This window comes from Triticum urartu, chromosome 3 (assembly GCF_003073215.2).
Source record: "Triticum urartu cultivar G1812 chromosome 3, Tu2.1, whole genome shotgun sequence".
Lineage (NCBI taxonomy): Eukaryota > Viridiplantae > Streptophyta > Magnoliopsida > Poales > Poaceae > Triticum > Triticum urartu.
Genome location: NC_053024.1, coordinates 723,653,975 through 723,798,153, shown reverse-complemented (window position 1 = coordinate 723,798,153; position 144,179 = coordinate 723,653,975). Strand labels below are relative to the sequence as shown.

General features: G+C 45.1%; 2 protein-coding genes, 1 long non-coding RNA gene and 3 pseudogenes across 17 annotated transcripts; 2 read left to right on the top strand and 4 right to left on the bottom strand.

Annotated features, from left to right (window-relative positions):
• Positions 1 to 23,138: 23,138 nt before the first annotated feature.
• LOC125549440 lies at positions 23,139 to 26,707 on the bottom strand. The gene is made up of 10 exons (XM_048712852.1): positions 25,979 to 26,707; positions 25,706 to 25,870; positions 24,532 to 24,639; positions 24,407 to 24,442; positions 24,217 to 24,312; positions 24,040 to 24,129; positions 23,805 to 23,918; positions 23,666 to 23,698; positions 23,510 to 23,560; positions 23,139 to 23,422 (listed from the first exon to the last, which is right to left on the bottom strand). The coding sequence occupies exons 1-10, from the start codon at positions 26,675 to 26,677 to the stop codon at positions 23,327 to 23,329; spliced, it is 1,488 nt and encodes a 495-aa protein (XP_048568809.1). The 5' UTR covers positions 26,678 to 26,707; the 3' UTR covers positions 23,139 to 23,326.
• A 13,439-nt stretch (positions 26,708 to 40,146) lies between these two features.
• LOC125546231 lies at positions 40,147 to 53,251 on the top strand. 15 transcript variants are annotated; one of them, XR_007300497.1, is made up of 13 exons: positions 40,147 to 40,280; positions 40,369 to 40,467; positions 40,746 to 41,017; positions 41,682 to 41,884; positions 47,935 to 48,042; positions 48,126 to 48,141; positions 48,627 to 49,058; positions 49,147 to 49,248; positions 49,529 to 49,642; positions 49,722 to 49,813; positions 50,560 to 50,630; positions 51,729 to 51,949; positions 52,741 to 53,251. XR_007300497.1 is itself a non-coding variant. In XM_048710392.1 (13 exons), exons 8-13 carry the CDS (start codon positions 48,827 to 48,829, stop codon positions 51,731 to 51,733), a joined length of 456 nt encoding a protein of 151 aa, XP_048566349.1. In that variant the 5' UTR covers positions 40,147 to 40,280; positions 40,369 to 40,467; positions 40,746 to 41,017; positions 41,682 to 41,884; positions 46,163 to 46,336; positions 47,935 to 48,042; positions 48,126 to 48,141; positions 48,627 to 48,826; the 3' UTR covers positions 51,734 to 51,949. The 15 variants fall into 15 exon arrangements, 8 of the variants coding, with proteins under 8 accessions (XP_048566349.1, XP_048566348.1, XP_048566353.1 ...); XM_048710392.1 differs by lacking the exons at positions 49,722 to 49,813; positions 52,741 to 53,251 and adding an exon at positions 46,163 to 46,336 and having other exon boundaries at positions 48,627 to 48,927; positions 48,996 to 49,058; XR_007300500.1 differs by lacking the exon at positions 49,722 to 49,813 and having other exon boundaries at positions 51,729 to 51,945; positions 52,619 to 53,251.
• A 299-nt stretch (positions 53,252 to 53,550) lies between these two features.
• Positions 53,551 to 91,920, top strand: LOC125546230. Its single transcript, XR_007300495.1, has 2 exons — positions 53,551 to 53,889; positions 91,482 to 91,920. It is a non-coding gene; the product is annotated as an uncharacterized LOC125546230 (long non-coding RNA).
• An 8,307-nt stretch (positions 91,921 to 100,227) lies between these two features.
• On the bottom strand, positions 100,228 to 101,684 carry LOC125549439 (annotated as a pseudogene).
• A 2,312-nt stretch (positions 101,685 to 103,996) lies between these two features.
• On the bottom strand, positions 103,997 to 110,649 carry LOC125547323 (annotated as a pseudogene).
• A 1,085-nt stretch (positions 110,650 to 111,734) lies between these two features.
• Positions 111,735 to 113,359, bottom strand: LOC125547322 (annotated as a pseudogene).
• Between the last annotated feature and the right edge of the window lie 30,820 nt (positions 113,360 to 144,179).

Below are 144,179 nucleotides of genomic sequence, written 5' to 3'. Positions count from 1 at the left end.
ATGTAATCTTCTTTTGCGGTGTGTTTGTTCCAGCCAACAAATTGCTCCTCAGAAATTTATATTTTGCTCTGGTGATTAAGTATAAAGCAATGCCTCTTGAAGTAGCTCCTCAGAATCTTCTACAGGGCATATTTTTTTGACAAAGTCTACAGGACATATGACTAAGACAAGACTCATGCCATAAGGTTCTCCAAAATCCTTTGTTCAAGCAGAAAACCGCTTTACACAACAACCTCATTTTTATCCAGTTTGGGGAAGGCAACAGTTCTACTCACGATGATGCTGCATGAAGCTGGAAGTACTCATTATCCTGTTGGCTCTGCTCTGGTGAGTTGTCCCCTATTGCCCTCTTTGATTATTTGCCTCCATGTGCCGAACCTGACCCCCCTTCAAAGTTTATCATGGTTTTAGTGGTAGTGTGACTGGTTTACATTTTGAACCTGACCCCCCTTCAAAGTGTTTGCTCTAATCCTTGCCAAATATTTTCTTTTGAGGAAAATCCTTGCAGAATGTTAATGCCATCATATGCTCTACTTCTTGCTAGGCTGATTCGATGTGCTTATTTGACAATCCAACCGTTACTTACTAATATTTCTTCTTAATACGGATGACGTATGTAGCTGTTGGGAGTGTCTACTTAGTCTGTGGTCATCAGCAGTTATTAGTAACATCTTGCATGATTATGTTGTTGCTAATAAAAAAGAACAGTCAGTTCCAGACAATATAAGGCAACTGAGATATGGTTTTGACACTGTCATGTTTATAGCGTACTATAGGTTGATAGCATGCTTCTAAGTTCTACATAGTTCTATTTTAGTTGATTGTCTCTTTAAGTATTGATGTAGGTGGATGTTTTTTGTTTAGATATTACATTTTGCTGACATGATTTTGACATTCTTCAAAAGTGTTCATGTCATCCCGGATGCTATTTGGCTTGACATTCTTCAAAATCAGACTTAAATTTTTAGTTGGCTGATCAACCAACATGCAATTACTGTAGTATATGTATATCTATACAAACAGTATCAGTTGCCCATTGTAAATTATTGGGAGTGGCTGATATTGTGCTGGTTGTTGGCAAGAAGGTTAGGATTAGGCACTAACTGTTTTCCTATGTTCATTGTTTGTGTACTTATCTAATGGCATTTCGAGAATCTAATGTCCCTGTCATGGTATGTTCATCGATGTCCTGTGTACTTATCTAAACATTTGTTTCCTTTCAGGCCAATAATGAAATAATCTATGCGCAAGACTGCAAGTACTGACGTATATAATGGTCACAAATATCCACATCATTATGCCTTTGTTTTCACCTCGGGTTCCGTATTATGGAGAAGGTGCTCTGGATGGTCCTAGCACGCTCAAAAACATGGATGTGCCTTGCTACCCTCCGGGTGATGTTCCTAATACGGGCACCAAATGAAGAATCGGTAAGGGTACAACCAATAAAGATGATGCCGGGAACTTGACGACCTCTAATATCAATGTTAACGGTGCTCCACCTTCGAAGAAAGGTTAGTCTGAATAGTACTGTATCCAATATTCCAATTGTTCCTTTCTTGAGACCATTGTCGGTGCCAGGACTGCACCATTGTGTGGTGAAATGTGTGATTCCCACTGAGGTTTGCATTCTGTAGGCTTTGTATGAATTTTCAAATAAGTTGTCGAACTAACTGAACCCACAATTTAACGTGACATTGCAATTCCGCTTAGACAGTCATATTACACACATAAAGCAATTTTCATTACTCCTGTATGTGCAAAGTAAGTCTTGTTTGGGATTTGGAACTCAATAGAACTTATCTCTTGAATTTACACCATCATTCTCTAAGGGCCATTTAATTTCGGGTTTAAGACCCGTCTAGCAAGTGGCTGGGTGCTGGATGGATCGGCCAAGCCACAGCTAAAAAGGGAAACTTGTTGCCCGTGATGATACACACATATTAAAAGTAGTGTCACCTGGTCTCCGTCACGCCACCAACTTGCACCCCAGCGTGTTGCGCTAATTAAATATGGCCCATGTGGCTCAGGGTCGTTTCCCCCTGTCCTCTGATGCCTTAATTCACATGCAGATTCTTTGTTCTCTGAATTACATGCATTTTGGTGAACAAAAAGTATGATATGGTGTTCCTGGTGAAAATGCAGTGAAGCTAGAAGATGCTATGAGAAGGAACTTGCCAAGACAGTTTGAAGAGCAGCCTGATCTCGTGCATGAGCTGGTAACATTTTTATTTTGCGTAATGACCTAGTGATATGACAACATGAACTCATTGTTTGCAATGGAACCTAGTAAATGCTTTTAGGAACTAGAGTTTATGTGAACTGGAAACTACTTAGCATCCTTCAATGAATCGAAGAGAACATTTTGCAATTTTCTTCAGTGAATGTATTATTTTATTCAGTATCATTGCCTGCCTTTTTATCATAAAATTTTCATGATTTATAATTAGATTATTAGTTGGACAAACCATTTTGGTAGAGCTGCCTTATTGCTTTCTGCAAATATGCGGCATAATCGGTAATAAGAGGAATCATCCTGTTACGGACAGGTATCAGGGGCAGCACTATAGCTGCAGGCCCAAATCTGCAGCACAGTCCGTAACCACACCAACAGCTGTGCCTTAGGCAGGCACATGGCCAACCCTTGGTGGCCAATAAGTCCTAGTTTATCCCTAGGAAATATATCTCTATTAGGAAGTTGTCTGTACTCTATCCAAGATTTGGTTTGGTCTCCACTTATGTGATCATTCTGATCTATAGTAAAGGGAGGATAGGTTGCATTAGGGTTATCAATCAAGAAATAGAGAGAACTGTCCCAGACTGGGAGTTCAGAGCCTCCAGCGTCCCTACAATTTGCTAGGTTTGTGTGACCATTCCCACCTCCAACTCCACACATGCAACGTCTTGGTATCAGAGAGGACCTTCCTCGTCCACCCACCACCAACAGCCACCATGTTCGACTCTGTCACCACTGAAAACCTGGAATCCTCGGTGTCCAAATCCCCCCCACCCCCATCTGTCCTCAAAGCACTACGTGAGCTGTGGGATGTTGATGTCGCAACATCGATCCATGGGTGTGTAGGGCAAGAGGAAAAAAACTACAGTTAGAGAAACAACGTGCATGACAAAGCAAGTTTGAAAGACTCCCTACCCTCCCGCTCCCCTCCACCCTCCTAGCCTAGCCTAGCCCCACCTGCCCCGCCGCCAACGAGCTCCTGCCGGTAGCCCTCCCCTACCAGCCCCACCCCGTCCCTTGGCGTCCCCGTCTGGTAGCTCCGGCGACCTCGAGCTCAACCCCGCTAGCACGCGCCGCTGGATGCAATCCGAAGGCGAGTCCTCCGCCCGGTCCTACAGCGAGGCCACCCATAGCCCTCCGGCACCACTGGGCCCTGCACCACGCCAGCCACCGGTGGCGCGCGGCCCTACCACGGCTCCCCGACGCGCTGCGGACGCCACCCGACTGGGACCTTGCTCTGAGGTCCACCGCGTCCATGACGGCGCGGAGGTCGGCGCAGATGGCTTTCAGCTCCCATGTCGCAGAAACCGCCGCCGCCATGCGCGTCCTAAGGCGGCCACCCGCGCCTAGCCCCCGCAGCGCAGCCGCAGCCCGTCGCCGGAGGAGAGCGCCGGCTTCTGTTCCCGCTGCCTCGACCCCGGTCACCCCGTGAGGGACTGCACGAACGACATGCATTGTCGGCGCTGCCTCTACCCCGGCCATGGCTCTCGCGACTGCCACAAGTGCTGCCGCGGTGTGCTCTGTGCGCCCCCTCGCCCCGTCACCCCCTGGCCGCCGCGCCGCGGGAGCCGCAACGCCTCCTAGCCCCGCCCCCGCCCGCTGCGGCGCGCGGCTCCGCCGTGCCGGCCCAGCCCTCCCTCTAGTGCATGTGGTCATGCCACGCTCCATCGAGATGAAGGAGGCCGAGCTCGTTTTGTGCCGCGGGATGGTGGTCTCCATCACGGGAGCCAGGACGGCGGTCACGCCTGGTGAGGTCAAAGCCGTGCTGCACTCCTCCCTCGACCTCCAGCCCGGCGACTTCTTCGTCCACGTGCACCACCCGGAGGATTTCCTCATCTTCTTTTCCACCAACGGGACCATGCATCGTCTTGCGAGCAATCATTTCATCAACGGACCCGGCTTCACCTTGTCGCTCCGCCCATGGAACAAGCTGGCCCACGCCGGCGTGAGCTTCTTTGAGCACACCGTCCGGAGCTGCATGGGATCCCGGCGCAAGCTTGGCATCTCTCCACCACCGAGCACCTGCTCGGCACCAGCTGTTGGATTGAGCGGCTGCACCTGAGCACGAGGTCGCGTGCTGACCTCACCATTTTCCGGCTGATGGCACGCACGCACGACCCGGCCAACATCCGTCGTGAAGTCATCCTGGAAATCTTGGAAACAGTCCTCGCATGCAACCGCGCTTTGCAGCTGACCGTCCGCACATTCATCTACCCCATGTCCATCAAGGTTCTTGGCGCCGCCACTGACCATGTTGCCTCGGCCGCTGCCGGCAATGGCGGAGGCCCGAGTGATGGTGTGCCTGGTGCCGACGCCGATGACGAAGCACGCCAGGATGAGGCTAGGCGCAAGCGATGGCGAACATCCGACGCCTGCGACGGCCGTGCGGACGGCATGGCTGTGGACTTGGCTGGCTGGAGAGCCATTGACCACCGTGCCCGTACCCGTGCTGATGGAATAGCCGTCGGCGTTGGTTGGCCCGCTTCCCGTTGTCGTACAGTCGAGGCGGCGCCACCGTGCGAACGTGCTCATGGACGCACGATGGAACCCTGTCCCACAGCTGGTGGGCCACGGCGTTGTCGTCGCCTTTCCAGAAGGGGAAGGAGAGGTGGAAAGAAAAAGTGCACCGCAGAGGCTGCCAGCCATGCCAAGGCTGTACCTCTGCTCGCTGGCCAACCCACACGTCCTAGAGAGGACAGCCCGGTGCCAGATGTCCGCCGCTCTTGGCGGAGAACCCCTCTTGGATGCGCCGCCGCTGTCACCATGCGCGCGTGACCAGGGCCATGCAGTAGCCGCAGTGCACCCGGTCAATCCTGGCAGCCCTGTGGATTCAGACAGCCCCATGGGCCACCTGTCGCTGGACAACGAGGTCCCTGATTTGCCCAACCCCAGGCCCGAGGCTGATCCTTTGTCGGGGCAAAGAGGCGCTTCGCCTCCGTCAGCGCCTGCAGTGGTGATGCCCCAGGCTGACCAGTCCATGGACCCAATCCCCTCGATGCGGGACGACACGCTGCAAGTTCAAACTTTGGAGCTAACCCCGCCGCGCGACTAAGATGGAGTGCTTCTGGATCCCTCCAAGCAGACCTCGGGCCCCTCTCTGGCGGCCCCTCATGTAGCACATGCTGCACCCGATGGCCTGCGTGAGCAGCAGCTACCCATGAACAGCCCCGTGGCCCACTTGGCCCAGGCTGCAGGCCCCTCAAGACAGGGAACCCCCACGCGCTTCGCCTCGCCACCGGTCACCATGCGTCGCTCCTGTCCGCGAATTGCCGCAACAACGACGGCTACCTGGACACTAGGTGACTTCCTCGCAGTAGCTACCAAGCAGATCGACTCCGCCCTATCGACCTCGGGGAGGCGGCAAATGCGATGCCCGCCCAACTTCACCCCTCGGCATGGGCGATCCGCCTCGTCCATGACATGCAAGAGTGCAGCTCCGCCCATGGCAGAAAGACACGCTCAAATCCACATCCTACGCACTCTCGGGATCATCGGACTTGACCAGAAGATCACGGCTGCGGAGATGCAAACTTACGATGGGCTCTTCGCGACGCCTCTCCCCATGTCTGTCCTCTCGGCCTTCGCCGCACTGGTCGATCGCGAGCTCCCCATCGATCCTGCAATTGCGTCGATCACCACAGTGATCGTGGGCAGCCTGATCGAGGCCTAGCCGCGCCATCGCACCAGCTCGTCATGCTGGCCTTGAAGAGTAGAGAGGTGACCATCACCGATCCTCTTTTCACCGCCAACGCCTTGTCTGCTAAGGTCTCTACCCCGTTCGGTGTCGGCACGCCGTGGTGGATCACTGTGGTCTACGGACCCCAGCATGACGCCGCCAAGGTTGCCTTCCTACAGGAGCTACGTGACATCCGCGATGAATGCCCTGGGCCATTGATGCTTTGCGGGGACTTCAACCTTATATAGCGTGACGAGGACAAGAACAATGCGAACGTCAACCGCCGCATGATGGGTCGCTTCAGACGCGTGCTCAATGACCTAGCGCTGAAAGAGGTATACCTCAACGGGAGATGCTACACTTGGTTGAACGAGTAATCACCCCCGACCCTTGTCCACCTCGATCGTGTACTCTGCACCACAGACTGGAGGAGCTGCATGGGGCGTGTCACCTTCGATGCCTCGCCTCCGTCGTCTCCGACCACAACCCCTCTACCTGGATTGTTCTCCGGTGGCGTCGATGTATCGACGTTTCCACTTCGAGGATTTCTGGATCCGCCCTGACGGCTTCCACGACGTTGTCACGGAAGCATGGAACTTGGTCCACGAGACTGACCCATTCCGGCGCTTCATGATGCGCATGCAGGCCACTGTGCGCAAGCTCATGAGCTGGAGCTCGCGGACCGTCGGCAACGTGCGCCTCAAGCTGGCAATCTCTCAGAAGCTTCTCCTTCATGGTTGCGTCGTCAAATCAAGGCCTCTTATCTGGGCCTTGGTTCTTTGGAGTGCACCATTGCCCGCCAACGCGCCCGCCTCGCGACCCCGAAGGACGGCGACGCCAACACCTCGTTCTACCACTAGCAGTGCACTTATCGGCGACAAAAGAAAATGGTGCACAACCTTGTGGTCGAGTATGAGGTGATCACGGACCCGAGCGACATGGCCGCGGCGGCATACGCGCACTTCGATGCCCTGCTTGGCACCGCTGTGCCCTGGGAGTGCACTCTGGACCTCTCCGCCCTCATCATGCCTATCAACCTAGACGACCTCGAGGCACCTTTCGACGCAGAGGAGATCTGGCAGGTCGTCAAGCGAATGCCCGCGCGTAAGGCGCTAGGTCAGACAGCTTCACGGTGGAATTCTTGCGCGCATGTTGGCCAACCGTCAAACAAGACCTTGTTGACGTATTCCAGCAGCTATTCGTGCTTCGAGGCTAGGGTTATAGGTCCATAAACTAGACGCTCCTCATGATGCTGCCTAAGCGCGCGGACGCTCGTGGCCTCGCCGATTACAGGCCCATAAGCCTCATCCACCTTGTCGCCAAGATCTTCGCCAAGGTTCTCTCGCTGCGACTCGCGCCTAAGCTCAACGCACTCGTCAGCGCGAACCAGAACGCGTTCATCCTTGGGAGCAGCTTACACGACAACTTTGTCCTAGTGCGACAGTCCGCGCGCCTCCTCCATCAGCTTGGGGCCCCTCGCGTATTGATAAAGCTTGACTTGGCACGGGCCTTCGAATCAATCAGCTGGCCGTTCCTCTTCGAGGTCCCGCGCCACTATGGATTTGGCGACCGTTTCCTGGACTGGCTGGCCATTCTTCTTTCCTCAGCCAGCACCAAGGTGCTCCTGACCGGCAAGCCCGGCCCCTCAATTGCGGCAATTATGACCAATATCAAGGAGGAGGCAGCCCTCTGGGCCAGCGCCGGGGCTTCGCGCCCTCACCCCCAAACCTGGGATGTACACTGATTTTGCGCTTTTACATTGTATGTTTGCCTCCTAGGAGGATTGTAACCCAAACTCCCGCCTTTTCAATGAAATGAAACACAAAGGTCTTTCGTTTTCTCGAAAAAAAAGATGAAATATAACCAACTTTTTTGCTTGAATACGCATGAGACCTCCGTATCATTGCATTAGATCATCAGGGATCAAACATCCCCGGTTCCATTTCATATATTTATGAAAATAAACCATGTCTCGCATCATCCAACAACAACAACAACAACAACAACAACAACGAAGCCTTTAGTCCCAAACAAGTTGGGGTAGGCTAGAGGTGAAACCATAATATCTCGCAACCAACTCATGGCTCTGGCACATGGATAGCAAGCTTCCATGCACCCTTGTCTCACATCATCCAACCCGTACAAATAACAGTAAAAGTAGAAGAGACCTGGGGAGTTTGCGATACGGATTTATTACATATCTGAACAACAAAAGGAGTGGGAGGGGGAGGAACAGAGAGGGCGGAAAGGAGAACATGGTCTTACAAATGCCACTGCATCAACCCTGGTTCACGTGGATTGCATCTTCATCTGACGGATGCACTTGCAGGAATTCCTTTTTCGCGTACCCACCGTGATCAGCTCCCAGCAAAGAAGCCCTCCAGGAAAATCCATCAAGCATGTTCTTGTAGCTAGTCAACCTATATCCAGCAGCAATGGAGACCTGAGCAGATCCATCAGATGTGATGCATATGCCTCCAGCATTGGACATTCCTGGTATTTGAACATAAATTTTTTGCCGCTCAAGACATCCCAATAATAAGCTGCTTCCATGGCTCAAAATAAATAGCCCCATGGAATAAGGCCTTATAGGCCAAACTAGTTGAGAATTGGATGCAGTGATGTTCATCTTGCACATCTGGTTGCAGCTGCAAAACCGAGATCAACTCCCAAATGTCTAAGACCTCAGCCAGACGTGCGATCGTGAGGTCGCCAACAATGTCCTGAATCCACCGATTGTCCAAAAGAGCCTCTTCGAGTGAATCAAGCGCGGGGACAACGATCATCAGTTTTTGAAGTTCTGCCCTCAGCCATGTCTTTCCGGCCGTTTGAGTCAACTCATTCCTTATATTGTGGTCTTTCAAGTCTTGCCTTGACTTTGGACAATCTTTTGTCTTTTTTGGCATGTTGAACAGGGTACCAACCAAACTCTAGCAGACATTTTTCGTGAAATGTATGACATCAAGACTATGAGGTGTATCGAAAAGTTGTCAATAAGGCAAGTCCCCCAAAACAAACTTCCTTTTTTGTACTTTTTAACAACGGATTGAGGGCCTTTTGCTTGGTCTTTTCGTTCGCACGACACTATTTCCAACTGTTCAACAACTAGAGGATTTCTTTTCTGCTCCTCTTACGTGGCCTTTGGCAGTCTCTTTTGTACCGTTGAACAAATCTCTATGACTTCCCCACTCGTCTTCCTCTTTAAAGCCATCTCCGATGCTCCATGAACACGATTTCCTTAGAGCCGCCTGTTTTCTGCTTTAGTTGGACATAGGACGTATCATCCATACACTTAACACGTCTGCAATGTTCGTGGCACACCTGGCCGAAGGCATGTCTATAAACGAGATAGTCATGCATCATTGTAAGCAACGTTACTCTCATATGGAAATATTTTCCTTTGCTAGCGTCCCAAGTTTTGACCCCTTTCACAACGAGTAGCTCCTCCTTCAGTAGCTTGAGATACAAGTTAATACCATTTCCTTGTTGTGTCGGCCCTTGAATTATCATAACCATATGTACATACTTTCGCTTCATGCAGAGCCAAGGTAGTAGGTTGTAGAACCATACAAAGACATGCAAGGTGTTGTGTGTGTTGCTTTGGTTGCTGAAAGGATTAATTCCGTCCGTACTCTCACCCAGTACGATGTTCCTTGTTGATGTTCCTTGCTTCTAATGTGAATTCTGGGTATCAATAGTCGAGTGCTTTCCGCTGGCAACCATATGCAGTGTGCCTCAGCAGGTCATTGTCTTCACCCGCCACCTTCCTATCTTTATGCCAACGCAAGTGGTCCACATCTTTCTTGTTGGCACATAGACGCTGCAAACGAGGAATGATAGGAAAGTACAAAACAACCTTATGAGGAGTTTGCTTTCCTCGCACTTTGGACACTCTGTTCGGTCTTCGCACTCGTTCCGGTAAATGATACAGCCATTGATGCAGGCGTGGTATCTTACATGCAGCAAATCAAGAGGGCCCACGACCTTCTTTGACTCATCGATAGTAGTAGGTAATGTGTTCCTGTCTGGAAGAACTTCATGTAGATACTCCATTGTAGCATCCATGCTTGAGTCCGTTCTTTTGTGTTTTGCCTTGATGTCTAGAAGCTTGAGCGTGACGTTCAACTTGGTGTGCTTGGGATTACAACCAGCATATAATGGAGTTTTCGAGAGGAAGAGAGTGAGGAGAGGAACAAGAAAGGCGCACATGCCTACAGTGAGGTGAGCTTTATTATTGGCCCCCATACACATTATTGGCATTGGCAACAACAACGGCGCCCCTATTACAAAAACCACTTTCGACGGCTGCAGACGAATCAACGCCACTAATAAGACATACGCAGAGGCGCACATGACATGTGGGTTCCAATATACCTAGTGGAGAAGGTCAAAATAGTCAGAAATAACCCACACCACTAGTAAGTGAACCACTAGTGATGTTGGACCAAAGTCAACACCGCTAGATTTGGGGGCCCACATGGCATAAGCAGATAATGTTGCTTGTGGCATGACCGTTACAGACCGGCGCCACTAGAAAAGGAAGTACCATTGGCGAAGGATTTTTTTCAGACGCCGCTCTTAAGTCTTGGCTTCGCAGGTAGCTGGGTCCCACTTACTAGTGTCGTTGGTGTGTCTTCCAGCGACACTAATGTGAAATCACCAGTAGCGCTGACAAAGTTTCCCACGCTTGTGGTATTTTGCAAAAATACCAGCAGCTTGGTGGCTTCATTTTTTTCATTTTATGCAATCAACTGTCTTTTGGGTCGTGGGTACATCTAACACTGATTTTGAAGGGGTGCATGGGGGCTTTTGCTATGGCATCAGGAATCAAGAAGAAGAAGATGTCTTAATCTCTGCTCTAGCCTATGACATGATCGTAGCTAACACCCTCTTTAAAAAGAGAAAATCACATCTGGTGACTTTTAGTAGTCGTCAACACTCTAGCCAGATTGATTTCATCCTCTCGAGCAGAGAAGATAGGTGGGTGTGCCTAGATTGTAAGGTGATACCTGGAGAGTGTTGCCCCTCAGCATAAACTTGTGGCTGACTTCTGCTTTCGTATTTGTGTCCAGCGGGATAAGTGTTCCAAAACTAGAACGAAGTGGTGGAAGCTCAAGGAGGAGGTAGCTCAGGCGTTCAAGGAGAGGGTCATTAAGGATGGCCCTTGGGAGGAAGGAGGTGATGTAGACAATATGTGAATGAAGATGGTGACTTGCATTTGTAAGGTGGCCTTGGAGGAGTTTGGAGTGCCCAGAGGAAGTAGAAGCGAAGCTAAAAGTACCTCGTGGTGAAATGATGATGTCCAGAAGGCTATTAAGGAGAAGAAAGATTGTTTCAGACGCCTCTACCTGAATAGGAGTGCAGACTACATAGAGAAATACAAGATGGCACAGAAGGCCGCAAAGCAACCTATGAGAGTGAAGCAAGGGGCCAAGTGTATGAGGACCTCTACCAACGGGTAGACACGAAGGAAAGCGAAAGGGGCATCTAGAAGATGGCCAAGATCCGAGAGAGGAAGACGAAGGATGTCGACCAAGTCAAATGCATCAAGAATGGAGCAGACCAACTCCTGGTGAAGGACGAGGAGACTAAGCATATATGGCAGGAGTACTTCGACAAGTTGTTCAATGGGGAGAATGAGAGCTCTAATATTGAATTGGATGACTCCTTTGATGATACCAGTAGGCGTTTTGTGTGGCGAATCCAGGAGTCTGAGGTCGAGGAGGCTTTAAAAGGATGAAAGGAGACAAGGCGATGGGCCTTGATTGTATCCCCATTGAGGTGTGGAGAGGCCTCGGAGACATAGCGATAGTATGGCTAACTAAGCTTTCCAATCGCATTTTCGGGCAAACAAGATGCCAGAAGAATGAAGACGGAGTCTATTGGTACCAATCTTAAAGAACAAGGGGATGTTCAGAGTTGTACTAACTACTGTGGAATTAAGTTGATGAGCCATATAGTGAAGTTATGGGAGAGACTCATTGTGCACCGCTTAAGAAGAGTGATAAAAGTGACCAAAAATCAATTAGGTTTCATGCCTGGGAGGTCGACCATGGAAGCCATTTTCTTGGTACGACAACTTATGGAGAGATACAGGGAGCAAAAGAAGGACATGCATATGGTGTTCATTGACTTGAAGAAGGCCTACGATAAGATATCGTTGAATGTCATGTGGTGGGCCTTGGAGAAACACAAAGTCCCAACAAAGGACATTACCGTCATAAGGACATGTACGATAATGTTGTGACAAGTGTTTGAACAAGTGATGGCGACATTGATGACTTCCCGACTAAAATAGGACTGCACCAAGGGTTAGCTTTGAGCTCTTATCTTTTTTGCTTTGGTGATGGATGAGGTCACAAGGGATATACAAGGAGATATCCCATGGTGTATGCGCTTTGCGGATGATGTGGTGCTAGTCGATGATAGTTGGACGGGGTCAATAGGAAGTTAGAGCTATGAAGACAAACCTTGGAATCGAAAGGTTTTAGACTTAGTAGGATTAAAATCAAGTACATAAGGTGCAGTTTCTGTACTACTAGGCACGAGGAGGAGGTTAGCCTTGATGGGCAGGTGGTGGCCCACAAGGACACATTTTGATATTTTGGGTCAATGCTGCAGAAGGATGGGGATATTGATGAAGATGTGAACCACCGAATTAAAGCCGGATGGATGAAGTGGCGCCAAGCTTCTGGAGTTCCCTGTGACAAGAGTGTCACAAAAGCTAAAAGGCAGGTTCTATAGGACGACGACTCGACCTGTAATGTTGTATGGCGCTGAGTGTTGGCCGACTAAAAGACGACATGTTCAACAGTTAGGTCTGGCGGAGATACGCATGTTGAGATGGATGTGGACCACACAAGGAAGGATTGGGTCCGGAATGATGATATACGAGATAGAGTTGGGATCATACCGATTGAAGAGAAGCTTGTCCAAAATTGTCTAAGATGGTTTGGACATATTCAACACAGACCTCCACAAGCTCTAGTGCATAGCGGGCGGCTAAAGCGTGCTGATAATGTCCGTAAAGCAAGATTTGAAGGACTGAAGTATCACCGAGGAGGCGAAGAACTAGCCACGGATAGGAGTGTGTGGAACCTTGCTATCCATGAGTTACTTGCGAGATCTTATGGGTTTCACCCCTAGCCTATCCTAACTTGTTTGGGACTAAAGGCTTTGTTGTTGTTGTATGTAGTTAACTGTCTAAATCTTGTGTTTATATTGTGTAGGTTTTGCTGCATAGAACGTATTATATTATGAGACAGAGGTAGTACCTTTCTAGCGCAATCATGTGTTACAAATTTACACTACGAAAGCAACTTTTGTATTCCATGTACATATAGTGAGATGATGCACACATCCAATCTTTGTTGCGGGCGTGTATGAGTATCTATGGAGATGCTTCCTTTGATTGTGTTTTAATATATATGCCTAGCCAATTATATCCCAAATGGCCACCGAAGACTGCTGAACTATCTATTAGATTGTTGTCCGCAAGTTAACACCTTCTTCGCTAAGAGAATTAAATTGGCTAAGCAGGGGCTCCTCCCGAGCTTTCCCAATTCTAGCTGTTATTCCTTTGTGAGTTGGCACGTGTTGGCCTCCTTTTCCTTCAGATTTTTTTACTCCCCTGAATAATTACCGCTGAAGTCACTGAAGAGTCTCGCCCCTTCGTTGTTCTTCCACGAGAGAAAGAGTGGCGATGAGAGAGTGGTGGAGAAAAAGGGGAGAGGGCTGCTTGCCGCCCCCACAGGTCCATCCTTGCCGCCCTTTCTCTGTTCATTGCCTCCATCCGTCGCCGAAGTATGAGAGAAAAGGCGTTCACGCCCGTCAGTCCATCCCTTGCCGCCCTGGATCCACCGTTCGTCGCCGACGTCCTGTCCTAAAACTCTTCCTAGGAAAGACTCCCATCAGCAGCGCCGCACACCAACGGCAGGTGCCATCGCATGGCCCGCTCCCCTGGGTCCTCTCCTACCTGATGGCCACGCCTAGTGAGCAGACGACCGCAACTATAGATCTTCGCCTCAGTCCCGCGGATGGGGGCAACTTTGTGGGCGACCATTGCAGCGTACGCCACTATGCTCGCGTACTTCGTGTGGTCGTACACCGGAGCTGTGACTGTTAGAGTTATATTTGTGATGCCCTTTGGCTTCTAGTATTTTGGCCTTTGGCCTTCCTTCTGTACTTGTATATATGTTGGCTTTGGCCTGCAGATAATACTAAGTTGCTATCCTAACATGGTATTACAGCCCTAGGGTTTTTCTTGCACGCGCAACCCGTGCTCTTCCAATCCAATTTCTCGTGTCGGCCGTTGCAGCTCTATCTCCGGCCGATTGCTGTTGCCACTCTGCTATATGCACAGTGAGTCAATTTCCGAGCGTCCTTTTGATCTCGTTCATTCAGATGTTTGGGGCATGGTTCCCTTTGCGTCGAAAGAGGGTTGTCGCTACTATATTCTCTTTATAGACAATTTTACTCACTACATTTGGATCTATTTCATGTCTTCTCGTAGTGAGGTTTTATCTATATACAAAAAAAAATTGCCATGGTTAATACCCAGGTCTCCACTCCTATTCGTGTTTTTCGCGTAGATTCTGCTAGTGAGTATATCTCGTGCATTCCGAGGATTTCTTATTGAACAGGGTACTCTTCCCCTGTTCTCTTTTCCTGGTGCTCATGCTCAAAATGGTGTGGCTGAACGCAAGCACCGTCACCTTCTTGAGACGGCGCGTGCGGTGATGATCGTTGCCTCTTTTCCGCCTCACTTTTGGGCTGAGGCTATATCCACTTCCACCTATCTCATCAACATCCAACCATCTGCCACTCTGCAGAGTGGTATTCCTTTCGAGTGTCTTTCTGATCGTTCTCCTGATTATTCAGCGCTTTGTTTATTTGGTTGTGTTTGCTATGTTCTTACTTCACGTGAATACACCAAACTGACCACTCAGTCTGTTGAGTGTGTCTTTCTTGGATACAACGATGAGTTATCAGTGTTGGGATCCTGTTGGTCGATGGATGCCTATTTTTCGGGGTGTGACCTTTGATTAGTCTCGTCCTTGCTACCCGCATCCATCCTCTTCGACCTTTTCTATGGAGGACATCTCTTTTCTCACGTTTCCCGATACACCTTCCTCTATACCCCATATTCCTACCCCTTCTTCCCTTGATGTTGCAGGTATGGCACCATCCTCTCCCATAGTTTCTTCTTCTCCCTGGCTGCATGGCTCTCCACCTTCATCCACGATACCTTCCCTGTCTCCACCTTCATCAACGATGCCTTCCCCGTCAGCACCGATATCTTCCCCGTCTCCACCTTTGGTGGTTCCTACTCGTCCCTCTTATCCTGCCCATTACACTCGTCGTTCACGTGTTGTGGATGCGTCAACTGATGTGCCATCTACTTCTGTTGTGCCTTCTTCCTCTTCTTAGACGACTTATGGTCTTCGGGCTCGGCCTTGTCCTCCTCCTGACCGTTTTTCCCCTTCCCGATATTGTCTTTCGGTTGTACGTCAGCTTATCTCTAATCGCGATGCTGTTGTTCATCCTGAATGGCAGCTTGCAATGGCAGAGGAGATTGCTACACTTGAGTGCACTAGCACATGGGATATGGTTTCTCTTTGTTCCCATGTTCGTCCCATCACTTGTAAGTGGGTCTATAAGATTAAGACTCGCTCTGATGGTCCTCTTGAGCGTTATAAAGCTCGTCTTGTGGCTCGTGGCTTTCAGCGGGAGCATGGTCGTGATTACGATGATACATTTGCTCCTGTGGCCCATATGACCACTATTCGCGCACTCCTCGTTGTGGCCTCTGTTCGCCATTGGTTTGTGTCTGAGCTTGATGTTAAGAATGCATTTTTTAATGGTGAGTTGCGTGAGGAGGTTTATATGCAGCCACCACCTAGGTATTCTATTCCTAATGGCATGGTTTGCCATTTTCGTCGCTCTCTCTATGGTCTTAAGCAAGCCCCCCGCGCTTGGTTTGAGCGTTTTGCCTCTGTGGTGACTGCAGCTGGTTTTTCTCCCAGTGCTCATGATCCAGCACTGTTTGTCCACCTTTCCACTCGTGGTCGCACTCTTCTTCTTCTATATGTTGATGACATGATCATCACTGGCGATGATCTTGAGTACATTGCCTTTGACAAGGGCCGTCTCAGTGAGCAGTTCCTTATGTCTGATCTTGGTCCTCTTCGTTACTTTCTTGGGATTGAGGTTTCCTCCACCTTTGTTGGCTTTTTTATTTCTCAAGAAAAGTATATCCAGGATGTTCTTACTCGTGCGACTCTTAGTGATGAGTGCACTGTTGAGACTCCTATGGAGCTTAATGTTCACCTTCGTGCTTCTGATGGTGAGCCCTTGCCTGATCCGGCTCGTTATCGTCATCTTGCTGGGAGCCTTGTTTATCTCCCTGTCACTCGTTCGGATATCTCCTATCATCTCCATATCCTGAGTCAGTTTGTTTCTTCTCCCAGTTCGGTTCACTATAGTCACCTTCTTCGTGTTATACGATATCTTCGTGGCACGATCTCTTGTCGTCTATTCTTTCCTTGTTCCAGCTCATTACAACTCTAGGCCTATTCGGATGCTACCTGGGCTAGTTATCCTTCGGATCGTCGTTCACTTTATGCTTATTGTGTCTTTCTTTGGTGGTTCTCTTATTGCCTTGAAGACGAAGAAACAGACTGCAGTTTCCCGTTCGAGTGCAGAGGCTGAGTTGTGAGCTATGGCTCTTCTCACGGCAGAGGTGACTTTGTTACGTTGGTTACTCGAGGATTTTGGTGTTTCTGATACTACACCTACTACGCTCTTGTCAGATAGTACAGGTGCTATCAGTATTGCGCGGGGCCCGTGAAGCATGAGCTTACCAAGGATATTGGTGTTGATGCTTTCTTTGTGCGCGCTGGTGTTCTTCACGAAGGCCCAGCCTAGAGGCAACATTGATTTTACCTCTGCAAACAAAGTGTTGTGGATCCACCATGAGTTGTGGGAGGGGGGGGGGGGGGTGTTAGAGTTATATTTGTGATGCCCTTTGGCTTTCTGTATTGGCCTCCAGATAATACTAAGTTGCTATTCCTAACAGTGACAACCACTGACGGCTACCTGTGATGCTGCTGACTGCTGCGCTTTCGTCTCAGGCACTGGCGGTGGCGGTTCTGCCATTCATGGCGGTGACCATGGTGCAAGGTCCTTTGCGTGGTATCCAAGTTTCTCCTTGCTCCTTCGTCGGCTTGCTTGAACACTACCTCCCGTGAGAACCGAGATGGAATAAAATTCATTCTACTAGGGCCATTTTACATCTTCAGAAATCTCATGCTAGTGGGTTTGTTGCTGACACTATGTTGATTATTTGTCAGCTCGAAGTACCTGGTTTCTTAGATTGTTACTGCTAGACCCGCACAATGAGAACTGTGGTATGGCGCCTCGAGTGTCTGAGCATCTGTTCTTAAGAATCCAGAAGGCAAGCTTTGATGATATGTTGATTCAGATGTCTAATTTTGTGCTGTAGATGGTGTGCTATCTCTAAGGTAAACTTTTCAATTGCTATTTGCAGGAAAAGGAAGAAAGAAGAGGAAAAATACTCAGTTTTACTCGCAGATGCTCATTCCTGGAGATATGTAATGGGCAGATTTTGGACTTGCTCAATCCAAATCCAACAAATTTACAGGTAATCACTAAAATGTAGTATCTGCATATAGCTATTTGGTCGTTGCATCTGCCTGTGCGCCGGGGATCCCCTGCTACGGAGCGCCGCCGCTTAGTCATCCGCATGCTCGAACCTTGACGCCATCGGCATGGACCATCTCCTGCAGACCTACCATGCCCATGGTCGCCGCTGACAGAAGCACATTCGTTCTGGGCTGCTGCTACTATCTCTCTCTCAGAAACGTGCAGAAATGTAAAGTTGTTGCGGCTGCTCTACCTCCCTCTCTCCCCGTCACCGTGCACACTACAAAGACTGCTGCTCCCTCCCTCTCTCATGCTGCATCACCTTCTCTCTCTCGCTGCTATGGCTGTTGCTCTTCTCTCTCTCAGGAGCTTCTCTCTTTCATAGCAAAACACAAGATCATGCAATAGAATTACTGTATCAATCCAAAATCTGATTTTTTATTGTTACAACAAAACATTCGTCTAATGTCAGGTTTAATGCAGAGAAACCTTGACAATAATGTGCACGTATTGTATTCTTGATGTTGCTTTTTTATTGTTATAACAAAACATTCGTCTAATGTCAGGTTTAATGCAGAGAAATCTTGACAATAATGTGCACGTATTGTATTTTTGATGTTGCTATTTCTTGCCCTCTATCTGTTTGTTAATATGTCTACAACAACTAACCATCTGTTTTTATGTTTCTCTGGCTACATCCAACTAGGGCTCTTCTGTGTGTGCAGGACAATCGTCATTCATTTCATCCGTCGTGTACATCTTGGAGAATGGAAGCGCCATACTTCATGTCCCGAACCAACCGATATTCTGCATGTTGTTCCTAATTTGGTTATATTTCATCTTTCAAACTTGCTTTCCGTTTCTCATTTTCTCAACATATGTCATCCATGTTGTTCCTCTAATTGAAGGGGAGCCTTGGCGCAGTGGTAAAGCTGCTGCCTTGTGACCATGAGGTCACGGGTTCAAGTCCTGGAAACAGACTCTTACAGAAATGTAGGAAAAAAGGCTGCGTACTATAGACCCAAAGTGGTCGGACCCTTCCCCCGGCCCTGCGCAAGCGGGAGCTATATGCACCGGGCTGCCTTTTTTTTGTGGTTGATGCATTTGTAGAATAATGTCTTCTTTATTATAGCAAGACCAAATTAGGTTAGGCTGCATATGCTGCAGTTTTCTAACATAGAATACATTCTACATACCAATAAGCATGAGATATGCCATTAATGTCATATTTCTTAAAGATTTTTATTACTAAACACAAGGGAGACATCACTGATAATTAGAGCATCTCCAATAGAAGATGTAGATGCAAAAAGCACTTTTTGGAGAACATCTCCTGTGTTACATCTCCAAATTTGCATCTTCTATTGGAGATGCATCTCCTGTGTTACATGCATGTGGTGTTTTGGTTCAGACTGCAGAGGCCAAACCTGATGTTACCCCCATTGTTTTGTAATGGGCAAGTTAAGCTTCTGATGCTACATAGTTGGCATGCAGCAAAATCTAGCAACCATTGGTGCAGTGCCAAATAAAGTAACCACAGCCGATTTTATCAACAATGATATTTCGAAGGTACCTCTTCACCTAAGTATGAAACAGTTCTTCGGCTTATAAGAAACTAAAGTCTTAGTTTATTGAATTAAATCTTATCAATAGCTCTTCGTTTTATTAGAAATTCATGATTCAGGACCATGAGAAACAGATACTTACGTGGTTCAGGAAAGCATTGAGGATATCGTGTAGAGGATAACATGTGCCAAGGGTTATCTAAATCGAGTTGAATTCGGATTGAATTCAGACTTTCAATCGTGGTATTTTCTTTTGACTGTCTAGGTTGGTCTGTGCCAGTTGCATCTTGCTCTTCCTAACACAAGCAACACAAATTACTGTACCTTGAACTTTGCAACCTTATTATGGCGTGTCTGGGGTGTTGCCCGGGTCTGATTTGTTCAACGACAATGGCTTCATCTTTGGTGAGCCACCTTGGAGGTCCGCAAAGCTGCATATCAGCGATGGAAGCTCGGGTGAGGAGGTGATCCGTCATTTTTTTCTTTGGTGGCTGCTGTGGTGGTGTCGGAGGCAGGTGACGGACGTCGGTGTCAAGCTTAGCGATGTTCTGCTATCATTTTAGTTTTGTCATGTCGGTCTTTACGTGACTTGCAATTTGATCTTTATGATATAAATGAGACACGTATTACCATGAAAAAAAAAGATGGGCTGTTGTCTGCCTTAACCTGAAGTTACTTTTACTTGGAAATGATAGCAAAGACTAGGAGAACAGTTTAAATAAAATCAACACTGGACACCATCTTTAATTTGACGTGTGATTATTTTATTTTCATTTACAGATGACTACTCCCTCCGTTCCATAATATAAGCGTGTTTTTTACACTAGTGTTGTCAAAAATGGTCTTATATTATGGGATGGAGGGATTACCCTAAAAACAACAATCAGGATTTTCGTTCACAACTTGCTTCTCTGGTGCATCATATTCACCTTGTTAATAGCAGGATTTGAGTCCACATCAAAACTCGCTCCAACCTTTAACCTTTGCTGTTTTTCTCAAGATCAAACCTCATGAACAACTGCCTCTGCCTGCTAGTTCATAGTAATGACTGGATATAAAATGGTTTCAGAAAGCGCAGGCTGGCCAGAATGAACCCGAGGGCATTGACCATGATGCTGTTGCTCGGATGGATTTCAGAGGGTTTGGCATGTCGGAGAAGTGCATTCCGTTTTAGGTGGGATCTTTTGGTCCAACCCAAGACATGGATGTTAGCACGTTGGTACATGCACTAGGATCTCAGGATAGCGCCAGGGCAGCTCTATGATGCAAAGCTATTGGAGTGATCAAACTCTGTTGTGATGAACGGTGTTCTTGTTGTAATTAGTGATCATCTGAAAAATGTTTCATGTTTGAGCAATATGATAACTATTTTTTTTTCGAAACGGAGGCAAAGATTGCCTCATCTATTAATTAAGCAGAAGAGAATTTCCCAGTTAATTACGGAAAACCGGGCAAAAACCGGAACAACAAGGGCCGAGCCCACTCCCATAGACTGAAACACACAGGGCAAAGCCCACCCTCCTCGACGACATGTTGACCTGCGGACAGACAACGCAGCTCCGATTCTGACGGAGAACTCAGAAGAACGAAACCAGGCACGGCTGGCGCCACGGAAGATCGCCGAAAGGCCACTTGCAACCAGTCATCGTATACCACAGGGCCTCGCCGCCGCAGCTTCGACTCCACAGCAACAAACAAACCGAGGCAATACCGTGGACACGCCGGAGAAGAGCCGACTATCGCAACCATTACCGCGTCGCCGACATCGCTCCCACCATCATCGTTGCCACAGAAGTCTGGACGCCACAGTGATTTTTTCGGGGCCGCCGCCCCGACATCCACCGCTCCGTCGCGCCCAGCGCAATCAACCGACACCACCTTCCGGGGCCGCCGCCTCGACGTACCACCGCTCCGCTCGAGCAGCAACGCCGCGCGACCCAGCTGCCCGCAGCCCACGCTGCTCAGGGCAACCGCTCGCAGACCACGAACGTCGCACCACATCCGGGGCCGCCGCCCCGACGCAAAGTCAGACCGCCCCCTCTGGAACGCGTCGACCGGACCGACAAGCCTGCCACCCAAGTGGCCCAAGATTGCCACCCAAGTGAAGGCCGAGCCGCCGCCCCGCCCCATGGAGCCGCACCGCGCATCACTTTCCGAGGCCGCCGCCTCGGCGTTCATCAGCCGTTCGGGGCCGCTGCCCCGGCATCCACCAAACCCGACGCAGGAAAGAACCAAACGCACCAAGCACAAGCTAACTCTCCCAAGCAACGCCCCCAAGAGGGAAACAACGAAGACGTCGTCGTCGCCCGCTCCGGAAAATCTGGAGCTTAGGTTTTCACCCGGAGAGCCCGAGCCCCACATAGAAGAAGATGAGTTCCACAACGACGCCTCCAAGGAGGGAAACGACGCCCGAAAGCGCCGCCGTCGACGGCACCGACAAAGTCGGGTCAAGGCTTTCGCCCGAAACACATACATCCCTATGGAGGCCCGCAGATCTGATCCACCCAGAAGCGTGGAGATCATTGGAGCTGTTCCTGTTGCGCCTTGCACTCTCCAACGCCGACCACCAAGCTTCACCGCGCAGCACCCACATCAGCAGCACCTCAAGGTGCGAATGAGGAGCGAGCGCACACGCCACCACGGCCAAAACGCCATGGCACCCAGCCCGGGGCCGCCGCCCCGGCTTCCTCCTCGCCCTTGCTCCGCACCTCCCCGCTAGAGCACCACCAGGCCACACCCACACCTGCCATGCCCGCGCCGCGCCGGACCAGATCGGACGAAGCCCGGAGCACCGCCCCACAGCGCCAGGGCCGCCGCCGCAGGCCGGCCCCACCAGATCCGGGCACGAGGGCCCCGGATCCGCCGCCCCCGCCGGAGGAGAGGAGCTCCAGCCCGCCGGCAACGAGTCCGGGCACGACGACCACGCGCCGACGCCGCACGAGGCAGCCACGGGCCGCCCGCCCCTGGGGAAGAAGCCCCGCCGCCGCCGCTGCCACACGGGCTTTGCCCGGCGGCGCATCCCGGCGGCGGCAAGGGGAGGGGGAGACGATGGAGGGAGCGCGGTCGGCAGAGGTTTCCGTCACCGCCCGTGTCACTCGTGCGGAGCGACGCGGGGGCCTTTCCGTATATGATAACTATCACTCACATGTTTGCCTCGGGTACAAGAAACCATTTTTTTTTTTGAAACAGAGGTACAAGAAAACAATTGAAATACTCTATTTCTGGAGACTCGTTTTTCTACTCTTGCTGGTTCTCTGCCTGAATTGTTTTGAAAATGATTTCATTTTGGAGTAATTAAATATCATATGCATTGTAGCTAATTCTGAGATGCTTGCCATTCGGTGAAGGATATGTTCAAATCAGGTAGTATCTTTCTTCTCAAATGAACAATACTTCCTGAAAGGCTGGAACACAACAGTTTAGTTTTGCCAAAGGGAATGTCCTAATACACAGTAGAGTATCGCGTGTCGCGTCATCGTTCACTGGTAATGTCTGGGCAAGCCAGCAATGCCTGGTGACAGGACAAGCTCGACGGCATCCAAACAGTTTATATTGCCAAAGGGAATGTGACTGCTGTGCTTGGGTCCTCCAAACTAGCCTTATGCCTTCGCCGAGATCCCAGTGTAGGAGTTCGTCCAAACTCCGCCATGTTGAATATGATTTCATCTCTGGTGGTTGCCCGCGCGGAACTAATTTGGTGGGTGGCCGCCAATTAGCTACTCCCTCTGTACCGTAATATATGTCGCTGTAGCTAAAGTTCAGCTACTCCAGCGACATATATTATGGTACAGAAGGAGTATATTTTTCTTTAATGGAAAATTTTGACATGAATTTCTACTGTGTTTTCAAAATTAAAGACTGTCTTTTCTTTAGAATAGACTTTATAAATGTTCTACCTACTGAAAAATACCATTCACTACTTCTGACAAACAACATGCCAAAAATTCATGATACAAACCAAATTGACCCTAGCTATCAGGCCAGATTAGGGACACAGTTTTAGTTGGGTAAAAATATGATCAATTTGCTCCAAGGATGCGTAAATGAATCACATGCGCATACATCCAGATACATAGGCATTTAACCATACATGGGAGTAGCCACCTTGGGTCGGGATAGATATTACAGTTTTGTTTCTGGAACTGATCCCAAAAGACAACAGTACCCACACCAGCAACGAACACACTAGGTTGGTATCTTGGCCTCGGGAATCAATCCTATGACTTCTGCAATCTTGAGCTTCTTCCTGGCGTACTGCGCATACGTCTTTGGCACAGCACACTGAAATTGGAAAGAATGAGGTATTACGTACAGAACCCGCAAGGGGAAACAATATTGCCTACCAATATATGTATACAACATATATACCTTGAATCTAACTTCCTGCGAAATTAACTCACGCGCTATCCACTCTGGAACCTGCACACACACGCGCGCGTAGGAGACATCATATGTGAGCATATGATCTACTCCTACATACTAATGGATTACAATGAATGCAAGACCACACCACAGAATACTTACTTCCTTACTGATGCCCTCTGTGCACCGTCGAAACTACAAGGAAAGGTCATCAAAGCAATTTGCATCATAAGAGATAAACTAATTAACCAATGGAACAGCAAATATAAAGTCTGAACGGAAAAGGGAAAAAAAAACTTACTTGTTCCTCCAATCTCAATGAGCCAGGGCGACTCAGCTCGCGCTCCAAATCACGCTTGCGTAATGAAAACGGGTTCTCCTCATAAACATGCTCCATAGCATCTCTAAAAGACATCTACACGTTGTCCAACGAAGAGGAGAACAACATCACCAAGCATAAATAGGGTTATTAAAAGGCACTGACAGATCCGAACAATAAAATGAAACTGTTCGTAGTTATGATGTACAATGCTGACCTGGAGATTGACCAGCTTCCAAATCTCAAAAAACACAGAGTCGAGATCTTTCACGAACTTGAGATAAAAGCGTGTGCTCTGTTTATACTCCTTAATTTAATCAAAAGACCGCAATTGTCAAACACAAGCATAACCAGAGGTGGCAATCTAAATAAGCAAGGGACAGATGAAGCATACCAGGAAACCATAGTACGCTAGCCTCGGATGAATGCTTGTGAACCTAGCAGCAATCCTAACTGCTTGGCACGAAGCTTTTTCATGCAATTCATGCCACTAAATAGTAGAACAGACAGGTTATTGTGATGCTACTACGCGCATATAGAGACTAGTTGTCATTACATGGTTTTGAGAGGTCATATAGTCGTACCTCAGAAAAGGCTTTAAGCACATGTTCTTCAATCCACTGTCAAGACCAAACGGTTGTCAGTCCCAAAAAAAAAATGCTGAGCAGGGTTTTAAACTTGGAGCAGCTGATCGTTGCACCATGCATACCTTAAGATCCTTCACAATCATTTCCCAGTACAGCAGATAATCTCTATCAGTTTCAGGGGTGCTATAAAACTCTCGGTATTCACTCCAACTTTCATACTCATCGCCCCCCTGCATCAAAAAAGAAAAAAAGGGGGGAAGCAACATATTACTGCTGCCGTGAGAATAACATGCAACGGACATACAGGCGTGGAATAATGCTCTTAGGATTATACTTCCTCTGTTCCTAAATACAGGTCTTTTTAGAGATTCCACTACAAACTACATACGGATGTATATAGACATATTTTAGAGTGTAGATTCACTCGTTTTGCTCCGTATGTAGTCCATAGTGGAATCTCTAAAAAGACTTATATTTAGGAACGGAGGGAGTATGTGTGTGCGGCTATTACTGATTCGAGTACTTGCACACTTCAAGAAATTTCGAGTACTTGGGCACTTGAAGAAAATCCAAAAAAATAAACACACATGGTAGTGGAACATGTTAAAAAAATATGGGTACTCGGGAAGTCAAGCAAAAACGTGATTACGCATACAAAAGAAGGGATGGTAGGCGTATTCTGGGAGCATGGGCCTCTTGGTTTCTTTTTAAAGAAAAAAAAAGGCTTGATCCTTGAAAAGAATGCATCAGCATATGAAACTCAATTTGATTTAAATAAATTGATGAGAAGCCATGGACCAACAACTCTCGGGGAAGAAGGTATAATTCTTGTATTATTGTTCTATGGTGCACACATTATGAGATTTTGCAAAGTTTTATTGGAAGCAGACATATTTTAAACTGTGCTTAATCTCAGCAGGAAGTGAGATCCACAGTTTTATATTTGCATTCCGCCAAGAACCTCGGGCCCCTAGAACTCGGAGGTTACTCGCATAAAGCCATGCTAAAAAGAATTAAGGAAATGCATTGGCATTCCCTCAAGTGTTCATACTTCCAAAGGACAGATTAAACAAGCACTCCCTCTGTAAAGAAATATAGGAGCGTTTAGATCACTACTTTAGTGATCTAAATGCTCTTATATTTCTTTACGGAGGGAGTAATTGCTGCCACCCATTCAAAGGTAAAGAGAAGAAGAAACTGGTTAATTACCAGCTGCATGAGCAGACAGATGAAATGTAGAAGCATTGCTGAGCTGAAAGTAATGGATATACGCCCTCTGTAAACAAATATACTTACTTCATTACAAGGGACCAGCCGCTGATAGTCGCTAAAGGACGCGGGTAAACAGGGGTCCAAGTCGAAACACCAGCCGAAGGCTCCATCACTCAGGTAATCCAAGGCAAGCTCTGGAGTGTACTTGCATTCCAGTGCAGCATCGTCAATAGGCATTCCTTTCAGCAACTGCGTACACAGAGGGACATATGAGTAAGGTATATATAGCTAGGAGGGCGTCAACTGTATATATGACTGCAGGTAGATAGATCGACAGGCAGGAGGAGAGAGACTAACCATGCAAGCTTTGAGGCGATATCGTGCATACTTGTGATAGAGCCTGTCCAGCTCCTCTAAATCCAATTGAGACTCAGTGTCAATTTCATCATGTATGTGAGACCTGAGCCGTTCATTGTCTGCCAAGAGATCCTCCTGGGTGACATCGTGAATCACTGAGGAGGAATCAAATTCTCCAGAATCTCCATCTCGTCCCTGGACGTCTGGTCCGCCCAAGAAGAAGTTGTGGGCTTGGTATTCTACCAAAGCAGCCCGCAGCTCGTCATCATAGAAAGAAGAACGAACGAGGGCTTCGACAGTTTCATCAGAAGGGAGATCTGGGCCATCGTCGTCGGCGCAGGCTGGTAGAGGCAGTTGGGCAAGGCGCGAGGCGAGGATCTCATGGTACCTCGACTCGTACCGGCGAGACGACCGGGTGTCCGACGGGTCGTCGAGGGACGGTGAGCCGGAACTCGGGCTGCTGCTGCTGCTGCTGCTATACGATTCGACAAGGGATACAGGGAACGATGCGCCATCTTCACCACGGAGCCGGCGGGAGGATCCTTCGCGGGGAGACCTCCTGCGGGGGCGGCGGCGCCTCTTCTGCGGCATCGGCACCGGATCGGGCGGCGGCGCCTCTTCTGCGGGGTGGAACCGTGGTGACGGCGAGGGGAAAGGGGATCGCGATTCGGCGCTAGGGTTTCGTGTTTTCTTTTTCATTGGGATCGTGTGGATGTGGAGGACTCTGCTGACCTTTGTCCTTCGGGGGAGACTGAGGCTTCATGGACCATCGTAGCCTTTCCCCAGGCTGGGCCTAGAAGAAGAAGGCAGGCCCGTTTCTCTTCCGTTATTCGTTTGATTTTTCATTTTTCTTGACAAAAATTTCATTCCGTATCTTGGATCATCTTGATTAGAAATCTACCCTAGCCGCCTAGGGTTTCCTACTCCGGCGACTCCACGTCGCCGTTGAGGTTTTCTACGAACTCCAGCCACTCCGATCCGCCCTCCCTCTCCCTGTGCGCGCACTAGGGCTGCCCTTCCACTCCGGTCTAGGTGTTGCGCGGGGAGCTAGGGTTTTCGGTTCATCCTGATGGTGACGACGCCAGCATCATCTAACGGTGTCGGTGGCTCCAAAAGGAAGGGAAAGAGTGCCTTTGATATGGAATCGGCCATGAAAAACGTGAAGCTCAAAGAATCACAGATGGACGACGTGATTGTGGGTGATGGAGGGGGCGGTCGTGAATCACACATCCAAATTGGAACCTTGGGGATCATTGCACTAATATTCAAGGCTAGATATCGGAATTGGCATCGAGGCCTTCTCCTCCAAACCCTAGAGCAACAACAAGTTTTGTTAGCTAGGGAGAGAGATCGGGCAAAAATGGAGCTTGGTGGGAAAAGAGATGAATTTTCCTGGGAAAGAGGACCCCCTTTATATATATATATATATATATATATATATATAGGTGGGACAAAACCAACCGACCTGCCCACAAGTCGCACACCTGCCGCTCGGGGGAACGGTACTACCGCTTGGTGAGGTAGTTCTAGATTTTGCGTTGGGAGTACAAAAGTACAGGAGCGGTAGTGCCATGTAACGCCTGGATAATCAGGCTACATTAATCCCAAGTTAATGGTGCCATGTCATCACATTACTGTTTTTAATCCTCACTTGATCCAAATCATTATTCAAATTTCCAGTTCAACTTAAAGTCAAAATTCAAATTTGTCAAACATGAAAACTAAAATGTTCAAAGTGTGGAAAATAATCCCTGGATATTTTTCATGTTGAAATCTATATTTTTAAAGTATATAAATGCCCTATAGTAACTAAAACAGTGGCTATAACAAATAATTAAATGCCTTTTAAAATTATAAAAATGATAAACTAATTTATTTAGGTGTTCCAACTTAGTATGGTAGTGGCCTGATTTATTGTGCTATTTTAGGTACAAGTTTCATATTTTATAAAAACCAAAAATAAAAGAAACTAAAAAGAAAACCAAAAAAACCTGGCTAACTGGGCCAACCGGCCCACTCGGCCCACCCCCACCACCTAACCCCTATAACCACCCCCAACGATACCCTAGCCCGACCTCCTCGCCTCCTCCACGACTCGGCTACATTGACCCTTGCCGCCCTCTTCCCAAAAACGGAGGGTGGAGCCCCCTGCTTGCCCCGTCGCCGTAGAAGCCCGCACCAAAGCTTCACCTACGTCGCCCTGCTTGCGTGGTCGCGCCCGCGCGCGCGCCCCTGACCACTCCAGGCCACGTCCTATCTCTCCTCAGGCAGTGCCCGGCGTGCCCCGGCCAGAGCCTCACGCGCGCGCGCTACTCCTCCGCTGCACCCCACGCCCAACCACCGCCGCCGTAGTACAGAAGTACAGGAGCGGTAGTGCCGCCGGAGCGGTACTACCATCCTCACCAGCGGTACTACGCTAAGTGTCTCGGGACACGGTGGAACAGCGATTGGAGAGGGTGGGCAGAACGGAAGTACCGCAACAAGCGGTACTACCGCTCTACTTCCGTGAATGTGGAAGAGGGTTACAGAAGCACTCGGACAAGTGGAAGTGAGTGCATTACTAGAAAACAAAGTGCCGCACAAGCGGTACTACCACCCTAGTAGCGGTAAATCCTCTGGGCTATAGAGAATATCTACGATAGTGGGGTAGTACTAGTGGCGTAGTACCGCTGGAGCGATACTACCGCCCTAATATAGTGCTCAAAGAAATTGTGCCACCACTCAGAAAGAATTTTTAGCAGTCGTGTTTGCCTGTGATAAATATAGACCTTATATCGTTGATTCTAAAGATACTATTCACACTGATCATGCTTCTATTAAAATCTTATGGAAAAGAAAGATGCTAAATCTAGACTAATTAGGTGGCTTCTTTTACTACAAGAATTTGATTTGCATATCGTTGATAGAAAAGGAGCTGAGAAACATTTAGCTGATAATTTGTCTAGAATGACCTACCGCCTATTCATGATAGTTTTCCCGATGAACAGTTAGCTGTTATAAATGCTTCTACTTCTTGAAATAATCCTTGGTATATAGTCTATGCTAATTTTATCGTTGCCAAATATATATCACCTAGTTACATATATCAACAAAAGAAAAAAAAATCTTTTTTCATTTAAGACATTACTTTTGGGATGAACCACACTTATATGCCATCGGATTCATTGACCCAAATACCATTTATGAAATTGTGTTAAATAAGCACACAGAAGACAAGAAGAATAGCTTGCTAATGTTTTTGAAAGAACTAAATACCAAAATAGAAATACTATTTCCTTACAACTTCGGGTGAGTGTTACTGTCTTGTACTACAAATTCTATTTTGCTTAATAGATGTTAAGTGTAGTTGATGAGTTATGCACATGCCCGCTTATACAAACGTGTGCGCAGTTTCGACTGCATCCTACTAATTATTAGAATTGACGAGGGAAAAGTTCAAGTACTGGACTTACTAAGTAGAGAACCTAAAGAATACACCAGCCTGAAGTTGATGCTCGACAGGTAATTTCAATCATTATCGCACTATGTCGACCTTTTTAGTTCATTTCCTGATATCAAGTAATTAATAACTCATTTATTCATTTTCTTTGTCGGACAGGGTTTGGAAAAAGTTCATCAAAGAGGTTGTCGGTGCATGGGAACCAAAGCTAAAATGGTGGCCACCCAGGGTAATTAAGTAGTACTAGCTAGGTCCGCGCATCTCTTTAATTCTAGTTTCAATACCATTATCATGCTTGATTATTATCTGATTGAATTCTATTCTCGTAAAGTGCATGAAGCAGGCGCCGGGGAATAATTTATGTGCATACTACGTTTGCGAGAACATTCGCTTTATGAACAAAAGGAGCATAGATACAAGAGATCTTTCGGTACGTAAACACAATTCACAATTCTTTTTATCGTGATCTAGTTTATATACACACAACTAATGTATTCATATTGATCTCCTTCTTTAAAGATGATGGAGATGCGGGATCAGCTCCTACGAATGGACCGCATACAAGCACCTCAAGAGGAAATGGCGGATTTTTGCTTGACCAGATCATAGCTCCAGACCGAGAATACCATTTCACCTAATGCCTGCATGTAATTATTTGCAAATTGTAGGAGAAATTGTATATACTAAATTGTATATATATATGTGTGTGTGTGTGTGTGTGTGTGCATGGTCGTACGAGAAATTCTATAATATATGATTGGTTCCATGAGAAATTCTATTATATATGCATAACGTGTACAGTATATAGTAGCGTAAAATATGTTTGAAATTAAAAAGAATTAATGGAAAACACAAAATGAAAAGAAAAAACAATAAACCCTAACCCCTAAACCTTTAGTCCCAGTTGATGGCACCAACTGGGACTAAAGGTCCCCAGTCCCCGGCGCGCGCTGCTGGCCACGTGGAAGGGATTTAGTCCCGGGTCGTGGCCAACTGGGACTAAATGGTGGGGGTCTTTATGAAGGAAATATGCCCTAGAGTCAATAATAAAGTTATTATTTTATTTCCTTATATCATGATAAATGTTTATTATTCATGCTACAATTGTATTAACCAGAAACTTGATACATGTGTGAATACATAGACAAAACAGAGTGTCCCTAGTATGCCTCTACTTGACTAGCTCGTTAATCAAAGATGGTTAAGTTTCCTAGTCATAGACATGTGTTGTCATTTGATGAACGGGATCACATCATTAGAGAATGATGTGATGGACAAGACCCATCCGTTAGCTTAGCAGAATGATCGTTTAGTTTTATTGCTATTGCTTTCTTCATGACTTATAAATGTTCCTATGACTAAGAGATTATACAACTCCCGAATATCGGAGGAACACTTAGTGTGCTATCAAACCTCACAACATAACTAGGTGATTATAAAGATGCTCTACAGGTGTCTCCGATGGTGTTTTTTGAGTTGTCATAGATCAAGATTAGGATTTGTCACTCCGTGTATCAGAGAGGTATCTCTGGGCCCTCTCAGTAATGATCATCACTATAAGCCTTGCAAGCAATGTAACTAATGATTTAGTTACGGGATGATGCATTACGGAACGAGTAAAGAGACTTTCCGGTAACGAGATTGAACTAGGTATGGTGATACTGACGATTGAATCTCGGGCAAGTAACATACCGATGACAAAGAGAACAACCACTAGTAGAAAACGGTCCATTAGCACCGGTTCGTAAGGCCCTTTAGTGCCGGTTTCGGAACCGGCACTAACATTTCGGCACTAAAGCCCCCCCCCCCTTTAGTACCGGTTCAGCACGAACCGATGCTAAAGGGCAACCACGTGGCACGAGCCAGCTCCGGGGGCCGGGAGCCCTTTAGTACCGGTTGGTAACACCAACCGGTACTAAAATGTTTGGGGGATTTTTGGTTTTATGATTTCTTTTTCATTTAATTTTGTGTTTTCCATTTTAATTCTTTTTCGTTTGCTGGTATTTTATGGTACTACACATTGTACACGTTATGCATATATATATATAAATAGAATTTCTAGTAGAACCAATCATATATATATATCATCAATGTCTCACAAACCACCATATTAATTTACACATACACACATGTATAGCTATATACAATTTCTCCTACATATGCATGTTGCCTTCGGAGCCAGTGGCATTAGCCTAATTGGTGCTTTCGGAGCACGATGACAATTGGAAGTGGTTCATGACATGTTCGATGGGGGCGGTAGCGGGTAATAGTATTCTCCCTTCAGATTTATGACCTGGTCGAGCAAAAATCCCGCTATTTCCTCGGATTTATGATCGATTCGTTAATATATCTTCAACTCATTTAAAACATGCGATGATCACTAGATTCCTGCTTATATAAATATATATACCTCGCCGGTGTTTGTTGTTTCAGGATCAACATGTTCTTCGTCGTAGTTCATGACTTCATCTTCTCGGTCGTCGCGATCGAATATCATATCACCCTCTCCGGTGTTGTTTAGAAATTCGGAGCCGTCAAAATCTTGTTCATTCTGATCATCATCTGGCCCGCGTATGATATTGAGCATGGTCTGTTCTCTATCTCTGTCGGTATTGTCCGCCATAGCTTTTATTTAACTATGCCAAAAGAAATATAAAACAATTTAGTATAATCTCGAATAATAGATATAATCTCGAATACATCGTCTCGAATAATAGATATAATCTCGAATATATCATCTTGAATAATAGATATAATATTGAATACATCACTAGCTAGCTAGCTAGCAAGCTAATAAAGATCGAATAGTACAGAGTAATCTAGGCCACTCGCGGTTCCTGAGGTGCGGGCGGTGGACACCCAAAGAGAAGGAACCATCACTGGATCATAGCTCGGGTGATCTCCCCAAAGAACCTGTCAGGTATTGGAGAACCTGACGTCCATAGTAGCCATGTAGCGATGGACGTGCTCGTCCTCCTCCCTGACACGGCGACGTACCACCTCCGGTGGGGCCGGCTCCCTCCGCACCGAAAAGTGGCCCACGTGAATGCCACCAAAGGAGATGAGGGTCGACGACGGGACCCGGGGCCGGGTTCCTCACCAAGCGTCGCGCCCCTGAAGGTAGCACCTCCCAGTGTCAGCCCGGCGGAGCCCAGTCCCGGACATGGGTCCTCTGAAGCAGGACGTCGTCGCGGACGTGTCGACGGCGAGGATGCGGGCCGGGCATCGTCGACAACAAAATACTATATGCCGCAAAAGTAAAGTAACATTTTTTAAATGATGGATTGTGATGATTTCATATATGCAAATTCTAAATTTTATAACTAAAAATATAAGAAACTAAAAAAACATCGATCATCGTCTAACAATTTGAAATTAATCTAATTCATCTAGCTAGCTAAAACTAACATTTCCAAAATTTCTAACATTTCTATATAACTAACATTTCTATAACATTTGACATTATATATATTATAACTAACATTTCTACATACTATTTGACATTAATCTAATCTAATTAATTAATTCATCTAAAACTTTGTATGAAAAACAGAAAAACAGAAAAAACTAAAAGCTAAAAACAGAAAAATTGTGTGTGTGCGCGTCTAGTGTGTGTGTAGTGTGTGTGTGTGCATGTAGTGTGTGTGCGCGCGCGCGCGTGTGTGTGCGCACGGTCGGCGCCGGCGCCGGCGCCGGTGTGCGCTACGATCGATTGGAGACGAGGGGGGGGGGGGGGGGGGGGGCTCACAGCGCGCGCGGGCAAGGTCGAGGCGACGACGACGACAAGGGCGAGGTCGATCCAAAGGCGACGGCGACGGCGAAGCGAGGGGATCGGCGACCGGGACGGCGACGGGGGTGCCGCGGAGTCGACGGGGATGACGCGACGAGGACGGGGGCGTCACGGAGTCGACGGGGACGACGCGACGGGGGCGGCGACGGCGCGGGACGGGGCGGCGGCAGAGAGAAGTAGGAGATGAGAAACTGAAAATTTTCGAAGTCTTTCTTATATTGGGGACACCTTTAGTACCGGTTGAGAGCCACCAACCGGTACTAAAGGCCTGTTTTGGCCAGGCCAAGCGGGGGGGAGCACCCCCCTTTAGTACCGGTTCCTGGCTCCAGCCGGTACTAAAGGCCCCCCCTTTAGTACCGGTTGGCGCCACGACCCGGTACTAAAGGGGTTGCGCTGCCAGGCGAGGGGCGCAGAAGTTTAGTCCCACCTCGCTAGCCGAAGGGCGCTCACACCTGCTTATAAGCCCCACCGCCGCTGCTGTCTCGAGCTCCTCTCTAAAGCAGGCCTTCTGGGCCTACCTCTGCTACTCTGCCCTGTGGGGCCTATTGGGCTTGCGGGCCTGCATCCTGGCCCAACAACAGGTTGGGTTTCTAGTCGTATGCAGGCCGCTATGGCCCGATAGGCGGGCTTTTTTCATTTAGTTTTTTCTTTTCTGCTTTATTTATTTTGTTTTATTTATTTTTAGTTGTTTTTTGCTGTATTTAGAGTTTCTTTGTGAATATTTTTGATAGTTTTTAGAAACTTTCAGTTAGTGCCGGTAGTTTTTAAATTTGAATAGTTTAAATTTTGAATTATTTGAAATTTGTGTGAATCACTAGTTTGTGAATAAATTAACTTTAAAAATACATTTTCCAATGATTCTTTTTTATTATGTTTAATATTAGTGTGTTTTATCATTATATTCAATTTGGTAATGCTTAAGTTATTTAAAAATGAAATGCCTTTGTAACGGATGAGTTTTCATCCGAAACCCTGATACTTCGAAACAGATTGTCCATTTTGTACACGAAGTGTATCCAGTTTTTGCGGTAACCCTCTCTACTTTTTTGCACATGCTATGTGGGTGAAATTATGATACCATGCCAACTTTCATCCTTTTCTGAGTTCATTTGAAATGCTTTTCAATTTCAGGGTCATTTAGCTGAAAAAATCAATAAATGCATGAAAGAATTTGCTTGCACATAAAATTTCTTCGCGTTTCAAATGCCAAAACACGTAACTAGCTACCCTAACTATTACAGAGATTCCCTCCTGGGTGTGAAACACAGAAGAAAGTGATGATAGCTAAGCCGATCACATCCCAGATCTTTGGATGTGAAACTTTTTCTTCGCGTGTGTCCCTTTGCGTCGTAGCCATGGAAAATCTTCATCATTTAACGGGATGCTCGGGTCAATATTCACTGTGAATGGAGCAATTTCATCAAACTTTTCATAATCTTCTGACTTGTCTGTCTTGTCATCCACTCCCACGATGTTTCTCTTCCCAGAAAGAACTATGTGCCGCTTTGACTCATCGTACGATGCATTCGCTTCCTTATTTTTTCTTTTTCTTGGCTTGGTAGACATGTCCTTCACATAGAAAACTTGTGCCACATCATTGGCTAGGACGAATGGTTCATCTGCATACGCAAGATTGTTGAGATCCACTGTTGTCATTCCGTACTGCGGGTCTTCCGTTACCCCGCCTCGTGTCATATTGACCCATTTGCACCGAAACAAAGGGACCTTCAAACCACGTCGATAGTCAAGTTCCCATATGTCCTGTATATAACCATAATATGTTTCCTTTCCCGTCTTGGTTTCTGCATCAAAGCGGACACCACTGTTTTGCTTGGTGCTCTTCTTATCTTGGGCGATCGTGTAAAATGTATTACCATTTATCTCGTACCCTTTGAAAGTCATTATATTCTAAGATGGTAACTGGGACAGCAAGTACAGGTCATCTTCAATAGAGGTGTCATGCATGATACGTGCTTGCAACCAGCTGGCGAAACTCCTGGTTTGTTCACGTGTAATCCAGTCATCAGACCGCTCCGGGTGTTTGGAGCGTAGCAAATTCTTGTGTTCATCCATATACGGAGCCACCAAGGCGGAATTCTGTAGAACTGTGTAGTGTTCTTCAGTGAGAGAATGTCTGTCCATACATATTATTTGTTCCCCTCCTAGCGTGCCTTTTCCATCCAGTCTGCCCTTATGCCGCGATTCAGGAACACCAATCGGCTTAAGGTCAGGAATAAAGTCAATACAAAACTCAATGACCTCCTCATTTTGACGGCCCTTGGAGATGCTTCCTTTTGGCCTAGCACGGTTATGAACATATTTCTTTAAGACTCCCATGAACCTCTCAAAGGGGAACATATTGTGTAGAAATATAGGACCCAAAACGTTAATCTCTTCGCATAGGTGAACTAGGACGTGCGTCATGATGTTGAAGAAGGATGGTGGGAACACCAACTCGAAACTGACAAGACATTGCACCAAATCATTCTGTAACCTTGGTATGATTTCTGGATCGATTACCTTCTGAGAGATTGCATTGAGAAATGCACATAGCTTCACAATGGCTAATCGAACGTTTTCTGGTAGAAGCCCCCTCAATGCAACCGGAAGCAGTTGCGTCATAATCACGTGGCAGTCATGAGACTTTAGGTTCTGGAACTTTTTCTCTGCCATGTTTATTATTCCCTTTATATTCGACGAGAAGCCAGACGGTACCTTAATACTGAGCAGGCATTCAAAGAAGATTTCCTTCTCTTCTTTGGTAAGAGCGTAGCTTGCATGACCCTGATGTATGCCGTCTTTTCCGTGCATACGTTGCTGGTCCTCCCGTGCCTCAGGTGTATCTTTTGTCTTCCCATACACGCCCAAGAAGCCAAGCAGGGTCACATAAAGATTCTTCGTCACGTGCATCACGTCGATTGCGGAGCGGACCTCGAGGTCTTTCCAATAGGGCAGGTCCCAAAATATAGATTTCTTCTTCCACATGGGTGCGCGTCCGTCAGCGTCATTCGGAACAGGTTGTCCACCAGGACCCTTTCCAAAGACCACCTTCAAATCCTTGGCCATATCATGTACATCAGCACCAGTACGGTGGCAAGGCTTCGTCCGGTGATCTGCCTCACCTTTGAAATGCTTGCCTTTCTTTCTTACGGGATGCCTGCTTGGAAGAAATCAACGATGTCCCACGTACACATTCTTCTTACAATTAGCCAAATATATACTGTCGGTATCGTCCAAACAGTGCGTGCATGCGCGGTATCCCTTGTTTGTCTGTCCTGAAAGGTTACTGAGAGCAGGCCAATCATTGATGGTCACGAACAACAACGCCTTTAGGTCAAATTCTTCCCCCATGTGCTCAGCCCACGCACGTACACCTGTTCCATTCCACAGTTGTAAGAGTTCTTCAACTAATGGCCTTAGGTACACATCAATGTCGTTGCCGGGTTGCTTAGGGCCTTGGATGAGCACTGGCATCATAATGAACTTCCGCTTCATGCACAACCAAGGAGGAAGGTTATACAAACACAGAGTCACAGGCCAGGTGCTATGGTTGCTGCTCTGCTCCCCAAAAGGATTAATGCCATCTGCGCTTAGACCAAACCATACGCTCCTTGCGTCATCTGCAAACTCCTTTCCATACTTTCTTTCGATTTTTCTCCACTGCGACCCGTCAGCGGGTACTCTCAACTTTCCGTCTTTCTTACGGTCTTCTCTGTGCCATCGCATCGCCTTGGCATGCTCTTTGTTTTGGAACAAACGTTTCAGCCGTGGTATTATAGGAGCATACCACATCACCTTGGCAGGAATCTTCTTCCTGGGGCGCCGGCCCTCGACATCACCAGGGTCATCGCGGCAGATCTTATAGTGCAATGCACCACATACCGGGCAAGCGTTCAAATCCTCGTACTCACCGCGGTAGAGGATGCAATCATTAGGGCATGCGTGTATCTTCTGCACCTCTAAACCTAGAGGGCAGACAACCTTCTTTGCTTCGTACGTACTCTCGGGCAATTCGTTGTCCTCTGGAAGCATATCCTTTATCATTACCAGCAACTTTCCAAATCCCTTGTCAGATACACCATTCTCTGCCTTCCATTGCAGCAATTCCAGTGTGGTGCCCAGCTTTTTCTTGTCACCTACGCAATTCGGGTACAACAATTTTTTGTGATCCTCTAACATGCGCTGCAAGTTCTTCTTCTCCAAATCAGTTGCGCAGTTTCTCTTTGCATCGGCAATGGCCTGACCTAGATCATCAACGGGCTCATCTGATGCCTCTTCTTCAGCTTCTTCCCGCATTGCCGGCTCAGCTTCTTCCCGCATTACCGGCTCAGCTTCTTCCCCCATTGTTGTATCATCGTATTCAGGGAACCCATGGCCAGGATAGCTGTCGTCGTCCTCTTCTTCTTCATTGTCTTCCATCATAACCCCTCTTTCTCCGTGCTTGGTCCAAACATTATAATGGGGCATGAAACCGGTCTTAAACAGGTGGACGTGAATGGTTCTTGACGTAGAGTAATTGTGACCCATTCTTACAGCAGCACATGGACAAGGCATAAAACCATCCGCCCGCTTGTTTGCCTCAGCCGCAAGCAGAAAAGTACGCACGCCCTCAACGAACTCGGAGAGCATCGGTCATCGTACATCCATTGCCGGCTCATCTTATTACACAACACCGAATAGACCAAATTAATACAAGTTCATACATAAAGTTCATACAACACTTAAATGCAACAAACAAATAACTCTCTAGCTAAAGCATTTAAATGCAACAACAAATGCGATCAAGATCGCAACTAAGGTAACAATGATCCAACAGCATAATGATACCAAGCCTCACTATGATGGCATATTTTCTAATCTTTCTAATCTTCAAGCGCATTTTCTCCATCTTAATCTTGTGATCATCGACGACATCGACAACATGCAACTCCAATTCCATCTTCTCCCCCTCAATTCTTTTCAATTTCTCAAGTACTCGTTTTCTCTTTCAAATAAATAAACAGGATACATACCACATCCGAATCATAACAAGGACTAGGGCCGAAGGGGACGGATATCAAAACCATGGCACTATATGTATAACAAACAACGTACGGGTAAGATAATTATACGAGTAACTATATATCCAAATCACAAACATCAATTTTTATATAAAATTTCATGAACAAGAGGCTCACCACAAGGTGGTGCCGGCGACGGGACGGTGCGGGCGATCGACGGTGGCTACGATGGAGATTTAGAAGGCACTAAGTAAACCACACCTACATATGCAAACTAAGTGTTATTTTTGACCTCAAATTGCATATAAATCAAATACTAGCACATATATATATATATATCCTCCCAAATTACTAAACTCACAAATTAATCACTATATAAACCAATGCAAGAGCTAATCTAGCAATGGGAGATGAAAGGACAAAGTTGCTAACCTTTGTGATCATTTGAATGGATGAGGGCCTTCAAATCTTGACAAATTTTGGGCAAATTTTGTGATGAACTCGAGAGGAAGAAGGGAAGAACAGAGGAGAGGGCTGGAGAGGGGAAAGGGGAAAGAACAGAGTGCTGGTGGACGAAGGGTTTATATAGGACGACCTTTAGTACCGGTTCGTGGAACGAACCGGTACTAAAGGTGCTGGAGGGGCCCCACTCTGGCAACATCTTGCCAACACTCTCATTAGTACTGGTTCGTGGCACGAACCGGTGCTAGAGGTTAGCCATGAACCGGTACTAATGAAAGCGGCCCGGCTAGCCGTTGGAACCGGCACTAATGTATACATTAGTGCCGGCTCAAATACAAACCGGCACTAATGTGCTTCACGATTGACCCTTTTTCTACTAGTGAACGTATGTTGTTATGCGGTTTGACCGATAAAGATCTTCGTAGAATATGTAGGAGCCAATATGAGCATCCAAGTTCCGCTATTTGTTATTGACCGGAGATGTGTCTCGGTCATGTCTACATAGTTCTCGAACCCGTAGGGTCCGCACGCTTAACGTTCGATGATGATTTGTATTATGAGTTATGTGATTTAATGTACTGAAGGTTGTTTGGAGTCCCGTATGAGATCACGGATGTGACGAGGAGTCTCAAAATGGTCGAGACATAAAGATTCATATATTGGAAGGCTACATTCGGACACCGGAATGGTTCAGGTCGTTTCAGATAAGTTTCGGAGTACCGGGGGTTACCGGAACCCCCCGTGGGAAGTTATTGGGCCTCATGGGCCTTAGTGGAGAAGAGAGAGCGCTGGCCAGGAGGTGGCACGCGCCCCCTTGCCCCAATCCGAATTGGACAAGGGGAGGGGGCGGCACCCCCTCCTTCCTTCTCTCCTCCTCCTCCTTCCCCCCTTCTCCCACTTGGAATAGGAAAGGGGGGCCGAATCCTACTAGGTTTGGAGTCCTAGTAGGACCCCCCCCATGGCACGCCTCCTCCTTGGTCGGCCTCCTCCTCCCCCTCCTTTCTATATGTGGGGAGGGGGCACCCAAAGGCACAACAGAAAATCTCTTAGCCGTGTGCGGTGCCCCCCTTCACAGTTACACACCTCGATCATATCGTCGTAGTGCTTAGGCGAAGCCCTGCGCCGGTAAATTCATCATCACCGTGACCATGCCGTCGTGCTGACGGAACTCTCCCTCGGCCTCAACTGGATCAAGAGTACGAGGGACGTCATCGAGCTGAACGTGTGCTGAACACGGAGGTGCCGTATGTTTGGTGCTAGGATCGGTCGGATCGTGAAGACGTACGATTAGATCAACCGCGTTGATATAATGCTTCCGCTTTCGGTCTACGAGGGTACGTGGACACACTCTCCCGCTCGTTGCTATGCATCACCTAGATAGATCTTGCGTGATCGTAGGAAATTTTTTGAAATTTTTCGAGATGACGATGGAGACACTAGTGCAGAACCGGGCAATAGCACCGGTTTGTAAGGCCCTGATCGCTAAGTCTCTGATCCCGTCACTTCCTGCTCGATTCGCTTGGCTCCTGTGCTGATTTCTCTTTGGTTTCCCAGGTTTGTTGTGGTTGCAGAATGGCGCAGAGGAATTGGGAAGCGGACTATGGACATGATGTGAGTTATCTTTATGTGTTTTTGGGATGCTTTTGCTACTTTTTCTTGCTGTTCTACTTCGGTTAATTTCTGGTGGTGGGTCTTGCAGGCGTGATGTGCACATCCATGACTATTTTCTCAAGTGAAACATCCAAACGGCCAACCTGTTCATGGTGGAGGGGGCCATGCCTGCTAAGTCCTCCAATTCGTAAGTATCCACTGCTGCTGCTTATGTTTGAATATACTTTATGTTTGGAAGATTCACAAAATGTTACAAGCTTGCTCGATGCACTTTACTATTGAAAGATGCATAAAACGTGAAGGAAGAAGTCACATTGTGATTAGTCATTTTGATGATTGTACTAATTTATCTCTTAAGTTTGCTAGATTCTATTGATGTTTTCTTCGAATTTAAAAGGATCCTATGGATGGCTCTAAAATATATGTTCTAGAGAACCAAATATTTTCTACTTGACTGCTCTGCAGATACTCAGGCTGGCTGCTGGGGCGAGCTGACCATGATGCTCTGCGAAGGCGAGTTATCCATGGAATTCACACAACATTCCAGCGTTCTCGTTGGCAGGTCTCTGCTCTTCTCCATGTCCACGGGGACAGTGCGTCCATCGTGGAGCATGACCTGGCAAGTCGCGACCTGACTCTGCTCGGCCAACTAGACAAGCACTATAAGCACAGATGCTGTCAAGGATGGGGATTTTTGTCAACGCCTTTGAATGCGTTAGCCACAACCTCAAGATCAGGTTAGGACTCTACTCTTGCATGCCTCACCTATTCGGAGCCACACACAAACATTTGTATGGATGGCATTGTCGAAAGAAACTTCTCTTTAGTTCGTTGCTCTTTAGGTTTTGGTTTCTATTTGTCCTTAGTTGCTTTGGGCTTTTGAGTTTTGTAGTTTAGGAGATGAGTGTAGAGCAGTATTAGATGTTCTACGGCGAGGTGGTTGCCAAGTGGTGTTTGTCTTTCTTTTGTTCGGGGGCAAGCCTGATTGTGTGTGTTGGCGTTTGAGGGGTTCAGTGGGTCGAATTAGTTTTATTGTTATTCGATAGAAATACTTCAGAGTTCAGAGTTAGGACCTGTCATCTTTTGGCATGATATGTGTATTCTGATGAACATTCAGTCAAAGTGCAATTATTGGATTAAATAGATGTTATACTATTTGAGAAGAGTTATATGCCTCTGCTGTTGCCAGTTATAAAATGTGCCGTTTATTTGTATGGTATCTTGTAATTGTACTAAATAATTTGTGCAAACAGTAGCCCGTTGTTAGAACGGAACATAGCACCTTGGGTCATTAAAACGGACGATGGAACAATTGTAGCTGGCCACAAAACTTTCATGGCCTTATGTTATTTCTAACCTTAAAATTATAGACTGAAAATTTACACCATTGTTTTCACCTAGGGCTCCTTGTTATGGAGAAGGTGCTCTCGAGGGTGTAGCACACTCAACAAACATGAATGTGCCTTGCTATCCAAAGATTCTCCTGATGATGTTCCTAAGAGGGCACCAAATGAAGAATCGGCGAAGGGTACAACCCGCAAAGATGATGCTGGGAACCTTTGACCTCTGGTAGCAATGTTGATGGTGCTTCACCTTCAGAGAAGGTGAGTCCGAATAATGTACTGTATATTTTTTACTTTATTGAGATCATTGTCGGTGCCAGGACTGCACCATTGTGTGGTGAAATGTGTGAATTCCACTGAGCTTTGCATTGTTCATTAGGTTCTGTATGATTTTTCACTGGTATGGGGTGATTTGTCAAAGAAGTGGCATTGCAATATCCCCTAGACAGTCATATTACCCACACAGAACATGTTCATGTGCTTCTGTATGTGCGAAGTAACAGTCTTGTGTGGGACTTGGAACTCAATAGAACTTATCTCTTGAATTTACATCATCATTCTTTAAGGGGCCATTTAATTTTGGGTTTAAAACCTGTCTAGCAAGTGGCTGGGTGTTGGATGGATTGGCCAAGCGCACAGCTAAAAAGGGAAATGTGCTGTCCATGACGACCCATACATACTAAAAGTAGTGTCACCTGGTCTCCGCACCCCACTGCCTTTTTTTTTCTCGAGAGTACACAAAATGCATACCATATTTATATGGGAGGCAGCAAAGTGTGTTACAAGAATAGCCTCTTCACATTGCAACCAATGCCACAGGTCAACACCACACCACAAGCCTAAGAAGCTACTTTGTCACAAAATTTTGTAAACACACTGCTCCAGCAGCCATCCAAGTCTGGAGTTCATCACGAATGTGAATCACAAGAGCCGGGATGGATCACTGCTGTTTCCAAAGTTTCCAAACAATGAGGATGACCACCGAGTCGAATTCTTTCTTGATGATCTTTGGTAAGGGTTTTCTAGATCTCAACCACAACTCCTCAAGGTAATCATCAGTAGCCACTAGCCAGGATGGCCACCTGGATCCTAAACTCCGTGAAGCATCTGTGGCTTGATTCCCAGAGTGTTGCGCTAATTAAATATGGTCCAGGTGGCTCAGTGTCGTTTCCTTCTGTCCTTTGATGCCTTATTTCACATTACATCTAATCTGCAGCTCCAGCTGCTGCCAAAGGTCAAGAGAGGAGATCCCTCGTGTGGACTGAAACGCGAGAGGGGTTCGATCTCTCTTCCGCGCCAACAGTTCTTCCCACGCTGGACTCTGTTTCCTGCCTGAAGCCCCAGCCCCTGTCTGAGGCGTCTTGATTTATCTAAGGCGGGCAGAATGGCGCCTAGGCTGATGACTTGGACGCCCTAAGAGTTAAAGTGGACGCCGTAGACACATGACTAAGGCAAGGCCGTCGCCTTGTGACCAGGGAGCACCCTGACGCTTAGGCATCGCCTAAGCAACACCTTAGGGACGCCTTAAAAACCATGTTTTCCTGTCTCCTTCCAATCTTTCTTTTGTCAACTGCATATTTCACCCTATGGAGAATTTTACCTCCTCCCCCCCTAAAGAATTGCAGTAAAAAAAGGTTATTTTGGTAGTAGAATTCAAATCCTGTTCCATCTCCAAACACAAAAACAACTACTCCCTCTGTCTGGTAATACTTGTCGGAGAAATGGACGTATCTAGATATATTTAGTTCTAGATACATCCATTTTTATCCATTTATGCGACAAATAATTTCGGAGGGAGGGAGTAGGTAACTGATTCTTAACCTAGGCCCCTCCCCATGCAAGAAATAGTTGCATGTTTTTCATGGGTATGTAGCGCAACAAAAAAAATCTGCAATTAGAGGAACAACATGCATGACGTATGTTGACAAAATGAGAAACGGAAAGCAAGTTTGAAAGATGAAATATAGCCAAGTTTTTTTTTCTTGAATACACATGAGGCCTCTGTATAATTGCATTAAGGAGAAAGAAAATATTTACAAGGAAAACCTGACACACCCCATTCACCCCCCACTGCTAGAACAGGGAAAACACGTGCCTGTTACAAAAACAAAATGACCTGAGCTACCTCAAAAACTACCATTAGGTGGCAGCAGCTAACAGCTGCACCAAGCCCCTTGGTCCGGCCATGCATTAGAGGTGTCCTTCCTCCCAAATTCGTCTAAGCACCAGCTAGGCACTCGATGTAGCACCATTAAACACACAGTCATTTGATGCTTCCACAACATCCATGCCCGCATGTGATCAGTGAGTTAAGCCCCTGTTTGAAGTTTCCCAGAGTCAAAGAATTGATTCTCAGCCACCAAGCACAGAACACATCATTCTTGGCGTGTGGCGAGGAGTCTGGTAAACCGGAGCAATAGAAGATGATGCACCAAACTTGTTTAGAGAAGACACAGTTTGTCAAAATGTGTTAGATTGTCTCTGTCTCTTGATTACAAAGATGTCATTGGCTCAGGTGGGGCAGACCCTTTCGTGCTAATCTGTCGGCAGTCTAGCATCTATTGTGCGCTGCTGACCAGAGGAAAAACTGACACTTCTTTGTCGCCCAAGACTTCCAGATAAGCTTCCATGGCTGAAAATAAACAGCCCATGGAATAAGGCCTTATAGGCCGAACTGGTTGAGAACTGTCCGGACTCTGTGAATTTCCGTGTTCATCTTGCACATCCGGTGGCAGCTGCACAACCGAGATCAACTCCCAAATGTGCAAGAACTCAGCCAGGGCTGCGACCATGAGGTCGCCAACAATGTCCTGCATCCACCTATTGTCCAAATGAGCCTCCTTCATGGTCCACTTGTCCACTCTTCGCTTAGGGATTACCGGCTAACTGAGTCATGAACATGTATAGAGAAAGCAGCCCATGACTTATCCGGTTGTGTCTTGGGCAGCCATAACCATCACATCCTCTGCGCCAATCCTAAGGATTTTAGATCATGGATACCAAGCACCCCCGAGCTCTTTAAGGTGACAAACTTTAGGCTAGGCAACCAAGCAATGTCCACCATTTGCCTCTTTTCTACCTCTCCAAGGAAGCCCCGCCTAATTTTGTAAATCTCTTTGATGGTGCACGGGGGTAGATCAAGGGAAATAGTAAGACAGACCACGTGGAGGTCATGGCATGTTCCACTTGGACCAATCTAAAATCCCCGATTCATGAGGTCAGCCTTCCATCCCGGCATAAGATCGGCAATACGGTCAATGAAGGGCTCCACTTGTGCCTTGGCTAATTTCCTTCAGGCCTTGTTCGGTTGAGGTGGTTTTTGAAGGGGAATGGCAGGGTTTGAGGGGGATTAGATCCCCTACAAGCCAAAATCCTCTCCAATCCCCTTGGGAGGAGGATTAAACGAACAAGGCCTCAGGAGAGGGGAACACTGAGATATTTGAAGGGGGAACTCCTTGATTTCACAAGGCATGAGCTGCTGCACCAAATTCATGTTTTCCTCGGAGGATTGGATGGGGGTGACACTGCTCATCTGAATGTTAGTTTTCAGACCTGAAGCAACACCAAAAACACGGAGAATCTCCAAAATAAGATCAATGTCTGAGGCAACCAGTCTCAAGAACAAGATCACATCATCTGCATAGAGAGAAACTCAATGCCAGAGTGGGCGAGGGCAAGTGGTTGCAGGAGACCAGCATCACTTTCTCTTCGAATGATAGCATTTAGGACAGAATAACAGACAACATAGGGGAGAGAGGCCTGTTTGGTGCTGAAGTTCTTCTCTGGGCATCCCATTTAGCAAAACTCTAGTAAATGAAGTATAGAGTAAGGCACTGATCAGGTGACACCAGATAGGCCAAAAACCCTGGTGTTGCATTACCTTCAAAAGAAACAACCAAGAAACCAAATCGAACGCCTTGGCATGTTCCAACTTAAGAAGAATGCGAGGGAGTTTCCTTTGATGAAGGTATCACCCTGTTTGCTGCACTAGCGTAAATATAACCAAGTTGTTCATCACATAGCAGAATAAACATGTATGATTTGTCGATTTCGGACAGCATGCAAGCATTCAGTAGTAAACTTCCACACACGTTGCATATGTACTCTATAAAAACCTAAAAGATCACATTGTCGTCACACAAAGCTCCGGATGCACTTTTTAACCATGACTGTTGCTCATTTTCTGTTGCAAGTGGCATGGACCTAAGGATGGAGAGAAACAGCAGTATATGCTAGGGAAACGAAATCTTGCTTGAAGTTTGCGATGCCTCAGACAATTGATCAAGCCATTGGTTAAATTCATATGTATTAATGAACAACATAAAACCGTCTCTTAAACCTCCTCTATGATAATTAACTAGACAGATAAATTTATAGGCAACTTAATATGAAATAGTACTCAGATTTACATATTAGCTATCTAAACCCAGTGGCGAGTGTGCTGAACTACAGTTAGGAAAATTAATGGTATTGCTATTCAACATGTATGTACTGGTACAAAATATTATAATGAGACGTGTTTTTCGTTCATATGCCTAGAAAGTAGAAACCACGAAGTTGGTAACCAATGCTATCAAGGAAGGGGACTTCGTCAACACCTTTCGGACCAGTAAATCAGGCACATAAGCAGCTGTCCGACGAGGGAACCGATCCTATCAAGGAAGGGGATTTTGTCAACACCTTTGAATGCGTCAGCCATGACCTCAAGATCAGGTTAGGGCTCTACTGTTGAACGCCTCACCTATTCCGCGGCACTCAAACATTTGTATGGATGGCATTGTCGAAAGAAACTTCTCTTTAGTTTGGTACTCTTTAGGACCAGCCTTGGTTTCTATGCGTCCTCAGTTGCTTTGGGCTTTTGAGTTTTGTAGTTTGGGAGATGAGTTTAGAACAGTATTAGATGTTCTAAGACGAGGCGGTTGCCAAGCAGTGTTTATCTTTCTTTTGTTCGGGGGTGAGATTGTGTGTGTGTTGGCGTTTGAAGGGTTCAATGAGTCAAATTAGTGTTAGTGTTGTTCTATAGCAATACTTGAGAGTTAGGACCTGTTATATTTTGGCATGATATGTGTATTGTGGTAAGCATTCAATCAAAGCGCAATTATCGGAGTAAATAGATGTTATCCTATTTGACAGGAGTTATATGCCTCTGGTGCTGCTAGTTGTAAAATGTGCCATTTATTTGTATGGTACCTTGTAACTGTACCAAATAATTTGTGCAAACACTAGCTAGTTATTAGAACAGAACTCAACAGAACATAGTTAGCAGCTTGGGTCATTAAAACGGATGATGGAATAACTATAGCTGCACCACAAAACTTTCATGGCCTTATCTAACTAGTAAAGGTTGCTGCTCTACCCGGCCATAGGAGGCACTTGCGCTCGTTTCACCATCGTGGACCGTTAGATCCTTTTACTGTTGTACATTTTGACTGTGTGGCGTCTCCTTAGCCATCCGATCTTGTTCACGTTTGCACAGCCTCCAGGGGTAGATGACTGGTGGACCCTTTTACGTCCTTTTTATCACTATCCAGAGTTGAATAGATCTTCTACTGTTGTACATTTTGACTGCCTGGCATCTCCTTGGCCATCCGTTCTCGTTCACGTTTGCACAGCCTCCAGGGTAGATGACTGGCGTACCCTTTTATTCACTATACAGAGAGTTGAGTAGCTTCCTCGGTCACTTCGATATTTTCACAGTGAGAAACCGCGGTGGCGACCAATCCCTTTCCTTTGTCGAGCCCTGCGCCCCCTCCCCGTTGTCCTCTGCCTCCCCTGCTCTAGAAACCCGGCGCTCCCCTCCCCACATTCGCCTTCCCTGCACCGCACCGTTCGGCCTGCCTCGTCCTCCATATTCTCCTGCAATCGAGTTTAGCTATTTGCCTGGTTTAGGTGGAGGATCTGCCTGCTGTGTGCTGTTTGGCTGGTTAAGGTGAAGGATCTGGTAGGGGGCGCACAGATGGCATTGTGAATTTGGAGAACTAAGGCTATTGTGTGGCGTACATTTGCTGTTTAGTATCATGTGGAAATTATATCTTGTGGGGTTAAACGTGTCATAAATGTTGTATGCTAATCACTTTTGATTTGTGTGTTGTAGTAAGATCTCAAGACCAGTTATTGAATGGGCAGTAGTATCTTTTTTGCCATGCTGAGAAACAATGTTCGACATGTGTGTGTATGTTGGGGTGGGGTGGGGGCTGGCCATACGATCATGCCATCCTTTCTAGTAAATAAGAACACGCAAAATTGAACCCAACTTTCCCATGCTCGCCATATATGGTAACGCTTCTCCTAAATTTCTTTTTAACTTTCAGGCTGGTGAGTTTTTCTATTCAGCTCAAAGAAGCGCTGTAGCACAAGAGAGGCAATTAGTAGCAAATCAGTCTGGTCAGAATTCACCGGAGAGTCCTTCCTTAGAGCAGGTAAAAATATTGTTTCAGAAACAGCATCCCTCCTTGCCCTGTTCTTTTATCTCTTCCTGATAGTTTGTTGGCCGAATGTATAGGATTCTCAATCGGCAGGTCAGGAATCGTCTCCCCATTCAGCTAAACTACATGTTCTTCGGTCGGTTTCGCATTTTTGCATTTTTTATAGTGATACTGAACCCCTTTTTGTACAAGCTATAAATAGAGCATCAGAACATAAACATCATGCTGATAGACCAGAAGGGGTTCAGTATCGCTATAAAAAATGCAAAAATGTACATGTCTTTTGCTTATATTATTAATTGGCAGCTAGGCATGCTAATAGACCAGGATTCTAAAAATTTGTTCCTAAAGATACATGATGTTTATGTTCTATTAGATAATTTTATTCCTTTGTAATTTGGTTTTAAAGATATAGTTTCAGAATGTAGTCGTTTTGCATCTGTCAAGCTTGCTGTTGTTACAAATAACTGTTCTTTTGTCCTCGATTGTTACTTTCACAGTTTTTTAGCACTACAAGCATTATTGTTCCAGTTTTTTTTAATGTATTGATCATGCCATTGTTTTTTCTGCCTTTGTAGCTGAAAGATTAGTGAGACTGACTGATGCTGAACATGTACCATCTGTTCCATGTGAGAGAAATAGCATGTCGATATCATCTTGAAATAATCACAGCTGGGAGGACGAGGTTGGTAGCTGAGGATGATGTGTAGAGCGGGAGGAAGGAGGTGTGAGGCTTGGAACTCTCCTTGTGAAGTGCTCAGGGACAGCGGTGAGGAGCATGGCAGGTGTCCAACTTGACCTCCTCGGCAACAGCAGCAACAAGGGTGGCCGTGGCGACAAGGGAGGAGATAACAACCAGCAGAGCAATGAAATCGCTAAGTCTCTGATCCCGCCACTTCCTGCTCGATTCGCTTGGCTCCTGCGCTGATTTCTCTTTGTTTTCCCAGGTTTGTTGTGGTTGCAGAATGGCGCAGAGCAACTGGGAAGCGGACTACGTCTACGGACATGATGTGAGCTATCTTGATGTGTTTTTGGGATGCTTTTGCTACTTTTTCTTGCTGTTCTACTTCGGTTAATTTCTGGTGGTGGGTCTTGCAGGCGTGATGTACACATCCATCACTACTATTTGCTCAAGTGGATCATCCAAACGGCCAACCTGTTCATGGTGGAGGGGGTGATGCCTGCTAAGTCCTCCAATTCGTAAGTATGCAGTGCTGCTGCTTATGTTTGAATATATTTTATATTTGGAAGATTCACAAAATGTTACAAGCTTGCCCGATGCACTTTACTATTGAAAGATGCATAAAACGTGAAGGAAGAAGTCACATTTTGTGATTAGTCGTTTTGATGATTGTACTAATTTATCTCTTAACTTCGCTAGATTCTATTGATGTTTTCTTCAAATTTAAAGGGATCCTATGGATGGCTCTAAAATTTATGTTCTAGATAACCAAATATTTTCTACTTGACTGCTCTGCAGATGTTCAGGTGCAACCTGGAATGATTGGGTTTATGACATTGGGTGGCAGTATAATTCTCATGCTGACGACAATTATTTTTTTGACGAGGATTCAGTGGTTGTCTGTGGCATGTGGTAGGTTTGTTCCCATCCTCCAGCCTCCCCATAGATTCTTCATTTGGAAAACTAATGGCTTTGATTGTGGATATCATAGATATCGTAGATTGTGCCTCAACTTTGCTGCTAACCTTAGATCACCCTTCTGGCATCGGCACGGTTCACTCAATTTGATGTTGCAAGCCCTAGGTCAATACCTTTTCTATTTGATTTCTGCTAGGAGCGCTTATAACGTTTATTTTTCATGTGCTTGGATAAGAACTACTTTAAATTTTTATCGTTGTTTGATTGTTCCTGCCTCATCTATCTTTATCTGCTTGCTTGCTTCCATTTTGGCTCTAGCTAAACAGATAAAATATTCCTTTGGCCCAAGTGTTAGCTATCTATGTGCGTCTAGTTAAGTCTTCTTTGTATGGTCTTGTCAAAGCCTTGGCTGCAATGTTGTGTCTTAAACGCTTTCTAACTGAAAAGCAACCTCTAAAAGTCTAAATGCAGTGTGAACCGAAATGGAAATTTTGGATAATATATACGTGTAAGGATTCAGTTTTGTGCTATTTATGATAGTCCACCGCATCTACCAGTAAGCTGTGCTGTTGAAGCTTTTGTTGATCAGATGATACAACCTTCTGAAGAAGATTTGAGGGGCTGCACTTGTTCATATAGGGTGCTTATAGCTTCTGTTCTTTCAATCAGGCATTTATATTTCTGTCTCTTTAGCAGATCGTTCTCATGTTACAGCAAAAGTAGATTAATTAGGAAATTTGCAGCATGTCATGTGTTGCAAACTATTTTCACTATCCATGCACAAATGAGATACTCTCATATTTCTACAAAAGTACCTGAAGATTTGTTTTGTTTGCTCTGACTGGTTTTGATCATTTCAAACTACTCCAGAGCATACTGTTTTGCTCTCTCCTAACAGTGATGCTTTTCAGTTCAACTAGGAACTCATCATTATTGGAGTCTTTCATCTGTATATACCAAAGCACGGCGGGAGAAGAAGCAGGTGAGTGGCCTTTATCGTGTTTCTTTATGGTCCTCTCCTCTATTTAATGGTCGATACAGTGTATACCTTGAAGCATGTGATGTTTCTTTCAGTTTATATTGTGCCTTGCATCATTTGATAGACATATAGCTGAACCTCTTATTCCATCCCTCCGTCCTTGAAAGAGTGTACTTCCAACTTTGTTGGGAAGTCAAACTTTTTTATATTTGACTGTATTTATACAATAATACATCAACATTTATGCCATCAAATTAGTAGCATTAGATTCATGATAAAATATATTTTCATCATATACCTATTTGGTTTCACAAACATTGATATATTTTTGCAAAAATCCAGTCAAACTTTGAGATAATTTGACTCTCCAATAAAGTTGGAAGTACACTCTTTGAAGGACGGAGGGAGTATGTAATACTTTGCTAAAGAAGAATATATTAGCAGTTACTGTTTGAAGGATTTTTACTGCTTCAGCTAGCCATTGTATAGGTATGGTGCTCTATAGATGGTGTATCAAAATGCGTCAATGATCACGACATATTCAGCTTTTTCCACCACATACTCCTATTATAGTTTGCTCTGTTGGTTAGTTTTAAACATTTTTAGGCGCACATCAGTCAACATCTCCTGCGTGGCCTTTTAAACCTCAGTTTTGCTCTGAAAGGTCTGCGATGATTTTTTTTCTTTAGTTTTGTGTTGATTCTGTTTTTTGTAGTTAAAATAAGTGTGGTGTTAGTTCACCATGCTGCTATTCATTATGGAGTATACAAAATTCACAAGAATAGGGTTGCTTCTTCAAAACTGATTTTATGCCTCTTGAAGCACCTTACGTGATTAAATTTACAAAAAAGACGTTGGTTAAGTGGCACCTACAGGCCAATGGGTAATCCAAGTATCACTCACTGTAACTCTAATCAACTGGAACGCTTAATTGTACTTAACTTCTTCCAAACATTGATGTTGATTATTAGTACTGGATGGTTATTTTGCATCGCGATTGATGTGTGATTAGTAGCATGAGAGGTAACTCAGGCAAATCACTTAAATTTACCATGGCGGGTGAATATTGGTTTTTAGTTTTTATGTTTTGTTTTTGCGCAGATTGATTGATGAAGGAAACACATGAAAAAGAGGAAAAGAGCAGCTAAATGATTGATGGGGCATGTGACTTATCCCTGTTGGTTCTCCTTTCCGCAAATTAAACCAATAATCAATATTGTCAGTTTGAGAGTATGCTGGATGTGAGAGTTAATGAAGAAGATCACTCATGCTGTTGAAAGTACACAAGCAGTCACTGTTAAGGTCTACCGAAAAACATGTAGGTGAGGCCATTCATGTACATCACCTTTCTCTTTCTTTCTCCTTTTCTTTACCTTGATTCAGTCTGTAACGACAGTGCTTATTTAGATTGTGCACATTGAGCAGAATTATTGGAGCAGAATGGATCTATCTCTGCATTTCATATCATTTTGCTTTGCCCTTCTCTTGCACCAAAGAAAGAAATCTTTGTTTATAAACTTGCGATTTTGGTATTGTTTTCTGAAGGCAGACCACAGATTTTCATGGTCATGCACATTTAGTGTTGTTGCCCCTTCTCTGTTCCAAAAAGACCCCATTTTCACTGAATAATAAATTGTTTTCCCTTATTACCTTTATGCTTTTCTCTCTCTTTTCCATTCCAAAAATAGATTTTATTTTGAACAAACGGCAAAAAGGTTTTGCTTTATTCTTGCAAGGATAGAGAGTATTTTCTTCAGATCGCCCTCTATCAAACTTGTGAGCATCTTTTTTTTTAACTACAGTTCAATTTGTATGCTCCTATACTTCCCTTATCCCTAGCCTCTCACGGACCTATGTGAGTTTTCCCTTTACAGATATGTTTGGGAGCCTTTGTTGCAGCCAACAAATTGTTCCTCAGAAATTTATATTTAATTCTGGTGATTAAATATAAAGCAATGCCTCTTGAAGTAGTTCCTCAGAATCTTCTACAGGACATGTTTTTGACAAAGTCTACATGACATATGACTAAGACAAGACTCATGCCATAAGGTTCTCCAAAATCCTTTGTTCAAGCAGAAAAACCTTTTTACACAACAACCTCATTTTTCTCCAGTTTGGGGATGGCAACAGTTCTACTCACAATGGTGCTGCATGCTGGAAGTACTCATTATCCTGTTGGCTCTACTCTGGTGAGTTCTCCCCTATTGCCCTCTTTGATTATTTGCCTCCATGTGCCGAACCTGATCCCCCTTCAAAGTTTATCATGGTTTTAGCGGTAGTATGACTGGTTTACATTTTGTAATTTTCATGTTCGCTAGAAAGTGTTTGCTATGAAATTGAGATTATTGAGACGAATGTTGTTATATAAGGTCACACATGTTTCTTACCTTTATAATTGGGTGATCAACTAATGGCCTTCGTTATATGGTGCGCTTCGATCCTCCCCCAAGGAATAAAGTCTGCATCGTCTATTTTGGTTTATTTAAATCCTTGCCAAATATTTTCTTTTGAGGAAAATCCTTGCAGAATGTTAATGCCATCATATGCTCTAATTCTCTGGTAGGCTGATTCGACGTGCTTATTTGACAATTCAACCGTTACTTACTAATAGTTCTTGGTACGGATGGTGTATGTAGCTATTGGGAATGTCTACTTAATCTGTGGTCATCGGCAGGTATTAGTAACATCTTGCATGATTATGTTGTTGCTAATAAAAAAGAACAGTCAGTTCCAGACAATATAAGGCAACTGAGATATGGTTTTGACTGTGTCATGTTTCTAGCGTACTATAGGTTGATAGCATGCTTCTAAGTTCTACATAGTTATTCTAATTGATTGTCTCTTTAAGTGTTGATGTAGGTGGATGTTTGTGTAGATATTACATTTTGCTGGCATGATTTTGACATTCTTCAAAAGCAAGAAATAGTTGCATGTTTTCTACAGGTGGTTGAAAGATACTAGTAGCTGAGTACTTGACAAATCTTCTGTGTCATGCAGCTCTTTTGTTGGGTTATCTTGAGACCATAATTATTTTAAATGTACATGACTGACACGTTGTTTAGGGTCCACGTTCTCATATATCCTTGTTCTTTATGTTGCTGTAGCATGTGGAAGATCATTTCCTTTGTTCTCTGAATTACATGCACTTTGGTGAACAAAAAGTATGATTGGTGTTCCTGGTGAAAATGAGTGAAGCTAGAAGATGCTATGAGAAGGAACTTGCCAAGACTATTTGAAGAACAGCCTGATCTCCTGCATGAGGGTAACATTTTTATTTTGTGTAATGACCTAGTAATTATGATAACATGAACTCATTGTTTGCAACGTAACCTAGTAAATGCTTTTAGGAACTAGAGTTCATGTGGACTGGAAACTACTTAGCATCCTTCAATGAATCAAAGAGAGCATTATGCATTTTTCTTCAGTGAATGATTCACTTTATTCAGTACCATTGCCTGCTTTTTTATCATAAAATCTTCACGATTTATAATTAGATTATTAGTTGGATAAACCATTGTGGTAGAGCTGCCTTATTGCTTTCTGAAAATATGCTGCATAATCGGTAATATGAGGAGTCATCCTGTTACGGACAGGTATCAGGGGCAGCACTATAGCTGCAGGCCCAAATCTGCACACAGTCCGTAACCACACCAACAGCTGTGCCCTAGGCAGGCACATGGACAATCCTTGGTGGCCAAGAAGTCCTAATTTATCCCTAGGAAATATACCTCTATTAGGAAGTTGTCTTTACTCTTTCCAAGATTTGGTTTGCTCTCCAACTTATGTGATCACTCTGATCTATAATAAGGGAGGATAGGTTGTATTAGGGTTATCAATCAAGAAACAGAGAGAATTGTCCCTATATCCAGCAGCAATCACCTGAGCAGATCCATCTGGTGTGATGCATATGCCTCCAGCATTGGACATTCCTGGTGTTTGAATAGAACTTTCCAGATTTGGATGTTCCTCAGAACCAGATGCCAGACCTGATTTCTAAATACAACAGGTGCTACGATTAAAAACAATCTCATTTCTAAATAGCCATAAGGAGTGCAGCAGGGATTACGTTAAAAATTCATGCTTTCTGCACAACCATTTTGATGCCAAAGATTCAAAATCACAGATTCTTATAACAAATAGGCACAGTCAAAATTTTGTTTTGTGAAAACAGCCATAGGAAGAACTGAATCCTGGGAGGGATTTTAAGAGACCAAACAGCAGAAAAATATTTACAGGGAAAACCTGACACACACCAAATCACCCCACTACTAGGCCAGGGAAAAAAACACGCCTGTTACAAAAATGAAACAACCTAAGCTACCTCAAAAACGACCTTTAGGTGGCAGCAGCTAACAGCTGCGCCAAGCCTTTACTCCCAAATTTGTTTGAGCACCAGTTAGAGACTTGGTGTAGCATCATTAAACACAGTCATTCTGATGCTCCCCCAAAGTGGTCAGCGAGTTAAGCCCCTGTTTGTTTCCCGGAGTCAAAGAATTGATTCTCAGCCACCAAACACAGAACACATTATCCTCGGTGCGTGGTGAGAAGTCTGGTAGACTAGAGCAACATAAGAGGATGCACCAAACTTGTCTAGAGAAGACACAGTTTGTTAAAATGTGTTGGATCGTCTCTTGCTCTTGATCACAAAGAGGGCATTGGAGGTAGGGCAAACCCCTTCATGCCTATCTATGGACTACCCAACATCTATTCTGCGCTACCAACTGGAGGAAAAGCTGACACTTCTTTGGCGCCCAAGACATCCCAATAAGCAGCTTCCACGACTCAAAATAAACAGCCCCATGGAATAAGGCCTTGTAGGCCGAACTGGTTGAGAATTGGCTGAACGCTGTGAACTTGCAGCGATGTTCATCTTGCACATCTGGTTGCAGGTGCAAAACCGAGATCAACTACCAAATGTCTAAGAACTCAGCCATGCCCGTGATCGTGAGGTCGCCAACAATGTCTTGAATCCACTGATTGTCCAAAAGAGCCTCTTAGTGGTGTTCATCTTGCACACCGGTCGCTTCGCAGCCGCACAACCGAGATCAACTCCCAAATGTCTAAGAACTCAGCTAGGGATGCGACTATGAGGTCGCCAACAATGTCGCGAATCCATCAACTGCCCAAAAGAGCCTCTTTCATGATCCGCTTGTCTGCTCTTTGCTTATGGACTAGTGCAAAAAGACTAGGGGCCAAGCCAGCAATTGATCTCCCTTCTAGCCTAGTTATCGGCCCAGAATAAAGTAGATTACCATCACGCACAATCATCATCATGGCGATTGAGAGGAAGGTCCTAACTAAGTCATGAACATGTATACGGAAGCAACCCATGGCTTATCCTGTTGTGTCTTGGCCAGCCATAACCATCACAAGGATTTTAGATCATGGATACCAAGTACTCCGAGCTCTTTAAGTGTTAGTAATCCCTGCAACAATCAATCAATAAGTCAATCTTTTCCTTAGGTAGTAAGCTAGTGAGTCAAGTCTGTGTCTTAGGCTACAAGTCTGTGTGTCAAGTCAAGTTGTCGAGTAGAACTTGGGAGCCGTGCCACCTAAGTTCTCCCAACTCACCCTTTCCATCGAGACCCTCGACATCTCTGAGTTATCTTGGAGGAGGTCACAAGTCGGCTGAAGGTGGCAGAGGACCGTCTCGAGTTGCAGGAGCCTTCGCGTGAGCATGGTAGACTTCTCCTCACCGAGCAGCAGTGGTTGGAGAAGATGAAGGTGTGCCAAGGGAGCAACTCCTCTAGGCCTGCGCGCGGCTGTGCACAACAACGACGACGACCTTAGCGGAAGAAGGGTGGAGAAGGTGGCGACGATCGCCTGACATCCAGGGATGGCCAACATGATGACACGTGCCGCAGTTGTGGGTACCATGACCATTGGGCAAAGGAGTGCAGGCAGCCTAGGGGGAATAGAGGGCTCTCCTGGCACAAGCAGAGGAAGACGAAGCTCCTCATGGCGGACGAGGAGCTTCTGCTCCAGCCCCATCCATGGAGGTGTGGGGCAACACCACTCTAGCCCCACCATGGAGGTGTGGGATGACATCACTCTAGCCCCAGCTATAGTGGTGCATAATAGCACCACTCTTCACATCAATGAGATGAAGGTGAAAGCCTACCTCGGTAAAAGAAGTGAAGATGAGCAAATCGCGGGCTGACACCTTGACACCGGCGCCACAAACCATATGATGGGCCACCGTCTTTGCTAAAATTGGCCGAACTGTCACCGACACTATCAAATTTAGCGATGGCTCCGGCGTTGAAATCAAGGGCATCACACCATCATCTTTGCTGGCAAGAACGGCGAACACAAGGCCCTTGGCGTTGTCTACTACATCCCACGGCTGAAGAACATCATTAGCATTGATCAGCTTGATGAGAGTTATGCATGTGTGGTGATTCGAAGAGGTGTGCTTCGAATCTGGGATCAACAAGGTCGGCCGGCTCCTTGTTCTAGTCAGGCATGGCCGGAATCGCCTTTACCTCCTACATCTTCACGTGGCGCGACCAATATGTTTCTTTGCACACCATGATGACACTATTTGGCAGTGGCATGAGAGGTATGGACAACTCAATTTTGACACGTTGGAGATGGGACGCCTCGCCATGACATGCGTGTTGCCACGGCTGGGTCATGTGGAGCAGCTCTGCAACACTTGTGTCATCACCAAGCATCGTCGTGGTGCATTTCCTCAACAAGCAAGGTACCGCGCGCAAGAGCTACTTGAGCTTGTCCATGGCGACATATGTAGTCCTGTTTCGCCTGCCACACCTGGAGGGCGGCGCTACTTCTTGCTGCTGGTGTCCCACTCGCTACATGTGGGTGATGCTCCTGGCTGCCAAGAATAGTGCATCTGGTGCCGTCAAAAGGATTCAGGCAGGAGCAGAAGCTTAGAGCGATGCAAACTGCACGTGTTCTGCATAGAAAATGGCGGCGAGTTTACCTCGATGAAGTTTGCTACCTATTGTGCTGATGAAGGCATCCACCTTATGTTCCGTAGTAGAATGGTGTTGCTGAGAGGTGGAACCTGATGGTGGTGGCAATGGCGTGTGCTCTATTAAAACAGAGGAGCATGCCGGTTGAATTTTGGGGGGAGGCTGTGAGCACTATTGGTTGTCTTCCTGCTCAACCTTGCTCCCACCAAATCCCTTGCAGGAAAGACGCCTTATGAGGCGTTGCACGACCACAAGCCGGCTGTCCACTACCTTCGGACCCTTGGGTGCCTGGCGTATGTCAAAGAACACAGGAACCTGTGTAAGCTTGATGCCCGTAGCTCCCTCGCTGTGTTCATCGGCTATGAGGAAGGTGTGAAGATGCATCGCCCGGGACGCCATCTTCGATGAGAGCGTGGCTGGGATTGGGCAGCAGACAACGACACACACTCGGGCGGCAACATCGATGTCCAGTACATATGTCGTCACCCAGCTATGCGTCCAGCTCAAGGGGAGCTGAGCCTGTGTCAACAGGACATGGTACTTGGGGTACTTAACCTGCCGCACCACCATAACTTGCATCAGCTCAAGCAACTCCAGAATTTGTCACACCACTAGCAGATGATGATGATGAGCGACCCGATGTTGCTCACAGCGACACACCAGTTTGCTATCGCACCATCGAGGATTTGATTGGAGGAGAAGAACCACTGCCCAGACTTGCATCGTGCAACCTTGATGCCGAGCTACACCTATCCAGCACGGGGAGACGTGCTCATTTGCAAAAGCTGAGAGAGATGAGGCATGGCAAGCAAAACATGACATGGGAGCTTGTCGATCTACCACATGGGCATGGTGATCAAGCACATAGCACAACTGGTCGCACGAGGTTTCATTCATCAGGTCGGCATTGACTTTGATGAAGTCCTTGCGCCCGTGGCTCACATGGAATCCATCGGCCGCTGCTTGCTTTGGCTGCCTAGGAGGAGTGGCCTGTCCACCACATGGATGTAAAATCAGCCTCCCTTAATGGAGAACTGAAGGAGGAGGTTTACATGAAGCAGCCGCCTAGTTTCATGTTCATCGGAGAAGGAAAAGTCTTGCAACTGTGTAAGGCCTTCTATGGCCTTTGGTAGGCGCCACGAGCATGAAACGCAAAGCTTGACTGCACGCTCGAGGATATTTGTCTCAAACAGAGCGAGCACGAGCATGCGGTCTATCGGCGCATCACCGGCGACGAAATCCTGCTAATTGGAGTCTATGTAGATGATTTGATCATCACTGGTTCATCCAAGGGAGCCTTGAAGAGCTTCAAGGACGAGATGAGAGCAAAATTCCAGATGAGTGCCTTTGGACTGTTGTCATCGTATGTTGGAATCGAAGTTCAGCAAGACGGCGATGGCATCGGCCTATGTCAGGTACATTTTGCGTCTCACATCCTTCAGCATGGAGGAATGGAAGGCTGCAACCCAGTTCACACTTCGATGGAGGAGCAACTCAAACTGAGCCATGAGTGCATGACAGAAAGGTGGATGCCACAGAGTATCGGATCGTTGGCAGTCTCTGCTACCTTGTCCACACACGGTCGGATCTGGCATTTGCCATTGGGTTCGTAAGTCGCTTCGTGGAGCAACATACAGAGAAGCATATGATGGCAGTGAAGTGCATCCTTCGGTATGTCGCTGGTACCAACCACTATGATCTAGGCTATAGCGGCAATGACCTTGTCCACACACGGTTAGAAGACTGGAGTGACACGACTGGTTGGCTGTAGCAATGACCTTGCCGGTGACATTAACACCAGGAAGAGCACGAGTGGCATGATGTTCTTCCTTGGTAGCAGTTTGGTGAGCTGGCAGTCACTCAAGTATCGAGTGATGGCCCTGTCCTCCTATGAGGCAGTGTATGTGGCTGCCACATTTGCCGCAACACAAGTACTTTGGAAGCCAAAGATTGCTAGCGGGATGGGGTTTTGAAACTTGGGAGTTTCTCAATTTAGCCTTGCTTGGGAAGCACGGCTGGAAGCTCCTAACAAGCCCGGAGTGATGAGGAACACTAGATGAGGAAAAAAAATCCTATGTCAGATTTGTTTGGCTACTTCTAGATGCTTCCACCCTAGTGTAGTATGTCTTTTATTTTCTTTTCTACCCTACATACTGTTTTCTAGATCTTCTAGTTGTGAGTAGCTATGAGTTGAATGGTGAAACTTAAACAATGTTTTCTAGAGTATTCTAGCTATAAGTAGAAGTATGTGAAGGCTTCCCAAAGCCCTATAAATAAAGGTCATCACCTCTACTTTGGAACCAGACTATGTACGCCCACTACCTATAATAGAAGTCGGTGTTCTTATCTAAGATCTTGGAGTAGAGCTTGTGCTCTAGGAGTTCTGGATTGAACTCTTGCTTCATATTGGCCTACATTCGCCTCTAGAGCGATATCTAGTGCAACACGTTGAAGTTGTTCCTTCAACACTTGTGCTGGACACATTGTAGCAGCAGGGTGGAGTTGCTCCTCCACAATCTTGTGCTGCTTCAGGTGGTATCAGAGCCCTATTGATCCATACAAGTTCTTGATGTTCTCTTTGAGAGCAAGCTGCAGCAAGCAATGGAGTAATTGGAGAAGAGGATGGATGCCGCAGAACAACAAATCAAAGAGCTGCGTGAAGATCATAATCGGAGATTTGACCAGCTAGTTGAGATGATAAGAAAGGGTGTTCCCCCTGCTGCCAATGAAGGAGATTCATCTAAAGAAAAGGGGATGTTCAACAAAGGAGAGGTAATCTTGGAGCAAGACCACCACAACATCGTGTTGTTCAACGTGCTTCAAGAAGACCAATTTATGTTGAAGCTTCTGAAGGTGAAGAATATGATGATGCCCTTGAAGAACCTGATCTCTATGCATATCGGGAAGTACCCAACCCTACATATGCAAAAGATACATACAAGGTGAAAGCTGAGATCCCAACGTTTAATTGAAATGTTGATATTGAAGGGTGCCTAGATTGGTTATGTGAAGTGGAGACTTTCTTTGAGGTCATGGAGGTTTTGGAAGATCGTAGAGTTCCTTTGGTCGCATACAAGCTGAAAGGTGGGGCTGGTGCATGGTGGCACCGTGTTCAAGAAGAGCGCAGGCTGAGGGGAGAACCTCGTGTAAGAACTTGGCGGCAAATGAAAAGCCTTTTGAAAGGGAGATTTTTACCTGTTGATTATGACCAGATCCTATTTATCAAATTCCAAAATTGTGCTCAAGGAAATAGGACTGTTTCAGATTATACGGAGGAGTTTCTAAGGCTACAAGTGAGGTGCAACCTTGCTGAAACTGAAGATCAACAAGTTGCAAGGTACGTCAATGGTCTCAATGATGCTATTCAAGTTTGATTGATATGCAACAAATCTGGTCCATTGATCAAGCACAAGCTCTAGCCTTAAAGGCCGAGAGGTTTGTGAGGACAAGAAATACAACTAAGGCTCCATATCCTCATACTGAAGGCTCGTCTAGGGATCACACTAATAGAGTGGAAGAAAAGACCACTCCATCGAAGGCAAAACAAACAATCTCGAAGCAAACTAGAGGCAAGGGTAAGGCAAATGAAGGCCCAAAGTGCTATAAATGTGGTAAAGAGGGACACATATCCAACGGTTTCCCATTAAGAAAATTTGTTAACACTGCTATTCATGATGGTGAAGACGATGAGGAAAAATATGAATCTGAAGATGTAGAGGGACAAGAGGTTTGTCAAGAAGAAGGTCAAGAGGTGGTATGTGTGATTTAGCGTCTCCTATGTTCCACACGACAACTTGACGACACAAAACGGAATAAAATATTTGAGAGCAAATGCACAATGAATGGCAAGGTATGCAAATTAGTGATTGATAGTTGCAGCTGCGAGAATCTTATCTCCTAGAAGTTGGTGAACCATTTAAAGCTTGAGACTCATGATCATCCAAACCCCTACACTATTGGGTGGATCAAGAAAGGAGTCAATATGAGGATCACCAAACAATGCAACATACTACTTTCTTTGGGAAAGCATTATTGCTCAAACGTGTTACGTGACGTAGTTTATATAGATGCTAGCCATGTTCTTCTTGGGAGACCTTGGCAATTTGATGTTACTACACACAAGGGCAAGGAAAATTCTTACTCTTTCATTTGGAACAAGAGAAAGATCGTTATTCTACCAAACAAAACTGAAGATCTCTAAGGAGGAGGGGAAAACTGTTAACTATCTCCCATACCTCTCATGAGTTTATGGAACACTTGAAGGAGGCAGATTTATGTGCTGCACTTGTTGTAAAAGGAGAAGAGCACCTGACTGTGAAATTCCCACTAAGGTAAGTGGTTTATTGGCAGAATTTTAGAACATACTTGGAGAGCCACAAGGCCTGCCACCGATGAGAGGAATTCAACATAGAATTGACTTAATTCCAGGAGCAAGTCTTCCTAATCTTCCACACTATCTAATGAGCCCCAAAGAGCATTATATATTGAAGGAGAAAGTTGAGGAATTGCTGCGAAAGGGGCACATCCAAGAAAGTATTAGCCCATGTGTTGTACAAGCCTTGCTCGCGCCCAAGAAAGATGGATCTTGGCGCATGTTTATGGATAGTAGAGCCATTAACAAGATCACCGTAAGGTATACATTCCCTATTCCCCGTCTGGGTGATATATTGGATCAACTTAATGGAGCAAGAGTGTTCACAAGGCTAGATTTAAGAAGTGGATATCATCAAATCTGTACCAGACCCGGGGATGAATGGAAAACTGCCTTCAAGACAAACAAAGGGTTGTTAATCCGTATCAGACTTGGGGATGAATGGAAAACCGCCTTTAAGATAAAGGAAGGGTTGTTTGAATGGCTAGTCATGCCATTTGGACTCTCAAATGCACCTAGTACTTTTATGCATTTGATGAATCAAGTCCTTCGACCCTTCTTATCCTACTTTGTTGTGGTCTATTTCGATGAAGCAAGGATGACGATGAACACTTTGATCACATTCGGAAGGTGCTAGAAGTACTAAGGGCAAATGAGCTCTACGTCAACTTGAAGAAATGTGTTTTCCTGCGAACACAACTTCTTTTCCAAGGATTTGTCATAACATGTGACGGTATTCGTGTTGATGATTCCAAGGTTGAAGCAATCTGAGAATGGCCAACTCCAAAGATCATTTCCGAAGTACAAGTTTTGTGAAGAATTTCAGAACTATAATGGCACCAACTACCGAGTGCCTGAAGAAAGGAAGTTCCAATGGACAGAAGTGGCTGAAGCTAGTTCGAATGAGATCAAGCAAAAACTCTCACAAGCTTCTGTCTTGGTTCTACCTGATTTCAACAAGACTTGTGAGTTGGAGTGTGATTCAAGTGGAGTAGGCGTTGGAGCTGTTCTATCTCAAGAAAGGAAGCCCATTTCTTTCTTTAGTGAGAAGTTAAGCGAAGCTAGGCAGAAATGGAGTACCTATCAACAAGAATTGCATGCTATTTCAGAGGTTTGAAAACTTGGGAAGTCTATTTTCTGCCTAAAGAGTTCATTTTTCATAGTGATCATCAATCCTTGAAGCATTTTAGAAATCGAAAGCATGTTGACCACACATGCTAGCAAGATGGGAAGCATATCTGAAGATGTTTGACTATCTCATCGTGCATAAATTCTGGACAACTAACCGAGTGGCCGATGCTTTGAGTCTTCGTGCATGCCTCTTGACTTCTTTTGAGGTTGAACTTCCAGGTATGGATCAAAAGGAGTTGTATGAGGATATGAATACTTTGGCCATGTTTGGGTTAAGCACATCAGGGGCCAGCCATTAGGTGACGACTATTTGGTGCAGGATGGCTATATTCAGAAATGATCGTTTGTGCATCCCTGCGTGACAAACTAATTAGAGAACTCCATTCAAGTGATCCGAGTGGCCATGTTGGACCGGACAAGACTATCGCTAACCTGGAAGCTTGCTACTTTTGGCCACAACTAAAGAGAGATACTGTTTGTTCAGCGATGCCCTATATGTCAAACCTGCAAAGGCCAAGTCCAGAACACAGGGTTATGCGTGTCTTTGCATGTTCTTGTCGCTCCATGGGAGGACATCTCTATGGACTTCGTCTTGGGCTTGCCAAGAACAAGACGAGGGAGTGATGCTATGTTTGTGGTCGTGGACAGTTCTCTAAGATGGCTCATTTCATCCCATGCCGCAAGACAACGAATGCTCATCATGTGGCAAATCTATTCTTTCGAGAAGTGGCCAGACTTCATGGAGTACCAAGGTTAATCTCTCAGACCGTGATAGCAAGTTTCTTGTTGCATTTTGGCTCACTTTGTGGAAGCAATTCAACAACAATTTCACACAGGAAACAGCTATGACCATGATTACGCCAAGCTATTTAGGTGAGACTATAGAATACTCAAGCTTGCATGCCTGCAGGTCGACTCTAGAGGATCCATTGCATTTCTGGAGAAAGAAAGGGACAATGGGATCTGGCTTTATCTCTTGCAGAGTTCTCCTACAATAACTCCAAGCATAGATCCACAGGAAGGAGCCCTTTTCCCATTGTCTTCACTAATGTTCCAACACATGTACTGGACCTGGTGAAGCTACCATCAAGGGGAAACTCAAAATCAGCATTGTCCTTTGTTGATAATTACACTGAGTTATTTGAAGAGATTCATGGTGTTTTGGAAGCACAAAATTAGAAATATAAACAACTTACTGATTGCAAAAGGAGGCCGAAATCATTCCCAGCCGGTGATAAGGTGATGGTATACCTCCGAAAAGAGAGGCTACCTTTAGGTGTTAAAGGGAAACTTAGGCAGTGAAGGTATGGGCCCTTCTCTATTGCGAGGAAGATAAATGATAATGCTTATGTAATAGATCCTCCAAGCGACATGGGTATATCCAACACTTTCAATGTTGCGGACTTGACTCTCTACCATCCAGAACAAGCGCTCTATGAAGATAACTCGAGGGCGAGTTCCAAGCTACCAGGGGAGAATGATGAGGAACACTAAATGAGGAAAAAAATCGTATGTCAGATTTGTTTGGCTACTTCTAGATGCTTCCACTCTATAGTATGTCTTTTCTTTTCATTTCTACCCTACTGTTTTATAGAGCCTTCTAGTTGTGAGTAGCTATGAGTAGAATGGTGAAACTTAAAAATAATGTTTCTTAGAGTATTCCAACTATAAGTAGAAGTATGTGAAGGCTTCCCAAAGCCCTATAAATAGAGGTCCTCACCTCTACTTTGGAACCAGACTATGTATCCCCACTACCTATAATAGAACTTGGTGTTCTTATCTAAGATCTTGGAGTAGATCTTGTGCTCTAGGAGTTCTAGATTGAACTCCTGCTGCCATATGGGCCTACATTCGCCTCTAGAGCGATATCTAGTGCAACACATTGAAGTTGTTCCTTCAACACTTGTGTTGTACACATTGTAGCAGCAAGGTGGAGCTACTCCTCCACAACCTTGTGTTGCTTCACGGAGTCCCTCTGTGCATGCATTTTGGAAGGCAAATATTTTCATCCACTGAGTTCATGGATGCAACTATTCCCAGGTGTGCTTCTGCCACTTGGCGAGCTATTGTGGCTGGAAGACAAGAGTTGATGACTGGTTTGGTAAAAAAAATCAGAGATTGTTCCTCGGTCTCTATTTGGCACGACAATTGGATACCAGGAATTCGTTCTGTACGACCATCTATTCACATTGGAGCTGCAAGCCTATCTTCGGTCTCTGAATTGATCGATGCCATGAAGGTCGATGAAATTTTTATAGCCTGAAAAGCAGATGCAATCCTGAATATTCTGCTGATGCTAGGGGAATGGAAGGATTCTTGGGCATGGACAGCAGAAAAGTCTGAGATCTACACTGAAATTTGCGTATCGTTCTCTAGTGATTCACGACGAGCATTTAGCTTTAGAGGAAGGGACGGTTACAAAAACTGCAAAGAAGCAGAAATAGGTGTGGACAAGACTTTGGAAGCTGAAAGTTGTGCCGGAAGTGCGTGTGTGGTGGCGGGTGTTACGCGGTATTTTACCGGCTGAGAGCACTCTTAAGCATAGATACATTGCGGAATTGGCACGGCATAGTCTTCCTTGATGCAGACGAGCATATGATTAATGCATTAATAACATGCACGTGTGCAAAAATGTTTTGGAGGGAGGCTAGGGAATGGCTTCATTTAAAGCTTCCGGAGCTCCATGCAGTAACTTTGTCAAGGGATATATTGGTGACCTGAAATTTGATGAGATCGTGCAAAAATTATCACGGTTATGTCAGCTATCTCCAAGAACAATATCACTCATGATAAGGCAAGTTTGGACCCGGTGCATTCGATGAAAGTGACTAGGGAGGCCCTGTCACTGTTGGAATTACCAGGGGAGCACGCTAGAATCTTGCCAGGTCATGGATGGAGACCTGTTGAGTTTGATTGCATAATGATTAACTCTGATGAAGGAATATCTATGGATGCACGGCTGGGTGGAGTAGGGGCATGTTGCCCGATCGTCCTCGGCCTGCACGGGTGCTTGTTGTAAGCCTATTGAGGGTGTCACTGGTCCACTTGTTGTGAAGGCAATATCTCTTCGTGAAGGTGTGATCTTTGCTAAGCTTCGAGGCTTTGCGCGAGTAGAGATGGAAACTAGCAGTTTGAAGTGGTCAATCTCTGGAACTCAGGCCGTTTCTTTGTGCTTGCTGATAGCGCCGTTATTAGACATTGAAGGGCCAACGTCTTGTTTTACCTCTTTTGCTATTCATCATGTAAAGAGACATGTCAACGTTCTGGCCCACCTATGTGCGAAATGCTTGCACGCTAGAGGTGACGAAGTGTTGGATGGTCTCCCCCCAAGTTTTTGGTTACTAGCCTCATGGTTGACAGTGTCGGAGCCCCTTTGATTTAATAAAGCCCTTTAGTTCCCTGCAAAAAGGGTGAGAAGCTGTGCAGTCAAGCTAATGGTGGACAAGCAGTCCTTCTTGGTGTTGGCCAAGAACCCAGTCTTCTATGGACGCAACAAACACATCGACTTGGATACCATTTTATAAAGGACTGTTTGGAGGATGGGAGTGTCAATGCCAACTACATCAGCACCACAGACCAACTCGTTGACATTCTAATTCCATGAGTGGCGTGCTAGGATTGGGATGGTTCAAATCAATTCAAGTTTGATTTGCAAGGATTAGGAGGAGAATTGTTAGAGTAATCCTTGTAGCAGTTCGTCAATAAGTTAAGTCTTTTCCTTACGTAGTAAGCTAGTGAGTCAAGTCTGTGTCTTAGGCTACAAGTCTGTGAGTCATGTCAAGATGTCTTAGGCCTCATCAGCTGCATCTATCGCAACCAGAAACTAAGTCCCTAATCAAAACCTGTGCAAGTTACTACTAACATTAAGGCGACAAACTTTAGGCCAGGCAACCAAACAATGTCCACCGTTTGCCTCTTTCTACCTCTCCAAGATGGGGCGGAGCCAGGAGTTAACCATGGGGGGTGGGGTTGGGGGGGGGGAGGGGGGCAAGTGATAACAATCGCTCTGGAAGTGTACTATATCCGAATATCAAGTCAAAATATAATATCATATCATTATAACTTTGGCAATAACATTACATAGATATACATTATTTAACCAATTACATAGATAAGCAAACCAACATGTGTTTGGCAATAAAAGAAAGCTATTTTTTGCTAACATAGATTTAATACTGCCAACGGGTTTGATCTGAATTATTTGGCACAAGACAGATTCAGGAATGAGCAATTGACATGAAAGAGCAATCTATTAAGTTATTTTCTTTCTTTGGATTATCAACGTAAAGCTAAACTGGAACGAAAAGGGGTAGATCAGATTAGAGTCTGCATATATAGCACATCGTGCACCTTGACAAATATCTCGACTGTGAAGAGAGGTCGGGGTAGACCGAAGTTGACATGGAAGGAGTCCGTAAATATATAGATGTGAAGGATTGGAATATCACTAAAGAACTAGCCATGGACAGGGGTGCGTGGAAGCTTGCTATCCATGTGCCAGAACCATGAGTTGGTCACAAGATCTTATGGGTTTCACCTCTACCCTACCCCGACTTGTTTTAGACTAAAGGCTTTGTTGTTGTTGTATGAAGCATTATCTCCAGTCCACAAAGCAGCCCACAAAGCATTTGTTGCTTCTATTTAGTCCATGTACTGATTGACTACAAGAAGGTGAAGGAGGACTCAAAGTGGTGGAGGCCATGGTGGATGAGATGGAGGCTCTGTCTAAGAACAAGACATGGGTACTAACAACTCTTCCAACAGGAAAGAAGTCATGCAACTACAACTGGGTATAACACTATGAAGCAAAATGCAAAATGAAAGGTTGAAAGGTACAAAGCAAGAATTGTGGCGAGGGGGTACAACTAGAAATATGGCATTGACTACGTTGAGACCTTTGCCCTAGTAGCACCGTGAAGATTTTGATCTCCTGCATAGCAAATTCCAGGTGGCCTTTACACGAGCTCGATGTGAAGAATGTCTTCTTGCATGGGGACTTGCAGGGGGAGGTGTACATGGATATTCCACCTAGGTTCTCAACTTCTAAGACTGTTGGCAAGGTATGCAGGCTGAAGAAAGCCCTTTACGGACGAAAGCGGACTCCAAGAGATTGGTTTGACAAGTTTAGACGGGTGATATGTGACATGGGGTATGGACAATGCAATGGTTTGTTTTTATAGACACTCTAAAAAGAAAAGTGGCCACCATTGCAGTTTACGTTGATGATACCATTATCACCGATGACGATGACGTAGAGATAACAAGGTTAAAGGGATGTCTGAGTAAGGCCTTCAAATTTCAAGATCTTGGTCGACTCAAGTATTTCCTTGGTATGGAAGTGGCCAGGTCTCGAGAAGGAATAGCTCTTTCTCAAAGAAATTATACCTTGGACCTCCTCTATGATGTTGGCATGTTGGGTTGAGCCGCTTCAACCCCAGTTGACCAAAAGCATAGTGACTGTTCAATCTGGTGTTTCGGTGGATAAAGAAAAATACCAGCAATTGGTGGGAAGATTGTTGTACTTGTGTCATACATGACCAGACATTGCATTTGAAGTAATTGTTGTGAGCAGATATATGCATGAGCCTAGAAGCAAACATCTTGAGGCAATATATACCTGAAGGGTTCTCCTCGGGAAGGACTGATATACAAGAGTTAGGGACACCTTGTTAGGCATGGTTATTGTGGTGCTGTATGGGTTAGCTACCTAGATGACAGGTGATCAACTTTAGGCCATTGTGTTTTTGTAGGAGGAAATCTAGTGTCATGGAGAAGCAAGAAACATGTTGTTTCCAAATCAACTGCAGAGGTTGAATACAAAGCCATGTCCTAGTGATTGAGTGAGTTGTTATGGACAAGGAATCTATTAGAAGAGCTAAAAATATTTAAGAGCAGTTGTATGAATGTATGGTGCGACAAAAAGTCGGCAATTAACATAGCAAACAACCCAGTTCAACATGATAGAACCAAACATGTGGAGATTAACATATTCTTTATCAAATAAAAATTGGATGCTAGGATCAAGATAATGTGAGTTCAGGGTAGCAAATTGTAGATTTGCTTGACTAAAGCACTGGGAACCAGAGAATGCAGTTTAGCATGTGACAGGATGGGAATGATAGATATCTATCACCCCTCTTGAGGGGGAGTGTTTTATGAGAGTGCTCATCACCTGGCCCATGAGGCCTAGGCCCACTACTACCAAGTGACGTAGAAGGAGGGCGTGAGGATGTCTGCTCAGACAAGAGTCGCCAGTGCATCGACGCTCAGGTTAGCCCATGAGGCCCATGCCCACTACCGCCAAGTGACCTAGAAGGAGGGCACGAGGGTGTCTACTCAGGCAAGAGCTGCCAGTGCTATTGATGCTCTGGTTAGCCTCCATCTCAATAGTTGTAACAGAAGTTAATATGCAACTTAATTGGTAGAGTGTAGCTAAGAACATTTAGCAACTTAGGACACTCGTGGATTAGATAACGTGCAGCTAGTAGGCAATTTAGCGTTAAATAACCAAAACACAGAGCTACTAGTTTGGGTGCACCTATTTTGACCCCCAAAAATGCCTATGATAAGGATTATGAGTTGTGCGACTAGTCTTATAGTCTTAACATCAGTGTTGACCAGGTGTATCGACTTGACTCATAGAGGTAATCAATCGACTACTCGACTTCTCCACGACTAATCTCGACTAGTCCAGGAATTTGAGTCGAGCGACTACGTTTTTTGCTGCAAAAAGGGCCTATCCCTAGATGTTAGGGCTGGGGGATAAGGCCATGCTCGTGGAACCCTAGCTCCAGAAGAAGCTCTCCAGCCTGACACCCATCCAACTTCCTCTTCCGTTGCCACCTCTACTGTCGTTGTCGTGCCGCCAGCTGTTGATGCTCCACCCCTAGCTATCCTCCACAGCTGTAGCAGGTTGTTCCTATTGTTGGTGCTTTTCTCCTTTGCCAGCTCTTCTCCCCTAGCTGATGTTGCTTTTGCTCTGCGTGCTGCTTCGCTCCTCCTTAAGCTGGTGGTGTGGTGCTTGGTGTTGCTCCTCCCCTTGTTCTCATGGTCTATGGGAGAAGTACCAACAGCACCACACCCTGATGAAAATGTCTATGCCTAAATTGAAGTGGAGGATTTGGTTGCGCACTATTGGAGTCTCCCGGCGACTGACCTGGTCGAGCTTTCCCATCGATTCAATCCATCCACTTAGAGTGTTCTGGTTGTTGTCGTTGCTGTTTTCTGGGAGGCTAATACAAAGGTGGTCGCCGCAGAGCCGCATGGGAACTAGTGCTGGCCAGGATCGCTTCAGCGTTGGACCTCGCTGAGCACCACGTCCTGTTCAATATCCTTGTAGGCTAGGTGCCATGGCAGCCATTGTCGAGCTGCATGGGGGTGGGTGTTAGATTAATCATGTCCTCTATTATTCAAGCTTTGCTTTCTTCTTTGAGTTTGTTGTAATAATAAGGAGGTGCATAGAACACAAAGTGTTGGCCATGCCCTGAACACTATGGGCTCCTTGACTTGCTAGGAACAGCAGTCAGCAAAACGAGTGGGTGAGCAGGGTGTAGCTGGCGGGCGCGCTCCTGAGTGTACGCTGCTGCGACAGAGAGTGCATATCTCCTCGGCTCTTGCCGCTTGAGAATTAATCCCAGAAATACCAAAATGGCACGCGGTGTAGTGCCGACCAAAACACTCCTCTTTTCTTGGTTCTCTCTTGCTGGTCTTCCTCTGCTTTTTGGTTGCAGTTTTAGTGTGCACTCAACCCGTTTGAGCTTTTGCCTGATTTAGGTTCCTGTGAGATTGAGCGTCTCGTGGTATCCACGGTCATAATGAGGCTGAGGAAGGCTTGTAGACCATCATTTGGCATCGGAGCTCGAGGCAGGAGGAGAAAGCAATGGCATATTCACCGCCACTGATGGAGATAGCCAAGGCAACGAAGAAGAGGATTGAGGCGAAACGCGCGGAATTGGTGGAAGCAGAGTAGAAGCAGAGGAAGGCTTGTAGACCATCATTTGGCGTCGGAGCTCGAGGCAGGAAGAGAAAGCAATGGCATATTCACCGTCGCTAACAGATATAGCCAAGGCAACGAAGAAGTGGATTGAGACGAAACGCGCGGAATTGGTGGAGCAGAAGCTGAAGGCCATCAAGGTCAGCGGAGGAGGTGGGTTGCTGTTGCTGACTACGCAGCCCGTCATTGTGCCTCAGCGATCGCGCCTCCATGTCACATGGCCGCAGCTCACACGCACAAACTATATGATTTGGGCCATGAAGATGTGTGGCCCTGCAAATCGGCCCATGTGTGGGAGGTGATGCTGAGCACAACCGTGGATTATGACATGGACAACGAAGCTTTGTTCACGATCTATTCTGCTATACCAGACTCTGTGATATCATCCCTCGCCGGCTGCGATTATGCTAAAGCTGCTTGGGATGCCATCAAGATATCTCATTTGGGGTATGATCGTGTGCAGGAAGCACGTCTTCAGTCACCACGCAAGGAATTTGAGGTGTTGTAGATGGGAGACACGGAGTTCGTTGATGACTTCGTGAGCACGATTACAATGCTCCTTGCAGTGATCCGTGCACTTGGTGACATATTGTCAGAGTTGTGCGTGGTCCAAAAGTTCCTTCAAGTGGCATCGGTGCACTATATGTAGATTGTCAGTTCGATTGAGCAATGTGTGCCGCTTAAACCCTCATTTTGGAGGACCTTGTCGAACGATACAAGGCGCATGACGAGCGAGTTCGTCAAACGCTTCGGCAACCCCATCGATGGTATGAACCTTATGGTATCTCGTTGTAAGTGAAAATTTCGTTGGTAACAAGAGATCCGGGGTGAGTTCTGGGAGTGAAAAAAGGTAGGAGGAGGTGGAAGTGTTACTTTTGGTAGACAGAGCATAGAACAACCAAAGGGGGAATGGAAGTTTGCAAAGAAGAAAGTGAGATGTGTGGCAGAAAAGATGGGCGACTGAGGATGCTGATCTGCTGTTGTAAGATTATATAGCCTTGATCTTAGTCTGACAAGGCCAATTTGCTTGACGGCAAATGTAGGGGATACTTCATGGACTTGACATGCTAGGTATGGACACTTAAATTTCAATGCATTGCGTGATCTTGCTAGAAAGCAAATGGTAGTGGGACTACCTTAGGTAGATCATATAGAACAGATCTGTGATGCTTGCAGGGTAGAGCAATCACTAAGACTTGTGCATGCTGATCTATGTGGGCATGTATCACTAAGACTTGTGCATGCTGATCTATGTGGGCATGTAACACCACCAACGCCGGCAGGGAACAAATACTTGTTGGTTGTTTATGATTACAATAGATACATGTGGATAGGTTAAAAAGTAAATATCAGGCTTTGGCAACTATACATAAAAGTCAGAAAGAGAGGAGAGCTGAAAAGGAAGTGAGTTGTGAACTGAAATATCTTAGAACAGACAGAGATGGAGAGTTTAATTCAAAGAATTTTGTTGAATATTGTGATGAGCATGGAATTAAAAATTACCTCGCTACACCATATTCACCACAACAAAATGGTGTGGTAGAACGTAGAAATCAGATAGTCATCTACATAGTAAGAAGTCTTTTGAAAAGCATGTGTGTTCCTAGACCATTTTGGGGAGAGGCAGTCACCACGGTTGTGTATATCTTGAATAGAGCTCCTACAAAGTGTGAAGGACAGGATACCGTATGAGGCTTGGTTTAACAGAAAGCCAAAAATTTATCACTTGCGCTCTTTTGGGTGTGTTGCTTATGTAAAGATCACAAAGCCAAACCAGTCTAAGCTAGAGGACAGAAGCATCCGTGTTGTTCCAATTGGATACGAACCACTGACAAAAGCCTACATGTGTTCCAATCCTACAAGCAAGTCATTGTCACAAGGAATGTGGTGTTTAATGAAGCAAAACCGTGGGATTGGAGTGCGGTGTCTAATGTGGAGATGCAAAATAGGGGAATTGAGTTTTCAGTGTACTATCCTGCACTAGAAGCTACTACTAAAAGTGAAGCAGCAGTAAGGACCTAGCAAATCACTCGGCCCTCATGCTCAACACCAGAAGTGGGTGTGAATGGAGCTGCAGATGAGGCAACTCCTAACACTCCGTCAACCGTAGCCCTACCACAACCTGGTTTGATGGACGGGGGGGGGGGGGGGGGGGGGGGGGGGGGGGGGGGGGGGGGATAACTTGAGCTCAGTGATCTCAACACAGACTTCAACTGTTGGTCTTTAAGGGTATTGTATTCATGATTTGCTGGATAATATCCTTGTGACCTTGACCTTAGTGATGAGAATGAGTGCATGCTCAGGGCAGAAGAGCCGATGTCTCTAGAAGATGCATAGGAAGAGGCATGTTGGCGAACAGCCATTGATGAAGAGATGTCATCAATAACTTATAATGCCACTTGGTTCCTAATTGATCTACTGGTGGAACACAAGGCTATTTTTTCTCAAGTGAGTGTACAAAGTCAAAAAGAGTCCAAGTGATGAAATTTTAAAGCACAAGGCTCGCCTAGTTGCAAAAGGGTATGTGTAGAAAAGGGAGTAGACTTTGAGGAAGTTTTTGCTCCTGTACCTCATATTGTAACTATGTGGCTACTTGTGTTGACAGCTCAAGAGGTTTGGAGTGTTCATCATATGAATGTCAAGTCAACTTTTCTGAACAGTGAATTACACGAAAATGTATATGTCAAACAACCTCTGGGTTATGAACGAGAAGGCAAAGAATTCAAGGTTCTGAAATTGAGAAAAAATCTGTATTGATTGAAGCAGGCACCGAGAGCCTGGAACTCGAAGCTTGATGCAAGTTTATATCTTGGGTTTTGCAAGGTCTCCTCTAGAGCATGGTGTCTATACTAGAAACTCTAGTGGAGCTTGATTAGTTGTGGGAGTATATGATGATGATTTAATCATTACACGCTCAAGTGATTCCAGGTTTGCAAACTTCAAGAGTCAAATGATGGATTTGTTCAAGATGCGTGTTCTTGGATTGTCATCCTACTATTTGATCATTGAAGTTGCTCAAGGTCCAGATGGTATCACACTCTGCCAACACATGATATGCCTTGAAACTTCATGAGAAGGCAGGGATGTAAGTTAGATTCCAATGGAACCGAAACTGAAGCTACACAAGTCAAAAGGATGAAGAGATGGTGCATCTTACAATGTAGAGGAGTCTCGTAGGCAGCCCGAGGTATTTGTGTAACACCAGGCCATATCTTGCTTACTCAGTGGGAATTGTAAGTAGATCCATGCAGGAACCTACAATGTCCCATATGGTTACTATAAAGCGGATCTTGAAGTACATGAAAGGAACCACTTCCCTTTGTTGTCATTACAACAGAAAAAGGAAGAATCACCAACACTTGTGGGATACAGTTATAGTGATCTAGCGGGAGACATCAATGACTTGAAGAGTACACGTGGTAACGTGTTCTTCCTTGGTTTGAATATCATCTCGTGGGTCTCACAAAAGCAAAGAGTAGTTGCTTTTTCATCTTGTGAAGCAGAATACATTTCTGCATCATCAACAGCTTGTCAGGGCTTGTGGCTAGCCCGTGCTTGGTGATTTGAGGTGCAAGGAAGTGGAGTGTGTGAACCTGAAGGATGACAACCAATCCGCCATCTCTTTGAGCAAGAGCCCGGATTTTTATGCCTATAGTAAACACATTCAAATCGATATCATTTTATTCGTGATTGTGTAGAGTAAGGCACTGTGGCTGCGGAGCATGTGAGAACAAGAACCAACTTGCATATATACCGACGAAGCCATTGCCGCATTTGAAGTTCATCGAGATGCAAGAGAGAATTGGTCGTTCAATACCAAACCTTGGACAAGCTTAGGGGGGGGGGGGGGGGGGGGGGGGGGGGGGGGTTGGGGGGGTGGGGGTTGTTAGATTAATCATGCCATCTGTTATTTAAGCTTTTCTTTCTTCTTTGAGTTTGTTGCAATAACAAACATGTGCATTGGCCATGAGGTGTAGGCGATGCCCTGAACACTATTGCGTCCTTGACTTGCTGGGCATAGTGGTCCGCAGAAGTACTGGAGGCAGAGTGGGTGAGCAGGGTGCAGTCGGTGGGCGTGCTCGCCTACCAAAACTCTCCTCTTGGTTCTCTCGCCCCGCTATTCCTCTGCTTCTTGGTTGTAGTTTCAGTGTGCACTCGGCCCGTCTAAGCTTTTGCCTGATTCAGGTTCCTATGAGATTGAGCGTACCATGGTGTCCACTGTCATAGTGAGGTTGAGGGAGGCTTGTAGACCATCGGTGGGCACTGGTCGGGGTCGAGTGACATGAAAACATGTGAGGTGCGGGAGATTGGAGATCAGGGAACCACTAGTGCAGAAAAGCCTACTAGCGGCGTTGGCCGAACGTCATTAGTGGTACTCGATCCCCACGTCGCAAGTATGACGCCACTGGTAAGGGTCACTATTGCCGGCCTCCCACACCACTAATGTCACCCACTTCAGCCCCGTTGCGCGTGGACGCCACTAGTAAGTTGTACACATTGGCGATGATGCGAGCACGCACCACTACGGGCGGTCTTACCAGTGGTGTCCGATGGGTACCCGCGCCATTACTAGATGGTGTCGTTAATGGATCTTACTTGTTTTGCCATGCTATCGGTCTCCTCGATATTAGTGGTATTTCTTTATTTGTTTGCGCCGTTGGCCGAGGAGCGTATCAGTGGCGTTCTCTTAATTATCCATGTCACTAGCCTCTATTTTGCATTAAGCACAAGAATGACAAGATAGCATGCATATTTAAAACAAAGTACGATCAGAGTAAACTCAAAAAGAACGCACGTTAACAAAATGAGAACTGTATATATTTAAAACAACCGAATCAGGTGTGTGCATATGTATCTTAAAAAACAGTGATTGATCAAGTGTTGACAGACGTGAAGACAACCAGAAATGTATTTTTGTGCACACCAACTGAACGAAGCATCTTCACCATCGTATACTATCTAGCGTTGGCTTCAATTGTTGCGATCGAAACTGCTGGGATGATGATCAGCGTCTGCTACCGTGGCAAACAGTAAGGAAATGTCTTACCATACTCCCTTTGAGCGCCCCACTCTCTTCGCTGGAGTTTCTATGCCGCCATGGAATATCCCTCTAGCGTCGATGACATTCTTGTTAGTTAGTTACATCCCGAGGATTGCAAGCTTCCGTTGGATGCGTCAAAACTCTTCTGTGTGTTCTTCAGTTGAGATGTCCTGTATGCCTTTACCCACGTTGTCATGTCAACCTCCACCTTGAAGGCTCTTTGCACCCTTAAGTATTCCGCCATATGGTGAATGATGTAGTAGATGCCCATCACATTGTTTTCTGGTTGTTACATGGAACAGAAGGTGGTGTTTAGATCGAAGCATCCCATGCCGAATTTGTTCCTCTTTGACATTGACCATGATGTATCCTCCCCTGTATTTATAATTAAATAGAGCATCGTCTTTAGGTGGGTGTAGTCATTCTTCTCGTGTCTCGGCGAATCCAGGGCATAAGCGGTTGCCGACTTAGGGGATACGATGGTGACCTAGTTGGTTTTGCACAAACACAAAAATGCATGGTTAATTAACATTGATACGTGCAATCATAATGGAATTGCACGAATTCATATTGGTGCTAGACTTGCAAGTAGAGCATGAGAAGGTGGTCCTTCTCCCTATTGGTAACCATGAGGTTCAAAAGGTATTGTTTCCAGTCACAAAATTTTAAGGGTTGCAAAGGTTGTCGTCATTCATGAGGTAAGGGCCCCGCTACCGCGACAATCCAAACATTTTGGAGTGTGGCCAGATTGGCTTGATAGAGGGCCATACCCTAATGAAGGATGGGCTGAGCCGGAAGAAGCTGAATATTTTTAACATGTCCTTGCAATCCAGATAGAATTTTACCACTGGGAAAACAACCACGAAGTCAAGACCCGGTCGCACCCGCGCCTTGAAAAATGGGCGGTCTTCATCTCGACGTGAAATATCGTCCTTCTATCGAGCAAGAATGTCATGCAGAATCATCATTTCTGCGTCGGGATGTTGTGAAAATTCCACGGTATGACGGGATGACCAGGAATATGATTCGGCCGCAAAAGAGGAGGACTACCATCTGGTTGGTTAGATCCTGAGGATTTGTTAAGTGGTTTTTGAATCGGTTTCTGGCTAGTAGTGCTCTGGAATTTTTTCTTTCTAGTAGTATCATGCTTTCTCTTCCAGGGTATCGGGCCCACAATATCATCTCCGGCCACATTCTGCAGTGTGTTCGGAGTCGGCACCGGTAGGCTGGGTTGTTGCTCATCGATGCAATTATCTGGCGGCGTCTGAAACAATAGACCCTTCCGGCAAGCAGTTGCAGGAGCAAACATGGCATAGTCATGATTAAGAAACGAGTCAACGTCCACGACCTCATGAGCAGCCACTCGGTCCGCCATCGGATCCTTAAGACCTTTCTGTTTGGTTGGACCCAAAGGGGATGGTCCTCGTGTACCGAAGGTGGGGTGGGGGTACCAGCGGTGAGGGTGTTTCGTCTGGGGATGCCACGCCCAAGTAAATTAGATCCTTCAGCTACTGAAGGGGCCAAATCATGCAATCAGAGAGTTTCATCTTCTTTGAGTCCGCCCCTTCAAGTTGTTTAGGACGTTTCACATCTTCATAACCGGATTCCACCTGAACCACCTCACCTTACACATCTCGGCTGGAAACTCCACATTCTGGATCACTCTCTGTTTGCGATTAGGCCTATTGCAACTTTCCTCCTCTCACCCCTCAACATGACGTAGAGAGTGGACGACGTCTCCCTGTGAAGCATGTACAGGCAGCCGATGTTAGAGAATCAAACAACAAATCCATGTATGGAAGATGGTCAAGGTTTGGCAGGCGGAGCTTACTATGAGGGCGTCGAAATCTGCCGGTGACGATCGATGGCCCATGAAAGGGACAAAGGGGCTGCTAGGAGGTCTTGCGTCGGGACTGCTCTTGGGCATTGCCGGCGAGTGGTGGGAAGATAATAGTTAGTGTTTCCCCAGATAGAATACTATGCTTGATTGCGTCATTTATAGTACCCATCATGCTATTTACTTGGGCTGTGGTAGCGACCCTGGCTTCGAATTTCATTCTATCTTCATAAGTAGACTGGCAGGTTTGATAGGTCACCCCCAAGTTCTCGTGTTCAACACTATCCTCGTCTTTGCCCTTCGTATGGAATGTGTATCCGTTGATATCATATGATTGATAGGTCATGATATTGCACCGGGAGGGGGGGGCATGTGCGAACGTGAAGATGGTCTTTGATCTTGAATCAGTAGCTGGCAATGGATTTTCTTAATGTGATCCTTGAACCAAGTTGCGAACTTGGCGTTGTGCCCTTCTATAATTTGGTCCTCATTCTGTCGTTCTTTTCTTGCCTTGCGTTCTTGTACCTTCTTATTGGGCTTTTCTGTGCATTTGTCCAATCATCGACCATTTGTATGTGTTGTAACGCTACCGTGTGCTCTCTTCTAGCCGTCCTCTTGTTTATCATGATGCACATGCAAATCCGGTTTCAGAATGGCGCTACCTACTCATTCAAGCTTGTCAGCATTCTTATTAATGGGCAAACCAATAGATTTCCCGACATCAATGTAATATGCAGAAAGAGACACTCCTCGATCTTCTAGCCCTGCATGATGCTTCCATCTGGATGGGCCTTGTTAGGAATGCATCCCTTGACGAACCCATTCATCCTTTCGAATGGGAACATGTTGTGAAAGAATACTGGTCCAGTTTGATTATCTCATGAACAAGGTGGACCAACGATGTACCATAACGTAAAAAAATGCGGGCAGGAAGTAGATCTCAAGCTCACATAGTATGACAATGATTTCTTCTTGTGGCCTTGCGAGTCGTTTCAAACTAATAGACTTATGAGAGATAACGTCGAAAACATTGCAAAGGTCAAGAAGTGTATCGCGGACATGCTTGTCCATTACTCCTCTTCAGTTCAACCGGAAGTAACCTTGTCATCATCACATGACAGTCATGACACTTCATTTGAAGACCCGGCGTTTTTTCATGTCTAAATGTCTGCAAGGGCTCCACGGAACTAACTTTGATACCTCCGAGGCACTTGAAATTTGATCGAGCTCCTTGTCATCTAGAGTGAAGCAAGCGCGGGGACAACGATCATGATGAGGAGACTATGTACCCACTACCAATAATAGAACTTGTTCTTCTTATCTAAGATCTTGGAGTAGATATTGTGCTCCAGGAGTTCTGGATTGAACTCTTGCTGCCATATTGGCCTACATTCGCCTCTAGAGCGATATCTAGCGCTGCACGTTGAAGTTGTTCCTTCAAAACTTGTGTTGTACACATTGTAGCAGCAAGGTGGAGTTGCTCCTCCACAACCCTTGTGCTGCTTTAGGTGGCATCAAAAAGTTGCAGCAAGCAATGGAGCAATTTGAGAAGAGGATGGATGCTGCAGAACAACAAATCAAAGAGCTGTGTGAAGATCTTAATCGGAGATTTGACCAGCTGGTCGAGATGATAAGAAAGGATCACCAATGAAGGAGATTCATCTAAAGAAGAAGAAGATGCTCATCAAAGAAGGAGAGGTAATCTTGGAGCAAGACCGCCACAACAAGAAGGAGAGGTTCAAGAAGGAGAGGTAATCATGGTGGCATCGCATCTTCAGTAACAACATAACATATGCAAGAGATACATACAAGGTGAAAGCTGAGATCCCAACTTCTAATGGAAATGTTGATATTGAAGGGTGCCTAGACTGGTTATATGAAGTGGAGACTTTCTTTGAGGTGATGGAGGTTCCAGAAGATCGTAGTGTTCCTTTGGTCGCATACAAGCTGAAAGGAGGAGCCGGTGCATGGTGGCATCGCATTCAAGAAGAGCGCAAGCTGAGAGGAGAACCTCATGTGAGAACTTGGCAGCAAATGAAAGGTCTCTTGAAAGGGAGATTTTTGCCCGCTGATTATGCCCAGATCCTATTTATCCAATTTCAAATTTCTGCTCAAGGAAATAGGACCGTTTCAGATTACATTGAGGATTTTCTAAGGTTACAAGTGAGGTGCAACCTTGCTGAAACTGAAGATCAACAAGTTGCAAGGTACATAAATGGTGTCAATGATGCGATTCAAGATCGATTGATGATGCAACAAATCTGGTCCATTGATCAAGCACAAGCTCTGGTCTTAAAGGCCGAGAGGTTTGTAAGGACAAGAAAGGCAACTAAGGCTCCATATCCTCATGCCGAAGGCTCGTCTAGGAGTCAGCCTAATAGAGTGGAAGAAAAGACCGCTCCACCAAAGGCAAAACAACCCATCCAGAAGCAAACTAGAGGCAAGCGTAAGTCCAATGGAGGCCCAAAATATTATGAATGTGGTGAAGAGGGACACATATCCAGCAGTTGACACTAAGGAAATTTGTTAACACAACTATCCATGATGGTGAAGGTGATGAGGAAGAATACGAATCTGAAGATGTAGAGGGACAATAGGTTTGTCAAGAAGAAGGTGAAGAGGTGGTATGTGTGATTCAACATCTCCTATGTTCCACACCACAATCTGGCGACACACAACGGAAGAAAATATTTGAGAGCAAATGCGCAGTGAATGGCAAGGTATGCAAATTAGTGATTGATAGTAACAGTTGCGAGAATCTTATCTCCCAGAAGTTGGTGAACCATTTAAAGCTTGATACTCATGATCATCCAAACCCCTACACTATTAGGTGGATTAAGAATGGAGTGAATATGAGGATCACCAAACAGTGCAACATACAACTTTCTTTGGGAAAGCATTATTGCTCAAACATGTTGCGTGACGTAGTTGATATAGATGCCAACCATGTTCTTCTTGAGAGACCTTGGCAATTTGATGTGGATACTACACACAAGGGCAAGGAAAATTCTTACTCTTTCATTTCGAACAAGAGAAAGATCATTATTTTACCAAACAAACTGAAGGCAATACCTCTAAGGAGGAGGGGAAAACTATGTTAACTATCTCCCATACCTCTCATGAGTTTATGGAAGACTTGAAGGAGGCAAATTTGTGTGCTGCACTTGTTGTAAAAGGAGAAGAGCGCCTGACTGTTCAAATTCCAGCAAAGGTACGTGGTTTATTGGCAGAATTTAAGAACATATTTGGAGAGCCACAAGGCCACCGATGAGAGGATTCAACATAGAATTGACTTAATTCCGGGAGCAAGTTTTCCTAATCTTCCACACTATCGAATGAGCCCAAAGGAGCATGATATATCGAAGGAGAAAGTGGAGGAATTGCTTCAAAAGGGGCACATTTGAGAAAGTATTAGCCCATGTGCTGTACTAGCCCTACTCGCGCCAAAGAAAGATGGATCTTGGTGCATGTGTACGGGCAGTAGAGCCATTAACAAGATCATTGTAAGGTATAGATTCTCTATTCCCCGTCTGGATGAAATGTCAGATCAGCTTAGTGGAGCAAGAGTGTTCACCAAGCTGGATTTAAGAAGTGGATATCATCAAATCCGTATCAGACCCGGGGATGAATGGAAAACAACCTTCAAGGCAAAAGAAGGGTTGTTTGAATGTCTAGTTATGCCGTTTGGACTCTCAAATGCACCCGGTACCTTTATGCACTTGATGAATCAAGTCCTAACGACCCTTCTTATCCCACTTTGTTGTGGTCTATTTCGATGACATCCTGATCTATAGCAAGGATGAGGATGAACACTTTGATTACATTCAGAAGGTGCTGGAAGTACTAAGGGAAAATCAGCTCTACGTCAACTTGAAGAAATGTGTTTTCTTGCAAACACAACTTCTTTTCCTTGGACTCGTCATAACATGTGACGGTATTCGTGTTGATTATTCTAAGGTTGAAAGCAATCCGAGAATGGCCAACTCCGAAGACCATTTCTGAGGTAAGAAGTTTTCATGGCCTTACAACTTTCTATAGGTGATTTGTGAAGAATTTGAGCACTATCATGGCACCAATTACCGAGTGTTTGAATAAAGGAAGGTTCCAATGGACAGAAGCAGCTGAAGCTAGTTTCAATGAGATTAAACAAAAACTATCACAAGCTCCTGTCTTGGTGCTACCTGATTTCAACAAGACTTTTGAGTTGGAGTGTGATGCAAGTGGAGTAGGCATTGGAGCTATTCTATCTCAAGAAAGGAAGCCCATTGCTTTCCTTTGTGAGAAGTTAAGTGAAGCTAGACAGAAATGGAGCGCCTATCAGCAAGAATTGTATGCCGTTTCATAGCCTTGAAAACTTGGGAAGTTTATTTGCTGCCTAAAGAGTTCATTGTATATAGTGACCGTCAATCCTTGAAGCATTTTAGAAACCAAATGCATGTTGACCGCATGCTAGCGAGATGGGCAGCATATCTGAAGAGGTTTAACTATCTCATCGTGCATAAATCTGGGACAACTAACCGAGTGGCTGATGCTTTGAGTCGTCGTGCATGCCTCTTGACTTCTTTTGAGGCTAAACTTCCAGGCATGGATCAAATAAAGGAGTTGTATGAGGATGATGAAGACTTGGCCATGTTTGGGTGTAGCACATCAGGGGCAGCCATTAGGTGACGACTATTTGGTGCAGGATGGCCATCTCTTCAAAAATGATCGTTTGTGCATCCCAAGGAGTTCTCTGCGCAACAAGCTAATTAGAGAACTCCATTCAAGTGATCTTAGTGTCCATGTTGGACGGGAGAAGACTATCACTAACCTGGAAGCTCGCTACTTTTGGTTACAACTACAGAGAGATGCTGGAAAGTTTGTTTAGTGATGCCCCATATGTCAAACCTGCAAAGGCCAAGTCTAGAACACAGGGTTATACATGCCTTTGCCTATTCCTGTTGCTCCATGGGGGGACATCTCTATGGACTTCGTCTTGGGCTTGCCAAGAACAAGGCGAGCAAGTGATGCTGTGTTTGTGGTCATGGACAGATTCTCTAAGATGGCTCATTTCATCCCATGCTGCAAGATAACGAATGCTCATCATGTGGCAAAATCTATTCTTTCGAGAAGTGGTCAGACTTCACGGAGTACCAAGGTCCATCGTGTTAGACTGTGGTAGCAAGTTTCTTGCTGCATTTTGGCTCACTTTGTGGAAGCAATTCAACACTAAATTGAAATTTTCTAGCACTGCTCATCCACAAACAGATGGACAAACGAAAGTGGTTAACAAGTTTTTGGGTAATCTGATCCGTTGCATTTGTGGAGAAAGAAAGGGACAATGGGATTTAGCTCTATCTCTTGCAGAGTTCTACAATGATTCCAAGCATAGATCCACGGGAAGGAGCATTTTTCCATTGTCTACACTAAAGTTCCAACACATGTGGTGGATCTGGTGAAGCTACCATCAAGGGGAAACTCAAAATCAGCATTGTCCTTTTCTAATAATTACACTGAGTTATTTGAAGAGATTCGCTGTGTTTTGGAAGCACAAAATCAGAAATATAAACAATTTTCTGATTTCAAAAGGAGGCCAAAATCATTCCAAGTTGTTGATAAGGTGATGGTATACCTCCGAGAAGAGAGGCTACCTTTAGGTGTTAAAGGGAAACTTAGGCAGCGAAGGTATGGGCCCTTCTCTATCGTGAGAAAGATAAATGATAATGCTTATGCGATAGATCTTCCAAGCGACATGGGTATATCCAAAACTTTCAATGTTGCGGACTTGACTCTCTACCATCCAAAAGAAGCACTCTATGAAGATAACTCGAGGGCGAATTCCAAACAATTAGGGGAGAATGATGAGGAGACTATGTACCCACTACGTATAATAGAACTTGTTATTTTTATCTAAGATCTTTGAGTAGATCTTGTGCTCTAGGAGTTCTGGATTGAACTCTTGCTGCCATATCGGCCTACATTTGCCACTAGAGCGATATCTAGCGCTGCACGTTGAAGTTGTTCCTTCAAGACTTGTGCTGTACACATCATAGCAGCAAGGTGGAGTTGCTCCTCCACAACCCTTGTGCTGCTTCAGATCATCATTTTTTGATGTTTTGCCCTCAGCCATGTCATTCCGACCGTTTGACTCAATTCATTCCTTATAGTGTGGTCTTTCAAATCTTTTCTTGACTTTGGAACATCTTTTGTCTTTTTGGCATGTTGAACAGGGTACCAACCAAACTCTAGCAGACATTCTTCATGATATGTATGGCATCAAGACTATGAGGCGTATTGAAAAGATGCCAGTAAGGCAAGTCCCAAAACACAGACTTCCTTTTCCATACTTTTTAACAACGGATTGAGGGCCTTCCGATTCATCTTTCCATTCGCAGGGCACTATTTCTAACACTTCAACAAATGGGGATTTCTTTTCTGCTCCTCTTACATGGCCTTTGACAGTCTCTTTTGTACCGTTGAACAAATCTTTATGACTTCTCCACTCATCATCCTCATTAGGCCACCCCCATGCTCTATGAACAAGGTTTTCTTAGAGCCGCCTATTCTGCGCTTTAGCTGGACATAAGACGTATCATCCATACACTTAACACTACCGCAGTGTTCGTGGCACACCTGGCCAAAGACAGACCCATAACCGAGATACTCATGCACGTTGTAAGCAAGACAACTCTCATAGGGAAATATTTTCCTTAGCTGGCGTCCTAGGTTTTGACACCTTCAACAACCCATAATGTGAGTAGCTCCTCCTTCAGTAGCTCGAGATACAAGTTAATACCATTCCCCGGTTGTGTCGGCCCTTGAAATATCATAACTATCTATATATACTTCCGCTTCATGTAGAGCCAAGGTGGTAGGGTGTAGAACCATACAAAGATAGGCAAGGTCTTGTGTTTGCTGCGTTGGTTGCCGAAAGGATTAATTCCATCTGTACTCACACCCACCACGATGTTCCTTGCTTTCCATTGGCAACCATTTGCAGTGTGCCTCAACACGCCGTCGTCTTTACCCGCCAGCTTCCTATCCTTGTGGCAACGCAAGTGCTCCGCGTCTTGTTGGCATGTAGACACTTCAAACGAGGAATGATAGGAAAGTACAATACAACCTTATGAGGAGTTTTCTTTTCCTGGTTGAATCGGGGTTCCTCGCACTTTTTAGATTGTTCGGTATTTGTACTCATTCCGATAAATGATACAATCATTGATGCAGGCGTGGTATCTTAAGTGCAGCAAATCAATGGGGTCCACGACCTTCTTTGACTCATCGACGACAGTAGGTAATGTGTTACCATCGGGAAGAACTTCATGTAGATACTCCAATGTAGCATCCATGCTTGAGTCCGTGCTTTTGTGTGTTGCCTTGATGTCTAGAAGCTTGAGCGTGACGTTGAGCTTGGTGTCCTTGGGATTACAACCACGATGCAATGGAGTTTTTGAGAGGAAGAGAGTGAGGAAAGGAAGAAGAAAGGCTCACATGCCTATAGTGGGGTGAGCTCAATTATTGCCCCCCCCCTACACATTTGTAGCATTGGCAACAAAAACGACACCACTATTATGAAAAGCACTTTCGACGCTACAGAAGAATCAACGCCACTAATAAAACACGCCCAGAGGTGCACATGACATGTGGGTCCCAATATATCTTGTGGCGAAGGTCGAAATAGCTGAAATAGCCCACACCACTAGTGGCCAACGCCTCTAGATTTCGGGGCCCACGTGGCATAAGCGGATAATGTTACTTGTGGCATGACCCTTATAGACCAACGCCACTAGAAAAGGAAGTAGTACCGGCAAAGGATTTTTTCAGATGCCGCTATCAACTCTTGGCTTCGCAGGTAGCTGGGTCCCAATTACTAGTGTCGTTGGTGTCCTCCAACGACACTAATATGAACTCACAAGTAGCACTGACAAAGTTTCTCACGCTTGTGGTTTTTTCCGAAGATACTAGTGGCGCACGGATTTTGGTCGGCGCCACTAACTTTCTCAACCTATAAGGGTTTTCCTACTAGTGAACCAGAGAAGTGAGGGACTGGATAAGATAAGGAAGACCAGACGGGGCGGTGCCAAACCGGATGGTGCATGCATGTGTACTCGAACAAGACAACCAACACACACACGCGCTTTTTAGCGTTTGGGTCTATATTTTAATAGTGGTTGTTATTGAATTTTATACTATAGATAGTGGACGACGTTGTGGAAAGCAATAGGCTTTATAATCTACTTGTTCATGGGCTAGATCTTATTTTTTTTTCTTGTATTCATATGTCAGCTACTTGCTTTAGAAGTTCACATATTGTACTTATCTAGTTATTTGTATCTTTCTTACCATTGATAATTGATTTTGATCTAGGAAGCATGATTTTAGTGGCTTCATTTTTTTTTTCTTTTTATGCAGTCAACTATCTTTGGGGTGATGGGTACATCTAACATCGGTTTTGAAGGGGTGCATGGGAGCTTTGGCAATGGCATCAGGAATAAAAAAGGGGAAAATGTCTTAAGCTTTGCTCTAGCCTACGACATGATTGTATCTAACACCCTCTTTAAAAAGAGAATCACATCTAGTGACTTTTAGTAGTGGTTAACACTCTTAGCCAGATTGATTTCAATCTTTCGAGAAGAGAAGACAGCAGGCGTGCCTAGATTGTAAGGTGATGCCCAGAGAGAGTGTTGTCTCTCAACATAAGCTTGTGGTGGTTGACTTCAGCTTTCGGATTCGTGCCAATGTCGCTAGAACGAAGTGGTGGAAGCTCAAGGAAGAGGTAGCTTAGGCGTTCAAGGAGACGATTATTAAGGAGAACCCTTGCGAGGAAGGAGGTGATGCAGACAATATGGATGAAGATGGTGACTTGCATTCGTAAGGTGGCCTTGGAGGAGTTTGGATTGTCCAGAGGAAGTAGAAGCGAAGCTAAAGATACCTGGTGGTGAAATGATGATGTCGAGAAGGCTATTAAGAAGAAGAAAGATTGTTTCATACGCCTTTACCTGGATAGGAGTGCAGACAACATAGAGAAGTATAAGATGGCAAAGAAGGCCGCAAAGCGAGCTGTGAGTGAAGCAAGTGGTCGGGCGTATGAGGACCTCTACCAGCGGTTAGACACGAAGGAAGGCGAAAGGGAAATCTATAAGATGGCCAAGATCCGAGAGAGGAAGACGAGGGATGTCGACCAAGTCAAATGCATCAAGGACGGAGCAGACCAGCTCCTGGTGAAGGACAAGGAGACTAGCATAGATGGCGGGGAGTACTTCAACTTGTTGTTCAGGTGAAGGACAAGGAGACTAGCATAGATGGCGGGGAGTACTTCGACATGTTGTTCAGGTGAAGGACAAGGAGACTTGCATAGATGGCGGGGAGTACTTTGACATGTTGTTCAATGGGGAGAATGAGAGCTCTACCATTAAACTGACTACTCTTTCGATGATACCAGCAGGCGTTTTGTGCGGCGAATCTAGAAGTCTGAGGTCAGGAGGCAAGACGATGGACCCTGATTGTATGCCCGTTGAGGTGTGGATAGGTCTCGAAGACATTGCGATAGTATGGCTAACTAAGCTTTTCAACCCCATTTTTCGGGCAAATAAGATGCCGGAAGAATGGAGAGGAGTATATCAGTACCAATCTTCAAGAGCAAGGGGGTGTTCAGAGTTGTACTAGTTACCGTGGAATTAAGGTGATGATCCATACAGTGAAGTTATGGGAGAGAGTCATTGAGCATCGCTTAAGAATGACAAGCGTGACTAAACATCAGTTTGGTTTCATGCCTGGGAGGTCGGCCATGGAAGCCATTTTCTTGGTGCGACAACTTATGGAGAAATACATGGAGCAAAAGGACCTGCATATGGTGTTCATTGACTCGGGAAGGCCTACAATAAGGTACCACAGAATGTCATGTGATGGGCCTTGGAGAAACACAAAGTCCCAGCAAAGTACATTACCCTCATCAAGGACATGTATGATAATGTTGTGACAGTGTTCGAACAAGTGATGGCAACACTAATGACTTTCTCGTTAAAATAGGACTACACCAGGGGTTAGCTTTGAGCCCTTATTTTTTTGCTTTGGTGATGGATGAGGTCACACATGATATACAAAGAGATATCCCATGGTGTATGCTCTTTGTGGATGATGTGGTGCTAGCGATGATAGTCGGACCGGGTCAATAGGAAGTTACAGCTATGGAGACAAACCTTGGAATCAAAAGGTTTTAGACTTAGTAGAACTAAAATCGAGTACATGAAGTGCGGTTTCAGTGCTACTAGGCACGAGGAGGTTAGCCCCGATGGTCAGGTGGTGCCGTAGAAGGACACCTTTTGATATTTGGGGTCAATGCTGCAGAAGGATGAGGATATCGATGAAGATGTGAACCATCGAATCAAAGCCGGATGGATAAAGTGGCGCCAAGCTCAGTGTGACGAGAGAGTGCCACAAAGCTAAAAGGCATGTTCTATAGGATGGCGATTCAACCCACAATGTTGTATGACACTGAGTGTTGGCCAACCAGATTGAACTGAAACAACGAAAGCCAGTTATTGTCTCGCCTAGCCCGTTCTTGCGGGGGGCGGGGGGGGGGGGGGAGGGGGGGTGCGAAACCAGCATCGTCGCCTCCAACCCTCCCCTCCCCCCTCCCCGTCGACGCCAGACAAAGCCCGACCGGTGTCGGTGGCGGCAGGCCCTCCTCCCTTCGGCGTTTGGCGCTGGACAGCGCGGATGCGTGCAGCTATGCAAGGCGGCGCGGTGCGGCTGCGTCCGGGGCGGCCGGACGGCGGCTCTCTGGCGCGGAGGCGCGAGTGGCTGCAGATCCGCTGCCAAGCATTTCATGCCGCCGTGGGGCGGCTGTGGTGAACTTCTCGATCCAGATCTGGATCATGGAGGCTCCGCCGGCCTGCTGCACGTGGGCGGCGCGGCCTAAGGTAGCGTGGGCCAGCCGTCGCCGGTCGTCTCGGCTACTGGAGGTGGTTGGCGCGGTGGTGTGCCATGGTGAGGTGATCCGATGGCTTTTGCGGCTGGAGTTGCCTAGTCTGGGGGCATGGATCGTGTGGGTCGGTGGGGCGGTGGTGCTCAGAGATGGGTGTCAGCCCCCCGCTGGTGGCGCTAGGTGGCGGCAGCGGGCCTCCTTCCCCTTTCTCTAGGCCGATGGCATGGCTGTGAGTTGGGGCTTGTGCTCGGGCGGATCTGGACGGGGCCTGGGGCGAGTTGGAGTTTGCGCTCTGGATAGGTGCGCTTGGGCTCGATCCGGGAGGTGCCTGTGGGCGTTGAGGTCCCTCTCCTCGCGGGTACGGTGGACGTGGATGGTGGTCGAGGCTGCGAAACGTTGTCGGGCACATCGGCGTCAAGGGCCACGGACATGGCGTTGTGAGAGTGTGCTTGGCGACAACCGTCGGGAGTCACGAGGTAGTGTATCCCCCGGTGCACCGGGACTGGCTAGAGACGAAGGCGTGGGTGCTTCCTACTGTGGAGGCATCGACCCATACTCCGTGATTCATGCCGGGCTAGGAGTGAAAAGGAGCTCCCTTTTACTCCTATCGAGGTGGACGCACCATGACGTGGACGGTTTGTGGAGCCTTGGACATGGATGCCGGGGTGGCGGCCCCGGATGGCGGTCCACATGGTTGGCTCTCCAGCGGGCACCATGGCGGCAGTGAAGGCATTCCCTCTTGGTCGTGTGGGCGGCGGTAGGTGGTGCAGCGGGTGGCTCGGGCGCGCTCTTTGTCTCTGCCAATGGCGTCGCCCCGATCCGGATCTGGAGTGCTGGGCTCGTCGCACTTGCCCTGGAGACCTCGTCTGGTGACGCGGGGAGTTGCCGAGTAAAAGCTCCGCGCTTTGTCACCGACGACGGCGACGCTTGGGGCGTTGTTATCATCTTGAAGACGTCGTCGTGGTGCTCCTCTTTGTGTCTGGGTTCCGGGTGAAAACCTATGTCTGTTCGGGACTCGGCAACGGCGACGCTTAGCGCCGTTCTCCCTCCTGGGGGCGTTGTCGTGGAACTTAGGTGTTGTTCTCAGTTCCTCCTGTACTTTATTTCGGTAGCGTAGTCGCGTGCGTGATCCGGTTAGCCTGGGATCGGCATTGTTGGAGTGCTACCCCATCCCGTTGTATCGTTCGGCCGTGTACTCTGTTTGATTGGTGCTCTATTTATAAAGTGGGGCGAAAGCCTGTTTCGAGAGAGAGTGTTGGCCGACTAAAAGGCGACATGTTCAAAAATTAGGTGTAGTGGAGATGCGCATGTTGAGATGGATGTGAGGCCACACAAGGAAGGACCAGGTCTGGAATGATGATATACGAGATAGAGTTGGGCCATATTCAGCGCAGGCCTCTGGAAGCTCCAGTGCATAGCGGATGGCTAAAGCGTGTTGATAATGTCAAGAGAGGTAGGGTAGATCGAACTTGACATGGGAGGAGTCCGTAAAGAGAGATTTGAAGGACTGGAGTATCACCGAAGAACTAGCCATGGACAGGAGGGCATGGAAGCTTGCTATCCATGTGCCAGAGTCATGAGTTGGTTGCGAGATCTTATGGGTTTCACCTCTAGTCTACCCCACCTTGTTTGGGACTGAAGTCTTTGTTGTTGTTGTTGTTGTTGTTGTTGTTGTTGTTGTTGTTGTTGTTGTTGTTGTTGACTGTCAAAATCATGTGTTTATGTTGCATAGGTTTGCTGCATAAAAGCACTGGAAAACGTCTTATATTATGGGACAGAGGTAGTACCTTTTTAGCAATCATGTGTTACGCCTCGAGTGTTTGAGCATCTGTTCTTAAGAATCCAGATGGCATGCTTTGATGATGTGTTGATTCAGATGTCTAATTTTGTGCTGTAGATGGTGTACTATCTCTAAGGTAATCTTTTCAATTGCTATTTGCAAGAAAAGGAAGTAAGAAGAGGAGAAAAACTCAGTTTTACTTGCAGATGCTCATTCCTGGAGATATGTAATGAGCAGATTTTGGACTTGCTCAATCCAAATGCAACAAATTTATAAGTAATCATTAAAATGTAGTATCTGCATATAGCTATTTGGTCGTTGCATCTGCCTGCGCGCCGGGGCTCCCCTGCTACGGAGCGCCGCCGCTTAGTCATCCACTTGCTTGAACCCTGACGCCATCAGCATGGACCATCTCCTGCAGACCTACCATGCTTGTGGTCACTGCTGACAGAAGCACATTCGTTCTGGGCTGCTGCTACTATCTCTCTCTCAGATACGTGTACAGAAATGTTAAGTTGTTGCTGCTGCTCTACCTCCTTCTCTCCCCCCGACCGTGCAAACTGCAAAGGCTGCTGCTCTTATTTCTCTCAGGAGCTTCTCTCTTTCATAGCAAAATACAAGATCTTGCAATAGAATTAATGTGTCAATCCAAAATGTGATTTTTTATTGATATGAAAAAAATATTCGTCTAACGTCAGGTTTAATTCAGAGAAACCTGACAATGATGTGCACGTATTATATTCTTGATGTTGGTATTTCATGCCCTATATCTGTTTGCTAATATGTCTACAACAACTAACCATCTGTTTTTATGTTTCTCTGCCTCCATCCAACTAGGGCTCTTTTGTGTGTGCAGGACAATCCCAACGATTGTCCATTCATTTCATCCGTCGTGTACATCTTGGAGAACGGAAGTGCCAAACTTCATGTCCCGAACCAACCGGTATATTCTGCACCTACGAATAGCAAAGTAGAGCATGCAACAGGCAATACTCAAAATTCAAAGAATATGCCAACTTACAGTTCTAGAGAGAAGATAGGCCAGTTATCACATTACAAGATATTTTGTATAGGGGGGCTCAGATCAGATAGTTGCAAAGGTGGTTGGTTATGGGTGTACATTCCATTTCCAGCTCCATTAGGCTTTGTTCGGTTACACCTCCTCACAGCGGGATTGGGGTGGATTGGAGGAGGTTTTGACTTGTGGAGGGTGCAATCCCTGCCAATCCCTGCCAAACCCCTCCATTTTCCCTGTCAACCGAACAGGCCCTTATTCATGTTGCTAACCCTCTTTCTTTTTATACTCCATTGTTCATGCTCCTAATTCTCTTTCTTTCTTTTAACCCATTCATGTTGCCAAACTTAGTAAGCTGTGATAAGATGACAAAGTGAAATTCCAAATTACACTAAATGACAGTAGGATGCAAGCATATTACACTTTGATAGTAAATTTGCATTGGATCAGACCAACTACTAGAAATGTCGAGATGATATCTGCATGTCCATTTTATTTTACTGTATTTATTTTGCCTTCCTCTCCCTAAAATAGTAAGTTGTTTTTAGCAGACCTGAATAAGCATTGGACCATTGTCTTACTTAATTGATCTGCTTTTGTGGGGCTTCATTAAACCAACTAAGTAAACAGATTTAATTGCCTGCTATTGAAAAAAGAAGAGTGAAGATGTTTTTAACTGTTCATGTACTTTCTGTTTTATTTGTACCGAGGCTCATACTCAAACATTTCATGTTTGCATATAGTCCTTTGTTTTGTTACAGAGAAGGTATCATCGTAGTAAAATAAAATAAAATTGAAGTTTGCTTGTGGTTGATGAATTTGTAGAATAATGTCTACTTTATTATAGCAAGACCATATTAGGTTAGGCTGCATATGTTGCAGTTTTCCGATATAGAATACATTCTACATACCAATAAGCCTGAGGTATGCCATTAATGTCGTATTTTTTTCAGATTTTTATTACTAAATACAAGGGAGCATCACTGATAATTAAAATTACATGTGGTGTTTGGTTCAGATTGCAGAGGCCAAACCTGATGTTACCCCATTGTTTTGTAATGTGCAAGTTAAGCTTCTGATGGTACATAGTTGGCAGGCAGTAAAATCTAGCAATCATTGGTGCAGTGCCAAATAAAGTAACCACAGCCGGTTTTATCAACAGAGTCATATTTCAAAGGTACCCCTTCGCGTAAGTATGAAACAGATCTTCGGCTTAAGAAACTAGAGTCTTAGCTTACTAAATTAAATCTTATTAATAGCTCATTTTTTTGTTAGAAATTCATGATCCAGGACCATGAGAAACCAATACTTACGTTGTTCAGGAAAGCATTGAGGATATCGTGTAGAGGATAACACATGCCAAGGGTTATCTAAATCGAGTTGAATTCGGACTTCCAATCGTGGTATTTTCTTTTGACTGTCTAGGTCGGTCGGTGCCAGTTACTATATAGCTTGCTCTTCCTAACAAAAGTAACACAAATTACTATACCTTGAACTTTGCAACCTTAATATGGATGTCATGAAACAACATTATCCAACTGCAGGTATGAGTCAGAGGTGGTTTATACTTGTGGAAAGAAAACTCAAGAAGTAACCTGGGGATTTTATAACATTATAAAAGGCATTGCAGCATTCAATCTTAACCTGGTGAAAAGGTGCGATTTAAAATAGTAAAGAGTTGCAAAAATGATTGAGGCGTCTGACGAGAGGGCCAAGAAAAATAACGTATAAGCTGTGTAGACAATACATGCACATGGGTAGTTATTTTGAGGGCTTCAGACAAATAGGCCCAGTAGGGATCAAATCTCTTTGGCCGTGCAAGCCTTACTGCCTTAGAAACAAGCTTGCTGAGTTTTTTTGTCAAAATTACTAACAATTCTGTACCTGTTGTTACATCTCTGATAGCCATGTTGTCCATGAAATGAAATCAATTTTCATTGTTGCTTACAAACTTTGTCTGGTTTTGTTAGGAACATCACGATTTTCATCGGTAATTTATTCAGTAAAACATACATGCATGCATGCAAATATACTTATATATTCCTTGGACAAGATGCTCAGAGTTTTATCAATTTTGTTGATGCTTCCAGAAAAACAGGTACATGTTCTTCTGTTCACATGGTTTGATCTTCAATTTCACCTGATCTTTCTTTGCAGAGATATATATTTTGTCGTAGAAGTTGATATTCCATCAGTTGGCAAGTTAGTGATTTTATTTAGAGATGATGTTATTTTAGATGCTGACTATTTACTTGACTTTCATACGAGTAATTTCGTGAAAATCTTGGGTGTCTGCTTAGCTACAGAGAGTCATGTCTTCCTTGGAACTTTTGTGCTACACTCCTGCAATTATATGCAGAACCAACGGATGGACTGTTGTCTGCCTTAACCTGAAGTTACTTTTACTTGCAAATGATATCAAAGATTAGGAGAACAGTCTAAATAAAATCAACACTGTACACCATCTTTAATTTGACGTGTGATTATTTTATTTTCATTTATAGATGACTACATTCCAAAAGCTTTTATTATGAAGAGATTACCCTAAAAATAACAATCGGGGTTTTCGTTCAACTCGCTTCTCTGGTGCATCATATTCACTTTGTTAATTAGCAGGATTTGAGTCCACATCAAAACTCGCTCCAATCTTTGCTGTTTTTCTCATGATCAAACCTCATGAACACCTGCCTCTGCCTCTAGTTCATAATAATGACTGGATATAAAATGGTTTCAGAAAGTGCAGGCTTGCCAGAATGAACCCGAGGGCATTGACCATGATGCTGTTGCTAGGATGGATTTCAGAGGGTTTGGCATGTCGGAGAAGTGCATTCCGCTTTAGGTGCGATCTTTTGGTCCAACCCAAGACATGGCTGTTAGCTTGTTGGTACATGTACTTGGATCTCAGGATAGCGCCGGGCACAGCTCTATGATGCAAACCTATTGGAGTGATCGAACTCTGTTGTGATGAACGGTGTTCTTGTTGTAAATCGGCAATCATCTGAAAAACGTTTCATCTTTGAGAAGTAGTATGATAACTATCACTCACATGTTTGCCTCGGGTACAGGAAAACAATTGAAGTACTCTGTTTCTCGATACTCGTCTTTCTACTCTTGCTGGTTCTTTGCCTGAATTGTTTTGAAAAGGATTTCATTTCGGAGTAATTAAAAACATATGCATTGTAGATAATTCTAGGATGCTGGCCATTCGGTGAAGGATTTGTTCGAAGCAAGTAGTATCTTTCTTCTCAAATGAACCTTACTTCCTGGAACACAAGAGTTTAGTTTTGCCAAAGGGAATTTCTTTATACGCAGTATAGTGCCGCGTGTTGCATCATCGTTCACAGGGATAGAGATGAATGTGACTGGTAGTGTCTGGGCAAGCAAGCAATGCCTGGTGAATCGGGTGAGGAGGCTGGACAGGAGCAGGACAATGCCCTGGCGGCGTTCTCCTCCGGCTGAGCTGCTAATCTGTGCGCCTGGCGGCGTGATGTTGTCAGCCATTGCCGTGCTTGGGTGGCCTCCAAACCAGTCTTACGCCTTCGCTGAGGTCGTCCAAGCCCAACTCTGCCATGTCGAATATGAGTTTATCTCTGGTGGTTGTAGGAAACGCCGGCTCTAGGCTCTCCTCAAGCAGTGGGTGTGGGTCTTGGTAAATTGTGTGCCGCCGCCTACCTCTTTCTTCGAGCTGATGGAGGCTGACCTCGTCCGGTTGGATCTTGCAGGTCGGTGCTCCGGCGAGATGAATGCCGTGCACGGCCGGCCCCAGCCCTCACGTCTTGGCCTGAGTCATCTGTAAGGAGCAGAGTAGGATTGGGGAATCGGCTATGGTGTAGTTCGAATTCACTCCTCATGCCATCGTCAAATGTGCGGTTATAGGTAAGATGCACAGCCGTTTACCAATTCTCTCTCTCTCTCTCTCTCTCTCTCTCTCACACACACACACACACACACACACACACACACACACACACACACAAACACCAGCTCTTGTTCCCAAGCTGGGGCGCGAGGAAAACTTTCTAGAGCTCTTTCTTCCGAGCTTGCCCATGTCACCGGTTGGTCTGACCATTGTAATGGCTCCTCACTGACCAAGGCGGTGCTGCAAGCCTGCAACACACGAACAAGCACTGCAAATTGAGCATCAGGAGGAGGAAGCTCGGGCTGTATTTTGCAATTCGGGCCGAACGCTTTTTGAACTTGAGACACATGCAGAACAGGATGAATCCGGTTGTGTGTTCAGGAAGTTGAAGACGATAAACAGAAGCTCCCACGTGGTTCAGCACTTCAAAAGGTCCGTAAAATTTGAACAACAGCTTGTGGTGTGCCCATGGCGCCACCGAAGATTGAATATGAGGCTACAGTTTGAGGAAGGAATCACCCGCACTGAAATGATGATTAGAGTGTTTCTTGTCTGCTTGATGTTTCATGCGAGCACGGACACACTCCACGATCCACGTGTTGCTGTAACAGCCTAATTAAGGACCATTGCACGATCTTGTAGCCAGGAATCCAGATCTGAAACTTCACATGCTTCTAACAGCGATACGCTGAATTGCCTTGGAGTTTACCTGAATCTTACCTATAACCACACTTTTTGCCTTCCAGAGCAAAATGAGGGCTTGTGTTGTACCAATATTCTGCTAGTGACAACCAGTGTGCCCACTTCACAAGACAATCATGAGAGAAACAGAGAAAGTACGCCTCCAAAAGAGAAACAGAGAAAGTACGGCTGCAAACATTGGTTGACACATTCGGACTGCCCGTCGGTTTGAGGATGATGTGGCGAACTCATGCGAAGCTTGTGAAAATGCGGTCACGATCAGCACCATGGACTCAGGCATGCCATGAAGTTTATGAATATTATCCATGAAAGCTGTTGCCACTACAGAAACTGTGGATGAATGTTGTACGCGATGAAATGGGCATACGAGACAGCTTATCAACTACCAGCAGGACATAGTTGAAACACTCAGATCGTCGCAATCCTTCCATGAAATCCATGGTCAACAATTACCAAAATTGTTTAGGAGCCGGCAACGGCTCCAATAGTCCAGGATAACGTGCACTATCAGGTTACAGATAACACACTCTTGCACAAACTGTTTGACTTGAGCTTGCATGACCTTCCAATAAAACAATTTCTTGATTTTGCACAAGGTGATGGGAATACCTGAATGGCCACCAATTGAGCTGGAATGGAAGGCTTCGAGTAACTTGCATCTTTGGGAGGTAACCACACTCGTTCTTTGTAGTGAATTAGTCCATCCTGCAAGGAAAGTTTGCCATCACTCTACATTGCGACAACCAAATGCATGAGGTGTTCTTTAGCTTGATCATTATCCTCGTAAATGTCCAGGATCTCCTGCATATCCTATGGAATGGCCTTGTTGAAGAAGAAGAAGAAGAAGAGCTCCTACTCCCGTGTCACACGCGTTAGTTTCCACCACAAATTGAGAAAAATCTAGGAGAGCAAGAACTGGCAGCACATACACTAGGACAGATTTAGGAAATTCAAAAGCACTTTGGGCTTCCGGTGACCAAACAAAGGGCGTGTCCTTGCAAAGAAGATTGGTAAGTCGTTGGCTGCATACTGACGCAAAAACTTGCGATAATACCCTGATAAAGCTAGGAAACCCGCAATTCTTTCAGATTGCTAGGTCTTGGCAAATTTTGCACATCACAAACCTTGGATGGATTGGCCTGGACACCCCTTCCAGATACCATGAACCCCAGATAAGATGTGCCGTGCTGTGCGTAAGCACACTTAGATCCCTTCATTTCTCCACTGGTTTTGTTGCAGCAGTTGCAATACTTGTTGCGCATGGACTAGGTGCTCTTCGAAGGCTGCACTGTGAATCAGAATATTGTCAAAGAACACCAGTGCGCACTTGCGAAGTACTGCAGCAAGAGTTGTATTCATCATTGATTAAAATGTTGCAAGGGATCCAGTTAGCCCAAAAGCCATGATGCGAAGTACTGCAGAAGAGTGTATCACATGATTAAAAGTTGCAAGGGATCAGTAGCAAAACAGAGTTGAATGATAGTGTCATTATGAGTATGAAAAGGCTTGCTGTATTCTTCTCCCCGGCGCCAGTGAGTGGTGATATCTGGCACACTCGAGCTTAGAAACCGTGAAGCATGACATCTCATCGAACAATTCGTCTATCACTGTCAGAGAGTCGATTAGGTCGGTATCCACACAAGGCACCATGTTTTGTCTTTCTTCTGACATATGATAGGGAATGGAATGCACTGTTGCTGACAGAGTGACCCTTGGTGCGCAACATTTCAACATCTTGCTTCAATTTCAATCTCAGACTTAAGCTCAGGAGTATAGCCAATGGCGGAGCCAGACTCGACTGACGCCAGGCAGCCTTCAGTGGACAGCTGCTACAGTGTACTGTACGCTACAGCCATTGAAGGATATCTCACCCACGTCCCAAGCGGCGGCCCGGCCTGTCTGGGCCTGACGCCGCCATGATGTTCGCTGGTCTAGAACCTTCTATGAGGGGAATATGATGGCCACTTGACTTTCTTGGAGACAATTCAGTTAGTTCTGAGAATAGCTGACCAAACTATTCCAAAATAGCCTGAATTTCGACCAGAATTATTTCTACTTTCATCCTGCAGCAAATGTATTTCCACCACTCTGCAGCACTAAAATTTTTCCTAGTGGGTACTTGCAAGCAACTATGTTCTGTATGATAAGAACCATTTGTGTACAATTTCTCGCATATTTCCTCTGGGCCTTAGCCAGTCCATACAATTTGAGAGGTAAAACCTTTGGAATCGGACTGAGTTTATGACAGTGTAGTCCATTAACAAGATGGAATAATATGGTGGCAGATAATTGTCCCCCAGAATTTCGGACCTTCTGTTGACGTGGATAAGGGTTCTACAGTAAGTGCTGACCAGTCTCGACTGACAATGAATGGGAGCTGCTCGAGTCTAGCAACATTTCATTGGGCAATCCAACTCTCATAACTGTATGATGTTGTATCGGATTGAGTGCTGCGACAACGACGACATTATTTCATGTCATAAGACTCGCTGCTTCGAGGAGCAAAATTATACTCTTCCTGCATAATATTTTCAGTCATTGTGCAATCCAACCTCATACCTGTATGAGTGTTTTTATCTGATTGAGTTTCTGCTGACAACACCATCAAATTATATTCACTGTCATCAGACTCGGCTGCTTCTGAGGAGCAAAATTATAGCATCTCCTGCATAATATGTAGCTGCACAGTAATGTTGCATTTATGGTCCTTGCGCCATTTTTCTCCACAGATAAAGCGCAGACCCTTACCCCTTTGGTATGCCTTCAGAGTAGCAAGCTTATATGCCACTTTGTTTGCCTCTCTTCTAATCAGCGTGGGCAGTTGTTGTGTGCATGAGAGGGAGCAGATAGAGGGGGGGGGGGGGGGGGGGGGGGGGGGGGGGGCACAATAAGAAGATGCGACTTGTAGAGAAGAGCAATGAAGAACATCATCGAGTGTCTCGTTGGGGCGTACATCGATCATTTGTCCTGGACACCAGGGAGGTGGGGTCATCGTCCATATATATATCATCCTCCTCCCATGGCTCCATATTCATTCATCATTCAGATTTTCAGAGTATAACCATCAATCGATCATCGCCGTCTCTGGCCAGCGTTTGGATGAGCTTGATCGTCTCCATGGATCGATCAATGTACCGTCAACTTATCAGCATCGTGAGATTGGGGGAAAATTTATATATATATATATATATATATCATCCTCCCATGGCTCCATATTCATTCATCATTCAGATTTTCAGAGTATAACCATCAATCGATCATCACTGTCTCTAGCCAGCGTTTGGATGAGCTTGATCGCCTCCATGGATCGATAAATGTACCGTCAACTTATCAGCATCGTGAGATTGGGGGAAAATTTATATGACTAGCTCAATCGAAGACTGTCTCCGGCGTGTGTCGAAGTAAGTATGCATCCTTTTACCTACCCCTAATTAAAGGGGGTGGACCAACTCTAAGCCAATCTCACAAGTTACTGATGATTGTCTATGTGCATCAATGAAGGAACCATGGACTGAAATGCAGTTGAAATCAAAGGAGGCTGACTATGTCTATACGCATACATGTACAGACTTGTAACGAAAACAAGTTACTTTACACCCTTAGTTGGTGGATGTGTTCAGGCATCAATGTTGGGTACGTAGGTTTGTAGGATTGAAGGTAGCAACTAGAAATCAAGCCCATACAATAGATATATCAGTCGAGTCAACCGCATGTAACCTTTAGTCCAAGGTTAGTGAACTACTGTTTAGATGTTTGGAAAAAGGACACTCCGGGATGGCCATATGCTAGTGAACCATCGTGGATTGTTTGAAGAAAAAGCTATCGGTCCCGCCAATCGGACTGTCGGGTCTAGTTGCGGGGGTATAGAGTTATGTCCATGTGTTCACAAAAGAATATGCAAATACAATATAATATTCATCATGGAATCGGGAAAATCCTGTCTTCAAAATACTCGAAACTATGAAATAAATCAGAAGGTTGTCATCATGGATGCAACGCTCTACACAGATATATAAAACCAGCTACCTAGGCTTGATTTACAAACTCCCTGAAGGGCTTTTCCAATTGTTTTATCACAACCTCCCATCCTGCATGGGTCGGGTGCATATCGTCCCAATAGAAAAATTTACTTGACTTGTCACACACAGTGTACAGAAGCTCCCCGGATGACTTGTTTTGCTGTCCGCAGTAACCCTTCGAATTCAAACTCTCGCAGCACGGCGATAGTTTGCGCTTGAATTGTTTGGACAACTCTGAGCCTTTACCTACATTAATGCATATGAAATTTAAAATGTTCAGATAAAGTATTTCAAGTACACAATCAAACCCATCTAATTAGATTAAGATAATTCTAAAATAATGAGACACTTTTGAATGAATGTAGATACATACCTGCTGCATGATCCACAATATTAGCGAATGCGGTGTACACGTCAATGATGTAGACATTCTTCTTTGATGTCATAACTTGTTTCAGATTATCGTTGTGGATAGATGCACCCAAGTTTCCAAAAATATCACACGTGGTGTAGTTGTTGGTTCGGGTGTGTGATGGCGTGCAACCGATAGGGTGCAAGTTATTGACAAGAACCTTTGTCACCTCAAGCTTCAACAATTGATCCACATTAGCTGCAATCTCTTTTGTCACCTTTTCAATATAAGCATTAATCTACATTGCATACATGAAAATTATACATTAGTAAGATTCACAAACGAATTAATTGTTCAAATTAGTGTATGCATATATACATTGTGCGTTGATATGATACTCACATCGTTGGGGCTACCTAGCCTAATGACGCCGGTGCCTGCATAGTCGTTGCCGGAGTAGGCCACGAGCGCTACGGAGCGACTCAGTTGATTCTCCGTGATGGTCCCGTCCTTGACCATCTTCTTGAAAGTGTCAACCTGCTTGGCGAGGGCAGGGACCTCGTGCGATGTACTGTCCAACACGCATGCACCACCGGTAGCAAAGGTCATGCCGGACGGGTCACAGGTTTTATCTGCCGTGCGGGCATGCGCTGGAGGGGCTTCCTCCAATCCCAGCATTGCTGCTGCAAGTTATCAATAAAACAACGAGTAGGGTTGATTGTGATGCACCATAGATTACAGCATAACATGAGATTACAATATAACAGAGTACCTTTTTAGGGTAATATAACATACTAGTACTTACCGATGAAATCCTACTGAATTTTGTAGTTTGAGAAGCGGCCGGACAGAGTATTCGGCCGTGGAAACCCATCGGCATCAACGTAGTTGGAGCCGTAGGGGTAGGCCCATTGCCGCGACATCTCAGTGACAGGGTTGGTCGGAGGGAGGTTCCCATTGTCGGCGAAGTCATCCCCAAACACAAAGAAGGTGTAGCTCAACGCCTTCTTCTAATGGCCGCCGGTAGGTGCAGGCCGGGCCTCCACACCATTGAGATTCAGAACGAGGAGGAGGATGAGGACGAGGCCGAGGGCGGCCGGAAGAAGCTTCATTGATCACGGGAGGGAGAGGGAGGCGCCAGGCCTTAGATTGGTTTGCTCCTCCTTTTCCCCACTATATATAGGGCCAAGGGAGAGGGGGAGGCGCAGCCCTTGCCCCTTCCTCCAAGGAAGGGTGCGGCCAAGGGTGGGGAGGAGTCCATCCTCCCCAAGGCACCTCGGAGGTGCCTTCCCCTTTTAGGACTCTCCTCTTTTCCCATCTCTTGGCGCATGGGCCTCTTGGGGCTGGTGCCCTTGGCCCATATAGGCCAAGGCACACCCCCTACAGCCCATGTGGCCCCCCGGGGCAGGTGGCCCCACCCGGTGGACCCCCGGGACCCTTCCGGTGGTCCCGGTACAATACCGGTGACCCCGAAACTTATCCCGATGGCCGAAATAGCACTTCCTATATATAATTCTTTACCTCCGGACCATTCCGGAACTCCTCGTGATGTCCGGGATCTCATCCGGGACTCCGAACAACATTCGGGTTACCGCATACTAATATCTCTACAACCCTAGCGTCACCGAACCTTAAGTGTGTAGACCCTACGGGTTCGGGAGACATGCAGACATGACCGAGACGTTCTCCGGTCAATAACCAACAGCGGGATCTGGATACCCATGATGGCTCCCACATGTTCCACGATGATCTCATCGGATGAACCACGATGTCAAGGACTTAATCAATCCCGTATACAATTCCCTTTGTCTAGCGGTATGTTACTTGCCCGAGATTCATCGTCGGTATCCCTATACCTTGTTCAATCTCGTTACCGGCAAGTCTCTTTACTCGTTCCGTAACACATCATCCCGTGATCAACTCCTTGGTCACATTGCGCATATGATGATGTCCTACCGAGTGGGCCCAGAGATACCTCTCCGCTTACACGGAGTGACAAATCCCAGTCTCGATTCGTGCCAACCCAACAGACACTTTCGGAGATACCTGTAATGCACCTTTATAGTCACCCAGTTACGTTGTGACGTTTGATACACCCAAAGCATTCCTACGGTATCCGGGAGTTGCACAATCTCATGGTCTAAGGAAATGATACTTGACATTAGAAAAGCTTTAGCATACGAACTACACGATCTAGTGCTAGCTTAGGATTGGGTCTTGTCCATCACATCATTCTCCTAATGATGTGATCCCATTATCAACGACATCCAATGTCCATGGTCAGGAAACCGTAACCATCTATTGATCAACGAGCTAGTCAACTAGAGGCTTACTAGGGACATGGTGTTGTCTATGTATCCACACATGTATCTGAGTTTCCTATCAATACAATTATAGCATGGATAATAAACGATTATCATGAACAAGGAAATATAATAATAACCAATTTATTATTGCCTCTAGGGCATATTTCCAACAGTCTCCCACTTGCACTAGAGTCAATAATCTAGTTCACATCGCCATGTGATTAACATTCACAGGTCACATCGCCATGTGACTAACACCCAAGAGTTTACTAGAGTCAGTAGTCTAGTTCACATCACTATGTGATTAACACTCAATGAGTTCTAGGTTTGATCATGTTGCTTGTAAGAGAGGTTTTAGTCAACGGGTCTGAACCTTTCAGATCCGTGTGTGCTTTACAAATCTCTATGTCATCTCCTAGATGTAGCTACCACGTTCTATTTGGAGCTATTCCAAATAACTGTTCTACTTGGAGCTATTCTAAATTGTTGCTCCATTATATGTATCCGGTATCTCTACTTAGAGCTATCCGGATAGGTGTTAAGCTTGCATCGACGTAACCCTTTACGACGAACTCTTTTACCACCTCCATAATCGAGAAAATTCCTTAGTCCACTAGTTACTAAGGATAACTTGACCACTGTCCTGTGATCCATTCTTGGATCACTCTTGTACCCCTTGACTGACTCATGGCAAGGCACACTTCAGGTGCGGTACACAGCATAGCATACTGTAGAGCCTATGTCTTAAGCATAGGGGACGACCTTCGTCCTTTCTCTCTATTCTGCCGTGGTCGAGCTTTAAGTCTTAACTTCATACCTTACAACTCAGGCAAGAACTCCTTCTTTGACTGATCCATCTTGAACACCTTCAAGATCATGTCAAGGTATGTGCTCATTTGAAAGTACTTTTAAGCGTTTTGATCTATCCTTATAGATCTTGATGCTCAATGTTCAAGTAGCTTAATCCAGGCTTTCCATTGAAAACACTTTCCAAATAACCCTATATGCTTTCCAGAAATTCTACGTCATTTCTGATCAACAATATGTCAACATATACTTATCAGAAATTCTATAGTGCTCCCACTCACTTCTTTGGAAATACAAGTTTCTCATAAACTTTATATAAATCCAAAACCTTTGATCATCTCATCAAAGCGTACATTCCAACTCCGAGATGCTTACTCCAGTCCTCAGAAGGATTGCTGGAGCTTTGCATACTTATTAGCATATTTCAGGATTGACAAAACCTTCCGGTTGTATCACATACAACCTTTCCTCAAGAAACGTCGAGGAAACAATGTTTTGACATCCTATCTGCAAGATTTCATAAATAATGCAGTAATTGCTAATATAATTCCAACAGACTCTTAGCATCGCTACGAGTGAGAAAGTCTCATCGTAGTCAACTCCTTGAACTTGTCGGAAAACATCTTAACGACAAGTCGAGCTTTCTTAATGGTGACATTTACCATCATTGTCCGTCTTCCTTTTAAAATCCATCTGTACTCAACAGCCTTACGACCATCAAGTAGTTCTTCCAAAGTCTACACTTTGTTTTCATATATGGATCCTCTCTCGGATTATATGGCCTCGAGCCATTTATCGGAATCCGGGCCCACCATCACTTCTCCATAGCTCGTAGGTTCATTGTTGTCTAGGAACATGACTTCCAAGACAGGACTACGTACCACTCTGAAGTAGTACGCATCCTTGTCATCCCACGAGGTTTGTTAGTGACTTGATCTGAAGTTTCATGATCACTATCATAAGCTTCCACTTCAATTGGTGTAGTTGCCACAGGAACAACTTCCTGTGCCCTGCCACACACTAGTTGAAGAGACGGTTCAATAACCTCATCAAGTCTCCACCACCCTCCCACTCAATTATTTCGAAAGAAACTTTTCCTCGAGAAAGGACCCGATTCTAGAAACAATCCCTTATTGCTTTAGGATCTGAGACAGGAGGTATACCCAACTGTTTTGGGTGTCCTATGAAGATGCATTTATCCGCTATGGGTTCGAGCTTATCAACCTGAAACTTTTTCACATAAGCGTCGCAGCCCCAAACTTTTAAGAAATGACAGCTTAGGTTTCTCTAAACCATAGTTCATACGGTGTCATCTCATCGGAATTACGTGGTGCCCTATTTAAAGTGAATGTGGTTGTCTTTAATGCCTAACCCATAAACTATTGTGGTAATTTGATAAGAGACATCATGGTATGCATCATATCCAATAGGGTGCAGTTATGATGTTCGGACACACCATCACACTATGGTGTTCTAGGCTGTATCAGTTGTGAAACAATTTCCACAATGTCTTAATTCTGTGCCAAACTCGTAATTCAGATATTCATCTCTATGATCATATCATAGATATTTTTATCCTCTTATCACGACGATCTTTCAACTTCACCCTGAAATTACTTGAACCTTTCAATAATTCAGACTCGTGATTCATCAAGTAAATGTACTCAACATCTACTCAAATCATCTGTGAAGAAAGAACATAACGATATCCACTACATGCCTCAGCACTCATTGGACTGCACACATCAAAATGTATTACTTCCAATAATTTGCTTTCTAGTTCCATTTTACTGAAAAAGAGGCTTTCAGTCATCTTGCCCATGTGGTATGATTTGCATGTCTCAAGTGATTCAAAATCAAGTGAGTTCAAACGGTCCATTTGCATGGAGTTTCTTCATGCATACACACCAATAGACATGGTTCGCATGTCTCAAACTTTTCAAAAATGAGTGAGTCCAAAGATCCATCAACATGGAGCTTCTTCATGCGTTTTATACCGATATGACTTACGTGGCTGTGCCACAAGTAGGTGGTACTATCATTACTATCTTTTGGCATGAACATGTGTATCACTACGATCGAGATTCAATAAACCATTCATTTTAGGTGTAAGACCATTGAAGGTATTATTCAAATAAACAGAGTAACCATTATTCTCCTTAAATGAATAACCGTATTGCGATAGACATAATCCAATCATGTCTATGCTCAACACAAACACCAATCTCGATGCTAGAAGGAGCGTACGATATTTGATTATATCAACATTGGAAACACTTCCAACACATATCATCAGCTCATCTTTAGCTAGTCTCCGTTTATTCCGTAGCTTTTATTTCGAGTTACTAACACTTAGCAACCGAACCGGTATCTAATACCCTGGTGCTACTAGGAGTACTAGTAAAGTACACATCAACACAATGTATATCCAATATACTTCTATCGACCTTGCCAGCCTTCTAATCTACCAAGTATCTAGGGTAATTCTGCTCCAGTGGCTGTTCCCTTTATTACAGAAGCACTTTGTCTCGGGTTTGGGTTCAACCTTGGGTTTCTTCACTAGAGCAGTAGCTGAATTGCCGTTTTATGAAGTATCCCTTCGTGCCCTTGCCCTTCTTGAAACTAGTGGTTTCACCAACCATCAACAATTGATGCTCCTTGTTGATTTCTACTTTTGTGGTGTCAAACATCACGAACATCTCAAGGATCATCATACATGTCCCCGATATATTATAGTTCATCACGAAGCTCTAGCAGCTTGGTGGTAATGACTTCGGAGAAACATCACTATCTTATCTGTAAGATCAACTCCCAGTCGATTCAAATGATTGTTGTACTCAGACAATCTGAGCACAAGCTCAACAATTGAGCTTTTCTCCCTTAGTTTGCAGGTTAAGAAAATCGTCGGAGGTCTTATACCTCTTGACGTGGGCACGAGCCTGAAATTCCAATTTCAGCCCTCAAAACATCTCATATGTTTCGTGACGTTTCAAAAACGTCTTTGGTGCCTCAACTCTAAACCGTTTAACTGAACTATCACGTAGTTATCAAAATGTGTATGTCAGATGTTCGCAACATCCACAGACAACGTTCGAGGTTCAGCACACCGAGCGGTGCATTAAGGACATAAGCCTTCTAAGAAGCAATGAGGACAATCCTCAGTTTACGGACCTAGTCCGCATAATTGCTACTATCAACTTTTAACTAATTTTTCTCTAGGAACATATCTAAACAGTAGAACTAAAGCGCGAGCTACGACATAAATTGCAAAATCCTTTTGACTATGTTCAGGATAATTAAGTTCATCTTATGAACTCCCACTTAGATAGACATCCCTCTAGTCATCTAAGTGATTGCATGATCCGAGTGAACTAGGCCGTGTCCGATCATCACGTGAGACGAACTAGTCAACGTCGGTGAACATCTTCATGTTGATCGTATCTTCTATACGACTCATGCTCGACCTTTCGGTCTTCTGTGTTCCGAGGCCATGTCTGTACATGCTAGGCTCGTCAAGTTAACCCTAAGTGTTTTTGCTATGTTCCGAGGCCATGTCTGTACATGCTAGGCTCGTCAACACCCGTTGTATGTGAACGTAAGGATCTATCACACCCGATCATCACGGCGTGCTTCGAAACGACGAACTGTAGCAACGGTGCACAGTTAGGGGAGAACACTTCTTGAAATTTTAATGAGGGATCATCTTATTTACTACCGTCGTTCTAAGCAAATAAGATGTATAAACATGATAAACATCACATGCAATCAAATAGTAGTGACATGATATGGCCAATATCATATAGCTCCTTTGATCTCCATCTTGGGGCTCCATGATCATCTCGTCACCGGCATGACACCATGATCTCCATCATCATGATCTCCATCATCGTGTCTTCATGAAGTTGTCTTGTCATCTATTACTTCTACTACTACAGCTGACGGTTAGCAATAAAGTAAAGTAATTACATGACGTTTATGTTGACACGCAGGTCATAAATAAATAAAGACAACTCCTATGGCTCCTGCCGGTTGTCATACTCATCGACATGCAAGTCGTGATTCTTATTACAAGAACATGATCAATCTCATACATCACATATATCATTCATCACATCCTTTTGGCCATATCACATCACATAGCATACCCTGCAAAAACAAGTTAGACGTCCTCTAATTGTTGTTTGCATGTTTTACGTGGCTGCTATGGGTTTCTAGCAAGAACGTTTCTTACCTACGCAAAACCACAACGTGATAGGCCAATTGCTATTTACCCTTCATAAGGACCCTGTTCATCGAATCCGATCCGACTAAAGTGGGAGAGACAGACACCCGCCAGCCACCTTATGCAACTAGTGCATGTTTGTCGGTGGAACCGGTCTCACGTAAGAGTACGTGTAAGTTTGGTCCGGGCCGCTTCATCCCACGATGCCGCCGAATCAAGATAAGACTAGTAACGGCAAGCATATTGAACAAAATCAACGCCCACAACTACTTTGTGTTCTACTCGTGCATAGAAACTACGCATAGACCTAGCTCATGATGCCACTGTTGGGTAACGTAGCAGAAATTCAAAATTTTCCTACGTATCACCAAGATCTATCTATGGAGAAACCAGCAACGAGGGGAAAGAGAGTGCATCTACATACCCTTGTAGATCGCTAAGCGGAAGCATTCAAGTGAACAGGGTTGATGAAGTCGTACTCGTCGTGATTCCAATCACCGATGATCCTAGTGCCGAACGGACGGCACCTCCGCGTTCAACACACGTACGGAACGGAGACGTCTCCCATGCCTTGATCCAGCAAGGAGGAGGGAGAGGTTGATGGAGATCCAGCAGCACGACGGCGTGGTGGAAGTAGCGGGATTCCAACAGGGCTTCGCTAAGCGCTGCGGGAGGAGGAAGATGTGTCACGGGAGGGAGAGGGAGGCGCCAGGCCTTAGATTGGTTTGCTCCTCCTTTTCCCCACTATATATAGGGCCAAGGGAGAGGGGGAGGCGCAGCCCTTGCCCCTTCCTCCAAGGAAGGGTGCGGCCAAGGGTGGGGAGGAGTCCATCCTCGGAGGTGCCTTCCCCCTTTAGGACTCTCTCCTTTTTCTCTACTCTTGGCGCATGGGCCTCTTGGGGCTGGTGCCCTTGGCCCATATAGGCCAAGGCACACCCCCTACAGCCCATGTGGCCCCCCGGGGCAGGTGGCCCCACCCGGTGGACCCCCGGGACCCTTCCGGTGGTCCCGGTACAATACCGGTGACCCCGAAACTTGTCCCGATGGCCGAAATAGCACTTCCTATATATAATTCTTTACCTCCGGACCATTCCAGAACTCCTCGTGATGTCCGGGATCTCATCCGGGACTCCGAACAACATTCGGGTTACCGCATACTAATATCTCTACAACCCTAGCGTCACCGAACCTTAAGTGTGTAGACCCTACGGGTTCGGGAGACATGCAGACATGATCGAGACGTTCTCCGGTCAATAACCAACAGCGGGATCTGGATACCCATGTTGGCTCCCACATGTTCCACGATGATCTCATCGGACGAACCACGATGTCAAGGACTTAATCAATCCCGTATACAATTCCCTTTGTCTAGCGGTATTGTACTTGCCCGAGATTCGATCGTCGGTATCCCTATACCTTGTTCAATCTCGTTACCGGCAAGTCTCTTTACTCGTTCCGTAACACATCATCCCGTGATCAACTCTTTGGTCACATTGCGCATATGATGATGTCCTACCGAGTGGGCCCAGAGATACCTCTCCGTTTACACGGAGTGACAAATCCCAGTCTCGATTCGTGCCAACCCAACAGACACTTTCGGAGATACCTGTAATGCACCTTTATAGTCACCCAGTTACGTTGTGACGTTTGATACACCCAAAGCATTCCTACGGTATCCGGGAGTTGCACAATCTCATGGTCTAAGGAAATGATACTTGACATTAGAAAAGCTTTAGCATACGAACTACACGATCTAGTGCTAGGCTTAGGATTGGGTCTTGTCCATCACATCATTCTCCTAATGATGTGATCCCGTTATCAACGACATCCAATGTCCATGGTTAGGAAACCGTAACCATCTATTGATCAACGAGCTAGTCAACTAGAGGCTTACTAGGGACATGGTGTTGTCTATGTATCCACACATGTATCTGAGTTTCCTATCAATACAATTCTAGCATGGATAATAAACGATTATCACGAACAAGAAATATAATAATAACCAATTTATTATTGCCTCTAGGGCATATTTCCAACAGGGGCTACCTAGCCTAATGACGCTGGTGCCTGCATAGTCGTTGCCGGAGTAGGCCACGAGCGCTACGGAGCGACTCAGTTGATTCTCCGTGATGGTCCCGTCCTTGACCATCTTCTTGAAAGTGTCAACCTGCTTGGCGAGGGCAGGGACCTCGTGCGATGTACTGTCCAACACGCATGCACCACCGGTAGCAAAGGTCATGCCGGACGGGTCACAGGTTTTATCTGCCGTGCGGGCATGCGCTGGAGGGGCTTCCTCCAATCCCAGCATTGCTGCTGCAAGTTATCAATAAAACAACGAGTAGGGTTGATTGTGATGCACCATAGATTACATCATAACATGAGATTACAATATAACAGAGTACCTTTTTAGGGTAATATAACATACTAGTACTTACCGATGAAATCCTACTGAATTTTGTAGTTTGAGAAGCGGCCGGACAGAGTATTCGGCCGTGGAAACCCATCGGCATCAACGTAGTTGGAGCCGTAGGGGTAGGCCCATTGCCGCGACATCTCAGTGACAGGGTTGGTCGGAGGGAGGTTCCCATTGTCGGCGAAGTCATCCCCAAACACAAAGAAGGTGTAGCTCGACGCCTTCTTCTGATGGCCGCCGGTAGGCGCAGGCCGGGCCTCCACACCATTGAGATTCAGAACGAGGAGGAGGATGAGGACGAGGCCGAGGGCGGCCGGAAGAAGCTTCATTGATCCCGGCGGCGTGGTGGCGGATCGTTCTACTACCACTGGCCCGAGGATCACGATCACCCAGCCGGCCGCTACTCTTTCGCCAACGAAAAACCAGGAACGCAAAGCGCTTGTCTGCCATGCTCGTACACCATGGCCTGCTGCCTCTCCCTTGTCAATATATGGAAGTTGGAACCACGGACCAGCAAAACAAGTCGAAGTCGGGCTAGCGACCTCTACCGGAGTCGGAGCCGTAGCACAGTCGGACACGGATTGACGAATACGAGTATATATACGACTCGTGGACGGTACGTCGTTCGCTGTTCGTCTCGCGAGGCCTGCGCATCCTCTGCATGCCCTCCTCCCCGCTGCGCACCGCCGTCAGCTCGTCGGCCGCGCTGCCGGTTGTCCTCGCCCCTCCGCCGGACTGTATTTTCTCCAGTTTTGCTATGGGAGTACCTAGAACTCATCTAGATGAGATATAATTTGGTCTCATTCACTTGAAAAACAAGAACATATACCATCCACGTCAGCACACACACATCTTATAGCATCTTATAGCATCACATCCAATGACTATAAAAGATGAATGATACCAAATTATATCTCATCTAGATGAGTTCTAGCAAAACTGTTTTGCTATTAACCTCCGCCCCAGTTGGACTGTTGGAGCCGTCGGCGCGTTACCTTCTGCTCTGTCTGAGGCTTTGTAGCAGCTCAACGTTGGCGGTTGTCACATTCTCAGTAACTTATAGTACTTTAATGGTCTAACCGTAGAACAAGTACGTATTTAACCAGTCATACTTAATGGGAAGATGCTCATAAGAAGCTGTATTTCTCATGAGGACTTGTTGGTACTGACAAGTAATAAGCATAATTTTCCTCTTACAAAGTAGAACCAAGAACATTTGAATTTAGATCACAAGAACATAATTGTGGGGAATTGGCTTAAAATGGTGTCAAGTCACGAGACTGAATTCCTCTTACATTTCCTCATCTTCCATACATATGTTCCGGAAATGCTAGAATAAGTTCTGAGAATAAGTATGAAACTGAACATGTAGTGCATGAGAGGCTGTGATAGTCGTCTTCATTAGTTCTGGGCTTCAACAGGACCTGATGCTGAGCTCCCTGATGAAGTGGACGAGCCGCTCCAACTCGGACGACGACGACCCCACCTCCGCGACATCCAGCCTCAACTGCTGCACCATAGCTTACCGAAAAAGGCTTTCGCCCCGCTTTATAAATAAAGCAAACCGCCAAGAGCACACATACACAAACTAGTTCAGCACACACACATACACCCAAGTCACATAACGAGGAGTACAAAGGTTCTGCTGAGGACACAGCTCAACAAGCCCAGAATAAACAAAAAAATGAGGGCACAGCTGCACCATAGCTTGGGCCACGCCCCTCTGATCTCGTCGAACTCCATGGCCTCCCTCGTCGTCCTCTCAACGACGCCTCTGTCGCAGACGTCCTTCATGTCCAGCCCCGTCCTCCACACGACGCCCACAAAGCGGCTGTTGATCTGCTGGTCAGAAATTAAAGGGCCGGCACACCATTGGCACGCCTTCCATGGCGCACTCCTCCAGCGTCGAGTTCCATCCGGCATGTGTCAGGAAGCAGCCCACCACCCGGTGCCGCAGCACGTCCCGCTGAGGAGCCCACTCGACGGCTCGTGCCTTGCCACCCTCCACCGCCGGCCCCGACAGCTTCTCGGAGGAGCGCGGAGCTCGTCATCTGGACCATGTCCGGCCAGAGCGCCAAGAGGAAGGCGTACCCAGTAGCACCAGGCCGGAGAGGAACTCGGAACTGCTCGTGTGTGATCATCGCGCGGCTCCCCAGGCTCACGTACACGACGGACCAGTCCTCGTGGCTGTCCAGCCACACCATGCACCCGTCGTCCTCTCTCCACAGGCTTGGGCTTGCGGCGAACCTTGACCTGGCGTGCAGCGGGCCTATGGCAAACATGTTGCTTGTGCGCGACGCAATGTGGGCGAGCGCTGGCTGCTCCATGGACGCAGTGGTGTTGAGTATGAGCGCACAAGCTTTGCTGGAGCGAGCGGTGACCTCGGCGAGCTTGAGCACCCAGGGGTCTGTGTCGCCTTGTTCAGCTAGCGCAGTAGTACCCGGGGTAGATCTCAGCGCCGGAGGAAGCCCTCCATCCCCGGAACGCCGCACACCGGGTCGTCCGCAGGGAAGGGGCTCTCGCCGAGCTTGGGCATGGACAGGAGCGCCAGCCGCCAGGTAGCTGCAGGCGCTGTGCGTGGCAAAGGCGAGCGTCGGGATGCCGAGCTCCTTGGCGACGTCGATGGCGAACGTCACGGTGCCATCAGCAACAGCGCATGTCACCGGCGCGTCGGCGGACAAGAGCAGGGCACAATATGCGGCACTGCTGGTCATCCGCATGGACTCCAGAAGCTCTAAGAAGCTGCGAGGGTGGTTGTCGGGGAGGCCGGCCGTCAGGGATGGAAAGCAAGCGTAGGCGCGGCGGCAAAGGCGTCTGAGCAAGACAGCGGAGATTGTGCTCGATGTGGAGGAAAGTGACCTGGACGCCGGCATCGACAAGGGCGGTGGCGAAATGGAGCATGGGGTTGGTGTGTGCATCTGAAGAGTTTTTCTTCAATTTCTTGAGCTTCCGGGGCTTTGAGCTGCAAGGGTGGTTTGTTTGCACACACATGACCTTGGATGTACTTTTCTCCACAGGTGTAACAGAGGCCGTTTGCATGTCTGAACTCCTTGAGTTGCTTTGCTCGCCACAGATCTCCTGTTGCAAACAGAGGGCGAGTATAATTTTCCTAGCGAGGTGCTATAAATTTGCTCTAACCCAGCTGTTTCTGAATCTTAGGGTTCTGCATCTTCTGACGCTCCAACACAACCTCCTGCACATGCACAAGAGCATATTCAGCCGCTAGTACCATAGGCTGGGGTAACTGAATTTCAACAGCCGCTCGAATTTCCTCTTTCAGGCCCAACACAAACATTGTTTCACCGATGTCTGCATCATACAACCGGACTTGATAGACGAGCTGATTGAACATGGTGCGATACTGGTGTACTGAATCATCTTGTTTCAATAACAGTAATTCCATCAAACAGTTGTGGTGCACATTCACATCGAATTCCCGCAGTATCGCTCTGATAGAGCTAGAAGTAGACCTAGCAGTTGTCCAGCCACATGCGGACCCGTCGCCGCCGAAGCACGCGGGGAAACTCCATCTTCGGCATCCACGGCCGCTTGAAGCTCTGCTCATCAGGAGGACGCAGAGATTGCGCCACCCTCCCTGGATCAAACGGTCAATGAAGCTGCAGAGGTGCCTGAACAGTAGACGCGGCAGTCGGGGACGCTGCAAAACACCCTGGTTGCGCCAGCCGGTCCAGATCCGCGTCCTGAGTGCTGTGAGACTCCTTGATCGCGCGCGCCACATGAACTTACTCCTGATGGATTTCTCCGTTGGAAGTGACCGAGAGATCCCCCTTGGCTTCAACTTGATCCAGGCGTTGTACTTGCTCGGAAAACTTGACGTCGAGTCTGTCGAGCCGCGCGATGATCTTGTTGATGTGCGACACCTGCTCACCGATCCCCTTGTGGGATGCCAGCCCATGCAGCACACGCGCCTCGGACGTTGCCATGACCTCCACCAAATGCCTAGTCTGCGCGCTTGGCTTGAACGGAGCTGTCGTTACCCTCTCTGAACCAGAACAACGCTGATCTTGGATTTACAGGCGGCTATCGAAGCAGCCGCGCAACTGATCGGTCGATGTTACAATCCAATCTCCACCGCTTGCCTGCTCTGTTCCCGGCCGTCTCGCCTGTTGGAGTAGGGGCGATGACATCAACGGCCGTGGGCACCGAATGCCCGACCCTCAACTCCATCGCGCGACCCATCACCATAACGATGAGCTTGTCGAGTTCTCTCTAGTGCTTTTCGTGCGCCTCATCCGACGCCACGGAGAGCGTCTCATGGATGGATGACCTTGGCTTCTGGCGTGAGGCTGGCTCTCCATCAGCTCATGTCTATGGTGCGCCACCTCCGCCGACAGTGTATCGTGGGGGCAGGAAGGATCTAGACTGAGGTCCGGCGAGGATCAATGGCTCTATACACCAATTGTTAGGAGCATAGTGGGATCAAGGAATCGGCGCGGCTATGTTGTAATTGAAATGCACTCCTCACGCCTTTATTAGATGTGCGGTTACATGTAAGATACAGGTAAACTATAATCTGACGGCTCTCAGCCGCTTACCAGTTCGCCCAATGAAAATGCACACGACACCCCTCTTTTATAGCTAGACGCCGCGACTTTGTGCCGTGGTGGCTGACAGGTGGGTCTGGGATGGCAGCCTCTTCTACATCTTGGTTGTCAGTAGAAGTGCCTACATCATCAGATAGTACTTTTCGCATCTGGATTCACATCCTATCAGCATTCAAATTCACTGTTTGTCGTTCAAACCACGATATCAATCTTCACCATCCTACTCGGAGGCCTGCATGGGCTCACCCCTTTGTTAAACATGATGGACTGGCACGTACCGGAGCCCAATCATTTTCAAAGCATGTGCGTGTGCCCTATCTCGCTCTTTGCGAGATAGTAGCTCCTCTAGCCTATGGCGCCCCTGCTACCAGGTCGGTCCAATAACACGTGTTCCGTGGGTTCAGTGGGAGTGGTTTTAGGACCCTTATGGATCGGTTTTGGAAGCTTCTGTGTTTTTTCTTCTTATTTTTCTTTGTGTTTTCCCATTGGTTTTTGTCAGGTTTATTATTATTATTATTGGTAATTAATTTTTTGTTTGTTCTTTTTTTATATATTTTTGCATTTTTGTTTTTTTGTTTTCTTCAATTTTCAGTGACATGTTGAATTTTTTCAATACACTTTGAACAATTATTATATACATGTTAAATATTTTCAGATAATGTTAAACAATGTTTTATGTACACTATGAAGATTTATTAGAAATACAAGTTAAAAATTATAAAATGCAGAACAGAATTTTTATAATACATAGTAAATAATTTTGAAAAATCGTTAAAAAAATTAAAAAATTTCATGAACATTTTTTGTAAAACATGCGAATATTTCTGAACTATTTATAAACCATATTTTACATGGAAGAAACATTTTTAATATGTTATGAACCATTTTTTAATGCTTGACCAATTTTTTACATATTCTGAACATTTTTTAAATATCACTAAACATAGGTTTAAACAGGTGATAATTTTTTAGATGTCCCTAATTTTTTTTGAATTATATGAATGTTTTAAAAATGCCATGAACATAGTTTAAACGTGTCAATATTTGCCCGGATAAGATTTTATATTACATGAACATTTTTAATGCAATGTGAACTTTTTAAAACTCAAGTAAAGGAATTTTAGAAAATTAGTTCACTTAATGTTTAACCCGCTTCAGGCGAGAGTGTCTAATGTTAATCTCTTTGTCCGTGTTGACGAGGTAGAGGTCGTTTTGATCATGTCAGGGTGTCTAATAGGTCATCCCATTAGACAGTCTGCATTACTGGGGTGGCGGTCGTTTTGATAATATCAAATTCTTCTCCTCGTCCTTTTCTCTAGACAACAATCAGATCTGTAGATGGTGGTCACCAACGTCTTCTCGCATAACCTAACCCCATATTCGAAGTTTTAATGGATCCGGCAGTGATGAGGAGGAAGATTATCTTGTTAGAATATGCACAAGCATGCGTATCTATATCTATACCCACTAATAAAGAGAATCAATATTCTTGGCCCGTCATGAAATTTTACGAAAAATCCCCTCAACCTTGCCATTTTTCAGCATGTCCCTCTCTCGGTTTCCCGTCTCGCACACAGCTATGGGCCGGACCCTTCACGTTGTATGTTATGGCCCAACTACCTCTAGGAGGAGGGGAAAAGAGCTGCATGAAATGGGGATCGAACTTGCGACCGTTTGCGCAGGCCATGAGGTAGTAGCTAGCTAAGATATGTTATGCTTATGTCAAAATAATGGTTCACTTGTTAAATAGTCTCACATCGCCCTCCTACATCCATTCAAATCACTTAATATACGTGTGTGAAGCTTCACGTACCAAGTTGGCTACTGAATGTTAGGTGCATGGGCGAAGTGGTTAGAGAACATATACATACCACAGCTGTTGTGCACTTTAAAGAAGGACCCCAGAGAGACCCGATTAAACTGGTCACGTGAACCGGATTCCTGCATGTCGCACGCAGCCACGTGTTTTCTTTGACAAAGCAACGTGATTGCACTATAATTCTTCCTAAATTTAAATGCACGCTACTTTTCTCACCCGTTGCAATGCACGAGCATATATGCTAGTTTTTTTCTTTTGAGAATTAGGCATATGTGCTAGTCGTATATTAATAGAAGAGAGGGTAAATAAGCCCATCCATGGTTTTGCACTCTCGGCCCGAGGGCCAAACACATCCACGGACTACTCCCTACGTCCCCGCCTATACAACACTACAAAGAAAGATGGTAAATCTCCACGCAAGAGCCCCCGCCATGTGCCAAGCTTTGCCTTCCTCAAGTATTCGGCTAAGAACTACTGCCACTGATGGATAAGTGTTATTAAAGACAATGGCATTCTGTTTCCATATCTCAGAAGACCAAAATGTTGAGGGTATTGAAATCCTTCCGGAGATTTGGTAGTGTCCCGTGGGGTGTGCACCAAGGGAGTAGCAAATCATTGGTAGTTGGTGTCCAATCCACCTGCCTCCATGTCGACAAAACCGCTTGCCAGATAGAGCGGGCAAACACACAAGCCAGCAAGATGTGCTCGATGCTCTCCTCTCTCTGGTCGCGCAGAGGGCATGTTGTCTGATGCAGCAGACCGCGCCTTGCCAAGCGATCAGGTCCAACACTTATCTTTGAAAGCGAGCCAAGCGAAAAAGCGACATCGGAGTGGAGCCCAGTTGTCCCAAACCACCGTCGCTGCAAGGTCATGCTGACGGCCAAAGAATCGGCAAGCGGGGAGTCCCATGCCCCGCGCACTGACCGATCTGATCGATGGCATGAGGAGGAAGATGGGCACTGGACTTCTCCAGAATCCAATTATAATTTCTATTTTCTTTTGGAGTTGCCTTGTAAGGAAGATTGCCAATGGCCTTTGCAATTTTAAATTTTACATATTTTGAATCTCCAGCCGGTTTGCACAAAATTTGGTTGCCATTACCTCAATAAACTTTTGGTAATGGTGTCGTGCACCAGTGGCCTCCTCAGGACAAAACCTAGCCACGCTACTCCCATTTTAGGGCTATGTGCTTTCCTTCATCCCAACCGCTCGAGAGAGAAAAGGGCGAACTGGGCGACGACGGTTTCCCTTGCAGTACGCTGGTGAAGCCACGGCCTCTGCCCCCTCTGTCTGTTACTCCGGCTATGGATGGAGGGGGAGGATCCCGTTCCTCTTCCATGGTGTTCTGTAGATAGGGTCTACGTTTCGTTTGGTGGCACCGGAGTGAGGAGGACAGCGCCACGTCGAATAAATCTGCTTCGGCTTCTTCCTCTCCATGACGACAATCTTTATGACGACGTCGAGAAGCCGTTAGCCTCGTCTTCTTGCTGGCTATTACAGACGGTGAGATCTATTGTTTGTGTTGTCCGTGGCTTCCGTCTCTTGCAACGGTGACAACGGTCAGGACAAGATGATGATCTAGAAGCAGGTTTTGTGGTCTGACGGCGACGGTTCCAATGTTCTCCCCCAACTTCATAGCGATGGATCTGGGTCTAGGACAGCATGGGGATGTTCCTTGACCGACATGCCGCAACGACAAGTGCCTTGCTGCATGCAGCAGGTCTGTTCATCGGTTTTGACAGCCATTTTTGGCAATGATACTGCCCTAGATCTTGAAATGTTGGAGGCTGCGTTTCTTTTCTTGTGAGCGCTTTGGCAACACTGGAGTGTGGAGGCAGCTGTTGGTTTCGATGTGTGCAGAGATCTCTTGGGAACCTTCTGTAAATTTTATTTTCTTGGGATCCTTTGCTGCATAATTTTCGGGACATATGTCTTCGTCCAATTTGTCTAGCAGTCTCCATGTGTGTTTGTACAGATTGTACTATGTGTATTTAATATAACTAGCAAAGTGGCCCGCTTGATGCGCGGGCTAGAATTTTATGAACTTAATAATAAGACCTTATTATCTGCTTACATAACCTTATGTTACGTATGTTTAATACTTTAGTCACACACACACACGCGCGCGCGCACACACACACACACGCGCGCGCGCGCGCGCGCACACACACACACACGCACGCACGCATGCACGCACTATGTACAATTTTTTTGTGCAAACTATATTTGTATCACTATTCTAGTAATTTTATTATGTTGCATTTTACTATTTTTTTTAAACACAATTTCAATAGTCCTTATTGTTTTTGTACAGGCATATGTATATTTCCTAACAATGTGCAAGATTGACATATTATTATTTTGGTGTTTTTAATCGTATGAGTTCTTTTTGAATTAATATATAAAGTTGGTACACATTTATACAAAATTTCCCATACTACTATAACATGTTAGGTAGTTAAGTTAGTATGAAGTTAAATGTTATATCCATTTAGACTGTCGTGTTAGGTATTTGTTTCCATGATCATTTTTAGTTAATTTAAGACATGTGCACTAAGCATGAGACAATTTTAGAAACAAAATTTCCCTTACTACTTCTCTAAAAAATGTATACAACTACTATGTACTGAGCAATAATGGTTTCATGGGTCCTTTGCGCGGGCATCAGATTAAATTAACCATTCTTTAAAAGGTAACTCACAAATTGGAAACACAGGGAATTAAACCAATTTCTTGAATTACAATCTCAAAAATCGTGACAACCTGGAAAGCATAAATAATGAATCAAAATGCATATTTGTTTTCAGCTGTTTGCAAACACTATCGTGAATCTTACTTCATATGTGAAAATCCATGTAGATATTTTTTCGAGAACGTAGTGTCCCTAACAGAGTTGGGAGCAATAATTGTATTTCATGTCTTGGAGGGGGGCTCCGGAATATTAGAGGCATCAAGTAATAAAACAAGCAAAAGTAGATTAACAACTTTTTTCCATCATGCACAATAACAATGTCTGTAATCACCTAAATGATAACATGGCAGAATAATTGAAATATATGTAGAATTGCAAACATATTTAAATGTTTGTTACGTTCAGAATTTATAGAGAGAAGAAAATGAACATGGCATAAGACTTTTAACTCGTTCACGTTTTAATTCACCTTTTTTTTCAAAAAACCAAATGAATGTCAAGTAGCATCCCAAATACGCCCCTTTATGGTCCACATCAATTTCGATCCTTCTCACGTGGACACAATCCCTACTAACTTACAATGCATGAGACCTTGTTTGTGATTTCGTAAAGGATAACATGGAGAAAAATTAAACTGTATATGGAATAACATACATATTTCAGTATTTATTACTTTCATAGTTTATAGAGGCAAGAGCATTACATAAGACTTTAACTCCTTTACATTTTCAGTCAGAGATTTTTTTTCTTCCTTTGAAAATTCAAATCGTTATCAGGTAACATGATAAATAAGCCACCTTTTGGTCCTTATCAGTTTCGAAGCTTAGTACGACATGATCTCAATTATCTTATAGTACTTGATAGGCCGTCACTGCAACGCAACCACATAAGAAATAAGGATGTTTGGAAGCAAGCCTCCTTTTGTGATAACTACATATGTACAGCTTTGTATTAAAGCTAACACCGTGCCTCCAACATGAAGCTTATTAACTCAGCTGTTTGGTGCATCATCTATGCTCTCAATTTTCAATATCTTTGAAATTTCATAAGTTCTTTTGTTCATCCATGCATGCATGGAAATCTTTCATAAGCAATGTATCTCAAAACTTCCAAATTGCAAGGCCACAAAATATTGGTTGGTATCATCTACCTATTAACTATATTTTCCTTGGAAAAAGTTCTCATCTGTAAAGAACAACACAAACGATATAAATAATTTTGATTTAGAAAAGGGTTTCGACCCAAAGAAAAAGGATGTTCTTCAGTTTTGACTAAATGACAACGTGTACAACTGAAATATATTTTGCCAATTGGTAATTGTGAAGCGTCCCCTCTTTGACCACACTTTCTTAAGTTATGAAGGAAATTCTGTATTTTATTGCCTATAAAGTATATGGTTAGTTTGGGAAAAAATATTGTTTCTCCAACCATTCTGGTCGTAAATCGTAATGATCTTCAAGCTACAAAAGTCACCAACTTATAGGTTCCATTTGAGTGAATGGCATACAAATTCTCATGAAGTTTAATCATACTAATTGATTCCATCCAACTTTGAGAGAGAGAGAGAGAGAGAGAGAGGTTAAAAATGATTACATTAGTCATATTAGTGCTCTTGTGCATGATACTAATTAATGATATTATGAATGTGTCTCTCATAAATATGTCATTATGGACACATAATACCACCGACATATTTCTGTACATTATAAGATTAAGTTGCCAAATAACAGTTTGATTGTGAGTTGATAATTAGTACGTGTATGTTAATTTCCGGCAAAGGCTGTCAGGGAAGGATCCCGTGCTAACACATGTGGAGCGTCTAGGAGACATCTCTTTGTGCAAGAAGGCCACGTTTTGTTTGTTTCTCTTTCCTCATTTTTCTTTTTGAACACAGGCAATTGTTGTACTCACTAACAGTAGTCAATTCTTTTATATCCTTCATGCAATTCATGGTTTACATATCAATTCTATGATTTTGCTCTTTATAGTTACTATGTTTATTATTCAGAGATGCTCACTTTTGTAGTAATATCCTCACTTTTTTTTGACCCAGGAACTGCAGAATAATCATTCTACGGTATTTTCATCAATTTACAAAAATTATAAAATGCAAGTACAAACCAAAAAGACGAAAGAATGTTAACCAATACCTTCCATAGGCCACATAAAGAAGAGATGTCCATAATATATATCCTCACGGTTGTGATGCACGGATGATCAAATCCAGAATTATATACATAGTACCATGTAAGGATTCCTAGAAAGATGACATCCATCTATGTACGTACTATGTTGATATAGAATCCGGACTGATTGGCACCAGCTAGAACAGGAGGGTTAGAAAGAAAAGAAACATGTACCTTGCTAGGGCTGCAGGAGCACCGTCACTGTGCTGTGGCAACCACTGGGTGCGTCGTCTCACCGTCGACAGTGTCGCATGAGCTCGTAGTTGGCGTTGCATTGTAAGATCTCACTGAGGTCTTGAGCAACATGCTGTTTCGAAGCCTCGCTCGTCTGTTTTGCAGTGGTAGCCACAGAAGCATGAACCCAGCTCGAGGCAGGGTATAGAACAAATCTTTCTTGGGTGAATTTTCATGGTTCACTCTGAAAGATAAACTAAAGTGAATACATCATGTTCTCCAAAATTTGAAGACAACCATCATGGTGTCCGGACACTGCAAACACGCGGGATTCATGTTCGGTGTCCTGGTAATTAATGAATAATCACTATATCTTTGGTGTTTCACTGTGAGAGAGGCTGCTCGGCAGCACCAGACACCACACAACATGGATGGACGATTTCACTTTTCTATATTGACTTGTCACATGTTACCATCAGAGACTCCATGCTATATATTAAATCGAGACCTCGTATAAAGAAGATGGCAAAGCAACTATAATCAAGGCGAAATTATGAAAGGATGTACATAAGTCTAGAAGTATATTCACAAATTGAAAGAAAGATATGTGTTAGTTACTTTGATACGTCCTAGCAGTGCCTAGCTAATTTGATCTGGGTTTTATAGATCAATAGATGGCTACACGCACCAATTCATCTTGCACCACGTTGGTGACGTATAGACATAACAGTGGGCATGTGATGTTTACCTGACGTTGCCGACGATGTTGAAGGATATCCATCAATCTTTTTATTTAGATTCTGCCGGTGCATTGCTATTTGTCTTTTTGCATAATGTGTTCTGCTGTTGTCATTGAATTAAACATCATACATCTACCTTCTAGTCTTTGTTAGAATTTATGTTTATCTCTACTTTGTAATCTCAACCAACATATCTTTCTCTCTCTCTCTCTCTCCTGTAGCTATCCAGGAAACCTCTTGTAACGACCTGAATCCATAGCGATCTGGTCTCTCCAACTTGTAAGCCAAGGCACGACTGTTCTGCCCCATATCAATATAAACCAAACGCGGCTCCTTATCGAGGAGTAGGAATGCTTCCGATTCTTACATGGTAATCAGAACAACGTTTTCCTATATATCTAGCCACAACACAAAACCCTAAAACCACATCAACATCGCCACCATGTCTTCGTCTACGGCTGTCACCCTCAACCTTGGTGCGCCGCCGTCTGAGAAGCTTGCAAGGGGGAACTACATCCTCTGGAAGGCGCAGGTGCTCCCGGCTCTGCGAGGTGCGCAGGTGACCGGGCTCCTGGACAACACCGACGCCGCTCCACCCAAGACCGTGGAGATAACACAGGCAGATAAAACTACTGCCGCGACGCCAAATCCCCTATATGGACCCTGGATCACCAAAGACCAACAGGTTCTGTCATATTTACTAAACTCTATGTCTCCAGAAATCCTTGCACAGGTTGTGGGGAAGGAATCCACCTTCGAGCTGTGGACCACGGTGACGACGCTCTTGGCCTCCCAATCGCAGTCCCGGATTACAAATCCGAGGATCGCGATCACCAGCACCAAGAAGGGCAGCATGTCCAGCACTGCCTACATGGCGAAGATGAAAAGTCTTGGAGACGAACTAGCAGCCGCTGCTCGTCCTGTGTTAGACCTTGAGATGGTAGATTACATCCTTGCGGGACTTGATCGTGACTACGATGCTGTAGTTGCGGCCATCGGCACCATCAAGAACATGATCACACCCGACGACCTCTTCGCCCAAATCTCTGCCTTTGACCAAAGGATGGAGATGTTGGGTGATTCTTCTTCAGGCGGCTTCCATACATCAGCAAACGCGGCCTACAGAGGTCGCCCTCAAGATCGCGGGAAATCATATCGCGGGTGAGGTGGAAGGGGTCGTGGCCGTGCAAGGACTTGGCCACAAGGAGAATCATTCTTATAGAATGGTGCAAGGGAGGTCTCTACTCACTCATATCATCATCACCGTCATCATGGTCCAATAAACAAGCACATGTTGTCACCAAGCTATCTTCAGCGAAGTGGCATAGTCGCCTCGGTCATCCATCATCTGTCATAGTTAGATATGTCCTTAGCAAGAATATGCTCTCATATGAGCCTAGTGTTGAGTCGGTTTGTGATCGATGTCAACAAGCCAAAAGTCATCAATTGCCGTACCCTGTCTCTACTAGTGTATCCACTGCACCGTTGCAACTTATTTTTTTTCAAATGTATGGGGACCAGCTCCCACATCAGTTGGCAGATTTTCTTACTATGTTAGCTTCATCGATGATTATAGTAAATTTACTTGGATTTACTTGCTAAAGAAAAGATCTGATGTATTCCAAGTTTTTATCAATTTCCAAAATCTTGTTGAACGCAAACTTAGCTCCAAAATCATCGCTATGCAAACAGATTGGGGTGGTTAGTATGAGAAGCTCAATTCTTTCTTCCAAAAACTTGGTATCTCTCATCATGTTTCTTGTCCCCATGCTCACCAGCAAAAGGATCTGCCGAAAGGAAGCATCGACACATTGTTGATGTAGGCCTTGCTTTGCTAGCAAATGCATCTATGCCACTCAAGTTCTGGGATGAAGCCTTCTTAACTGCCACCTATCTCATCAACTTGCTTCCTAGTAAGGTCATCAAGTTTGAAACACCCATCACACGTCTTCTTGGCATTGTACCAAATTACACTTCTCTTCGTATCTTTGGTTGTGCTTGTTGGCCAAATCTCAAGCCTTATATGAGTTTTTCTGGGTCGATGTGCAAACGCCTCCATTTCTACCATTATGTGAGTTTTTCTCAACCATGCATGCATATGTTTATGTCTTTCATACAGTTTATTCAAAAATAGTTGACAACTAATTTGTATTGTCAGCTTATTTCGGTTCAAGCAAACATGTCCGGCGCTTGGTAGACAGGACCTACTACTGCCCCGGGGCTCAACTAAACTACGAGGAGATAAGTCATTATGTTTCATGGCTTGAGGATCTTAATACTGTCAAGACAAATTTTTTCCCTGAACTTAGAAATGTTAGTACTCAAAACGTGCGACCAATGGTGATCGTATTGAACTACGGTCACATCTATAATCGAAAGATGGTAAGATTTTAACTATTTGTCCTTAATTAGTGCATATTTTGCATACATTATTTTTGAAGCTAAACTTTCATTGCTTAGTATATTAATTACTATACGATGTTCTTCAACAGGGACTTCCGATGACAATTGTGCCTCAGTGGATCGATACAAAAGGTCACATGTCAATGGTTAGCTTACGACCAAGATTTCCTACATTGTACATGAGTGCATTCAGGATTTCTGAAAGCGAAGAATGCTTAATAGTGAAAGATTGGAGCAAAATTGTTAACGATCGCAGAGAAGTACTAGGGGGCACCAAGCTGAAGCGCAACCCAAGATTAGGAGACAGATTCATCTGCATGCTCCAGTATGATGAATCAGGAGAGCTACACATGTTCTATGCTATTCTACCTGAGAGGGAGCAGCAGGAGTAGCTAGTTCATGCTCTTAATTAGTACTTGTCCTCTCTCATGTCTATATTGTCCTGAACTTCGATGTTGGTGATGATTATGTTGAACTCGATGATATCTTTGCTTCTGTTACAAAGTGAATGTTTCTTCTTTAAGCTAGCCAGTGTTGGTGATGATTAGATAGCTAGCGGTAATGACTATGATGATTAAATAGTGGTAATTAATGACGACTAGGATGATTTTTAGCTAGCTAGAGTTTATTTATTTATTAATATGCGATGATGATGATGATGATGATGATGATGATGACTACAACTCATTATAACGTAAAACAATCCTAAATTAAATTGATAACACAAATTTAATTGAAAAATAAAAAATAAAACAAAAACCCACAAACATTTAGTACCGGTTGGTGTTACCAACCGGTACTAAAGGGCTCCCGGCCCCCGGAGCTGGCTCGTGCCACGTGGTTTCCCTTTAGCACCGGTTCGTGCTGAACCGGTACTAAAGGGGGGGGGCCTTTAGTGCCCACACTTTAGTGCCGGTTACTAAACCGTCACTAAAGGGCCTTACGAACAGGTGCTATTGCCCGGTTCTGCACTAGTGATAACACGCGCAAACTTGTGTTTTGTTCAAAGAGATGTGTGTTCTTAGGATATAGTCCAATGCACAAAGGAGTAAAATGTTTAGATGTTCCTACGGGAAGAGTTTACATATCCAGGGATGTCATTTTTGATGAGTCCATTTTCCCATTTGCATCTTTTCATCCTAATGCCGGTGCCCTTCTTCGAAAGGAGATTCTTCTCCTTCCTCAAAATCTTAGGAGTTTTGATCATGGGGGCGACAATTGTACTAACCAAAATGTTGATAATTCTACTGGTGTCAGTTCTGCTTTTATGCCTGTGCAGGTCGGTGAAGACAATGGTAAAAACGGTGAAGAAAATGGTGGACAAAATGATCAAAACCATGTGGTATTTCATGCACCGCAAGAGGACGAACTTGGCGCGGAAAATGGAGGAGATCTGGCGGTGCCCTCAACTCCTGTCCGCCAATCAGCCTCGGATCGCGGGGCGAGATCCGCCTCGGATTGTGTTCTGGATAGACACGGGCGGGGGTCCTGCCCGATCCAGCCGTGCGTCGCCACGCCGCCGTCAAGCGGGCCCGAATCTGCCTCGCGGTCCACCCGCATGTAGGTTACAGTGGACGTGGGATCTCCTGCAACCACGGATTCTGTGGCCACCAATGCAACCTCCGCAGGATCGGCCACACAGGATTCTGCAGGATCATCTACGTCGGCGCATGCAGCAGAACCATCTGGATCTTCTGTGAACAGCTCCCCTGTTTCCACGCATACACAGCCAGCAACATCTACACGGGTGATGACGCGATTACAAAAAGGTATAAAGAATCCAAAAATTCATACTGATGGCACTATATGATATGGAATGTTGTGTATTCTAGGTGAACCGAGAACATTGAATGATGCACTAGATGATCCGAGGTGGAAGAAGGCAATGGATGAGGAATATTTTGCACTTATGAAGAACAAGACTTGGCATCTTGTGCCTGATCAGAGAGGTAAAAACATCATTGATTGTAATTAAATGGGTGTATAGAATCAAAAAGAAGGCAGATGGATCTATTGACAGGTACAAGGCACGTCTAGTTGCAAAGGGCTTCAAACAACGCTATGGTATAGATTATGAAGATATCTTTAGCCCTGTTGTGAAAGTTGTGACTATAAGACTTGTTTTAGCTATTGCTGTATCCAGGGGCTGGAGTTTGAGACAGCTAGATGTACAGAATGTGTTCTTGCATGGCGTTCTGGAAGAGGAGGTCTACATGAGATAGCCACCAGGGTATGTAAACAAGAAAACTCCACATTATGTGTGCAAACTTGACAAGGCATTATATGGGTTGAAACAAGCACCTAGAGCATGGTATGCTAGGCTGCGTTCTCAGTTAAAGTGTCTTGGCTTCATTGCATCAAAGGCTGATAAATCTTTGTTTATTTATAACAAGGCAAAGGTAGTCGTTTTCGTGCTCATATATGTTGATGACATTATTGTTGCAAGCTCCTCACAAAATTCCACTAATGCACTTCTGCATGACCTGAGCTCAGAATTTGCCTTGAAGGATCTAGTGTTGGAAATATGCCCTAGAGGCAATAATAAATTGATTATTATTATATTTCCTTGTTCATGATAATCGTTTATTATCCATGCTATAATTGTATTGATAGGAAACTCAGATACATGTGTGGATACATAGACAACACCATGTCCCTAGTAAGCCTCTAGTTGACTAGCTCGTTGATCAATAGATGGTTACGGTTTCCTGACCATGGACATTGGATGTCATTGATAACGGGATCACATCATTAGGAGAATGATGTGATGGACAAGACCCAATCCTAAGCATAGCACTAGATCGTGTAGTTCGTATGCTAAAGCTTTTCTAATGTTAAGTATCATTTCCTTAGACCATGAGATTGTGCAACTCCCGGATACCGTAGGAGTGCTTTGGGTGTGCCAAACGTCACAACGTAACTGGGTGGTTATAAAGGTACACTACGGGTATCTCCGAAAGTGTCTGTTGGGTTGGCACGAATCGAGACTGGGATTTGTCACTCCGTGTGACGGAGAGGTATCTCTAGGCCCACTCGGTAGGACATCATCATAATGTGCACAATGTGATCAAGGAGTTGATCACGGGATGATGTGTTACGGAACGAGTAAAGAGACTTGCCGGTAACGAGATTGAACAAGGTATCGGGATACCGACGATCGAATCTCGGGCAAGTACAATACCGCTAGACAAAGGGAATTGAATACGGGATTGATTAAGTCCTTGACATCGTGGTTCATCCGATGAGATCATCGTGGAACATGTGGGAACCAACATGGGTATCCAGATCCCGCTGTTGGTTATTGACTGGAGAACGTCTCGGTCATGTCTGCATGTCTCCCGAACCCGTAGGGTCTACACACTTAAGGTTCGATGACGCTAGGGTTATAAAGGAAGCTTGTATGTGGTTACCGAATGTTGTTCGGAGTCCCGGATGAGATCCCGGACGTCACGAGGAGTTCCGGAATGGTCCGGAGGTAAAGATTGATATATTGGACGAAGGGTTTTGGAGTCCGGGAGTGTTCCGGAGGTACCGGGTGATGACCAGCATGACCGAAAGGTGTTTCGGGAGCCCCGGCAAGTGTTGGGGGGCTTCATGGGCCAAGGGAAGGGGGCAAACCAGCCCACTAAGGGGCTGTGCGCCCCCCTCACCTAATCCCACGTGACCAGGGGGTTTGGGGCGCCCCATCTAGGGTTCCCACCTCCTGGCTTGGGGGCCAAGTCACCCAAGGGGGAGATCCCATCTGCCCTGGCCGCCGCCCCCCCTAGGGGAAACCCTAGGGCGCCTCCCCCTCCCCCTTGCCCCTATATATAGTGGAGGTCTTGGGGCTGCACATAACACGAGATGAGTTCCTCTCCTCTATATGACGCAGCCCTGCATCTCTCCTTCCTCCTCTCCCGCGGTGCTTGGCGAAGCCCTGCAGGATAGCCACGCTCCTCCATCACCACCACGCCGTTGTGCTGCTGCTGGATGGAGTCTTCCTCAACCTCTCCCTCTCTCCTTGCTGGATCAAGGCACGGGAGACGTCCCCGGGCTGTACGTGTGTTGAACACGGAGGTGCCGTCCGTTCGGCACTAGGATCTCCGGTGATTTGGATCACGACGAGTACGACTCCTTCAACCCCGTTCTCTTGAACGCTTCCGCTTAGCGATCTACAAGGGTATGTAGATGCACTCTCCTTCCCCTCGTTGCTGGTTTCTCCATAGATAGATCTTGGTGACACGTAGGAAAATTTTGAATTATTGCTACGTTACCCAACATCTAGGAGATTTGAATTTCTTCTTAGGCATTGAGGTCAAGAAAACTCAAGATGGCATAGTGTTGAATCAGGAAAAATATGCAAATGAACTTCTTGTTCGTATGGGAATGAAAAACTGCAAGCCTGCCTCCACACCGTTGTCTTCCTCAGAAAAACTCTTAGCATATGAAGGAGAGCCTCTTCAGGAGGAAGAAAGTACAAGGTACAGAAGTGCCGTGGGAGCACTGTAATATCTAACACTCACACGTCCAGATATATCCTTTGTTGTTAACAAAGTTTGTCAGTATTTGCATGCTCCTACTACTGCTCATTGGACAGCTGTCAAGAGGATTGTGAGATATGTAAAGCATACAGTGGGATTGGGACTTAATTTCAGGTGTTCTAATTCTACACTTGTTAGTGCATTTTCTGATGCTGATTGGGCAGGTTGCAGTGATGACAGGAACTCAACTGGAGGCTTTGTAGTATTTTTTGGTTCCAATCTTATTTCCTGGAGTGCAAGGAAACAAGCTACTGTGTCCAGATCAAGCACAGAAGCTGAATATAAATCTCTGGCAAATGCTACTGCAGAAATCATTTGGTTAGAGTCACTACTTGAGGAATTGGGAATCAAACTAAATCGTATCTCATGCCTATGGTGTGATAACTTGGGAGCCACATATTTATCTGCAAATCCAGTCTTTCATGCAAGGACTAAACATATTAAAATTGATTTTCATTTTGTGCGAGAAAGGGTTGCAGAGAAGAAACTTGAGATACGGTTCATCCCTTCCAAGGATCAAGTGGCAGATGGCTTCACCAAGGCATTACCGGCAAAATCATTTGAGGAGTTCAAGAGTAATCTAAACTTAGGATAGTTGAGATTAAGGGAGGGTGTTAGAATTTATGTTTATCTCTACTTTGTAATCTCAACCAACATGTCTTTCTCTCTCTCTCTCTCTCCCGTAGCTATTCAGGAAACCTCTTGTAACGACCTGAATCCATAGCGATCTGGTCTCTCCAACTTGTAAGCCAAGGCACGGCTGTTCTGCCCCATATCAATATAAACCAAACGCGGCTCCTCATCGAGGAGTAGGAACGCTTCCGATTCTTAAAGTCTTCTTGTTGAGTTGATTTATATCAGTGTAGATGCATGAATTCTGGCTAGCTATATGAGGAGACAGTTAGATTGCATCAAAAGCCATCTTGTAATCTATATCACGGGAATGTGAGTACGTAGAGGAGTGCCAAATTGATGATTACCTGGCTCCGGCCGCCGGCTGGCCACCGGCCAACATTCATCTCGCAGTGCACCGGCACGTCTTGCATGCATCTATGAAGACATAATAAACAAACTGTTCGATGAAGCAAGTGTTCATCTGGATCAATTTCCACCAAAGAAAAACACATGTACGTGTTGAAGTAGTCCAAAGATGCGTGCATGCATGGGCAAGAGGCTTGTTGGTCTATTTAATACGGATGTGATGTGATGATGTGCATGCATGGGAGGAAAGTGGATCGGCTGGCTTCACGAGGACGGTGGCTGCATGCGTGACCGGGGCGCGGCAGCGGCGGCTGCGTGGGTAATACTATGTGACCTTATAGTATTTTTTAGGACTCTGATTAGGATAATCAACGAAGGGCAAAGGTGGATAATTATTTGTATGTTTTAAGATCCATTGGTCGACATTAGCTAATTATTGTGGGCCAGGAAGGATTTGGTTAGCTCTTATATTACTTTTATTATTTTATATAAATATAGATACGTGGTTATACGTGGTTAGATACGGAGTAGATACGTGGTTATCAAAAAAAAGGACAAAACCTAGCCCCACGAACCCGCCAGGCGACCGTCGATCAGATGCCGCTGCAGCACAAGAGGCGCGGCGGCCGTCGGGCAGGGGCCTCCCGCCGGCGCCGCGACGACGACGCCGCGTCGCTGCCGGGGCTCCCCGTCGAATCGTCGGACGAAAGCAGCAGCAGCAGTGACAGCCAGGGCGAAACGAGTTCCGGCGACCACGGCGCGTGCGCGTCGCCGTCCGGATCCCTCGAAGAGCCGCGGAGCACCGGGCGGGCTTACGAGTCGAGGTACCATGAGATCCTCGCCTCGCGCCTCGCCCAACTGCCTCTACCAGCCTGCGCCGATGAGGAAGGCCCCGATCTCCCCACAGACGAAACCGTCGAAGCCCTTGTTCGTCCTTCTTTCTACGATGATGAGCTGCGGGCTGCTCTGGTAGAATACCAAGCCCACAAGTTCTTCAGCGGGCCAGATGATGTCCTGGGAGGAGATGGAGATTCTGGAGAGGACTCCGGCGATGATATCGCCGAGGAGGAATTCATCAAGTACTCCGAAGAGCTGAAGGCTCGCAGCAGTGCTGAAATTGACACCGAGACTCGACTGAATCAAGAGCAGTTTAGCAGGATCCATGTCAAGTATGTTCGTTATCGCATCAAAGCTTGCCTGGTTAGTTATATACCCCCTCTTATGTAACTGGACTGAATCAAGAACACCAATGCTGGCACCTATCTGTCTATCACGATCATAGTTTCCGCTATAGCCCGCTATAGCCTTTTCAGCAGGGTGCCGCTAAATGGACTCATGTACAAATTTCCCGCTATAGCCCGCTATAGCTGATTTTGAGGTCTGCCGCTATTTGGCATAGCCCGCTATTTAAAACATTGATCACGATCAATCATATACACATAGTTAAATACCCTCTTATGTACTTACTCATCTTTCCATTTGTGTAGTTGTTGAAAGGAAAGCATATTGACGAGCTAGACGACGCTACATTGGAAGATGGTGCCTTGGGGGATAAAGACTTATCGCCTTACCTGGAAGATGGTGCCTTTGGCTGGTATTTCGACTCCGACCTCTGTTTACTTGCGTCCTTGAGCGACTACCAGCGGCTAGTCCTTCCTAACTGTGTAAGTACACTTTCAGTTCAGTGATGCATATGGACTTAATCTGTGCTCATGCAGCCAGTAACCAGTTTCTTTTTCCCTTCTTACCTTTGAACGGGTGACCTGAAATATTTCTCCGACAGCTTGGAGAGTTACGGAATCATGGCTGCAATTTCTACTTCTTTTAGCACGGTTTTGAGTGAGCACCCCCGAGTTGTATGGACATGAGGTTCTATGTGGAATGCAAAAAATAAACAGTTTGTCTAATTCATATCTAGATGTTTTTGAAGGATGTCACATCTAAGCTCCCACAAATATATAATGCAGCAACAAGAAACAAAAAAGACTAGGACAAAAAAATAGACCACAAAACAGAGTGGACATCAGATTAGGTGTGACAAAAAATGATTTGTCTAGGGCACATCTAGATGTGCTATAGTTATTGCACATCTAAGTGAGTGAATCAAAGCATAAAGAGGAAAAGAAAAAAGAAAAAGGAAATATCCACACGAATCTCGACATAAGATCAATGACATAGGACTTAGATGTGTAATACTTATGGCACATCTAGATGTGCTTTAGCAAAAATGGGTTTGTCTAGGGCACATCTAGATGTGCTATAGTTATTGCACATCTAAGTGAGTGAATCAAAGCATAAAGAGGAAAAGAAAAAAGAAAAAGGAAATATCCACACGAATCTCGACATAAGATCAATGACATAGGACTTAGATGTGTAATACTTATGGCACATCTAGATGTGCTTTAGCAAAAATGGGTTTGTCTAGGGCACATCTAGATGTGCTATAGTTATTGCACATCTAAGTGAGTGAATCAAAGCATAAAGAGGAAAAGAAAAAAGAAAAAGGAAATATCCACACGAATCTCGACATAAGATCAATGACATAGGACTTAGATGTGTAATACTTATGGCACATCTAGATGTGCTTTAGCAAAAATGGGTTTGTCTAGGGCACATCTAGATGTGCTATAGTTATTGCACATCTAAGTGAGTGAATCAAAGCATAAAGAGGAAAAGAAAAAAGAAAAAGGAAATATCCACACGAATCTCGACATAAGATCAATGACATAGGACTTAGATGTGTAATACTTATGGCACATCTAGATGTGCTTTAGCAAAAATGGGTTTGTCTAGGGCACATCTAGATGTGCTATAGTTATTGCACATCTAAGTGAGTGAATCAAAGCATAAAGAGGAAAAGAAAAAAGAAAAAGGAAATATCCACACGAATCTCGACATAAGATCAATGACATAGGACTTAGATGTGTAATACTTATGGCACACCTAGATGTGCTTTAGCAAAAATGGGTTTGTCTAGGGCACATCTAGATGTGCTATAAGAGGAAAAGAAAAAAGAAAAAGGAAATATCCACACGAATCTCGACATAAGATCAATGACATAGGACTTAGATGTGCAATACTTATGGCACATCTAGATGTACTTTAGCAAAACTGAAAATAAAACTATGAACATCACATCTTGTGGAGATTAAGCATAGTTGAAAATATTTGTGCTTGCATTAGATTGTGGAAAATACTATAATATGTGCGCCCTAGAAGAAAATGACAACAATTATACCTTCTTCACCAAGAGTTGTGATAGAACGGCTTTTCAATTAAATAGAAATAGAGTTTAATATAGTGATGCATTTTTCTCGGGACAGCTGTAATATATTTCTTTCCTTCTTTTCTGGTGCAGACTTGGAATGAGTATGAAAGCTTGAGTCAATACATAGCGTTTTATCACACCCCTGAAGTTGATAGAGATTATGTGCAATACTGGGAAAAGATGGTCAAGGAAATTAAGGTATGCATGGTGCAACGATCAGCTAGTCCAAGTTTAAAACTCTGTTCTGTAAAAAATAAATTGGACTAACAATCTTCTGTTCTTAACAGTGGCTTGAAAATCATGTGCTTAAAGAAGATACTCCAGAGGTAGGCCTTTATGACCTCTCAAAACCATGGAATGACAACTAATCTCTATATACGCGTTGTATCATCACATTAACTTTCCTGTTCTGCTATTTAGTGGGAGCAAATCCGTCGTAAAGGTTTGTACCAAGCAATTAGGATTGCTGCTGAGTTCCCCAACATTGATTTCAGTCTAGCATATTATGGTTTCATGGTACGATCCCTTTGTCCCTTGCTCATTTAGATTGTAAGCTCTTGTCATGGTTGTATCTGACAATTGCAATCTTTCGATTAAATTTAGGAGTATATATGGAGGACTCGCTTTTATGTCGTGTTTGTGAAAGGTCTTGACCGTGCCTATTTTGAGATTTGGAAGTGGGTTACTGGGCAGCAGGTCAGCATTGTACATCAGCTTTTTTCAGAACTATCACAGTGTTTCTTAATTGATCGGGTTTCTCAATGCTATTTCCCTATTTATGCTTGGTGAATGTTGATGTTATTTTCTGTTTCCTTGGACAACTTGTAGATGTGTTTCAGAGATGCTCTGCATGAAGTTTACAATGAGAATTTGATTCCATCGCGCCAACACACTTTGAAGGCCGAGCTGCAGCAACCTGGAGGCTTTTTGCAACTGGAGCGACAAGTAGGTTCTTTTTTGGTTCATAGGTGTTATGTATGTGTCTTCATTGGCTAATTAGTATCTCTTATGAAGCAAATTCTTTAATCGTCTTCCCTTGCAGTTCCACCGGTGCACAGAGGGCATTAGTAAGGAAGTAAGTATATGTAATTTGGTGGTGTGGTCTTGCATCGATTGGAATCTGTTATATAGACTATATATATCCTCGTGTCTGATGTTGCTCCTTTATGTCTATAGGTTCCGGATTGGATAGCCCAAGAGTTGATTTCTCAGGAAGTTAGATTCAAGCTATGTTGTGTAGATATTGGTAGGCAGTATTGTTTCCCCCCTGCATGTTTTGTGTGTAGTATTGTACAGTATCTCATTCTTTCCTATTTCAGCGCGCGTTGCCAAAGACATATGCGCAATACGCGAGGAAGAAGCTCAAGGTTGCAGAAGCCATAGGATTGATTCCCAAGGCCAAGGCCTAGATACCAGCGTAGATGTGTTTGTTGATGACGTGCTTATTAGCGGTTCCTTCTTTCGCCATTGCCATGTTCATGTTGCTCCTATGGTCAGAGCATAATTTGTTTTATCTGCCTTGCTCGGAGGCTTTGGCAACTTGGATGGAGCTGACCCCATGGCAGAAGAAGAGCCAACCTGGAAAGCTTTTTCGGCAAAATGGCATGAGGAGGCTTTTGCTTAGGTTTGCAGTTCACATGGTGTGGCCCTAAAATCAGCTGCAGGATTTGTCCAGAGGGCCATGGCCACCAGATAGATTCCAAGCACATGTGACCCCAAACTCATATCCTCCAGTGATGAGCTCAAAACTCAAATGCATGCAAATCTTGACGGAATGAATGGTACTCTTGTTCAAGGATGGAAAGGGTAAATCATTTCAGATAGGATTCTAATATGTTGAGTCCATGCTTCTGCTTGACTGGAAAATACAAGCCAGTAAGTTCAGCAACTAGCTAAATACAGTGGAGCCAGCAACCAACTAAGTGAGCCATGTACCTTTTCATATTTAATTAGTAAGTATTCTTAAACAAGTAGCTGCAAGGTTATTATTGTTTTATTAACTGCATATATAAGGCAGACAGATAGTATGGGTTGTGTTGCAAAATCCTGCCGGTGATCACCTATCAAGACAGACACTGGTCAACCACCTAACCTAAGTACCTAACCTACTTGGTCTGCCATGCTTTGCTCACGTGAGCTCCACTGTCTTGTTCAACTATAAATGCAAATAAAACAAAATAAAATACCGTACCAAATATTACCCATGTTCTACTAATTGTTTAGTTGTAATTTGAGCTTTATTCCTTGTGCCGAAAGCTTTTATTTTACTACGATGATGGTGATGATGATGGTCTCATGTGTGCGGTGCAATTTTGTTTCGTTTCTGTTGTCTACATCAAACTCACCAAACAAATGTAAGATGATTCTTTCTTCTGGACGGTTGATTAAGGTGCAACCGAAAGGTTAGGTGCCATTGCCACAACCAAAAGCGATGCTTTTGTGCTGCCAGGAATTGCATGCACAATCAGGTGTGACCTTTCTCGTTTTTCTCAGTAAGATAAGAAAACCATATACGGCGCAAACCGACAGGGACAATACACTGTTTCTTTTTTTTTACTGAAAAATGTACACAGGTCAAACATGATCCGATTTAGTAATCTTCAATATTTGAAGCAAGAGATTGTTCGCTCATACTAGTTATATTAATTATTGAACTAGTTCTAATCTCATATACCTAAATTTTCTTACTAAAAATAAACTAGTTATATTAATTATTCAACTAGTTCTAATCTCTAGTTCGACAATTTTTCTATCTAGCTAGCTAATTCATCTAACATTCGACATTAATCTAGCATTCGATCATCTAATTAACTTTTCTAAAAAACAGAAAATAAGTAAAAAAATGTGTGTGTGTGTGTATGTGTGTGTATGCATGTGTGTGTATATATACGTATATGTGTGTACGTACGTATGTGTGTATGTGTGTGCGGCCCTACGCCGCCGCCCTGTACGTATGAGCGGGGGCGCCGGTGTGTGTGTGTATGTATGTGTGTGTGTGTATGTGTGTGCGGGAGCGAGAGAGAGACGTACGGCCGCGGCGATGACGACGGACGGCGGCGGCGTTCGGGGCGGCAGCGCGAGACGACGACGACGACGGGCGGCGGCGGGGACAGCGACGATGACGACGGACGACGGTACGGGCGACGGGCGGCGACGACGGGATCGAGCGGCGCGTGCGGCAGAGGTTGGAGACGAAGTGGAGAGATGAAACTGAAATTTTTGTAAGTGCTATATATATAGGATGGGCCTTTAGTACCGATTGGTGGCTCCAACCGGTACTAAAGGCCTATTTTCGCCAGGCCAAGCGGCGGGAAACGAAGGCTTTTAGTACCGGTTGGAGCCACCAACCGGTACTAAAGGGGGGGCCTTTAGTACCGGTTGGAGCCACCAACCGGTACTAAAGGGGTGTGCGCTGCCAGGCGAGGGGCGCAGAAGTTTAGTCCCACCTCGCTAGCCGAAGGGCGCTCACACCTGCTTATAAGCCCCGCCGCCGCTGCTGTCTCGAGCTCCTCTCTAAAGCAGGCCTTCTGGGCCTATCTCTGCTACTCTGCCCTGTGGGGCCTATTGGGCTTGCGGGCCTGCATCCTGGCCCAACAACAGGTTGGGTTTCTAGTCGTATGCAGGCCGCTGTGGCCCGGTAGGTGGGCTTTTTTCATTTAGTTTTTTCTTTTCTGCTTTATTTATTTTGTTTTATTTATTTTTAGTTGTTTTTTTGCTGTATTTAGAGTTTATTTGTGAATATTTTTGATAGTTTTTAGAAACTTTCAGTTAGTGCCGGTACTTTTTAAATTTGAATAGTTTAAATTTTGAATTATTTGAAATTTGTGTGAATCACTAGTTTGTGAATAACTTAACTTTAAAAATACATTTTTCAGTGATTCTTTTTTCTTATGTTTAATATTAGTGTGTTTTATCATTATATTCAATTTGATAATGCTTAAGTTATTTAAAAAATGAAATGCCTTTGTAACGGATGAGTTTTCGTCCGAAACACTGATACTTCGAAACAGATTGTCCATTTTATACACGAAGTGCATCCAGTTTTTGCGGTAACCCTCTCTACTTTTTTGCACATGCTATGTGGGTGAAATTATGATACCATGCCAACTTTCATCCTTTTTTGAGTTCATTTGAAATGCTTTTCAATTTCAGGGTCATTTAGCTGGAAAAAATCAGTAAATGCATGAAAGAATTTGCTTGCACATAAAATTTCTTCGCGTTTCAAATGCCAAAACACATAAATAGCTACCCTAACTATTACATAGATTCCCTCCTGGGTGTGAAACACAGAAGAAAGTGATGATAGTTAAGCCGATCACATCCCAGATCTTTGGGTGTGAAACTTTTTCTTCGCGTGTGTCCCTTTGCGTCGTACCCTAGGTCTGGCAGGCCCACTGTGCAGTGCGCCAACAAATTTTTTATATAATTTTTTCTTTTCTGCATTACTTATTTTCTTCTATTTATTTTTGAGTAGTTTTTTATATAGTTTTTTCTTTTCTGCATTATTTATTTTCTTTTATTTATTTTTGAGTAATTTTTTTGTATATTTTTTTATTTTCTGCATTATTTATTTTCTTCTATTTATTTTCTTCTGGAAATTGAATGCTGCATACTGAACAATTAGGTAAATGACCGAAAACAACAAATGATGTCAGAACATGTTGGAAATTGATGACGTCGCTTTAAATGCTGCATACTGAACACAAAAGAAGTCCGGAGTTTAAATAAGTTATTAAAAATAAAAAAGAGGTGCAATGCTGGTTAATTTGCTTCAAGCCTTTCGGAATAGTGTAGACTGCGCTGCACATAGCTCAGTGCAATCTATGCTATTCCGCAAGGCTTGAAGCTAATCAACATGTAGATGAGCATTGCAACTCTTCGTCATTGTCTGTGCACTCACGGCTTATAAACCGCTCATACTGCCTCTCTCTTGGCGAAGATCACAAGATAATTTGGTTAAATTGCATTACTTGTAAGTCCAGTTAACATGGATGCTTATGATGCAAGAGCAACAGCAAAAGTGAAAATTTGGCACAAATAGATAGTTGTGTAACTAAAATAGGTAGGAGGAGAGATAGCTCTTATGTCACAAAAAAAAGTTGTATCAAACCTTTTATGTTGGATCTAGAACAAACCAATCGGTATCGCCATCATACAGCCCAACCGTGGCTCGTGATGCATATATATGCATATCAAATGCACGGTTGGACGTATGATGGCGAATCCGAATGATTTGTATTCGGTCGATGAACTGGTAGATGTATGCAGTCGATGAACTGGTAGATGTATGTAGTCGATGAACTGAAAGACTTATGCAGGGAAGGCGAGAGGTGGGCTATATATAGGGTCGTCTGGCTCACAAAGTGATTGTGGTAGTTTCGATCCAACGACTCACATGAGCTAGGAAGAAACACATCCTTGATCCAACGACTCGCAAGAGCTAGAAAGAAACTGATAAAGAACGAACCTCGTGGCGAGATCCGATCCGTCGTTGCGGCCCGACCTTTCACGACACTCCACCACCAATAGCAGTAACCTCTCGCCCGCGCACGCGATGTACACGATGTAGAGGGTTTGAACCTTGCGGCCCAGCACGAGAAAACCAATCTCGACGAAGGTACTCACGCGCAAAACAATTTCCATGAAGAAAAATCGCAACACAGAGGTTTTCTAAAGATCCCTCCAAAACTTGATACGGGTGTCTACCCTAAAAACACATCGTGTCTATTTCATAAAAATATAACCTCCTTTACAATGAACGCATCATGGCTTTATATATTAGCCAATCCATCTAACTTGAGCAACAAACCGAACTATTCATCAATTGATATCTCTCACGGCTAAACATAAAAGGAAACTAATTCTGTTGTAGGTTCGTGCGTCTTCTCTGATTGCATGGCAGGTGGACCCCATCCAATTTCCTTTAAGGAAAGAAGACTCCATGCGCTGCATCTTCTACATGTTCCTCCCTGATACGTCTCTTTGCCTGGCAAGAATAAATATAAAAATCTAAATTGCATTGATTCCTTTTTAAACCAGCGTACAACGCCTCTATATCTCCGATTAGAATATTCCCTTATAAACTCATCCATACGTACAACCTTGTGGCCTGAGTATGCACGGCTCAAGGACCGACGAGATCCATGCAAGTAGTACTCACGTTGTAGTTTTCCATTACCATATAACTCAGTTCGTTTCTTATCTCCCAGGACCAAATCAAGAAATACACCGTAATTGCATGCGCTCAGAACAAAACAAGAATGATTGTTCAATGATTTAACCACCGAGCCATCTTCACTCAACTGAAAATAATTAGGAGCGTAGATATTTCGCTATATTGATCCCTCAACATCACTAGCATCAACGTCCGTATCAAAAACGCACGATCCGTGTGATTCTTCCTGATTGGTGGGATGCACATTAGTACCCACTCCGGACTCCGAAACCCTGATACTCGGAAAGAGTTTGTCCAGTTTGTACACGAAGTGCGTCCAGTTTTTGCCGTGACCCTCTCTACTCTTTCGCGCATGCTATGCGGGTGATATGATGATACCATGCCAAGTTTCAACATTTTCAGAATTCATTTTGTAATGATTTTCAATTTCACGGTCATTTAGCTCTCTAAACAATTAGGTAAATGACCGAAAAACAACAAATGATGTCAGAACATGTTGGAAATTGATGACGTCGCTTTAAATGTTGCATACTAAACACAAAAGAAGTCCAGAGTTCAAATAAGTTTAAAAAACATTGAAGTGGCCATGTAACAGATAAGTTCTCGTCTGAAACCCTGATACTCGGAAAGAGTATGTCCAGTTTGTACACGAAGTGCGTCCAGTTTTTGCCGTGACCCTCTCTACTCTTTCGCGCATGCTATGCGGGTGATATGATGATACCATGCCAAGTTTCAACATTTTCAGAATTCATTTTGTAATGATTTTCAATTTCACGGTCATTTAGCTCTCTAAACAATTAGGTAAATGACCGAAAAACAACAAATGATGTCAGAACATGTTGGAAATTGATGACGTCGCTTTAAATGTTGCATACTAAACACAAAAGAAGTCCAGAGTTCAAATAAGTTTAAAAAACATTGAAGTGGCCATGTAACAGATAAGTTCTCGTCTGAAACCCTGATACTCGGAAAGAGTATGTCCAGTTTGTACACGAAGTGCGTCCAGTTTTTGCCGTGACCCTCTCTACTCTTTCGCGCATGCTATGCGGGTGATATGATGATACCATGCCAAGTTTCAACATTTTCAAGATTCATTTTGTAGTGATTTTCAATTTCACGGTCATTTAGCTCTCTAAACAATTAGGTAAATGACCGAAAAACAAAAAATGATGTCAGAGCATGTTGGAAATTGATGACGTCGCTTTAAATGCTGCATACTGAACACAAAAGAAGTCCGGAGTTTAAATAAGTTATTAAAAATAAAAAAGAGGTGCAATGCTGGTTAATTTACTTCAAGCCATTCGGAATAGTATAGATTGCACTAAGCCACTGCACATAGCTCAGTGCAATCTATGCTATTCCGCAAGGCTTGAAGCTAATCAACATGTAGGTGAGCATTGCAACTCTTCGTCATTGTCTGTGCACTCACGGTTTATAAACCGCTCATATTGCCTCTCTCTTGGCGAGGTGGGACTAAAAACAGCTTGCCATAACCTCATTAGTACCGGTTCGTGGTACGAACTGGCACTAAATGGTGATGGTGGGGCCATAGCCTGACCGCAGGCTGACACAGCCTCTTTAGTACCGGTTCGTGGCATGAACCGGTACTAAAGGTTCGCCACGGTACTATTGATCGCCGCCACGAACCGGCACTAATGTACACATTAGTGCCGGCTCTAATGCAAACCGGCACTAATGTGCTTCACGTTTGACCCTTTTTCTACTAGTGAGCGGGCATAAGGGTGTGGAATAATGCTATTATTGATTCGAGTACTTGCACACTTGAAGAAATTTTGAGTACTTACACACTTGAAGAAATTCCAAAAAATTAAAGATACACACATGGTACTAGAACATGCATGTAAAACATATGGTTACTCGGGAAATCAGACAAAAACATGATTACAAATACAAAGGAAGGGATGGTACGCGGATTTTGGGAGCATGGACCTCTTGGTTTCTTTTTAAAGAAACAAAAAGATTTCTCCTTGCAAAGAATGCATCAGTATATGAAACTCTATTTATTTTTAATAGATGAAAAGCCATGCACCAACAACTCTCAGGGAAGAAGGTATAATTTTTGTATTATTCTTCTACGGTGCACACATTATGAGATTTTCCACAATTTTATTGGAAGCACACATATTTTAATCTGTGCTTAATTAATATCGGCAGGAAGTCGACATCCATAGTTTTATTTTTGCATTTCGCCAAGAAACTCAGACCCCTAGAACTCGCATAAAGCCATGCTAAAAAGAACCTCAGGCTGCTAAAGTGTTCATACTTCCAAAGGACAGATTAAACAAGTAATTGCTGCCTCCCATTCAAAGGAAAGGAGAAAAAGAAACTGGTTAATTACCAGCTGCATGAGCACACAGATGAAATCTAGATGCATTACTGAGCTGGAAGTAATGGATATATATACGCCCTCTGTAAACAAATATAAGACGTCTTAAGCCTTCATACTTACTTCATTACAAGGGACTAGTCGCTGATAGTCGCTCAAGGACACGGGCAAACAGAGGTTCAAGTCGAAACACCAGCCGAAGGCTCCATCACTCAGGTAATCCAAGGCAAGCTCTGGAGTGTACTTGCATTCCAGTGCAGCATCGTCAATAGGCATTCCTTTCAGCAACTGCGTACACAGACACAAGGACAGATGAATAAGGTACTCCCTTCGTTCTATAATATAAAAGCGTTTTTGACACTATATTATAAGACTGAGGGAGTACTCTCTGTTCAAGTCTTTTTAAAGATTTCACTACAAATTACATATGGATATATATTTTAAGATTCACTCATTTTATTTTGTATGTAGTCCATAGCGTGGAATCTCTAAAAAGACTTATATATGACTCGTAGATAGATTAGATTGACAGAGGCAGGAGGGAGCATTGGATTGAAATGAGAGAGACAAACCAGGCAAGCTTTGAGGCGATATCGTGCATACTTGTGGCTGAGCCTGTCCGCCTCCTCTTCTTCCAATTCAGCCTCGGTGTGATCAATTTCATGTCTACGAGAGCTGAGCACTTCACGGTCTCTGGAGAACTCCTCCTCGGTGATATCATCCATCAGTGAGGAGGACGAATCAACTTCTCCTGAATCTCCATCTCGTCCATGGACATCATCTGGTCGGCTCAAGAGCTTGTGGTGCCTCTTCTGCGGCATCGAACTCTGATCGCGATCACAGGGGTGGAATCGAAGTGACGGCGCGCGAGGGCCCCAACGAAAGCAGGCCAGTTTTCGTTCCAAAAAAAGCAGGCCAGTTCGGATCCGAGATTTCTTTTGGTTTCTTGTAGTAACATAAACCAAAAAAAGGTACAGACAATTCCTTTTGAATATGTTTTTTCTTCTCTCGCCAACTCCTTTTGGTTATGTTTTTTCTTCTCTCGCCAACTCTTTTGACTCCAATCTTTTTTTTTTGAGAGAGAGAATATCAAGGAGTCACTCATGGATGCAATCGCGAGTTACATTAGGGCATCTTCAAAGTGAACCCCAAACTGCAAACATATTTTACCGTCCAACATAATACCCTATCGGTCCAGGAACAAGTCCGGACGTCCGTTTTCCTGCAGACCAGAGAAAACTGGCTAGAGGGTAGGGGCAGCGGGACTTTGTGGTAGCTTCATTGGGAAACTAAGTGAAAGAAATCAAAGACTAACTGCTTAGTGTTGACTAACTCTCCTTTCTGCGCAAATGGAACCCATAAGCTTCACTTCACGCCAAATCATGGACCGTCTCGGACAAGTTGAAACCCTTATCAAACATCAAAAAATATTAAGGATTCATCACAACACATTGCTAACCCTTCAAGTGGAGTATATAGCAAAAAACTACCACATTACATGCTAGTGCTACAAAAAACTACGACTTTTTTTTTCAAAAATCTACTACAAAATTGGTTCACTGTTCCAAAAAAGCCTAGTTGCTGAAGTGTTAAGTTTTAATCGCATTTATGACAAAGAGGGTCCACTCGTTAGGACACCGTTATATTGGACCGTTAGTTGACTGTTATGACATGTGGAGTCCACATGTCGATCCCTACAAAATAAGTAAAATGGTCATGTAAGTTTTGTAAAAAAGCAATCGGGACCCGGTCCGCCATGGCCGGAAGCTGCGTGCTGATGCTGGTTACCAGCGCTGCTCCTCGCTGCCGCCGCCGCCTGACGTCATTGCTGCTCCCGCTGCCGCTGGTGCATGCTGCTCGCGGCCCCGCTGCTCGTCGGCGCCGCTGCGTGCTGCTCACGGCCGCTGCTGCTTGTCGGCGCCACTCCTCGCTGCCGCTGCCCACCGGCACTGCTGTTCTCCGCCGCTGCGGCTCTGCTACTACTCGCCG

Excerpts from the sequence above, each read along its gene's own strand:
- LOC125549440 (XM_048712852.1), bottom strand. The coding sequence starts at position 26,677 with ATGAAAAAGAAAACACGAAACCCTAGCGCCGAATCGCGATCCCCTTTC. Across the intron at positions 24,443-24,531 it reads TGATTGTGAAGGATCTTAAG|TGGATTGAAGAACATGTGCT; the intron begins GTATGCATGGTG and ends TGGTCTTGACAG. Across the intron at positions 24,313-24,406 it reads TGCTTAAAGCCTTTTCTGAG|TGGCATGAATTGCATGAAAA; the intron begins GTACGACTATAT and ends TCTACTATTTAG.
- LOC125546231 (XM_048710399.1), top strand. The coding sequence starts at position 48,827 with ATGGCAGGTGTCCAACTTGACCTCCTCGGCAACAGCAGCAACAAGGGT. Across the intron at positions 49,059-49,146 it reads ACTACGTCTACGGACATGAT|GCGTGATGTACACATCCATC; the intron begins GTGAGCTATCTT and ends TGGGTCTTGCAG. Across the intron at positions 49,249-49,528 it reads CCTGCTAAGTCCTCCAATTC|ATGTTCAGGTGCAACCTGGA; the intron begins GTAAGTATGCAG and ends ACTGCTCTGCAG.